This window comes from Schistocerca americana, chromosome 4, assembly GCF_021461395.2.
Source record: "Schistocerca americana isolate TAMUIC-IGC-003095 chromosome 4, iqSchAmer2.1, whole genome shotgun sequence".
Taxonomy (NCBI): Eukaryota; Metazoa; Arthropoda; class Insecta; order Orthoptera; family Acrididae; genus Schistocerca; species Schistocerca americana.
This window is the reverse complement of record NC_060122.1, coordinates 732,761,088-732,868,432: the sequence shown is the minus strand read 5'-3', so window position 1 is coordinate 732,868,432 and position 107,345 is coordinate 732,761,088. Positions and strand designations below refer to the sequence as shown.

The 107,345-nt window shown below is 42.2% G+C and overlaps 2 protein-coding genes across 3 annotated transcripts; one reads left to right on the top strand and one right to left on the bottom strand.

The window, feature by feature from the left end:
• The first annotated feature begins 4,437 nt into the window (after positions 1-4,437).
• On the top strand, positions 4,438-72,975 carry LOC124613079 (pentatricopeptide repeat-containing protein 2, mitochondrial-like). 2 transcript variants are annotated; one of them, XM_047141663.1, is made up of 8 exons: positions 4,438-4,594; positions 12,020-12,245; positions 27,295-27,397; positions 37,991-38,185; positions 46,595-46,783; positions 46,890-47,000; positions 64,294-64,401; positions 72,716-72,975. In XM_047141663.1, exons 1-8 carry the CDS (start codon positions 4,513-4,515, stop codon positions 72,869-72,871), a joined length of 1,170 nt encoding a protein of 389 aa, XP_046997619.1. In that variant the 5' UTR covers positions 4,438-4,512; the 3' UTR covers positions 72,872-72,975. The 2 variants fall into 2 exon arrangements, with proteins under 2 accessions (XP_046997619.1, XP_046997620.1); XM_047141664.1 differs by lacking the exon at positions 37,991-38,185.
• A 23,059-nt stretch (positions 72,976-96,034) lies between these two features.
• Positions 96,035-106,660, bottom strand: LOC124612470 (peptidyl-prolyl cis-trans isomerase 5-like). The gene is made up of 4 exons (XM_047140699.1): positions 106,437-106,660; positions 105,991-106,198; positions 105,555-105,739; positions 96,035-96,337 (listed from the first exon to the last, which is right to left on the bottom strand). Exons 1-4 carry the CDS (start codon positions 106,536-106,538, stop codon positions 96,203-96,205), a joined length of 630 nt encoding a protein of 209 aa, XP_046996655.1. The 5' UTR covers positions 106,539-106,660; the 3' UTR covers positions 96,035-96,202.
• Between the last annotated feature and the right edge of the window lie 685 nt (positions 106,661-107,345).

Here is a 107,345-nt window from a genome sequence, read left to right as displayed (position 1 = left end):
CATCTGTCAGCCCCTTGGCATCATAAATTAAATATATTGCCAAGAAAGATGGTAGTACAACAAGACTTCGTGGCAACTGGAGAGTTCTTAACTCTAGAACAACCCATGACAACTACCCTGTCCTGAATCTCCAGGATTCCCCATGCGCTCACATGCCAACAATCTTCAATGTCAATGACTGCTAGCATGTATTTCTACACATTCAGATGCATCCTGATGATATACAAAAGACTGACATCTTAACACCATTCGGACTTTATGAATACCTCTATATGAGGTGTGGCTAGAAAAAAACCGGACTAGTACTGGTGAAACAATAAAACGAATGCAATAAGGCTGAAAGTCGCGTGGCCTGTAACGTGACTCTCGCTCCACCTACTGCTCGAGTTTCATCTGCCTCCTGCACTCAGTCTGCCCGTGGCGTCTGTTTTAAGTAGTTGACGTTTTGTCTGTGCGTCGGAAAATGTTGAGTGTACAGAAAGAACAGCGTGTTAACATCAAATTTTGTTTCAAACTAGGAAAATCTGCAAGTGAAACGTTTGTAATGTTACAACAAGTGTACGGCGATGATTGTTTATCGCGAACACAAGTGTTTGAGTGGTTTAAACGATTTAAAGATGGCCGCGAAGACACCAGTGATGACACTCGCACTGGCAGACCATTGTCAGCAAAAACTGATGCAAACATTGAAAAAATCGGTAAACTTGTTCGACAAGATCGCCGTTTAACAATCAGAGCAGTGTCTGAGTTAACAGGAGTTGACAAGGAAAGTGTTAGGCAGATTCTTCATGAAAGTTTCAACATGAACAAAGTGTGGTCTCAAAATGGTTCCAAAGTGTCTCACAATTGAACAGAAGGAACGCCGAAGAATGATTTGTTCTGACATCCTGGAAAACATTGAAAGTGATCCCACCTTCTTAAAAAATGTTATTACTTGCGATGAATCGTGGTTTTTTACTTACGATCCCGAAACTAAACGCCAATCGATGCATTGGAAAACTCCTGGTTCTCCACGACAAAAAAAGCACTAATGTCAAAATCGAAATTCAAGGCAATGATGATTGTTTTTTTTTGACATCAAAGGGATTGTGCACATTGATTGGGTACCAGAGGGACAAACAGTGAATCAGCATTACTACATTAGCGTCCTGGCTACCCTACGTGAGCGAGTACGGAGAAAACGGAACGATTTGTGGAGAAAAAAGTCATGGATCCTTCACCAAGACAATGCCCCAGCTCACAGTGCGTTGTCAGTGAAGACGTTTTTGGCAAAACACAACATTCCCATCTTAGATCATCCACCCTACTCACCTGATTTGGCCCCCTGTGACTTTTTTCTTTTCCCTAAAGTCAAGTCAGCTTTGAAAGGAACTATTTGAGACTGTTGAAGCAGTAAAAGAAAAAGCGACGGAAGTAATGTATGGACTTACCGAAAATGATCTGCAGCATTGCTATGAACAGTGGAAAATTCGTATGGAGCGGTGTAGAGACCGAGGAGGAGAGTACATTGAAGGAGATAACATGAAATTGTAAATAATTGTAAATAAACGTTTTTTCCAGCATCAGTCCGGTTTTTTTCTAGCCGCACCTCGTATGCCTTATGGCTTAACAAAATGCTGCACAAGTGTAGCAGTGGTTCACTGATGGCCTCCTCTGCTGGGTAATGTTTATTTTCTCACCGTCTAGTCACAAACACATCAGTCTACTTGCTAGTTGCTTTGTTTCTCCTGTGTTTTTGATAGGCTCTCTTCGTCCTTTATAGATGCTGCTATCACTTCCAGTTGATTTCTTCTATATGTTTCCCAATCTTTGTCCAGACTTTCATCGAGTATTTGTTCTTCTAATTGGTCTTCATCAATACAATAATCCAAGCACTGTCTGTATTTTTATCTTCTTAAGTTGCTTACTAGTACCAGGCAGCGGTTTCTCCCAGAAAATTCACTTCATGGCTGCTTTCGATCGTATAGTGACAAATAATGTGCTGACTACAATTTTTAGGGTACGCTTTTGACAATAACTAATTTCTACAAATAAAATAATGTCATTGGCCTTCTGTTTCCTGGTAGCAAAATACCACTTTTTCTTGACGAAAATTACCTAAAAAGTAGAGATATGGTTAACAGAAAATATGCAAAATAGCGAATGGCAGAATAACTCAAACATTCGATCTAGTAGAAACTGACAATTGTTGGAAAGAATCAAAATCGTTCTGAAACTTTTATTAGAATAGGTGCTTGGCAGGACTGAATCTTTTTTCACAGTTGGAGCAAAGTTAGCCCCCAAGGGGCAAAGTAGCCCAGCTTTACGGTACTTATTTTTAATACACGGCAGCTGACGCACTCGCAAAGAGAGCCTTTCATCAATTGGATTGCTGAACCCTGACCGCGCTCTGAACAAGACCTTTTGCGCTAGACAACAGCGCGCTCAGCCCTCTCTCTGACTGAGCATTCAACGTCGTCAAGCCGTCTGCATCACGAGCTTCGTATGAGCAGTTGCCAGCGGGCTCGTGCGCATGCGCAGAGCCGAATTCGTGTATGAGCAGTGCCTTCCTCCCGCTTCTGGCTACTTGGAGCGTGGCTGTTTGGTGTATGAGCAGGAGCAGCAAGTAGCCAGAAGCTACCCGGAAAAATTTTCCTGGCGCGCCCAAGCTGCCAGATTCGCGCATGCGCAGAGCAAGCTGAGTTATAGTGGTGGGGTCCTTCCCCACGTGATCCGAAGCCGTGTATATGTTTCGTGTCTTCGTTTACAGCTCCCACGCACGGCCGCCTCTAATACAGGCGGCCGTGTCCCACGTCAAATGAAAACAAAATAGATTTCTGTGGCCGGTAGCCATCAAATGAATTAATATAGATTCTCATAACCATGAAAGACCAAAATAAGTTAGTAGTTTCAATTTTCTGATTTTGTATTATTTCCACGTTATTAGCAATCAACCATTAATGTCTTAATGAAGCTATTTCTGTCTGTTTTATAGAGAAATTTGCTTCAGTTAATTTTTTTTCCTATGAGGCAGTTACTTTATTTGAAACGAAGTGTTTCATTCCGCGCTATTGGCTACTTTCAACGTCGTTCAGTTTAAAGTGCAAATTTTCATTTTCTGGGACGAATGACGTTATACCATAATAAAGAACCAAACATGAGAATACAGTACGGGACCTCCAAGAAAATTGGTATCACGAGAACCACATGAAAAGCTGAATATCAGGTACTTCAGAGTCCATCTGGACATAGAAATGTGCAATTAGAGCGGAATGAAGCATTTTAGAATGGTTTATGAAATTCCGATGCTGCTGGAGTAGTCTCTGATGTCCTGTTCCTTTTATGACACTGTAAGTTCTCTTAATGCTATATACGTACGAACATACGTAAACATTGACTTGAAGCTAAGTAGGCAAATTTGGTCAGTAGTTTTGAACTAAATATTTTGTTTCAAATATAATGACAGCTGTAGCAGAATTTTATAGATCTGCCTTCTGTGAAAGTGTTTTTCGATCACAATCCACTTGTCTAGTACTTCTTCTGGGCCTGAAGTTATTTCTTAATTTGTGTGTACGTCTTAAATTTATAGAATGCCATTCTATGCTAAATTTTAGACTGGCAGCATACCATGTTTTATCGTTCTAACTCCCCACATGGCTTCATATTTATTCCTAGGGTAGAATATAAACTGTCAGTTGTACAGTTTTTTTGCCTCACAGACAACCATGTTAATTTTTTCACATTTTGAAATAGTCATGAAATTTATTATCCTTTATTCTGGTATAAGCTACACAACAAAATGTCTCTTTTTTGTTGCAAGTAACTTGTATTCCATACCAGTAGCTTTTTGCAGTGCTGTGTAGATGTAAACCTGTTGGAAATGCTGCATAACAATATTGGAGAGTACGAATTAAAAAAAAAAATAAAAAAAAAAAAAATAAAAAAAAAAAAATCTGTCAGTCACCCCTTAGCAAAATTTTATGGTACTTCGAGCTGTGGAGTCTAATTTTGAAATGATATTTTGCCAAGAACTGCTTTATTACTTGCATCCTTTATCTGTGTGGGATATGATAAAACAATTGCTCTAAGTACAACTCAGTTGTCCTCTCAACAACATGCCACACGGGCGGCACGGCTACACATGGTCACGTGATGCCCCACCAGAAATACGACGAAAAGCGTATGAGCAGAGCAAGCACCAAGCTGGCTACGTCATCCTAGCTGCGCATGCGCAGTACAGCCTGTTGTCTGGCGCTTTCTGGTAACTGCTCAAACGAACCTACGATTTTCATACAGCACAATATTTAATATTCTATACCTATCCGTAGCGCACTGAAACGGTACATGACGATACCAGTGGTTTGATGGCAGCTGAGAGCGTTTTGGCGCCAGTAGCTAGAAGTTATTTGAACTGTCGAACGACTTTGATCTTTGGCTGGTGTTATCTGTCTTACGGCTTTGTTTGGATCTATGGTGATGCGCGAAAGGTTGTGAGGTGTGTTTGGTATTGTGGATTGAGTGAATGAATTGAAAATGTCGATGTTTACGAGATCTGTTTTGGAATTGTTTTCGTTTCCTCGGTATGTGTTACTCAACAGACAGTTAAGAGATTCTCGTGAGTGTGAACTTCAGTTTCTTTAGTAGATTAGCAGAGAAAAACTGTATAATTAGCGACCGGTTAGACATAACCTCGAACTGTAATGTGGTTTTTCCTTTATTAATGATTAACAACTCGATTAAACAAAATGTTAACAATATTCTCCATGTTTGTTTTTGTAAGACACTCGAGAAAGCTGAGAGGACATTATTCAATTGACAGGTGTACATTTAAGTAAGTACCGGTCATAATAGCAGACATCCCACAAATATTGTGAAAGTAGCTGTGTTCACCTAGATAACCTATAAGTAAACTAGCTGCCACGCACCCGTCTTATACTCCCCTTTATTGGTGAGTGAATTCGAATTCTGGAGATACCAAGTTTCGTAGCAGCATGCATACGTGCACGATCAGATGAAGCGACATTTGAATATATTTCGGTGTGATCCCGTTAATCTTCAAGGACATTTAATATGACTTTATTTTAAAGAAACTGCAGCATTCACTCGGTCTCAACACATTTACGCGCGGATAACAAGGGACAGTGGCTTCTGTATCAAGAGTGACTTGCTACATATAGCATCCGCAATCAGCCGTATAAATGCAGGATGTTTCAAAAATGACCAGTATATTTGAAACAGCAATAAAAACTAAACGAGCAGCGATAGAAATAAACCGTTTGTTGCAATATGCTTGGGACAACGGTACATTTTCAGGCGGACAAACTTTCGAAATTACAGTAGTTACAATTTTCAACAACAGATGGCGCTGCAAGTGATGTGAAAGATATAGAAGACAACGCAGTCTGTGGGTGCGCCATTCTGTACGTCATCTTTCTGCTGTAAGCGTGTGCTGTTCACAACGTGCAAGCGTGCTGTGGACAACATGGTTTATTCCTTCGAACAGAGGATTTTTCTGGTGTTGGAATTCCACCGCCTAGAACACAGTGTTGTTGCAACAAGACGAAGTTTTCAACGGATGTTTAATGTAACCAAAGGACCGAAAAGCGATACAATAAAGGATCTGTTTGAAAAATTTCAACGGACTGGGAACGTGACGGATGAACGTGCTGGAAAGGTAGGGCGACCGCGTATGGCAACCACAGAGGGCAACGCGCAGCTAGTGCAGCAGGTGATCCAACAGCGGCCTCGGGTTTCCGTTCGCCGTGTTGCAGCTGCGGTCCAAATGACGCCAACGTCCACATATCGTCTAATGCGCCAGAGTTTACACCTCTATCCATACAAAATTCAAACGCGGCAACCCCTCAGCGCCGCTACCATTGCTGCACAAGAGACATTCGCTAACGATATAGTGCACAGGATTGATGATGGCGATATGCATGTGGGCAGCATTTGATTTACTGACGAAGCTTATTTTTACCTGGACGGCTTCGTCAATAAACAGAACTGGCGCATATGGGGAACCGAAAAGCCCCATGTTGCAGTCCCATCGTCCCTGCATCCTCAAAAAGTACTGGTCTGGGCCGCCATTTCTTCCAAAGGAATCATTGGCCCATTTTTCAGATCCGAAACGATTACTGCATCACGCTATCTGGACATTCTTCGTGAATTTGTGGCGGTACAAACTGCCTTAGACAACACTGCGAACACCTCGTGGTTTATGCAAGATGGTGCCCGGCCACATCGCACGGCCGACGTCTTTAATTTCCTGAATGAATATTTCGATGATCGTGTGATTGCTTTGGGCTATCCGAAACATACAGGAGGCGGCGTGGATTGGCCTCCCTATTCGCCAGACATGAACCCCTGTGACTTCTTTCTGTGGGGACACTTGAAAGACCAGGTGTACCGCCAGAATCCAGAAACAGTGGAACAGCTGAATCAGTACATCTCATCTGCATGTGAAGCCATTCCGCCAGACACGTTGTCAAAGGTTTCGGGTAATTTCATTCAGAGACTACGCCATATTATTGCTACGCATGGTGGATATGTGGAAAATATCGTACTATAGAGTTTCCCAGACCGCAGCGCCTTCTGTTGTTGACAATTGTAACTACTGTAATTTCGAAAGGTTGTCTGCCTGAAAATGTACTGTTGTCCCAAGCATATTGCAACAAACGGTGTATTTCTATCGCTGCTCGTTTAGTTTTTATTGCAGTGTCAAATATACCGGTCATTTTTGAAACGCCCTGTATTTAGGTCCGTATATGTTTTGAGACGTTGTGGCAGGCTCAACCTGACCAGCTCCTTGAGTTGGGTCAAGATTGGGGTAGCGCAGTGATTAGCATGCTGGACCTGTATTGGGGAGAAAGACAGTTCAAACTTGCGTGTGGCCATCCTGATTTAGGCTTTCCATTATTTTCTTAAGTTGCTTAAGGCAAATGCCAGGATGTTTCCTTCCAAAGGGCATGGCTGCTTTCCTTCACCAACCTTCCCTAATCGGAGATTGTGCTAAGTCTCTAATGACCTCATTGTCTATGGATCATTAAAATCTAAACTCCTCCACCTCGAGTTGGGCCAACATGGAGGTAAACCAAATGCTTCTGTCAAGTACTGGGTCACACGTAAGTTGGGTTTCTGTTTGTGCTATTAACAGCCAGGGTTTACAAGGCATACCTTACATACAGGAGTGGGAAAGGGATATTGGCTGGTTTGATAGCAGAATTTGTAAGGGTGAGACGTAACATGTACACTCAGCTCTCAGGCTATCTTTATCAAAACAAGTAAACCTCTTGTATCAAGAGTGCTAGAGGATTAAAACATACCACTAAATTTCTGAATTCTTTGGATGACTTGCAGCTTTAAAATCGTGTATTTGCAATGTGTGTTTCTGAACATCATTTGATGACCTATGTAGGAATGTTGAATATGGATGGATATAACCTAACATTCAGTTACTGTTTGTCAAATACAGAGAAAAGAGTAGTCGCCACTTACATTAGGCAGGGATACAAATGTAAATTCATTGATGGACACAGATTTTTCAGTTGAAGTTTGTCCTGCAGAAGTAGATTTTCGTGAAAAGTCAATAGTAATAACAATATAGAGGCTTCATTTTGTGATTTTCAATTATTTATGAAACAACTTAATACATTATTACACTTCTTGACTTTCAAGCTGAAGGTGATGACATTAAGTGTAGATTTTAATTTAAATTTTTAAGAACATACCTATTCCATATATAGATTAAAATAACTTTGTGATTGATGTTTCAGGAAGCCAAGTGGATAGGGTCCATGAGTGCCACGTGCTCAGAGAGTTGCCTGTGATGTTGGTGAACAGAGAGCCTTGTTAAGCATGGCTGGTTGCACATCGACTGCCCCCCCCCCCCTCCCCCCCAACAAACACCACCACCCCACCACCACCACCTCCTCCACCACCACCATTGCAATCGGAAATACGGAAGCATCCGATCCCGCCCATCTGCTTTGACCCATGACGTCACAAATATGGTGAAAATGACCATAAACCACGAATCCAATATGGCGCATATAAAGTCTTTACGTAAACATTATAAAGAAGAAAATTCATCGAAACACACACACACACACACACACACACACACACACACACACACATTCCACAAAAGGCCTAATGACACTGACGGGACAAACGCGGAAAATTGGGGGTCTTTGGGTGGGAACAAACTAAATGTAAACAAATTTAGACACCCACCCCCATATAAAACCATACAAAATGACGAAAAAAAACCGACAACACAAAACTCTCCAAATTCCGCTAAAAACAATATCATGTGGAATCGGACACTTCCCTTGACCTATATAGCTCAGCAGCAGCTCCCGATACCGCAAGTTAGAATCTATCACTTCCCTTGACCTTTATAGTTAAACAGCACCTCTCGATCCCATAAATTGCGATCGAACACTTCCCTTGACCTATATAGCTCAACAACAGCTCCTGATCCCATAAATTGGGATCTAACACTACCGTGACCTATATAGCTGTTTCAGATTTGGATAGATTCAGCCATCAGCGACCTATATGTATAGGAAATTGAGGTCCATCTTGGATCAGTTTTGAGTGCATCCTCTTTGCCATTGAAGTCAACGGTATCATGACCGCAGTGGGACTCACGATCTCACCATCATTTTGTGTAGAAGGTCTGTGCATGTATTACAGCTCTACATTGATGCGCATCTCTGGGTGTCAACTGCAGGGGACATACAGAAGTACAGAGCTGAGCCATGAACCATGGATATCAATTTTCTCCTGTAAAAACTCATTTGGTTCACTTTTGTAGACTCAGGATTGCATCAGGACCTTGACTTTTGAAGTCTTTGAAACTTTCAAATTCTTAGTCCTCTTATTGGACAATAAGTCAACATAGTTAAAACAATTATGTCAGATAGAAACTTAATGCCCTCATATTTCTCAGTAGACCTTCCTAAGTTGCAGATCACACAGTTCTTTTGTGACTCTTAAAGTGACTTTTATTTTTTAACCTGTCTCGATGTATTGCTTACGGGTCGGTAGCACCAATGGTTCTAAGCTTGTAAGACCTTGTCCACCACAGTGGTGTGTGGTTGGCAGCTGAAGCTTTCTGCACAAGCCCTGTAGACAGTCTACTGTTTGAAGGTGGTATCTCATCACAGAGGGTTAGACACCAGCAACTCCTGGTGAACTATGTGGTCACAATCTGTCAGATGCCAACCTGCTTGATTGGGTGATTGCTTACGAATCACCCAAAAATGGATAGACCAGTGGTATACGATTCGAAGCGCTATCCAGGGACCTCCAATTGGCCCCTCTTGTCTGTGTTAACAGAGTTCTCTCAGCATTCCTCCCTCCCCTCCCCCCTTCCCCTGTGGTGTGTATCCAGTCCTAAGATTCAGATGGCCCTAAGAAAATGCTGATGTCACCATTCTCCAATGCTTGTTCCCTTTGGTTCCCTATGGCTACCCATATTCGACATCCATTTACATGGGTGGATCCAAAGTCAGTGATAGAATCAATTTGCTTTTGATATGCAATGAGACACGAAAAGTGTCCACTGCCTAGTGCTTGGAGTGTATATGTGGCATAGTTGGTCACCATATCGAGGGTTCTGCAGTACGTTAAAACCCTCACTACAGAAAACTTGGTGGTTTAAAGTGACACCATGAGCTACTTAGAAGGTGTATCTCAGTGTTGCCACAAAACATTGTGGTCGCTGCCATCCAAGGTCTATTAGTTGACTATCATGGCTCCAGTACAATGGCAACATTCATCTGGACACCAAGAGACATGGGTATTCTGGAGAATGAAGTCACTGACAAATTAGCTGAAGAAGCAACCACAGGAGACAAACTCAGATTTGAATTACTGGGCACAAATTTAAGATTGCGACTGTGACATTAAATCTAGAAAACCTGGGATATGGAAAGGCAGGCTACCATAGCCTTCAGCAAACAGAACAATCAAGGGCACCACCAAGGCATGGCATTCTTCTCTTCAGGCCCGTTGGAAAGATGCCATTGGACTTTGCCAACTGTTATTGCCAACACCAGACTTGTCAACAAGTTCTTTTAACATCAAGATGACTCTCCTCAAAACAAGTGTGGAAGTCCTCTCACGATTCCCCAAATTCTCGGGGAGTGTGCCTGGGTTAATGGAAACATCCGATTCCACCCATCTGCTTTGACCAGTGACATCACCAATATGTCGGAAATGACCATTCACAACAACTCCCGTATAGCGACTATGACGTCATAATGTAAACAAGACAACAAACCCAAAAATAGATTGAAAAACCATCAAATACATATTCCTCCAGAAAGATAATGAAACTAACAGGACAAGTGAGGGAAATTGGGGTTTTGGGTGGGGACAAACGAAAAATAAACCAACACTACTAAACCAAACGACAAAAACAATAAAATAAAATGGCCTAAACCTTCCCAAAATCAGCTAAAAACAATATTCACTGGAATCAAACACTTCCCTTGACCTATATAGGTCAACAGAAACTACCGATACCAAATCATGAAACCCAAAACTACAACCACCTCCACAATCATCACTACCTCAGAAAACACAACAAACCAACAAAATTGGAATAGAACACTTCCCTTGACCTATATAGGTCAACAGCAACTACCGATACCACACTGTAAGTCTCAAAACTTTCACCACCACCACACTTAATCCTACCACAAAAAAACACCTAGAAAATCAAAATTAGAATCGAACACATCCCTTGACCTGTTATCCTTACAACATCTTCACATATAGCCATCCCTGATCCAAGACGCCGTAACTTTAGTAAGCCTCATTTCTTCACGACACATTGAACACTTCACGACTTCAGCCGACAGGCTGAATAGCTGAAGAAATTTTATTAGAGACAACACACTGTCCCCCATCATCATCGAAAACTGAAAACTGTTGACCTTGTCAGTCATATCCACATCTACCAAAGACATAACCAAAGCGATTTACCAAAATTCACACACAATGAGCAGAAAAAAAAACCAATTACGTCGACATAACGAAACCAAAATTGTTAACTCGCTGAAAAATATTCCGCTGAAAGACAGTCACCATTGATACCCCACACGTGCAATGCTACCACGCAGGTGAACCCCATACACCACATAACAGGCTAACCATAAACACACCACACACGCAAACTAAAGCAACACACAAACACACCTCCAGAGAGCACCACCGATCATATCAAAATGACCCCTACAAACACGCCACTCTCACAAACTAAACTCCGCGCTGTCATGACTTCACACACCACAACAGCCTTATGTCACGGGTCAAGGCTGACGGGTGGAATCGGACGCTTCAGTTAACCCATGTGCCCTTTTGGCTGATTTGAGATCAGGAATCAACCTGTCTTCCTCACTACCTCAGATACTTGCAAACAATGAGTTAGCAGCTACCAAAGGCCTATGTTTCCTGTGGGATAGCGGATTTTATAAAAAAATAAAAAATAAATAAATTTAAAGCCCCTCCATTTTCAGAGTCTGGGATGGTTGTGGGTGGAGTACCTCTCACTACAACATGTACGCGAATGCCCTCAGGCTACTTTATCGCTCTGCACATTTTTGTGTGTGTATTTTATTGATCTAATTGTTTAAGCTAATTTGTTGCCAAGTTCGTACAGTCTGCATTTCCTTGTGCCATTTAGTTTCTCACCCCATTTTAGGTATACTGACTGTGATGATTCTTGGTGTAACCCTCAGTAACCAGCTACAGTTTTTAGCTGCTTGAGTTGTATCTCACTTTTAACTATCCTGCTAAAACAGCTGTCACGCACATTTTCAACAACGATGACATGCTCACATACACTGCAGCTGACAGTTCTTTCTCATTTCATATCTTTTTCCGTCATTTTCCTGTGCATCAAGGAACTGATAACCAAGTGTTTTAGCCCCTTGAACCCGTAATCATCATCATCATCATCACAATCAGTGTTTCTAAGTTCTGAAAGTTATTTTAGTATTTGGGTTATAATACTTTTTCTGTTCCACAGGCATTCGAACACTATACTCGGCAGCTGCACTGGGACTAGACAACTACAGCAAAACAAGAGAGAGGGTACAAAACCAGTTTACAAATATGGCTGACAGATTTCGATCAAAGATGGAAGAAATTTCTCATCCAGAGTCAAAAAATTTAGTTTTCACTGAAGACCTGAAAAACATGGTTCACTTAGCTGGTGAAAATGATGTGGAATTGGTGCTGAAAATGCTCAGAAGGTATTGTCTCTTGTATTTATGTTAAATTTTCTTAAAATGAGCAACTCTGTGTTGTTGAATGCTATTTTGTCTGCAGGTGATTTATTTAGGATACAGTGGTTTAAAATAAATTGTAAAACAGTTTTCAGCCACTGAATTTATGAAATGTTTCAGTCATATGTTTGTTCCGTGCAATTACCAATTTTAAATAAAATGTTCATCATGAGATGTCTGTAGTACATTAATGAGATGAGTTACTGATTGTGTGTTACATGGCATTGACTGTTATTGTGTCAGTGAAGTCTTCCTTCCACATAGCACAAAATATGCGGTTTGCCTTTCTATGTATCATTTCCTTGAGCAGGATAATAACAAAATGTGTGAGCCTAAAATATGGAGTGAGGCAACACTTGCACATGGAACTGAACAACATGTTCTTTTAACTTCATGATTTATTTTTATTTGAAGTGATGAACTCTCTTCTGTGCCAAATTGTATCAAGATATCAAGAGTAATGACATGTTAAAGTTCGCAGAGTTATCCATTGATATATGTTGAAACAAAAAATACCCTCCACCACCCACCCCATCTTCTGAAGACAAACAGCAGAATTGTGAAACACTTCAAGAAAGTTAAAAATACAAGCTTGAGAGAAATTTTTGCACAAGAAATGTCAAGGATAAGAAAACTGCAAACGACAAGACTAATTCATAATTTAATATTTAGTTGTACGTCCAGGTGTAGCAGTAAGGACTATGATAGATCCAGAGTGACTGAACGTAGCAGAAAGGCAAAGTGTGAAAGGAGGGAGAGGATTTGCTGCAGAGCAGTGAAGAAATTGAAAGATGTAATAAGCTGAGCAGATGAATGTGTGCGAGGGGTGAGGCGGGAAGCAGAACAACAGTTATTTCCCACACTCATTTCTGCCACATGACTGCTTATGGTATGTGTTATTGACTGTCAAAAATGGCTAATTCAATGAGCTGAATCAGTAGCCAGTGAGATAATTTCTTCTGCGTCTTGTTAGCACACGGCACTCGCAATCGGGAGGACGACGGTTCAAACCTGCGTCCAACCATCCTGATATGGGTTTTCCATGATTTCCCTAAATTGCTTCAGGCAAATACCTGGATGGTTCCTTTGAAAGGGCACAGCCGACTTTGTTCCACATCCCTCCATAATCCGATGGAACCAATAACCCCGCTATTTGGTCCCCTCCCCTAAATCAACCAACCAATCTTCTGCATCTACAGTGTCCCCAGATTACAGTTGATGATTAGGGTAAGGCTATTAAAGAGATATAATAAAGTCATGTGATAAGGAAATGTTTAATATCTAGTGAACAGAAGGCGTCTACATTGTGTCAGTTTCACTGATATTTCTGTAAGAACAATTATGAACATTTGAATGGAGGAATGTTTTACTTCAATAACTTCGACAGGACTGTAGTAAGATATAGTATGTGGTATTTCTTCTCAGTGGAGAAAAGTCTCTGCTGCACCAAAGGAATGAGGGAAAAAATTGAATTTATACAATCTGTCAATTCAGTGACACAGTTTCATACAGTTGGGTTCAAAAATGGTTGTACGCAATTGGTTTCAAGTGAGAGAGGTGTGCTAGCAAGAAGAAGATTTTAATTAAACAACAAATATTGTATTTTAGCATGTAAAATGTTTCAGGGTCATCAAAGCTTTTCAATATCGGAACATGAACAATGTTACACAAGTAACCACAAGTACCAGTCTACCGAAAAGATTTACACATTTTCATCCAGGAGCGAATTTTTCAGTGAAGCAGAACTAATTTTTAAAGCTTGAAAAGCCACTGGACATTATCATAGGAAAATGAATGCTACTAATTGATCAAAGTGGGTACAAGAATTGTTTGCTCCACATTCTGACCAAGGGTAAAATCATAATTGTAGGTAATGTTTCCCCTTTACCAATCAAGAAATGAAGTTCCTTGGCATAGTGTCATCAATATGATTAATTGGTTGCAAAATAACGGTGTACAGTACAGCAAAAAAAAGGAAGATATTTGAATGATTAGACCAGATTCAAAAGTCCTGGAAAGACATACCACTTAGATGAATTGTAAACATTAATGTACACAGTTCTCTGGTGACCTCCATTTATTTATTTATCATATGGCGAGCATCACATCGCCCAAGGAAACATTTTTTTTCCTTACAACACATATACAGTCAGTTAGCACATAGAAAGGAACATTATGATTCTAAGTTGATTAAATTTACAATACTTACAAATTACAGGTTACAGGATTACCTCCAACTGCTGACTATACACAATTGATGCCTTGGTTGCTAACAGGAACTCCTCCGGATCACCAGGAAAGGATCAATTTGGGCATGTACATATGATGTGCTGAACAGTTTGTCATTCTGCACCGCGGTCACAGCTGGGCGATGTTGTTAATCGCCGTTTGTACATTGAGTCAGCACATCTTCCACTATTTGTCCTTATTCTATTGAAAGCAGGCCAGATATTGTGATGCTCTTCAAACCCCGGAGGTTTATTCGCGATGCATGGCATCTTCAGCTGTTCTGGGATAGCGTTCTGCCAATATTTCTGTCCATTAGTCTGTTGTTGTTCTGTTGTCCGCCAGAGATTTTACTCTTTGTAGAGGTGGGTGACGGGTGCGAAGTCTGTTTTTATCAAGGACAGGAATGTCCTCATGTATAGAGAGGTAAGGATCATCAGCTATTTGTGTAAACTCACACTTTAATATGGCTGAGAATAGGCAGCCAGGAAGTTGGGGTATTTTGGATTGTACCTGTGATGATACGCATAGTGTGGTTGAGTTGTGTATTTATGAGTCTGGTGTATGAGCTGTTCATCCAGACTGCAGTGCAATATTTTGCAACAGGGTTTACCAGTCCAAAAGCAGATGTCCTTAGTGTTGGAGCTAATGATCTCCATGTTGTGCCACGGAGTTTCTGGAAGACGCCCTGGTAGAAAGAAAGAAAAATAAATAAAAAATAAAACATAAAAAATGAGAATGGCATAAGGAACATGAGAGGTTGCATTGCAATAGATAAGCTCGAGGAGGCAACAGAATATAATTCCATCCATGACTGCAGTTGTCGTGTAGAAGTTTGTTAAACACACCATAGAAACAAGGAATTTGTTTTGGGTAAAAGATGGATCAGAGGTGTATGACAATTGTGAAGAAAGTTACATGTCTGCAAAATTTTGAAATTGTATGGAACTTACATGCATGTGTATCAACATATATGACTATAATTCTGATTCAAATCCATATGCAGCAGTGAAACTTATATCACTGAGAAGCTAACGAGTAGAGCTTTACATATATATGCAACATCACAGGTTTCTAAGAATTTGTTTGTTCCTTTATGAAATAGAGTAGACAAGAAGCAAAATTCACAGATTTGTCACTCCCTGTGAGGCAAAGAAGTACTTTGGGAATGTTTGGAGCCTTTGTTATCACAATGTTTTAAACGGAAGCTTTACTCCCTAAAATAAATATCACACCGACAGCAGTGACGCAGATTAAAACATTAGTCTATCATTTCTCAATATCGCACCAACAACAATAACGATGACAACAGGATTCATTATCTGACGTTGAAAAAATTTCTTGTCAGCAAATTACGTGCGCTGAAACGCATACAAAAGGGTTGTGGGGAGGGAAGGGAGAAAGAAATCATGATTCTTTGTACGTGGAAGAAATGAGTATATGTAGGAGGCAGCAGTCAGTAGTAAATGTGGATGTGGCAGGGGGATCATCAGCTACAAATTCCCCACCACATTCATTGAAAGTGTGAGTGACATTGAGGCTGAAGTAGTTTTCTTTATTGAAAATGATAATTTTGATTAATCATTAATTTCATTTCAATTTTCTACCATCTGCATTTTGATAGTGTACTGATGCCGACAAATTTTTGGGCGTGATACCCTTGGTGGACCATCTTGGTAGTTACCATATTTATAGTAAACAAAAATATTGGACATGTAGTTTCTACAGTTAGCAGAGTAGGTTTATACCTTCTGTTCACTTGTTAAAACAGTAACAAAATGAAAATGTCACGTGTGGGTCATTCCATGTCAAGTCATCCAGGCCATGATACCCATTATCTAGTTGTGGACTGAGATTTTGGAAAGTTTAATGCAATGTGTTACTTCAAAGCAAACTGTAAAAATTTGAAAATTGGCTGCAGTTTTTTTTTTTTTTTAAAAATGGTATTCTGACAGTTTTTTGCCCTGAATATCCTTTCAGATGTAGTTTCTCAAAAAATGTTAGAATTACCCAATTAAATTTCTGTAATTTAATTTTATTGTTAAATTAGAAAAAAATATTTTGGACAATTGCACCCCCACCCCCAAATCTATAAATAATAAAGTTTCATCACACAAAAAAATCAGTTTTGAGAAATGAATGGCTATATATATAAAAACACTTTCTTCTTTACATGGCATTTTGTTTATAATATTCAAGCATTTTGTCAAAAGCCAATATTGCCAACACTGCACAAAGTGCTGGTGCTGCATTCAAATTGATTTGGAACTACACATGTGACGAAACACTTTAATGCTTAGATAATATTTTTTTGTATGAGAACCACTTTTCTTCCAGCAGCCTTGTGGACTCTGATCAGAGAATAACTACGGCCTGTTGCTGTGATTACATCAACTTCACACAGAATATGAGAGAAAGAAATATCACAAGCATCATTATCAGGCCAATAGGAGGACAGGGATGGTCCATGAGGGTGCTTGCACCTTACTGTAACATCTGCTTTAACATCTGCTTCTTCACAATTTACCATCGCAACAATTCCCACATACCAAGAAGAGTCATATGCACATGCAACATAGCAGGTGGGCTGCACAGTGCATTCTGGTATTAGTGGCATAAGTGCATCTGATAAATCATGCACAATACTAAAATATGTATCGCAGCTCAGCCCTTTTGCTCTAATCTTGGTTGGTGGTTTTGGTACATGTTCCAGGAATAGTTTTGCACTTGTGAAGTGCTGAGAAAGATTGTCTGACTTATACCGTTTCATCTTTTGAAACAGAGAGAACTTAAATGCCTTGCAGGTTCTCACGACAGAATTCAAATACCTGTGGAGCTATAAGTATTTGATCTTTATAAACTCTTTGCAAACATGTTTTTGTGACAAGTCTTTTAACAGTGCCACCAATACCATCTCAGGGAGATTTGTCATGGCTGGTGCAAAAAAGGACCAGCTGCACCTTATGTTGGAAGTCATGTTCATGGTAGCAGATATTTCTGAAATTCTTACAATTTTTATATTGTGCAGCACAACTGTCAGTGAAATATTCAACATACGCAAGATGAATTTCTGGAAATTCACACTTAAAAAAACTCAGTACAGTCTTCTGAGTCTGGTACACCAAGGCAATATCATGTTCTAGATCATCAGAAACAATACAAATACTTTATGTATGCGACTGTTTGTTGTAATATATATAGACAGTGTGAAGAGTGCAGCTGCCATTGTTCCAATGGTACCCCTGTACTTCATCTTGAACAACAAAATTTAGAGTTTCACTGAAATCCATTAAAATTAACACTGATCCTCCATCAAGTGTTTCCTTCTTTATTTTTAGATCATCAGATTGTGATTGAGAAATAAGAGTGTGGAGTAAGTTTTTCAATTTTCTTAATTAGTGTGTCACAGAATTTCTGATAGAGAAGTGATTCGAACACTTAGTCATTCCGTCAGTTGATACCCATTAGCTGTACTGAACTATCTCATCAGGATCATAGTCTTCTATTTTATTTTCTAAGTGGGTTTGAAGCAATGAGGGGGTGGGGCATTTTTCACCCAGACGAAGCATACAGGCTCAGTTATTTATATCATATGTTGTTATTTTAGTTAGATTTTGGTATGTTTCTTTAATAGAAAAGGAATTTAGAAGCAACTTAAAGTTTTGGTGGTAAATGCACACACATACGGTGTATGTTCCTGATGATCCTGCAACTATACACTGTTTTAGTCGAAGAGAAGGATACTTTTTTTTATAGAGAGAATACAGTTCAGTTAAATTACTTGAAACAAGATGCTTTTGTTCATAGGTATTTATGCTGGTGCTCACTTTCTCTTTTTTCCCGGGCATTATTCTTGTGTTTTCATCATCCAAATAAAAATGCTTTACTTTTTGCACTGTATCATGTGGCAATGTCTTTCCTCTTTTTTTGCTCAGCCAACGATAAAATCCCCCTCTCCATTAAAAGAACTCTTGCTTGTCGTACCAAATATTCAGAAACCTGAAATTTGGAACTGACTTTCCGTCGAGACCAAGTTGGTGGCACAAGAGTAAGTAACTGAATTTTTTCACAATTATTTGCATGTTCAATTTTCTGTTTGATTTTGTCCATGGGTTCATTGTGGTGCTTTGCCTTTTCTTCCAGTTCTGTTGAATCACTGTCAGGGATAGTGCTTGCATCAGCAGCCAGCTCAACTTAATATGTATGTGAAATTTTAGTTTTCAAAGCCCCAGCTGCTGACTCCAATTTTTGTTTGGCTGCTGCATACCGACTATGCCGAGCAATTAAATGCAGCTTTGCAGGAGATCCTCCTAAGCTAGTTAAGCTAGTATTGAGCACAGATTTTTCAGGAGTCTGCACCTTGACATTACTGTCATTTATATAGTCTGGTGATGAGTCGTAACTTGCTTGCTTTTCATTAATAAGTTTGACAGGTTGGGGGGCACATTTTCTCCCCAGGAATAACGCCAAAGCCTCTCATTTTGAAGGTCTTTGTCTTTTCTAAACTAATTTCACGCAGTTCAGATGAAACAGATTGTTTATGGTACTTGAAGGGCTCAAAGCAAATTTTTTTATGTAAAGAGAATCTTATTTAAAGAGAATCTTTCTTTGTGTGTACACACACACACACACACACACACACACACACACACACACACACACACACACACATGAAACACTTAAATCACAGTAGGAATGACTGTTACTTTGCCGTAATAAAAGTTCTTCTTCTTCACTTGTCAGTTCATTCACACAAGTCAGGGCATTATCACATGTATCTTGCCGATACCATACAAGAAAACACTGCCTACTTGTACTTCCCATACTACTTCAGTCTTAAAACCAATTTTTATTGTAAATAATTCAAAAGATGATTGGTGTAACCTAGAAAGTAATTAAATAATGGAAAAATTATTCTATCCCAGTGTTTCATTACAAAAGTATTTCACATTATTATTGTGAGATTAGGGGACTTACTTTTGTTTTGGAATGAATAGTTGAAAACTGCAACAATTGAATTTTTAACCAATAATTGACTCTGGATCACAAGGGGAGGCCGCCAGTTGTGAAATTCAGATTCGATTCATACTGCGCATAATAAAAGCTCATCGCCAGAGGTGTAATGTGGCAAAGCACCAAGATGCACTTCTCAGCCGTTGTCGAGAAAATCGACACTTAAAAGAAACCGTTGTAGTGAAATACTCTCTACGATTAACAATTTTCTACAGCATCGTGGCGCAGCGGTAAGCGCTTGGGTTCGTAATCTGAAGGTCGCCGGATTGAATCTCGCGCCATGCAACTTTTTTTTAATTAGTTGTTTTTTGCAATTGAAATGTATACACACACACATATGTATGCATATAATAAGTTGTTGAAAGTCGTTTGTCGTGAAAAAATAATACTTGAAGTAAAACACAATATCACAAATAATATTCAAGTGGATACAATTTATTGAAAAGTTCGGTATACACTCGCACATAATTAACAATTACTGACCAGAAGTAGCTGGAGTATCGCATGAACTTGAGTGATAGTTATCATAGAAACATGGAAAGCAGGAAACAGCACGACATCGAGCACATCTGATAAACGATGCGTTTTTACAAGAACAATTGTTTTTTAAATTATCTGTTGGGAAACACACCTGATTGACATTCTGAAAAATTGTTCTATCGTTCGTCAGGTTTGATGCATAGCACGCGTATCGTATCATATCGGCAAAAATCGGAGAAGACAATTGGTGGTGGACGATGGATTGGATTTTTATACAATCATCTCTGGAGTTGATGTCATGGTTTCGCTCAATTAAAAAAGCACAATTTTGAAGGCGCTTGATCAAATTTTTTACCTGCCGGTAAAAATACACGTCACACGGTTGGACGAGAGGAGTGCACTTTGGAGGAATGACTTTTATAGTGCATGTTGGTAACTTCTTATCGTCCTGGAACATCTCATTGTATAACGTCGGGTCTGTTTGCCCACCCCAAGAGTCGATCAGAAGGAGAAATTCTTTCTTTTGTACGTATGGTTGCAAAGCATTAAGCAAGAAGTCCATGATAAAACTCGTTGTTAGTTTACTGGATTTGGAGGATGTAATAACAACATTGGTATACTTCTTGGTGTACTCGTTGACTGTCTTCTGTACTCTGGGTCCAAACGTACCTGTGGACTCTTGGAGGCATACGAAAACAAGAGGCAAGACTCTTCCAGACATCGTGATTGAATATTGTGCCGTATACGAATGCGTCACCCTGTTCATGTCATGTCGGGTTACCAGGACAGCCTTTGATCCTTTTTCGGCGAGAGTTCTGTTGAACGTGGACTGGTACTGGTAACCTGACAAACAAATATTGTTTATATAAGAAATATATGAAATCTGTGTTGTCTATCATATATCAGATTATCATATTCTATCATCATGTCATATGACATTTGTGAACAGCTCTTTACGTACCTGTTTGATCAGTATTAATTATGAAATCTTTGTCGACGTTAGTTATCAATGTTCGCGTCTGGATCCGAAATGTGTCTGCTACGTCCAAAATTTCGTCTTGGGTAGCCATCTCTTTCTGGGAAACAAATTTTGTGATTTTCCGTTGCCGAATACCATGCTTCTTTTTAAATTCGGTGACCCATGTTTTTGAAGCTTTGAAGTTGAAATCTGGGAACTGACTTGCAGCGCCCAAGCCCCACTGCTGCAGGTTTCTGGTAGTAACTTGCTGGAAGTTTTGTCGAGCTTCTACGAAGCGATCATGCACCCATGAATCGATGGTACAATATTCATTAAATTTGCTACCGCCAAGGTTGTTTTTTTTTTTGAGGCTCAGCCTGGATGTTTTTTGGCCAGATTGACAGCCCTAATTTTGTAATCCAGAGAAATATAGTCGTACCCTTTTTTTTTTTTCTTCTTCTCGTCCGGCTCATATTCGTCTGATGATTCGTTGGCAATGGGACTCGTTTCAACTTCTTCATAGGCATTATTATCATCGATTTCATTAATGTCTATCAGTTCCTCATCATGAACGAGGGTTTTTTCAGCGAGCATTTGCAGCGTACCCTGGAACATTTCTTCCACAATTACCATGGCTTCTTCGTTGATTGCTGATGACGGTTCTGCTGCGATGCGATTACTGTTACGGAGAACGCTTTCAAAATACACCAACGCACCTTTCGATTGTTTTTTCGCCACTTCACTGTGTATAGAATCTTCTTTGATCACATCGCTCTCCAATTGTACCGCCTCCATTTTTGTTTAACAGGATGTACCAAAGCTCTCACGTACGCACTGTTTTTCGATGATGTTATAAGTTGCGCTAGGGACCGCATCTACCTTCTTTCGAAGTTAGCAGGCAACTACGCTGTTACGTGGCAGCTCGTTTCGGCCCATTCAACATCTGTTCTTCAAGTGTAACAAGCAAGTAACGGAGTTTATATTTCATACCTGCCACAGCAAATTTGTGTTCGTGGGGTCTCTATTCTAATTCGAACGTTTGACTTACACTATACGTATTCATTTCGGAATATTGTTTCTACATCTTCCGTTAACTATACGTGGTAAACATTATGAAGTCAATTAATAACATTTGTGAAATACAACTTTGTGGAAAATATAATGATGTTCGAAGTCGCCAGCTTTTCCACGACAAACGACTTTCAGCAACTTATTATTTTCATAATTGTTGAGACTGATTGCCGGGAATGGAATTTTTTTTATATATATATATATATATATATATATATATATATATATATATATATATATATAAAAAACAAAGATGATGTGACTTACCAAATGAAAGTGCTGGCAGGTCGACAGACACACAAACAAACACACAAAATTCAAGCTTTCGCAACAAACTGTTGCCTCATCAGGAAAGAGGGAAGGAGAGGGAAAGACGAAAGGATGTGGGTTTTAAGGGAGAGGGTAAGGAGTCATTCCAATTCTGCGAGCGGAAAGACTTACCTTAGGGGGAAAAAAGGACGGGTATACGCTCGCACACACACACATATCCATCCACACATATACAGACACAAGCAGATATATTTAAAGACAAAGAGTTTGGGCAGAGATGTCAGTCGAGGCAGAAGTGCAGAGGCAAAGATGTTGTTGAATGACAGGTGAGGTATGAGTGGTGGCAACTTGAAATTAGCGGAGATTGAGGCCTGGTGGATAACGGGAAGAGAGGATATATTGAAGAGCAAGTTCCCATCTCCGGAGTTCGGATAGGTTGGTGTTAGTGGGAAGTATCCAGATAACCCGGACAGTATAACACTGTGCCAAGATGTGCTGGCCGTGCACCAAGGCATGTTTAGCCACAGGGTGATATCACGTGGGTGCTTTCAAAGGGGGCTCTGCCTTTGATCGTGTACACCTTCCGGGTTACAGGACTGGAGTAGGTGGTGGTGGGAGGGTGCATGGGACAGGTTTTACACCGGGGGCGATTACAAGGGTAGGAGCCAGAGGGTAGGGAAGGTGGTTTGGGGATTTCATAGGGATGAACTAAGAGGTTACGAAGGTTAGGTGGACGGCGGAAAGACACTCTTGGTGGAGTGGGGAGGATTTCATGAAGGATGGATCTCATTTCAGGGCAGGATTTGAGGAAGTCGTATCCCTGCTGGAGAGCCACATTCAGAATCTGATCCAGTCCCGGAAAGTATCCTGTCACAAGTGCGAAAGCTGTTGTCAGGTTGTTGGTGTAATGCTTCAGGGATTCCGGACTGGATCAGGTTCGTTTGCCACGAAGACCTAAGCTGTGATCTACCAACTGACCTGCCTACACTGTGACGCATTCTATGTGGGAATGACCAGCAACAAACTGTCCATTCGCATGAATGGACACAGGCAGACAGTGTTTGTTGGTAATGAGGATCACCCTGTGGCTAAACATGCCTTGGTGCACGGCCAGCACATCTTGGCACAGTGTTACACCGTCCGGGTTATCTGGATACTTCCCACTAACACCAACCTATCCGAACTCCGGAGATGGGAACTTTCTCTTCAGTATATCCTCTCTTCCCGTTATCCACCAGGCCTCAATCTCCGCTAATTTCAAGTTGCCGCCACTCTTACCTCACCTGTCATTCAACAACATCTTTGCCTCTGCACTTCTGCCTCAACTGACATCTCTGCCCAAACTCTTTGTCTTTAAATATGTCTGCTTGTGTCTGTATATGTGTGGATGGATATGTGTGTGTGTGTGTGTGTGTGTGTGTGTGTGTGTGTGTGTGTGCGCGCGCGAGTGTATACCCGTCCTTTTTTCCCCCTAAGGTAAGTCTTTCCGCTCCCAGGATTGGAATGACTCCTTACCCTCTCCCTTAAAACCCACATCCTTTTGTCTTTCCCTCTCCTTCCCTCTTTCCTGATGAGGCAACAGTTTGTTGCGAATACTTGAATTTTGTGTGTATGTTTGTGTTTGTTTGTGTGTCTGTCAACCTGCCAGCACTTTCATTTGGTAAGTCACATCATCTTTGTTTTTAGATATATTGCAACTTTGATATTTCTTTTACAATAACTTTGTTTTTCACACTTCCCATTATTTCTACAAACTGATTCTTTTTGTGTAACATATTGGAATATTTATAATAAAATTGTAAATTTTTCAATGGTATCTATGAGGCGGCAATAACTTAAAAAATTTATAATGTCCATGCATGGATTTGGTTTAAAAGAAATTATTTACGATTTTTTATGAAATGTAGATGGTGGGTATTCACTACAAGAAGCATGATTATAAAAATATAAAGCTTCCACTTTAACTAAAAAAGAAAACTTCAAGCTTCCATTGCAAAAATTGTAGGAGCTATTGCATTTTTAAATTATAAAGGAGCTCGTCTATGAAAGCCGGAATTCCTGAATCTATACAACTTCTTTTTATCATAAGTGAAAAAGTAATTGACCTGCAACATTTACATTTTGGAAATGTGAATATATCTAGGTAAACTTCCACTACCCAAAATTTCAAGGATTTGCGTGACGATGGGTGTCATTTCCTAAAATTTCTGGATGATTTGACATGGAATGACACACACACTAAAATATCTTATACAAAAGTGTGTTATAAATCAGTGTCTGTACTGTAAAATGTGTTCTGAATTGTAGTACTGCAGTGACACACAGATGATTTGCAATTGACTGTTCAAAACATGAGATCACATGGTAAAAAATGTTCTGATCTAAAGCAGGACAAAAAATCTGTAATGAGGTTTTTCTTAGGAACCAACAACTTCAATTTTGCCACGATGTTCTGCAGTTATCCATCCACAAAATGTCTTTCGGGTACACATAGAGCTTTGTTAGATGTATTGAAAGGCTATATCACATGTAATTTTACCATATATGTGTGTTGCTTGAGCCATTGGTTCATTGTCTTCATTGGTGTCATCATCATTCTCATCCTCATCAGTTCTTCAGTGTCAGTAATTTGATCATCGGTTAATTCTTCTACCATTGTGCAGTAATGTCAGCTATACTGATCCACTCACTCATGCCACTGGGTCTAACGTCCAGTTGTAAAGTGTAAAAATGCCTCAAAATCACAGGAGTGTCTACTATGTCTTGACTTTCATCGCTTGTTTCATGGTCTGTTTCATCTTGATTCTCTTCACTTGTTTCTTTTGATGTTTCATCTTTAAATTCCTTAATTTTTGGCCATAGTTTGTGCCAAGATTTTTCAAGCATAGATGCTGGCAAATCTTCTCACACTTTGGCTACTGTACAGATCACATCTTTTATATTTATTGATTTCATTGCTCGAAACAAGGTGCTAACTCCTTGTGTCCCCTGTAAAATTGATCAAATGCATTTTTGACGATATGACTTCTTTAGCCTCTCACTGATTCCATGGTCCATGGGTTGGATTATACATGTTACATTAACAGGACGGAATAAACCTTTTATTTCACCTTTTAAAGTTCATCTTCAGATGGATGAGTTATCGCATTGTCGAGTATCAATATGGCATGTTTAGGGAGTCTGTTTCCTTGTAGTTATTTTGTGATGGCAGGGACTAATTGGTCATAATACCATTCCTTAAAGACGCTGTATCATCCATGTTGACTTTTGGTTACAAAAAAATACAGGTTGCGTGCGATATTAATGTTTTTGAATGCCTTTTCCTGCCATCACAAACAAAGGCATCTCCTGACTGCCATTAGCAGTGCTACAGAGAGCAGTAGTAATTCTGTCTTTGGCAAGTTGTGTACGTGGTGCCGATGGATTCTGTGTAGCAAGAATTCTTGCAGGGAGCATTATGTAGTTCAAGCCAGGCTCATCAATGTTATACACCTACTCAGGGGTTCCAGATTTTGGAACAAACTCATTGGTAGCTGATTCGTCATCCGACAGTTTCTCGCTCAAGATAATTACATTTTGAATTCCACATCATTTTTGCCAGCAGTCTAGCTAGTTTTCGCACACTGTAAATTTTTAATTTTTGTGTAATTTTTCATACAAAATTGGTGCCTTTTCTTTTATGATTGGATCCAGACAATGGAGTTCATCTTCTGTTCGAACCACACCCACAAAGCGTTGTCTATCATTTTACTTATAGGCATCTTCAAAGTCTAGTGTATTTTCAGTTCAATCGCATCACCGATCATCATTGTATGACTTGTATGAGTGTTAAAAATAAAAAGTCCACAATGGAATGTAACAATATTTTGAAAAGAATAGTTGCTATTCACCATATAGCAAAGGTGCTGAGTCACAGATAGGCACAAGAAGAAGACTGCCACACAATAACTTTCAACCAATAAGGCCTTTCTCAAAAATAGACAAAATATACACACAGTTGTGTGTGTGTGTGTGTGTGTGTGTGTGTGTGTGTGTGTGTGTGTTTGACAAAGGCCTATATGGTGAGTAGCAACTATCCTTTTCATAATACATAATATTGTTTCATGAGTTTTAGTGTTTTTTTTTCTCCACTTGTTAAAAGCTGCTGTTATGCCAACACCTATCTCAAGTGCAATGCTTTGAAGAGATTCTCTTTCCCTAACCTTTCAAGCCCTTTCAGTTTCTACACTAAAGACATCATCACATGCTTGGATTTAGTTGATGCCATGATTTAGTTTTAAATACTTTAATGTTTGAGATCAACATTGTCTTCAGCTGCCAAAGGCTGCAGTCATTGTATGAGTTGCGTATACGCGCTCTCGTGTGTGTGTGTGTGTGTGTGTGTGTGTATTTTCGACAAAGGCTTCGATGGCCGAAAGCTTATATTGTGACAGTCTTTTTATTGTGCCTATCTGCGATTCAGCCTCTCCACTAAATGGTGAGTAGCATTTCTCCTTTTCATAATATTGTTACATTCCAACCTGGATTTTCCTTTATTTTATTTTTTATTTTTCTGTTATTTGATTGTTGCCTAACAACATTGTTACTAACTTATAAAACAAATGACTGTACAGTAAATTTATTGATCAAGGTCAAAGCAAATTATTTCATGCTAAAACTGATCGAACTACTGCACCTATGAGTGGTTAACTGCCTACTGATTCAGACCCGTATTGCAGGTGATGACTCACTGACAAGTCCTAACAGACACTGGGATTGGGGTAGTTGGACTAAGCAAGGAGTTAGACCTTCCAAGGGCATATTAATGAACCCTCTCTCTCTCTCTCTCTCTCTCTCTCTCTCTCTCTCTCTCTCTCTCTCTCTTTATCAGTGAGCAATATACTGAACAATGTGTTGTTAAGAACATTGGGTGGGAAACACAAGCAATGTGTCAGTTGTTTAGATATGATATCTGTAGTTTCTTTTCAATATGTGTAAAAATTGGGATTTTGGTTGCAGATTTAACAATCAGAGTAAGGACCTAAGATTTGGAACTTTTGTCTTTGGACCAGTTGTTATGAGAATGTTTTACTACCTGAATAAGCCAGATGAAGCATTGAATGTAAGTACATCTGTAACAAAACATATTTTATCATTTACACCTGATTTGAAAATACGTTTTAAGTATTTTTATTCAGTTTACTACCTTGAAAAAATGTGACTTCTTGTTTCTCCAGTTAACATTCTTTACCGTCCACTAATATATGTCACTAATGATGGGATCATACACTTTGGAACAAAAAAAAAAGAAAAGAGACAAACCACGAAGGAATTATCTGAATGGAATGAAAATCGGTAGAGCTGATGTTCATGTACATACAAACAAATGATTAAAATAAAAAAAAAGGATTATTTATTCCAGAGTAACAGCTACACAAATTGAGCAAGTAAATAATGTGTTGGTCCTCCTCTGTTCGTTATGCCAAACAGTTATTAGGCCTCGCATTGATTGACAGAGTTGTTGGGTATCATCCTGAGGGATATCCTGTCAAATTCTGTCCAGTTGGTGTATCATACCCTACCCATAATGCTCCAAACGTTCTTGATTGGGGGGAGATGTGGTGACATTACTGGCCAAGGTAGGCTTTGGCAAGCACGAAGATAAGCAGTAGAAACTCTCGCGATGTACAGGGCAGACATAATCTTGCTGAAATATAATCCCTGGGATGGCTTGCCATGAAGAGCAACTAAATGGTGAGTAGAATATTGTTGACATACTGCTGTGCTGTAAGGATGCTGCGAGTGACAACCAAAGGGGTCCTGCTATGAAAAGAAGCGGCGCCCCATTCCATTACTCCTGTTGTGTTGGGCTGTATGGCGAGTGACAGTGAGATTGGTATACCACTGCTGTCTGGGGTGTCACCAGACATGTCTTCATTCTGGAATCTTCTTGACTGGAGCAGAATTGTCTTCAGTGACAAGTCCCACTTTGAACTGAGCCACAATGATCAGTGCACAGTGGTGTCTCAATGATATTGTGTACTTCATTTTGTTGGCCTTCATGAAAAGCTACTGTGGGCTTACAATTCAGCATTATAATGCCTGCCCATATATGGCGAGTGTTTCTATTGTTTGTTTTCCTGCGTGCCAAACCCTTCCTTGGCCAGCAAGGTTGCCTGATCTCTCCCAAATTGAAAACATTTAGAGCATTATGGTGTAGCGCCCTCCAGTCAGCTCAGGATTTTGATGATCTAACAAACTAATTGGGCAGAATTTGACACAATACTCTTCAGGAGGAAATCAAACAATTCTCTTTCAATCAGTGCCAAGCTGAATAACTGCTTGGATAAGGGCAAAAGGTGGACCAACATGTCATTTAGTTGCTCAATTTGTGAAGCTCTTTCTCTGGAATAGAGAGTCCGATTTCCATCAAATTTGGGTAAGTCCTTCATGGTCCTCTTTTTTTTCATAGAATGTATAGACAGTATACAAGACCACTGTCAATGCAGATTTGTCTTTGAAATAATTCTCACATGCAAAACTTGCTTCACCTTCCTTTCCGAGTTCCCTTCCCAACGAGTCCAATAGCTGACAGCTACTCATGTCCTAAAAAACAGTCCTAACACAATTGGTTATCCTACTAGAAAGAACTCTGTACACCCACCTTTAATTTGCTCCCTAAATTGCACAAACTCTGCTTCGCTTATTTCCCAACTGGTCACTTAGTAAAGGCTCATAACACTGTTCACACAAGAAGATCCTTCACTCTTCTTCGCTGCCATCCTCAACAAACTATCCACAATCTTCTGTTATGGATGTGAGACACTAATCACTTTCGTTACCACCTTTCCTCTGTTTATGTCGTCGTAGATGTAATACCCCTTTACACCAAAAACCCTACAGATGTGGCTTTGCTGCAGTGGAATCTTTCCCAATGATGTCCTTCCTAATCTACATGATTGGCCAAATTCTTATTCATCATTATTTCTCCTTTGCAAGAAACAAATCCCTGAAACTGCCATGAATAAATGTGTGGCACCTCCTGAATCAACCCGCTCACAGGCCACTTAGAGAAGTCTTTAAACACCTTCAAACCTTTGTCTACAGTGTTTGGTCTCTCCTGTAGAGTGACACTGCCTATCCCCAATCCTCTTCATCTGGCTTTTCTCAGGTACCTTCTTGGATGTTGGTGTCCACCTCTTTAGTTACTACATAAATACCCTTGTCCATAACAGGCACACTGACCACCAACAGTTCGTCCACTTTGAGATGCTGTCACCTATTACATATGAAAAGTCCCTCCTCTGTAGTCATGGCATCTTCAGACAATGCATCTCCAAAGGGAAGCAGGACTTATCCAAATATGCAGTTAACCTTACCAGATGCTTTACAGGCAGATGGTGCTGCGCTCACTTAATTCAGAAACAGTTTACTGAACTATTTCTTCCCATGACACCAACAAACCAATGGTCCCGGTGGATGAGGTACTGATTCCATTTCACCCAGTGAAACATGTGCCTTGGAAAACTCTGGTCACATCCTTTGCCCAAGTTCTGTCTTCAGGATTCTTATGAATCAATGTAGCGACCCCAAAGACTAGATATTCATTTCTGATATTGCTCATTTTTTAAAATTATTGTTAAATGTTTCCACCTTTCACACAGCGACCACTGTCCTTTAGTGTGTGAAGAGTGTTCTACCCCCTTCTACACACTGTAAGGCATATGTGTAAGTATGTTGGCAATTTATTTAGATATTTCGCCATTATACTTATTTCTACATGTCACTCGTTCCCACCACCCACCCCTCATCTCAACCCATACAGTGTGTATTTTCACTACAGTATATTTGTCTGGAGATAGTAAAGCCTGCATATATATATATATATATATATATATATATATATATATATATATACACACACACACACACACACACACACACACACACACATCAAATTCAATTGAAATTTCTTGAAACATTTCAAAGTTACACTGGAATCTACGGAATCTACAGATCCCTATCTTACGATTGGTTCTGCATTGTGACCATTTCTGTTGCAGTACCAGCAATTATAACGTTAAAGATTTACTTAAATATTTATTGTGAGTTGAGAGGAGTGCACTCAAGATTTCTGGCTTATGCTTAGGTTTAATTTTACTTATCTGCTTTGTTACCCTGTAACCAAGTGGACCCACATTTTTTAGGAGTTGGAGTAAAATACCCATTCAGCCATCGAGATTTAAGTTTCCCATGATTTCCCTAAATCACTTAAGGCTGATTCCTTTGAAAAGCACATGGTCAATTCAATTTCCTTTGTGTTACATCTCTAATGGGCTCCTTCCTGTTCTAATGTCTTTATATAGGTTTATAACACTTATCACCCTCCCCCTCCAACTCCCAAAAAAAGGGCAGCTTTAAACTTTCTATATGCATGCACATCTTCTTATCTCCTGGTCAGCTGTTCCATTGTGCTCCCCTGCCTTCATAGTCACATTGACATGATATCACACTAATGAATAAAATTCAGAAAGTCGCACATACTTTCTTCACTCCTTCAAAGGGATAATAAAGCAAAACACTTAAGTCTAGAAATGGTAATCATTTTCCATAACCTGGTATGTAAATGATAAACAGTGATTACCAGCAGGAATCATTTTAAACTGATTGTCTTGTCAGGATTCATACTATTTTTTATTGCATGTAAATCTCATAATCATAATACAGGGTGATTCAAAAGTCCCTTGACATTTTTGGTGAACAAATGTTTATTCACAAAATGGAAATTATAGCTTTATTACACACCACTTGGAGAACGTACATCAATACATTTGAATGTGGTGACCCTGCAAATGTTCATTTAGCTTCCGTCTCTTTGTGTGGCACGAAACAGTCTACATCTACACCTAGATCGATACTCTGCAAATCACATTTAAGTGCCTGGCAGAGTGTTCATCAAACCACCTTCACAATTTTCTATTATTCCAATCTCGTATAGCGCGCGGAAAGAACGAACACCTGTATCTTTCCGTACGAGCTCTGATTTCCCTTATTTTATCTTGGTGATAGTTCCTCCTTATGTAGGTCGGTGTCAACAAAATATTTTCACATTCAGAGGAGAAATTTGCTGATTGGAATTTCCTGAGAAGATTCTGTCGCAACGGAAACGCCTTTCTTTTAATGGTGTCCAGCCCAGATCCTGTATCATTTCTGTGACACTCTCTCCCATATTTTGCGATAATACAAAACATGCTGCCTTTCTTGGAACTTTTTTGATGTACTCTGTCAGCCCTGTCTGGTAAGGATCCCACACCGCACAGCAGTATTCTAAAAGAGGACAGACAAGCATAGTGTAGGCAGTCTCCTTAGTAGGTATGTTACATTTTCTAAGTGTCCTACCAATAAAACTCAGTCTTTGGTTAGCCTTCCCCACAACATTTTCTGTGTGCTCCTTCCAATTTAAGTAGTTTGTTATTGTAATACCTAGGTATTTAGTTGAATTTACGGCTTTTAGATTAGACTGATTTATCATGTAACCGAAATTTAACGAGTTCCTTTTAGCACTCATGTGGATGACCTCACACTTGTCGTTATTTAGGGTCAACTGCCACTTTTTGCACCATTCAGATATCTTTTCTAAATCATTTTGCAGTTTGTTTTGGTCTTCTGATAACTTTATTAGTCGATAAATGACAGCGTCATCTGCAAACAACCAAATACGGCAGCTCAGATTGTCTCCAAAATTGTTTATACAAATAAGGAACAGCAAAGGGCCTATAACACTACTTTGGGGAACGCCAGAAATCACTTCTGTTTTATTCTATGACTTTCCGTCAGTTACTGTGAACTGTGAACTCTCTGACAGGAAATCACAAATCCAGTCACATAACTGAGACGATATTCCATAAGCATGCAATTTCACTATGAGCCGCTTCTGTGTTACAGTGTCAAAAGCCTTCCAGAAATCCAGAAATATGGAATCGATCTGAAATTCCTTGTCAATAGCACTCAGCACTTCATGTGAATAAAGAGATAGTTGTGTTTCACATGAACGACATTTTCTAAACCCATGTTGACTGTGTGTCAATAGCCCGTTTTCTTCGAGGTAATTCATAATGTTCGAACACAATATATGTTCTAAAATCCTGCTGCATATCAGCGTTAATGATATGTGCCTGTAATTTAGTGGATTACTCCTACTACCTTTCTTGAATAGTTGTGTGACCTGTGCAACTTTCCAGTCTTTGGGTACGGATTTTTCATCGAGCGAACGGTTGTATATGATTATTAAGTATGCAGCTAATACATCAGCATACTCCAAAAGGAACCTAATTGGTATACAGTCTGGCACAGAAGACTTGCTTTTATTAAGTGATTTAAGTTGCTTCACTCTTCCAAGGATATTTACTTCTACATTACTCATGTTGGCAGCTGTTCTCGATTCAAATTCTGGAATATTTACTTCTTCTTCTGTTGTGAAGGCATTTCGGAAGGCTCTGTTTAGTAACTCTGCTTTGGCAGCACTGTCTTCGAGAGTATCTCCATTGTTATTGTGCAGAGAAGGCATTGATTGTTTCTTGCCGCTAACATACTTCACATACGACCAGAATCTCTTTGGATTTTCTGCCAGGTTTCGAGACAAGGTTTTGTTGTGGAAACTGTTATAGGCATCTTGCATTGAGGTCCATGCTAAATTTTGAGCTTCTGTAAAAGATTGCCAATGTTGAGGATTTTGCATCTGTTTAAATTAGGCATGTTTGTTTCATTGTTTCTCAACATTGTTCTAACCCGTTTTGTGTACCAAGAAGGATCAGCACCATCGTTTGTTATTTTATTTGGTATAAATCTCTCAATTGCTGCCGATGCTATTTCTTTGAATTTAAGCCACATCTAGTCTACACTTATATTATAAATTTGGAATGAGTGGAGATTGTCTCTCAGGAAGTCTTCAAGTGAATTTTTATCTGCTTTTTTGAATAAGTATATTTTTCGCTTATTTTTCGAGGATTTGGGGATTACAGTATTTAATCTCGCTACGACAACCCTGTGTTCATTAATCCCTGAGTTGGTTTTGATGCTTGTTATTAACTCAGGATTATTTGTTGCTTTTAAGAGGTCAAGAGTGTTTTCACAACCGTTTACTATTCGTGTGGGCCCATGAACTAACTGCTCGAAATAATTTTCAGAGAATGCGTTTAGCACAATTTTGTATGATATTTTATGCGTACCTCCGGAATTAAATATGTATTTTTGCCAACATATCGAGAGTAAATTAGTCACCACCAACTATCAACGTATGAGTCGGGCATGTGTTTGAAATCAGACTCAAGTTTTCTTTGAACCTTTCAGCAATTGTATCATCTGAATTGGGAGGTCGGTAAAAGGATCCAATTATTATTTTATTCCGGTTGCCAACAATGACCTCTGCCCGTACTAACTCACAGGAAGTATCTACTTCAATTTCGCGACAAGTTAAACTATTTCTGATAACAATAAACACGCCACCACCAACCATGTTTAGCCTATCCTTTCGGAACACCATTAGGTTCTTCACAAAAATTTCAGCTCAGATTATATCCGGCTTTAGCCAGCTTTCAGTGCCTATAATGATTTGAACATCAGTGCTTTCTATTAGCGCTTGGAGCTTTGGTACTTTCCCAACACAGCTATGACAATTTACTACTGTTATACCAATGGTTCCTGTATCTACGTTTTTTCTGTGTTCAGCCTGCACTCTTTGTGACTGAAGCCCTTCTTGTGTTTTCCCAAGACCCTCTAACCTAAAAAACCGCCCAGTCCACGCCACACAGCCCCTGCAACGCGTGTAGCTACCTCCTGCATATAGTGGACCCCTGACCTATTCAGCGGAACCCAAAACCCACCCACCTTTTGGCGCAAGTCGAGGAATCTACAGCCTACACTGTCGCAGAACCGTCTTAGCCCCTGATTCAGACCCTCCACTCGGCTCTGTACCAGAGGTCCGCAATCGGTACTGTTGACTATGCTGATAATGGTCAGCTCTCCTTTCATCTTGCAAGCAAGACTGGCAGTGTTTACCACTTCTGTTAGCCACTCGAAACCAGAGAGAATCTCTTCTGATCCAAAGTGACTCACATCATTGGTACTGACGTGAGCCACCACCTACAGTTGGCTGCACCCTGTGCTCTTCATGGCATCCAGGAAGACCCTTTCCACATCTGGAATGACTCCAACTAGTATGCACATGGAGTGCACATTGAATTTCTTACCCCTCCTTGTCACCCAAGTCCCTAAGGGGCCCCATAACGTGACTAACATTGGAGCTCCCAACTACCAATAATCCCACTCTCTGTGATTGCCCGGATCTTGCAGGCTGAGTGGTTTCCTCTGAAACAAGACAGGTGATAGCATCCGGCTCAGTGACAGTTTCAGCCACAGAGAGCAACTGGAACCTGTTTGTCAGACAAACTGGCTCCCTGGTTTGTCTGACAAACAAGTTCCAGGTGCTCTCTGTGGCTGACACTGTCGCCTTATGTGCAGCTGCCTGGGAAGTCTTTCGCCGCCTGGGGCGACCTCCCACTCGACCACAGGTGAAGGGTCAGCCTCAGTGCGAGCAGCAACTGGGTTATCCACCGGTGAGGACCTATCGGAGGACTCTGACGCGCTGGACGTCTGTTGGGTCCCCACGGCCAGCCCACAATAGTGGTGCCCATCCACTGCAGCTTCAAGTTGTGTAACCGAAGTCATCACAGCCTGAAGCTGAGAGCGAAGTGTCACCTATTCGGCTCACATCCACACACAACGATCGCAGTCCCTGTCCACACTAAAGGCCGTGGAAAACTAAACTATGCAGATAAATGGACTATTGGCACGTGCTGCGCAGCTCTTCTGTAGACCCTTACGAAAATGCTTGAACTGTGTCTAGTAACACGCAGGTATTCAAAAACCTATCTACCAAAGCATTCAGGTAAAACTAAATAATTTGCCCCTGATTGGGAACTTTTAATGTCACAAAATTGGTTTACTTTCTGATGCAAACAAAAATTTATTACTTCCCTGTTGCTGCGTCTGTCTCAGTCAGCTACTACTGCCTGATTACATGTCTTGTGTTATTACTCTTGCTGCAATGGTTATTCACTGTATCAACTGGCCTAAGCTATTAATCTTTACCTGGTACACCTTTGTACCCCAAACAAGTCCAAAGGCATCAGGTCATGAGAGCTGAACTAGGTGATGTGTGGCCAATCCATCTACCAGAAAATGTTTCCTGCAAGTAATCCCAAATGACAGTTGCTAAGTGTGGAGGTGTGCCATTTTGTTGGAAAACAAGTCTTTTATCCTATCCTGTTAGAGTTGTGGTTCCAGATATGAGTTCTGTTCAAAAAATTCCGGAACTTTGTCCACAAAATTTTTCTACGCTTACCTTTTACTTATTATGCAAGGTCTCCTTCAAAATACTCTCCGCCACAATTGATATACCACTTCCAATGTCATTCCCACTTCTGAACGTAGTGTTGGTATGCCTTCTGTTGGATCATGTGAAGTACCATCTGTGAATTTTCTTTTTCTCATCTGTTGTTGCAAATCTTAGCCATTTCAACAGGTTTTTCAACTTTGGAAATAACAGAAAGTCCACAGGGGCCAGGTGTGGAGAGTATATAGGATGAGGCAGCAGAGTGATTTTGTTTTTTGTGCAATAGTCATGCGTCCACAGGGATGTATGTGCAGGTGCATTATCGTGATGCAAGAACCATGAATTGTCTTGCCACATTTCAGGCCATTTCCTTGTTGCATTTTCTCACAAGTGTCGTAACACGTCCCGATAGTAACTTCAATTAACAGTTTGTCCTTGTGGTACAAATTCGAGCTGAACTAATCCTTCAAAGTCAAAGAAAACACTATCAGCATGGCTTTGACATTTGACCTTACCTGACGACCTTTTTTTGGTCTTGGAGAACATTTCCTGACTCATTGTGAAGATTGAACGTTGCTCTCAACATCATAACCTTAGACCCATGTCTCACCACCCATCAGAAGGAATATCTCATTCTCATTTGCCTGATCCAAAAGCTCTTCACAGATTGTGAGGTGAGGCTTTTTTGGTCTTGACTCATGAGCCATGGGACGAACTTGGCAGCAACACTGTGCATTCTATGATGCTATGTCAGGATTTCATGACATGATCCAACTGAAATGTTACAGTCTTCTGCAATCTTTTGGACACTTGGTCTTCGATTGGCAAGCACCATTTAGTTGATGTTCCTGACATGAGTGTCGAAGGGTGTCCTGAACGGTGATCATCTTTCACTTCTGTCAGGCCATTTTTAAACTGTGTGAACCATTCGTAACACTGAGTATAGCTTAAGCACTCATCACTGTAGGCTTCCTGCATCATTTGGTGTGCCTGTGTGAGGTTTTCTTGAGTTTCACGCAAAATTTAAAGCAGATGTGTTGTCCCTCTTAACTCTGCCATCTCAAAATTCACAAGATATGCAACCCAACGTTCTACTCAGTGCAGCACTGAACAGTAAGTAACAGACATACAACAATGAAACTTCCAGCAGTTACATGTTAAACACAGGCATGTGCAGGGATGCCAACCGCATTTTGCTCCAACATACCAATGGCGCAAAATTATGAATGTTCCATAATTTTTTGAACAGACTTCTTACTGTTGAAGCATATCTAGGTAAATTGTGTCTGTTGTTGTACACCCAAATGCGACAGTTGTGCCTATTCACCTTGCCACATGTGTGTATTGTGGACTCATCACTGAACAGAAAGTTTTCCATGAGATTTTCTCCTTTGTGATTGTAGAAGGTCTCTCGCCATAAATGGCAACACGAGCAGCAGTGTCTTTATGGTCAAAGTGGTGCATAGTTTGGATGTTGTACGCCTGTTTATTCAACGTGAATCTCAGTGTCTGCCACACAGTTGTTTGCGGGACATTTAGCTCCTACTGAGCCATCATGTTGGGCTGGTTGGACTGCAGTTGGTAGCATTCTGTACAATGTCTATAGGCTCTAGTGATGTTACTTGCCACCTAGAATTTACTCCACCAGCAACACTTCCCATTCTTTTGAACTTTTTTACTAAATCCCTGATAGCTTGCCCAGATGGACCTGTCTTTCTAAACTTCCTAAGGAAATCCTGTCGGACCTCTTGGTAAGTCATCCCCCTCAGTCGAGCCGAAACAGTGGCTGTACTTTCTTTAAATATTTCAAGGGAATGTCAAGGGATTTTTGAATCACCCTCCACAACATGAAATAGTTCAACACTGGGATTCATTTGATAGTTTATCTTGTGTGTGATACTCAATACCTGTAATCAGCTTGGCAACAAAAAATTTCAAAACTTGCTAGAACTTAAATGCAATATTAATGGAAATTCTTGGCTATTTTAAATGTAAAATTATGCCCTGTTAAAAATGCTCCTGTGAATAATATTGTCCATGTCATAGTACAAGGGGCTGTAATCTCACAAAGTTCCGTGACATTTAGTTCATGGCATCTGCATTGTCTGATGTCTCTCTCATTCCTACAAATATAACTCATTAAGACATTAATTGCTTCATATGCACATACTTTACAATTTGTAAAATTCACAAGTTTTTAACTTCAGTTTTAGAAGAGAGGAGTAGCCAGTGACCATACTTCTTTGTATTTGACGTTACTTGTTTTTCTTAAAATAATGTTAGACTTTCCCATGGTCTTTTAATTTTTCTGTTTGTTTCTAGGCATTCAAAGACTCTGCTCTTGATGGGATTTTTGATCAGTTAATATCATATCAGTTACTTTTGGACCTCCTCTACAAGAATGAGAAATACCAAGATATGCTAACTGTATTTGAAATGATTAAAGACAAACAAATTCAGAATGCAAGATTTCCAAAAAATGTTGTTGTATTAACTATGGCAGCTTGCTACAAATTGGTGAGCTAATTTTATGTTTTGAAGGACATATTTTTACAGTGCATTTTTCAGTGTTTTGTAAGTATTCAATTTAGACTTGGTATCATGACTGACAAGAGTGTAACTATAAAACAATGACAACAATTCAAAAGTACTTTGTACTGAGTGGTTTGATGCAGCTCTCTGTGCTACTCTACCCTGTGCAAGCCTGTCCATCTCGGTGTGACTACTGCGACCTACATCAGTTCGAATCTGTTACTACAGTGTACAGTCTCATTAATGTGAACACCTGTTGAAAGCCTAAATAACCACCTTTTCATGTACGGACTGTGGCAGGGCGTGCAAGAAGATTGTAAGTGAGATACTGGAAGGTACCAACTGGGATGTGGAGCCGTGCCAACTCCAATGCCATGGCCAGCTGTGCTAGGATTCTTGGTTGTGGATCTATGGTGTGGACAGCCCACTCGAGGTGATCCCACGGGATTCTCAATTAAGTTTAAATCCAGAGAGTTTGGTGGCCACAGGAGTATGGTAAACTCATCCTGGTGCTCTTCAAATCATGCATGTACTCTGTGAACTGTGTGACACATTGCATTGTCCTGCTGGTAGATGCCATGGTGCCGAGGAAAAACAAACTGCATCTAGGGGTGGTCATGGTCCCCAGCGATAGATGCGTACTTGTGTTGATCCATTGTGTCTTCCAGAATGACAAGATCATCCAGGGTATGCCACAAAAACATTTCCCATGCCATAATGCATGCTCTGCCAGACTGGGTGTTTGCTTTCAGACGTTTCACGCATTACACACCAGTAGCAGTCTGATGGAGCATAAAATGTGATGTATATGAGGTGGTCACCTGTTGTCATTCAGTGGGCATCCAGTTGCGATATGGGCATGCAAATTCCAATGAACAGAGGTCAGCAAAACCAGTGATCATGCCCCTTTGGACTTCAGATAAATCATTCTGTTTACACCCTTCTCTGCCCCCTGACATGCTTTAAACACCCTCCACTACTAGTGCTGCTGCCTGCTCTCTGTGAGTGATTATTGTATGTTGTCATCATACATAGGCAGGGGTCACATTAATATGAACGATCAATGTATATTCAAACCTCAGCTTCCCTTTGCACACACATTTCCTTCCATCACTATTCCCTTATGTTTCAGGATTTGTCATAACCACCGATCCTGTCTCTGAGTCAAGTTGTGGCACAAATTTATTTTTTCCTCCCAATTCAATTCAGTATTGCTCCATTAGTTATTTGATCCACCCATGTAATTTTAAACATTGTTCAGTTGCATCACATTTTAAAATCTTCCATTCTCTTCTTCTCCAAACTGCTTATTGTCCTCATTTTGCTTCCATATAAGGCTACAGTCGATGCAAATACCTTCAGAAAAACATCCCAACACTCACATTTATATTCTGTGTTAATGAAGTTCTCTTTTTTTATATAAATTCACTTCTTGCTATTGCCAGTCTGCTTTTTGTCCTCTCGATTTTGTCTACCACCACTTGTTTTGCTGCCCAAATAGCAAATCTCGTCAATTACTTTGTGTCTTGTTTCCTGATCTAATTCTGTCTGTATCATCATAATTTGACTGCATTCCATTACCATTGTTTTACTTCTGTTGATGTTCATCTTAGCCTTTTTTTAAAACACTATCCATTCCTGTTGTATTGCTTTCAGTTGTCCAGGCAGGGACATCATTTAGAGAACACATTGTTTTGAAGCATACCTCAGGTGATACACATATATCGTCTGTCTGTTACATCGCACCTCCTTTCTACTCTTATCGCTCCTCACCCCCTTCTCCCATTACCAGGCTGCTCACTGTGTCATGCGGAGTGGTGGTGGTGGTGGTGGGGGGGGGATTGCAAACTGTGCTGGATGCCAACTACAATCCCTCAGTGCTTCTGCTGCAACTGTCATGTGTGGAAGTAAATCTCAGCTGACAGTGTGATCTCAGTTGGCTTAGTTCTGGGTTCCATGGTTTTTTGAGAAGTGGCAAGATCTGCCCTTGCACTTCCATTTGTTCATATTTCATTCAGACCCCTATAGCTACACAGTGTTCTACAACTGCAGATTTTGAGTGTTGATTGAGGTTGGTGTGTGTTCTGCACTCTTGGTACCTTTCTTTATCGGTCTGCACTGAAATGTCTGAATCATGCAAGGTCGCCAGGAAAAAAACAAAAAAAATCTAAGTATGAATATTAATTGTAAGCCTGTAACTTAGGTAGGGATGTGTAGTGCAAGCCACTTTCACCAGTCCATTGAGAAACCACTGCTTGATTTCACACTCACAGATTGCGAATTAGAGATAAAAAGCAATGGAATCACAACCCATCTGCAAGCAAACACCTCCAATTGTCATATGTAGACACACTCAAACACCCTCCAAGGCAGAGATCGAGTCCAGTGATCAAAAGAGTTTCAGCCTCAGATGAACAACAGCCTATACAGAAGACATCTTGTGAGTTAAGCTTCCACACTAAGAAGGACTTGTAAAGTGTGGCTGTAAGTATCTCTGGACTGGGTTATGGTTTTCCATCATACATTTGTGTACATGTACCTATCTGTATGTCACTTTTACTTTAACGTGTACTTAAAACTAAGGGTTCGATTAAAGCAACAGATTCTGGCACTTTCACGGTTCGTGGTCTTTAGTGCCATCCACTATGTTACTGTTTATCTTAACAAACTTATATGCTGGGGTGTCCATTTGCTCTGCCGGCTGACTGGAGACTCTAACAAGCCTCATCTACGTTTTTATAAACTAGTGTATGTGCTCTTCTGCATGTTCATTGCTAACATGGGAAGAAGTAGTGAAAAGGAGATCAGTAAGCCAACCCAGAGTCTCATTTCACTATCATGACCATATGTTCATACTTAGCCTAACACCGAAGTCTTTCTGTACTGTCTCCAACCACAGAGACCTGAAAAATCTCAGCTGTTTCACTCCTGCGCATGGGCTCCATATACCAAGAAATGGATGACCTTAAATCCCAGATCAGCTCTGATGTGAGTGTGAGCATATAATTGTGTTGCAACCCACACTGGGTTACAAGAGCACAGTCTGATCATTGTATTACTGCATTTGCATGAAATGTAGTAGACACACATTTTACAGAGCCCCACATCATCTGACACCATAGCTAATAGTGGATGCCTTTCCAGAAGAGGAAAATGCATTAAATATTACATTAAGTATGGCAGATACTCCAATGTCTTAAACTCCTCATAGTGTTCAATTTGCTGGACCTGCACCTTCTGCATGAACACACATTGAATTTGTCTTGTGCTGTATCTGTTCTCCTTGAATATGTCCTTAAAATGCTCAAGCTCCCTCAGTATAATTTCTTTGGAGTGACTTAAAGTAAAAGTGGCCAATGGGCTGATCAATAGCGACATTGGCTTCACTGTCAGGAAAGGTTGAGACCCAGTGCTCAGCCAGCTGAAGTCACACTGTGGGCTGAGAGCTACTTCTGCACCTGATAGAGTTGGCAAGAACGTAGAGAAACTGCAGTTCATGCCCAGTATTCAGCAACTGCATCTGCCTATCACTTTACCGCGCATGTTGCATGGCCAGCTAGTGAGGGAATGTGTGGGGAGTGATGAAGAGGATAAAGGAAGTGTGATGTAGCAAAGACACCCGTTCTTTTGGTATCTCCTGAAGATGATAGCAAGCTACACCTTTGAAATATTGTATTTAATTGACAACTGCACCTGGCTGGACACTAGAGAGCAATACAAACATTTGATACACCAGGAAAGCTTTAAGATCTCACAATATGAATTCCAGTTGCTTGCTGTTACAAGTCCTTTGCCATCTCAGATAGAGTTGTCATCAGCAAACAGTGTGGAGATGGTCAATGACAAGGAAGGCAGCTTTGGTTCTGGAAAGGGATCAGGTGATTTTGAATTGAGAAAATGAATTAAACTGTTGCTGGATGTGGAGGATTTCTTCTTTATCATGAGTACAAACCACAAAGATGTCATTAATAAGTCCGTATCAAGCCAGGTGGTCAGCTTCCGGGTCTTGAGAACTGCCTCTTGCATGGCATGGAAAGGTTGACATAGGACAGGACCATTGTGGTTCCTAGGACATGCTCCGTGATTTATTTGTAGTCCTGGCACTCGAAAGTAAAGTAATTATGCGTAAGGATGAAGTTGGTTAGGGTGACAATAGACAATGTTTTTTGTAGACTCTTGGGTTGTCTTTAGGAGAGGTGATGTTATTGGGCTGAGAGGCCATGTGCAATATCTGTGTGGAGAGAGGTCAGGCTGTCGGTAACAAGGAAGGTTCCAGATGGAAGAGGAATGAAATGAATTTGAGATGCTCAAGGAAGTGATCAAAAATGTCTGTGATACTTTTGATAGGGGGCTTGAAAGCTAGCTGATATGGGACAGCCAGGATGGTTATTAATATATTTTAGGATGTAGATAGGAATGGGAGGTGCATGCTTTAGGAAGAGTGGCAAGAAGTTCTATAGAACCAGTTGGCGGTAGAAGAAGTAGTAAATGACAGCTTTGGACGATTTTCAGAAAATCCCTATTTGACATATATAGAACTATTCTAAGAAGGGAAGTACCCCAGTTTGAATGAGTAAAACTGATTGAAAACGTGTGTTAAATATAATTTTGTACCCTTCTGAATAGCTATCAACGTCATTCATGTATATAACTATGTGTGTAGCCACCAGCGCCATCTGAAGGTCAGAGTAGTAGCCCCACTGTGCCGTAGCTGTGCAGACAGTACGAACATGAATGTTGCAGTGTGTCATGGTGAAACACATGTACAGATGTCAAACATGAATAAGCTGCAGGTGGTTAATCGTGTGAATGTTGTGAACCTGATGCTTGTAAAGCTATGTCGAGTTGCTTGGAAAGGTATGTCGAGCTTACGCACTGGATAATGAGTATGTAATTGTAGTGGAGGATCAGCAATGTTCATACATGTAAAATGACATCATAATGCAAAAATACTATGGGGTTTAACAGATACATACCGACACATTGGATCGGAATAGTGATTGAGTCTGACAGTGGCAAAGAAACTGCCCATGGGTATGATAGTTTCAGCAGTTCTGGAATGTTCATGATTAAATGAAGTCATGGATACGCACCTTCAAACCCAAAAATATCACGAAGCAGTGTGCTACAGTGTATTGATGAAAGAACATTGGACAATATTTATGAGAATTATTTTAATAAAGTTTGACTTTCTTACAGAAAACTTACGAACTGTTATAGTCACATCAGTTCAAAATCCAACTGCGAGATAATTTTAAATTATGCGATACAGAAAAAACGCGACCCAGGCCACTTCAAGAGAAACAAATTTCAAAACTGAAGGCTTTAAATGAATCTGTCAGAGTGCAGTTTGACAAAGCCAGAGACTGTGGATCAGTAGACCACTATTGGCACATTCAAGTGAAGATTGTGGGAGCTGCTTGGACCATTGCTCTGGACAATTTTAAAACTTCTTTGCATTTCATCAGTGGCCTCAAAGAAGTAGATAATAATCATCCAGGCATATCACTACAGTCATGGCAAACAAAGAAATTAAAAGTACCATATTATTAGAAAGAGAGGAGAAAATTTGAGGCATATGTAAACATGTTTGTTGAAGACAAAAAAGGTTGTTAAGCACATGTGTGCAATATTGCCCAGACACTCACACACAGATGCTAAAAATCAACAGCTGGTGTGGTAAAATCTGTTCATAGTGCCACACACAGTTGCAAAATAGATGTGGCTGTATTGATAGATGGTAGATTAACTAACAAGCTTTAGCTTTACATTTGTTTGCAGAAAACACAGGGGCCATTTGGCCCACAGGTTGCAAAGAAACTAGCAGAAATGTGTCCACAGAACTTCTGTACTGAAGTGAGTAAAAATGGAAAAATGACCAGGGAGCACATGAAAAGTTTTTTCAGATTGGTCCTTTGTGAACATGTTGGTGAGAATGGTCTATTACTTTGTGATTCAAAGTCAAGGCACAAAGACTACAGTCTGATAGAATAATGTTTTCCTAACAAGAATATTATGCTACAGATACTGCCACCAAAGCCAGCCAAATGCTACCAACCTCTGGAGGTATATTTATTTAGACAGTGTAAACTCTATTGCATGGATCTTGTTGATTTTGTATTTTTGCAAATTGACAAACCCAGGTCACATTACATGAATGATGTTTTATCATCTGCTTTCATTGTTATCTATTACTTCATCAGTGACTTGTGCTTTTAAAGACTTTAGATTTTTTTTCCTTCAAACATTGATTATACAGAACTGTGGAGTGTTACAGATAAATAACCCCTATGGGTGGTAGAACAGGCACAGCTTCATAATGAAAATGCAGTTGTACTCTGTTTTAGCGATTCAATCTGAGATAGTTCCCTTGTAAATAAAGGGAACATGTCACATTATGCAAACCACTTGTGTTGCTTCAGAAAGACTACCTTTTTAAATTAAGGAAATTTTCAAAGTATAAAGTGCTGAAAAGACATGGGCTTCACCTACTCATTTATAAATGGACATGAAACAGTAATGGAAAGGACAGATTTTGCATAGTGGTTCCAATTTCTGCTGAGAAGCAAGAGTGAAATATTCAAAAATGTTGTTTGGCTAGGTGACACTTCCAGTCATTCATTATTTAGAGGTGGCAGTGCCTGTTGGAAAAGTTGGAGAAACTATTTTACATGCAGGAACATTGCTCTCTCTCTCTCTCTCTCTCTCTCTCTCTCTCTGTCCCCCCCCCCCTCTCTCCCTCCCTCCCCCTCTCCCCCCTCCCTCTCCCCCCTCCCCCCCCCCCTCCACTCTCCTTTCCTCCTCCCTTTTTTTCCAAACTATCTGTTAATCTTTCGTTCAGAAAAAAATGGATTATTGTCATTAAGGGAGTTGATAATTTAGTTTCCCCGCAAGTGGTTTGGAACATCACTTATGACAAATCTCACAAGGCAGTCGGGCAATATTATGGATAATGCCCTGTATCATTCAGTTGTTCATGGTAAAACACCAATTATGACAAGAAGGAAAGATGAAATTATTCAGCTGTTCAAAAGATGAATTGTAGGTCTGAGAGATTAGTTGAAGAAGGCTGAAGCACTCAAAATTGTAGCACAAATGAAACCATAATTTCCAACACACATCATTGATGAAATTGCTAAAAGACAAGAACATGAAATCGTTCAGCTTCGTCTGTACCATTCTCAGTGCAATGCTACTGAAGGTCTGTGGGCACAAATATTAAAATAAGCGGTTGCTAGCAGCAACAAACAGTTCACCATCTCTGTAAAGTTGAGACTCATGTTTTGGAAGCTGTTAGTAAAATGACGGGAGAGGCCCGGAAGAAAGTAGTGAGCAACACTGTAGGTGTCATCACAGAGGCAACCAAGGCTTTTTGGAAGGTAGTGTAGAAAATTTAATTATGGGTCTGAGAGAGAGCAGTGATAGCTCAAGCATTACGGAAGAAAATAATTCAAAATTAGGTTCTGACAGTGATGATGTGAGTGGTGTTTTCACATTACTGTAACTACAACACACTTGGTAATTTAAGACGATAGCAAATCATCAACTGAATATCACATTGTGTGTATTTTTTCAGATTGTGTCTACAAATGTAGTGATAAATTATTCTGTCACCCATTGTGTAACAAGTTATTAATGAAAATATTTAACAATGAAAACAATAACTGCCAGTGTTTTACAACATTGCAACTGCCAATGTTTTACAATGTTACAAAAATATTTTGCATCTCTGTTGTGAAATATAACAACTTTTAAGGTTTTTTGGTATAGGAGATATTGAACTGTTCTTTTCAATTTTTTAAGTTTATATATTAGAACTAATAACTGTAAATAAGTTTATGCATGTAAGTACAACCTACATATTGTCATCTTTTTTGTTTTTTCACAAGAGTATGTGATTAGTAGCGAACTGGGTGCTGCATGCCTCATCCGGTAACATTGCTACATGCCCACATAAGCTGTCAATACCAATCATTTGTGTCACATACTATAATTTGTCTTGTAGCTATCCAGACAGCTTGTCATGAGAGGTGATAGTTGCTTTGATAGTGGCCACAGTGCACTAGTGGAAGTGAAAAATATTCTCATTTGCCTCAAATTACCTAAGTTACAGAGTTATGTGTATCAAACACTCTCTGCTCGTCCTATGTTTTGGAACTGTGAGACCACGTTATGTAAGACAAATGTGCACTGCCCAACAACCAACAGGCTGTCTGCATTGGTCTATGTGGTATTAGTCGTGACTCAATACTGCTTCTGTCATACTGTTTGTGACTGAGAATAACTTAATAGAATTGAAAAATTCATAGAGCTGCTAGGAATTTGTTATTTTTGTATATTGTGTATTATCATCTTGTAACATGATTCTAAAATAAATGTTATATCTGTATGCAGAATTCAGAGGACAGCTTAAAGTATGCAAGTGATTTATGGAAAAATTTACAAGAAGTGGGTCATCAGCCAACAAGAAGAGCTGCTACATTTATTGCGGCTCTTGCTCTCAATCAAAATGCACCCCATATTACAGCAGAGATCATATCGAACGTTGGTGCACAGAACTATATCACGATAAGGAACCTCAAGGTATTATTCTACAATTAAAAATGTGTGTTAGAAGTGATTATTATGTAAATACTTTCTGTCATCAAAAAAATATGCAGTTGTAATAATACATGATGAAATGTAACAGGCAGCTGCACTTGCAGATCTGAACAGACTTGAAGATGCTGTGGCTGTGTTGAGGCGAGCCGTACAAGTAGATAATCCCAACCAAGCAAAGGTTTCCTTCACTAAAGATGTCGTAAGTACTTACTGTTCGCTATCTGTGTCTTTGTTCCTTTTGATATACGTGAAAAATTTTGAAAGCACTATTGGACCTACACCAAATTGGACTCAAATGGCTCTGAGCACTATGGGACTTAACATTTGAGGTCATCAGTCCCGTGGAACTTAGAACTACTTAAACCTAACTAACCTAAGGACATCACACACATCCATGCCCGAGGCAGGATTCGAACCTGCGACCGTAGCGGTCGCGCGGTTCCAGACTGAATCGTCTAGAACCGCTCGGCCACTCCGGCCGGCAAATTGGATTCCATAGTGTGCTCACGATATCACGATATACGTAAATAATTAATTTCACTTTAGTGAACAAACAATGGAAAATCCAGGATGGAATGTAATAATATTATGAAAAGGAAAGTTACTACTCACCATATAGCAGAGATGGTGAGTCGCAGATAGGCACAACAAAAAGACTGTTACAAACAGAGATTTCGGCCGGTAAAGCCTTCGACAAAAATAGATGAGACACACACACACACACACACACACACACACACACACACACTGTGTGTCTCTCATCTATTTCCTTTTCATAATATTGTGACTATATACAAGGTGATTCAAAAAGAATACCACAACTTTAGGAATTTAAAACTCTGCAATGACAAAAGGCAGAGCTAAGCACTATCTGTCGGCGAATGAAGGGAGCTATAAAGTTTCATTTAGTTGTACATTTGTTCGCTTGAGGCGCTGTTGACTAGGCGTCAGCGTCAGTTGATGCTAAGATGGCGACCGCTCAACAGAAAGCTTTTTGTGTTATTGAGTACGGCAGAAGTGAATTGACGACAGTTGTTCAGCGTGCATTTGGAATGAAGTATGGTGTTAAACCTCCTGATAGGTGGTGTATTAAACGTTGGTATAAACAGTTTACAGAGAATGGGTGTTTGTGCAAAGGGAAAAGTTCTGGACGGCCGAGAACGAGTGATGAAAATGTAGCACGCATCCAGCAAGCATTTGTTCGCAGCCCAGGAAAATCGACTCGCAGAGCTAGCAGAGAGCTGCAAATTCCACAATCAACTGTATGGAGAGTCCTACGAAAAAGGTTAGTTATGAAACCTTATCGTCTGAAATTGGTTCAAGCACTGTCTGCAGCTGATAAGATTAAAAGAATCGATTTCTGTGATTTTATCCTTGCTCAAATGGAAACAGATGAATCTTTCGTTTCAAAGATTGTGTTTAGTGATGAAGCAACTTTCCACACTAACGGGAAAGTCAACCGTCACAATGTCTGTATATGGGGCACTGAGAATCCGCGGGAAACAACTCAGTATGAATGTGACTCGCCTAAGGTGAACGTTTTCTGTGCCATTTCAGCCAATAAAGTTTTTGGTCCCTTTTTCTTCGAAGGTGCTACTGTAACTGGACTACAGTATCTGGAGATGTTAGAGAATTGGCTGTTCCCTCAGCTCGAACAAGAAGCACAACAATTCATATTTCAGCAGGATGGAGCGCCACCACATTGGCACTTATCTGTCCGTAACTACCTGAACGTCAACTACCCGAGGCGATTGATCGGCCGCCAGGCAGCCCGTGACAGAGCACTCCATCACTGGCCTCCAAGAAGCCCTGATCTTACCCTCTGCGATTTTTTCTTATGGGGGTATGTTAAGGATATGGTGTTTCGGCCACCTCTCCCAGCCACCATTGATGATTTGAAACGAGAAATAACAGCAGCTATCCAAACTGTTACGCCTGATATGCTACAGAGAGTGTGGAACGAGTTGGAGTATCGGGTTGATATTGCTCGAGTGTCTGGAGGGGGCCATATTGAACATCTCTGAACTTGTTTTTGAGTGAAAAAAAAACCTTTTTAAATACTCTTTGTAATGATGTATAACAGAAGGTTATATTATGTTTCTTTCATTAAATACACATTTTTAAAGTTGTGGTATTCTTTTTGAATCACCCTGTATTATATTGATTGAGAGTATGGATGCAAGTAACTGCTACTTAAACATTTTTAAATCCTTGGGTTTTTTAGTTGTATCAGTTACATGGAAAAGCTCACCAGAACATACCTTCAGTGGCCGAAATTTTTAGTAATGCTGACAGACACACACAAAAGTACTAGAAATTATGCTAGCTTTTGCAGCTATTAGTTCCTTCCTCAGGGAGGAAAGCGTTCTCCAAGGGAAATGATTCAGACTTCAGGATGAGGGGGACCCACCTGCTATGAGAATGAGGGGAAATAGTTTCCTGAAGTAAATTGTCCTGGTGATGCAACTGACTTTACATGAAGTTGGACATTGTGGGGAAAATAAGTTGTGATAGTGCTACACAGAATATTGCTGTACAGTTTTAACATTCACATGAGTGACAATTCAGTTCAGCTATCGAAGATGTGCCACACTGATAGTTCTATATAAACACCACTTTCTACAGTAAGCACTGCAGAAAACATGTTTCACTGAAAGGGAGGTTGCAGTCTGCTCTCACTGAAAACAAGCCTATAAATCATTGAAATTCTTTCTATGTTTGAACAGTAAAGGACATAGGTCTAAAATACTGGATTTGCAAGAAATGTGTATCAGGTCTTGCTTGTGCTATCTTACTTAAATTATTCCCAAAACAATGGAAAATCCAGGTTGGAGTCCATTTCATAATATTGTTAAAACATTCCATAAATGATAGGTGATTATAAGAGGAGTTTGAATACAAAGAGAAAGGATTAGTCTTTTCCTGTGTCTTGTAATCCCTACATTCACATTTCATAAACTTTCAAGTACACCAGTTTCTACTTTGTGCATATGTGACCTAGAGATCCATATTTCTGATTACAAGCATAATCTACTGGTGGATAAGGTTGCTGCTTGATGCTAATCATGTATGGCACAATGCTGAACCTAAAACGTAGATTGTTCGGGGAAGGGGGGGGGGGGGAATTCAAAACTTACTGAAAGTGGTGGAATATTGGAGAATAAGAAATAAAGAATACCAAACAGTGGAAATTTCAAGTTGAAATAACAACAATTTGGAAAGAATAGATTATTAATCACCATATAGAGGAGGCATTGTGTTGTAGACAGGCACACTGAAGAAGATGCTGAAATGTTAAAACTTGTGGACAAACTCCTGTGGCAGTAGAAAATCCACATTCTCAGAAGTGTGTGTGTGTGCCCCTCCCCCTCCACACACACACACACACACACACTTCAATTTCATGTGTGAATCAAATTCCTTATTAGTTTTGTGGATCTATCATTTAATGAATTTGTTACAATTTACATTCATTAAGGACTCAGTTTAACTAGATTTTTCAATATATTTTATTTTCTTATCGTGCACACTGAGATACTTTAATTACAATCAGCATAGAATAACAAATTTATTTTTTTTTCTTTTGTTATTCCAAAGAATAATAATGTTATCATACCCACAGTATTGTGGCAAACACTTTTCAAATATATTAAAAATACAAACAGCAATTTGTCATGTTCCCACATCACTCCCTTCTCAGTAGCATAGTCAGTTTAGGACTTCAACTAATCATGCTGGTAATCGAATTTTACGACCAGATCTTGTTGTTTTTCGTGGTTTTTCACCTTCTGTAGAATTGGTTGTTGGTGCTGTGCTGACAGTTCAATCAGAGTGCCATCAGGGTGTTTATTATTCTCATTCATCAGGTAGACAGGCTTTAATTGATCAGTGGAAATATTTTTTGTGTGGTCTTTCACTTTAAGTCCAAAAATTTTTGGGTTCCTTTCGATCACTTCATACGGGCCTTCATATGGAGGCTCTAATGCCTTCTTCATTCATTTAGCCCTTACAAACACATGTTGAGTTGCTGACGTCCTTACATGTGAATGGTTTTCTTTTGCTTTGTGGGTATGTTGGACAGGTTTTAGACAATTCATATACTGCTACAGTTGTGACACAAATTGGGGTAAGTGTGAATCCCTTTTTGTGCCATTCTCTTGAGAAAAATCACTTGGTATCCTGATGGGCGAGCCATAAACCATTTTCACAATTGTAGCATTAGTGTTTTTTCTAATTGAGCATTGAAGACCAAGAAGGATCTTGCATATTACTTGAGTACATTTCCCCCCAGGGGCTCAGCATTCATTTGCTGAGTACGGGCTTGGCGACCCCGGGGTCCTGAGCTGGGGACTGGTCAGCGCCGCCAGTCTCCTGTCACCGTAAACCCCGGACATGCTTCAGTGACCACCGCATGGCGCAGCGGTGGAATGTTGTGTGCTGCGGGGAATGGTAATCTTGGCTTGACCGCCTGGATTGCGAGGAAGGTAAACCTCTATAAAAACCCCTCAATCTTACGGTGTGCTGTGCGCCTATAAGATGCATGGCTGTTGGGGTGGAACAGTTGCAAGCGGGCAACCTCTGGGGCACCTGTCGCACCCCAGTTGTATAAGGCTTACTCAGGCACGCGGGGCTCTGTCTGCGTGGACCTTTAGTTCCCTAGCTGCTCGTGGGACCACAATGGACCCTTCGACCTCTACATTTCCCCCTACCAGTGGATTGGGTGGCCCACTGGTAGGAAAACACACCCCATCGAAAAAGCGACTTCGTGCTGCGAGTCCTCCAGCGCCTGGTGTTACTAGAGATTTATCAGACTGTCATAACAGAGCACATGCTGATATCCAGAATGTGTTTTTGATTGTCAAACGGAAGGAAGGTAGCTTTGAGAGAGTTTCTCCCTTTTACATCCACAAGGGTTTTGAGGGAATTGCAGGAACACTGAAATCTGTGAAGCGTCTGCGCAATGGGACTCTGTTAGTTGAAACTTCTAGTTCCCGTAAAGTCACTTCTCTTAGGAAAGCAACCTGTCTCGGAGGGTACGCTATCGAGACCGAGCTCCACTCCACTTTGAACTATAGTAAGGGTGTTGTGACATGTAGGGACTTGGTGGATATCCCCAAGGACGAGTTGAAATCTGAGTGGGCTGACGAAGGTATTGTCGACGTGCAGCATATTATGAAACGAGTCGATGGGGACCTAGTCAAATCCGACTCGTTCATTCTCACGTTCAATTGCCCGAGACTCCCAGAGCATGTTAAAGCGGGTTTCTTACGTTTGCCAGTATGGCCATATTTCTCCAACCCAATGTGCTGTTTTAAATGTCAGCGCTTTGGGGATACTACGTTGGGGTGCAATGGGATAGCCACTTGTGGTAAATGTGGTCAGCCTGCCCATGAAGGAGCCGATTGTTCATCGCCTGTGAAGTGCGTGAATTGCTCTGGGAGTCACCCTGTCTGGAGCCGGGTCTGCCCCATCTGTCTCGAGGAACGGAAGATACAAGAGATCAAAACATCTAAGCGCATCCCCTATGGTGAGGCCAAGAAGCTCTTTAAGGCCATGCAGCCTCCTGTGTTTACAACATCTTTCGCCTCCACTCTGCAGAAACCGGTACAGTTGACCACTGTTGCTACACAAATGGAGGTTGCTAGTGTCAGCACTAATACCGGCATTTGCCAGCGCACTTGTGCTGCTGCAGTTGTTTTGCAACCTGCAGCTCTCCCCACAACGTCGGACAAGGCCGTGGTTGCTGACATTGGGGTACTTCCTGCCCCTCCCCATATAGCACCTTCTCCCCAGGCAAGTAAAGCTCCAACTGTTGACAAGGTTCTTCATTCTAAGCCCCCCAAGACGAAGACGCCGAAGGTGAAGGTTTTGCCGCCTGAGGAGACTAGTCAGGGTCAGTCCGATGACGATGCCATCGTACTATCTGACATCTCCCTTGGGTCGCCATCGGAGCTGATGGACATTGATGTCGACCGGGGGCGATCTTCTCGCCCCAGGAATAAATCTCCAGCCAGTACGGGCTCTCCTCCAAAGCACAGGGGCAGGGTGAAAATTCAGCCACCCTGATCACTGGCTCCCATATTACCGTGGAACCTGAATGGGTTCAGGACGCATGTGGCCGAATTACAACTCCTTGTACAAGAGCGCCCCTTGTGGGTATGTCTCCAAGAGACACATTTCCGGGCCATTGATGCTCCTTCTTTACGGGGATATACCGTGTATCGAAAAGATGATCTGATGGGGGAAAGGGCAAAGGGTGGTGATGCGGTTTTTGCCCATGACATGCACCACTCATCTGAGCTCCCTCTCGTTACGGACTTGCAAGCAGTTGCAGTTGACCTTCTTGTGGGGCGGAGGCTCACAATCTGTTCCGTTTACTTACCACCTCAGGATGCAATAGACTCTGAGGCTCTCACAGACCTTATTACCCAACTCCCCCACCCATTTCTCCTTCTGGGGGACTTCAATGCTCATAATGTCTTATTGGGGCTCTACGACTACTTGCCCCAGGGATCGCATTCTGGAAAGCCTCATGGCATCCGAAGAACTGTGCATCCTCAACTCTGGTGCTCCCATTCATTTCTGTACTGCTTCTGGGTCGTCGTCAGCTATTGACCTTTCCTTTTGCTCTCCAGCACTCGCGGATTCTGCTCTGTGGGAGGTTGCCGCTGAGCTCCATTCTAGTGACCACTTCCCCCTTTGGATTCGCCCCCTGGATGAGACTATGGCATTACCAGTGCCGCCCAGGTGGCACCTCTGTAGAGCTGACTGGACACTTTTCAGCGATTTAGCTCTTTTGGAACACCGTGCCAGCGTCCACGAATGGGTCGACCATGTTACAGCCGTGATCTCCCATGCTGCTGAATTGTCGATCCCACGGTCCTCAAGTCATCCCAAGAAGCGCCCTGTCCCTTGGTGGACCACTGAGTGCCGCTCAGCCATCCGGGCCCGCCGTGCACCTCTGCGCCGCTTCAAGTGCCGTCCCTCAGCTGACAATCTTGCGGCCTTTCGGGTGGCAAGGGCCAAGGCGCGGCGAGTGATTAAAGAGAGCAAACGGCGGTCATGGCAATCGTTCCTGAACTCCATCTCTCGCTCCACTAGTTCTACAAAAGTATGGGAAGCCATCAGGAGGATTTCCGGGAAGCGCAGCCAACTACCTGTCACGGCATTGCTGCATCAGGGTTGTCTACTCACGGCGCCGAGAGACATTGCCCAGACACTGGCCGTGTATTTTGCCGAATCTACTGCCACTATCAACTGTGATCCAGATTTCTGCCGCTACCGCACTGCCGTCGAGAGGGATCACTTGGACTTCCGGTCTCCAAATTCTGAACCCTACAACTGCCCCTTCACAATGTGGGAACTGGATTCGGCGCTGTCTGTGGCTCATGATACTGCGCCAGGTGATGATCAAATCCTGTACAGCATGCTGCAGCACTTGTTGCTGCCATCCAAGGAAGTTCTCCTGAATTGTTTTAATATGATATGGTCATCCGGCATGTTCCCTGACTCGTGGAGGGAGGCGATTTTGGTTCCCCTCCTCAAACCGGGAAAAGACCGAATACATCCCAGTAGTTATCGGAGTATTGCTTTGACGAGCTGTGTCGGGAAGACATTGGAACGCATGGTCAACCATCGCCTGGTTTGGCTGCTCGAGACCAGGCAGCTCCTTAGCCACTGTCAGTGTGGCTTTCGGAGATGTCGTTCAACTATAGACAACTTGACCCTGCTTGAGGCGGCCATCCAGCAGGCCTTCCTACATAACCAGCATTGTCTAGGTGTATTCTTTGACATTAATAAGGCGTATGACACTACTTGGCGCCACCTTATCCTCAGTCAACTCCATCAGTGGGGCTTTCGTGGCCATCTCCCCATCTTCATTCGGTCCTTTCTTTCCCGCCGCCTCTTTCGATATCGGGTTGGTAATGTGCTATCTGATTTGTACGTGCAGGAGAATGGTGTTCCTCAGGGAAGCGTGTTAAGTGTCACCCTCTTTGCCGTCGCCATTAACAGTATCACGTCCACTATCCGGAGTCCTGCCCAGTGCTCCTTGTTTGTGGACGATTTTGCTGTTTTCTGTTCTTCCTCCAGTCTTGTTACTGCTAGTCGGCAGCTGCAGCTTACGATAAAGCGATTAGAGGCATGGACTGCGAAGACGGGTTTTACCTTTTCTGCAGACAAATGTGTGTGTGTTCATTTTAATCGTTCTCAACGTGCTTTTACCTCCCCTGAATTGCGTCTGAGGGACACCATTCTTCCTTTTAGAGACACTGTCAGGTTCCTGGGCCACACTTTTGATTCCAAGTTGTCGTGGTTGCTGCACCTTAAAGACCTCAAGGTGCGGGCCGTGAAGGCGCTGAATATTTTGAAGTGTCTGAGTCATCGGTCCTGGGGAGCAGATCGGGCGCGTCTGCTGCAGTTTTATAGGGCTTTCGTCTGGTCGCATCTTGACTATGGATGCACTGTGTATGGGTCAGCGAGGCCTTCGTATCTGAAGATTCTTGACGCAGTACACCATGAGGGTATCAGGCTGGCTACTGGTGCCTTCCGTACCAGTCCCATCCCCAGCCTGTGTGCTGAGGCAGGGGAACCGCCGCTCGCCATCCGGCGGAAACTCCTCATGGTGCGACGGGTGTGTCAATTCCTTGCTTGTCCTACCTCCCCTGCATACCCTACTGTTACCCGACCGCCTATGGAACGTCTCTTTTCCAGTCGTCCAAGGGCAACGAGACCATTTGGGATTCGTGCCAAGCATTTGCTTGAGTCCCTTGGTGTGGAGCGTGTGGCACCCCCAACTCCAGGGTTTTACCCGCCTGCCTCCCTGGTTGCTCCAGAGGCCCAGCGTCCTTTTAGACTTGTCAGAGTACTGGAGGAGCTGCACTCCTGCGTTTGTTTTTACCTCCTTATTTTACGATATTTTAAACCAGCATGCCGGCCATGTACCAGTATTTACGGATGGCTCTAAACTGGGGGACTCTGTTGGTTGTGCTGTTGTTTTCCCTGATCGAGTCGTCAAGTTACGGCTTCCTGCAGCATTTACCATCTTTGATGCCGAATTGTTTGCGATCTTGCGGGCATTGGAGCAGATGAGATGTGTTCCCAGTCTTAAGTTTCTCATCTGTTCTGACTCCCTGAGTGCTCTTCAGACCATGCAACACTTGTACCCAGCGGATACGGTCGTCCAGAACATCCATGATGCCCTACTCCACCTGCAACGGCAGGGGAAGGAGGTTTCTTTCTGCTGGGTGCCGGGGCACGTGGGTATTAGGGGAAACGAACTGGCGGATGTGGCTGCCAAAGATGCATGTTCCCTCCCTCACGTTGTTGAATGTGCCGTCCCCCTCCATGCTGTTACCTCCCTTTTGTGTTTTCGTGTTATGCGTCAATGGGAAGAGGAGTGGCTGGCAGTCGGTGAAAATAAGCTGCGTCTGGTCAAGGCCACCACGCAGCCATGGCGTACGTCCTACCAGTCATGCAGGCGGGATGAGGTTCTCCTCATTCGCCTCCGCATCGCGCACAGTCCCTTAACGCACGGTTCTTTACTCCGGCGGGAGGACCCCCCAATCTGCAGTGCTTGTGGCGTCCAGATTACTGTCCGCCACATTTTACTTGACTGTCCTTTATTCTCTGACCAGAGGACGGTGGTTTCCTTGCCACCGGATTTGCCCTCTATTTTGCAAGACGACGCAACGACTGTGGTTAAGGTCTTACGGTTTTGTGTCCTGTCCAATTTGTTGCCTCAGATTTTAGGGAGAGGATTTTAATGTGCTGCTGGGTGACTGGCTCACCCAGGCTTTAGGTAAGAGATCGGCCAGTCATGATTACCTACTTGTTTCACTTCGATTTGTGTTCTCTTTTCCTTGTGTTTCCTTTCCTTTTTTAGTGCGTTTCTTCTCCTCTTGTTTTGCCTCTGTATGTGAGGATTTGTAACTGAGTCAGGTCTGTGTCTTTTAGCCGTTCTCCTTGTTCGCTGTCCGTCTTCGTCCCTTCACTGCATGTGTTCCTGTTTCTATGCATTTGGGCGCTGATGACCACGCTGTTTAGTGCCCGAAAACCTCAAACCACACCACACACACACACACACACACACACACACACACACACACACACACACACTTGAGTACATTTAACAGTTGCATCGGCAAGGATGGCTGCTTTAAACATCCAGTGAAATCTGTCAGGCGACTAAAAGGAGTCTCTCACGTTTCGGCCTTTATGTGATGGTCTCCTGTCGGGTTTGACCTCCAGCTTTATAAATTTATCCGGAGAGCGAGCCAATTGCGAAAGGGTGCCATACGTCGTGTCCATCATGCATTGAGGTCTGTAGCCCACTTTCTTGTCGCCGCATTGCAGTCCCACTTATTCTCCATCTCTTGGGTGAGGACACCTTCCTGGGTGCATTTTCCACCATGCACTATGCAGTGTCGCTTTCTGCGCCAACGATGACCATGGACTTCTTAGCACCTCATATCCAGCATGATAGCCAGTCCATTGTGGTAGGGCTGCCTTGTACCCAGTTGGTTGTGGCACCCTGACAACACAGTGATCACTCTGCTGATGCCTGCACCGTTAACTCCCCACGTATGCCGTGGAGTAGATGCCCTTCTCCCTGGGGCATCGGGACTCCCGGCAATGGCCATCCTGCCAGGTGGCTCATGCTGAGGCTGGGTGGCACCCGTGGGGAGGACCTCTGATCGGAATGGGTGGCATCAGGGCGGATGACACCATGAAGCGTAGTACGTCATCTCTTGTCGGTGGTCTGCCGCCAGCAGTCTCTAAGTGGGCAAAGTCCAACTTCAATGCTAAGAAATATGACCCCAAATCGTTACCCTCTCTGGCCACACCATGGGAGGAATGGCAGGCTAATAGCGAAGCTTATTCGCCCCGGTACCTTGTATGTAAGAGAGTTGATGGGGAATCTTTCATGTCCATGAAGCCTCAGTTTTTTGTGGAGAATTTGGAGGACAAGTTTGGGGAGGTGGAGGGCTTGTCCAAAATATGCTCTGGGCAGTCTTGATAAAAACAGCATCCTCTGCCCAGTCATGGGCATTACTTGCTTATGACAAGTTGGGAGATGTTTCTGTTACCATCATGCCCCCATAATAGCTTAAATATGGTCCAGGATATTATATTCCACAGGGACCTTCTTCAGCAGTCTAATGACCAGCTGCGCACAAATTTAGAGTGCTGAGGTGCTCATTTCATCCAGCGCAGCCATGGGGGTCCGAGGGATAATCAGGTTGCCACCAGTGCCTTCATCTTGGCCTTCGAGGATGTCACATTACCCGAGAAGCTCGAGGTGATGGTCTACTGCTGTGGTGCCATATATCCCTCTCCCACTGTGGTGCTGTAAGAGCTGGAAGTTCGGCCATATGTCTTCCCGCCATAATTCCAGCATCACATGTCGAGATTGTGGACGTCCATCACATCCCAATACTCCATGTGCCCCGCCTCCTATATGTGTCAAGTGTGGAGAGCATCATTCACCTTGCTCGCCAAACTGCAGGATTTTACAGAAAGAGAGGAAAATTGTGGACCGACTGACCTACACTGAGGCTAAGAGGAAATTTGAGCACCTACATCCTGTGGCTATGACCTCCTCTTACGCCGCCACTATGAGAACCGTTGTTGCCCCATCAGTTCCTCACATTCCTGTCACCTCTCAGAACCAGAACCTGCCCCGTTGATGGTGGGGGAATCACTTCCCTCCCTGTTGCTCTGGCACTACCTACTTCGGGAGCAACCCCCCCCCACCCCCCCCTCCCCCAACCATCGGGGATATCAGTCCCCACTTCTGAACCAGAGAAGTGTAAGTTTTCTTTGGCTCCTCTCGCTAGGAAGGGGTCCTTTGGGTCACTCCCTTCCCAGGTTTCTGCTAGTGGGAAAGATGACACCCACCACTGGCTGAAGAGCCCAAAAGCAGCTGGTTGTAGGGCTTCATGCTCATCCTCAGTCCCAGAGACTGAATCAGTGAAGTGCTCCAAGCCAGGGAAACCCAAGGAGTAGCGAGATAAATCCAAAATGAAAGTCCCCAAGACCAAGGGAATTGCGGTGACACCCACACCACCGCTACCTACAAGTTCTGCGTCTGCGGATGAGGTGGAGATTCTGGTGTCCGCTGAGGACCTAGATCTCGCCGGACCTTCTGACACAACGGATATAAACTGCTCAGGCAAAAAAGTTGGTGGCAGCAGGTGACCTTGAGGCATAAACTGCCTCATTGAATGTTCCATTCCTTCCCAGTCTCACGATGACGTCATCCTCCAGTGGAACTGCGGCAGTTTTTTCTGCAGCCTGGCTGAGCTACAGCATCTGTTAAGCTTTACATTTGCTTTCTGCATTGCCCTCCAGGAAACCTGGTTGCCGGCAATGCGGACCCCTGCACTCCATGGCTATAAGGGATACTACAGGAACCAAAGGGACCATAATCAAATGTCAGGTGGAATTTGCGTTTATGTCCTAAACTCTTTCTGTAGTGAAACTTTGCTCCTTCAAACCCCTCTTGAAGCTGTGTCTGTCAGAATAAGGACGACGCAGTAAATAATTGTCTGCAATGTATATCTTCCTCCAGATGGTGCAGTATCCCTGAATGAATTAACTGCACTGATTGAGCAACACCCTAAACCTTTCCTACTTTTGGGAGATTTTAACACCCATAACCCCTTGTGGGGTGGCACAGTGCTTACTGGCCGAGGCAGAGATGTTGAAACTCTACTGTCTCAGTTCAACCTCTACCTCTTAAATACTTGGGCCACCACACGTTTCAGTGTGGCTCAGGGTAGTTATTCAGCCATTGATTTATCAATTTGCAGCCCTGGACTTCTCCCGTCTATCCACTGGAGAGCACATGACTACCTGTGTGGTAGTGACCACTTCCCCATCTTCCTATCACTGCCCCGGCATCAGGCCCATAGACGCCTGCCCAGATGGGTTTTAAACAAGGTGGACTTGGAAACTTTCACCTCTGCTGTCACTGTTGAATCTCCCCCACATGGTAACATTGATGCGATGGTTGGGCAGGTGACTACAACAATCGTTTCTGTAGGCAAAAGGCAATCCCTTAGTGGTCGCCAGAAGTTGCTGAAGCAATTACGGAGTGTCGGTGAGCTCTACAGTGGCATAAGCAGCACCCTTCCCTGGAGCACCTGATAGCCTTTAAATGGCTCCGTGCCCGTGTTCACCGCCTTATAAAACGACGGAAACAGGAGTGTTGCGAGAGACATGTCTGGACCATTGGGTGCCATACATCACCTTCCCAAGTCTGGGCAAAGATCAAATATGTTTCCGGGTACCAGACCCCAACAGGTATTCCCGGTGTTAACATAAATGGCATGTTATCTACCGACGTAAACGAATTTCCTGAGCGCTTTGCTAAGCACTATAGTTGAGCCTCTGCATTGGAGAAATAGCCCCCATCCTTTCGCACTCTCAAATGGCAGCTGGAAGGGAAAGTCCTCTTGTTCACCACATGCCACAATGAATCCTATAACACCCCATTTACAGAGTGGGAGTGCCTCATTGCCCTGACACAGCTCCTGGGCCAGATCAGATCCACAGTCAGATGATTAAACATTTCTCATCTGACTGCAAGTGATGACTCCTCATTATTTTCAGCTGGATCTGGTGCAATGGCATCTTTCCATCTCAATGGCGGGAGAGCACCATCATTCCAGTGCTCAAACCCGGTAAAAACCCACTTTATGTGGATAGCTATCGATCCATCAGCCTTACCAACGTTCTTTGTAAGCTGCTGGAATGTATGGTGTGTTGGCGGTTGGCTTGGGTCCTGGAGATACGTGGTCTACTGGCTCCATGTCAGGGCACCACTGATAATCTTGTCTCTCTCGAGTCTGCCACCCGAACAGCCTTTTCCAGACACCAACACCTGGTTGCCGTCTTTTTTTTATTTACAAAAAGTGTACGACACCACCTGGCGACATCATATCCTTGCCACATTATACGAGTGGGCTCTCCGAAGCTCGCTCCTGATTTTTATCCAAAATTTTCTGTCGCTTCGTACTTTCCGTGTCCAAGTTGGTGCCTCCCATAGTTCCCCCCATATCCAGGAGAATGGGGTCCCGCAGGTATCTGTATTGAGCGTCTCTCTATTTTTAGTGGCCAATAATGGTCTAGTAGCAGCTGTAGGGCCGTCCATCTCACCTTCTCTGTATGCAGACTACTTCTGCATTTCATGCTGCTTGACCAGTACAGGTGTTGCTGAGCGGCGCCTACAGGGAGCCATCCACAAGGTGCTGTCATGGTCTCTAGCCCACGGTTTCCAGTTTTCGGCCGCGAAGATGTGTGTTATGCACTTCTGTCTGCGTCGTACCGTTCATCTAGAACCAGAACTTCACCTTAATGATGATCCGCTCACTGTAGTGGAGACATATCAATTCTTAGGAATGGTTTTCGACTCCCGATTGACTTTGCTTCCTCACCTTTGTCAGCTTAAGCGTAAGTGTTTGCAGCACCTCAATGCCCTCCGCTACCTGAGCAACACCAACTGGGGTGCAGATCGCTGTACACTGCTGCAGCTATACAGAACATTTGTTCAATCCCACCTTGACTATGGGAGCCTGGTTTATGGTTTGGCGGCGCCCTCAGTGTTGCGTTTACTCAACCCAGTGCACCACTGCGGCGTTCGCCCAGTGACAGGAGCTTTTTGGACCAGTCCGGTGACCAGCATCCTTGTGGAGGCCAGAGTCCCTCCATTGCAGGTTAGGTGTGCACAACTGCTGGCCAGTTACATTGCACACGTTCATAGTTCTCCTGTGCATCTGAATCACCGTCTCCTTTTCCCACCCACGGCGATTCATCTCCCGCATCGGAGGCACATGTCAAGGCTCCAATTGCAGTTTGTGCCTGATCCCTTCTTTCCGAACTGGAGTCCTTGCCTTTACCACCTATACTTGAGGTCCATTCACGTACACCGCCATAGTGTACGCCTAGGCTACAGCTTCTCCTGGACCTTTCACATGGCCCTAAGGACTCAGTTAACCCCGCGGCTCTCCACTGCCACTTCCTCTCGATTCTTGACATGTACCGAGACCATGCAGTGGTTTACACTGACGGCTCAATGGCTGATGCTCACTTCGGCTTCGCGTATGTCCATAGAGGACATACTGAACAGCATTCCTTGCCCAGTGGCTGTAGTGTTTTCACTGCTGAGGTGGTGGCTATATTTCGTGCTTTTGAGCACAACCGTTCACGCCCTGGGGAGTTGTTTCTTCTGTGTACTGACTCCTTGAGCAGCCTACAAGCTATCAGCCAGTGCAACCCTCATCATCCTTTGGTAGTAACCATCCAGGAGTCCACCTATGCCCTGGAACGGTCCAGTCGTTCAGTGGTGTTTGTGTGGACCCCAGGTTATGTCGCCTGACCTGCGTTCAGTACTATGCCGCAAGGTTTTGTGGCTTTGGGAGATGAAATGGCATAATCTCAGCATGCACAACAAACTGTGTGCCATTAAGGAGACTACAAATGTGTGGCAGGCCTCTCGCAGGGTCACTGTGGTTCTCTGCCGGCTCCGCATTGGTCATGCTTCGGTGACACACGGCTACCTCTTGTGACGTGATGACCCACCTCAGTGTCGGTGTGGCGCCTAGCTGACAGTGGCCCATATCTTGGTGAGCTGTCCTTCTTTTGCTGCCCTGCAACGGACTCTTCAGTTACTGGACTCGTTGCCATTAATTTTAGCTGACAACGCCTCATCAGCTAATTTAGTTTTACGTTTTGTACGTGACAATGGGTATTATCATTCTATATAAGTTTTAGCACATGTCCTTTGTCCCTTTGTGTTCTCCACTCTAATGCTTTTAGGGTGGATGTTTTAATGTGTTGCAGAGTGGGTGGCTTTTTCTTTTTATTCTCTTGGTCGCCCAGCCACGGTCATCAGCTCTGTTGTTTTTACCCCTTGTACCTGTTTCTTGCTACTCTCTGTGGTTTTCTTTTCCTGTTTTGTCCATGGTAATGTTGGTTGTCCTTCTGGTTTTCCATTTGTCCTGTTTTGCTGTATGTCTCCTTTCTTTTTTTTTCCCCCCTTGTGTAATTATTTTACTGGGAACAAGGGACCAATGATCACGCAGTCTGATCTTTAACAAACAGATGATGTTGGTGGCTTGATGTCGATACTGAAGTAGAACACTCAGCCAGTGTTGTGTCTATCGTTTTTAGTTTTTCCTTTTTTCCTTGTTTGGCCACTGACAAGGCTGGACACATTTTTCAGGTTTACAGCATGTGCAAAATTTAAAGTGATAATAGCAGTATTTTTCGCTTTTATTGAATATTGCTCTGCTTCTCCTTGTACTGCGTGGTCTTTGCCTACTTGATTTTCAAAGCATTTTATTTCATTTTCCAATTCTTCAATCCTTACAAGAAGATTTTAGACTGACATGTATGATGAGGTTGATGGAATGGATTGAACTGATGCAATTTGGACGTCCTCAACAGAGTGCATTTCGATCATATGATCTGCCATATCCACTGCTTCATCAGATATAACTAAAATTTAGAATGTTACCCGGAAGTTTGTCAAGCCAAAGTGTTTTCAAGGTCTTGTCCGACACATTAGTAATGGCGTAGCCCTGCATTTTTCTTAATAATTTGGGAGGCTTAGTATCACCCAGTTCCAAACAACTTTGGTCAAAAGTCATTCTTCTGCAAGAGAATATTTATTGTTCTCATCATTTGTAACTAGATCCTAGATATTTTCAACAAATTTTGGCTCCAGCTGAGCAAGCAAATAGTTAAATTTAGTTGCTCAGTCTCTATACCAGCGATCATAAATTGCGCTTGAGCATGACAAAACCAGATATCTGGCTTTTCCGTCCAAAACTGGCAGTTTAATCCTTATCTTATCAATTTCCAGCTGCATTCAGGATTATCATCTTCAGGTCCATTCAGCTCTTGACATTTCGCCTAACACAGTATGTGACGAATTCAATTTAAAAAAATACGTGAAAATTTTGCCACAATTACTTTGCCGATGTCATCATCTCGCCGTTCACGTAGGGGTCGTCAATTTGTAGCTCTTTACGTTCATTAAGGTCTCAGTTTAACTAGATTTTTCCATTTGATTTTCTTATCGCACACACCAAAAAACTTTAATTACAATCACCATGGTGTAACAAATTTCTCTTTTTATGTTTTATTCCAAAGAGTAATAATATTATTATGTCAACATTGGCATTGTCACAGCAAACACATTTCAAACACATTAAAAACAAAAATAATAATTTGTGATGTTCCCACAAATTATATCAGGAAAATGTGAAATTCCATGGGCATCTTCCATTAATTGGTGTGTGCAGCACACACACATGTAACACTGCTTAAGAATTAGCTAGCAAAGGCCAACTCACCCGCAAGCTAGTGAATTGTTTGTGATGTTACATGTGTGTATGTGAGACACCTTAATCAGCTGCTGGTAAATGTTTGCTTTTCCTCATTTCAATGAATAATTTCCTTATTGATAAATGATATTCTATTTCCAGGTTGAAAAAGTGAAGGCAGCAAGTGAGAGGGAAGAACGTAAAGAAATTGCTCATGAAGCTCAAGCTTTGCTTAAACGTCTTAGTGAGAACGGTCACACAGTAGACCAGGTAAGCAAATCATTGAAGGTTGTGTGGGAGAAAATTTCTTAGCATATATTTGCAAGAGCCCCAAAAAAAAGCAATCTCAAGGAGATTACTCAACTATTTGTAGAATTAATTTTGTAATACTTTGCTTAGAATAATTTTAAAAATCTGTATCTTTATTCTTAGTCATAATCGCAGAACTCCCCCAGTCACTAAGCTGAAAACTGACATGTTGTTCTCAAGAACCTGTTTAATGGTGGGTACAGCCATCATAGTTCAGTGTATTACAGTATGATGGTGGATACTACTCTTACATGGCTCTAATTGTATATTTGTGAGCTCAGTGAATGACAGCACGCCTGACCCCTATGAAGCAGAAATTGCCAGTATTTGGTGTTTTTTAATGAAGTGGTTTTAATGAGTCGTTTAAAGGTGCAAGCTACTATATTGCATGTGATACATCATCAAGTTATGAAAACAGTAGCATTTTGGGCGTCAAAGTGGAAGTACACAACAAAGCACAGTGACCTAAGAAACTTGTGCCAATGTGACAGCAATGTGTGCTGTACACTGTGATTCCTTGGGACTGGAAACAATGTAGCTAATCATCCTAAAACTAGTATTTGCACTGTGACATCTAAAATAGAAGTAACTGTTCTACAGCATCCAAACACTGGCTGCCAATTCAAGAAGTGACAACAAATGCTGGTTTCCTGTAATACTTGGTGAACTGAGGGTGCACTTTGCTCGCTGCATCCCCATGTAACAGTTATCAGTACCTCCTATAGAAGACAGTGGGTCAAAAAGAAAAAGTAATTGCGACTCCAGTGTTCTGGCTTACTGTGGCAGAGCAGCTCTTCAAGAATGTAACTCTCCTTATGTACACTTGGAAGGGACAACCAAGCAGAAGAACCACTAAGGCTTCAAGCCAGAAGCTGGGAACATTTTCCAGTGCAAAAAATGCCGAAAGAGAAACCAACTGCTCCCTCTAGAAGATGGGTAGTTTGTTATGATCAAGGGCATCATAGGGAAACCTGTTTTGAATGTAACACTTGTAAAGTTGTCCTTCATGTGGACAAATGTTTCACAAGATACCATGTGCAGCTCTAGTATGTATGAATATTTATGGCAAATGAGAAATGATTCATGGTTTACAATAGGCAATAGAATTGCGTGTGGATGATTATGGTGTTATAACTCCTTAGAACCAACTACATTTTTTCATGTTTCATAAATAATCATGTATATGTGAAAACAAAATATGTATATGGTAAAAGCATTGTATTCCTATGACAAATCTGGTATCAAAAAATTCTGCGTGAATGGATTAAGTGACTTGCTGTATCAAACACTACATCAGGTGATGAGACATAGCTTATATCTGGTTATAATTTTAGACCTTTTTTACTAAGATTGTTTTTCTTTCTGGATCTATGTACGTATTAAAAGTTTTTCACTGAATTTCTTCCTGTAGTCTCACTTATTCTTTCATATGTATTCTGAAAGTAATTAGTAAACTTTGTGAGATATGATGTGGCAATGTGCTAATAAAAGATGAATGATTTGGTAGGCAGTATGTTTTTAAATGATGAAATATCTTTTGTTGTATCACCCAGAACACAAGAAGTGAGGCTATGTAAACCACTGTGAAGTTCGTGACATCAGCTTTGTTGAACATGTTAGAGTTTCTTCCCAATTCCAACTGCATATGAGTCTAGGAAGAAAGACTGCTTAAGTGCCTCTGTGTAAACAGTAGTTAGTCTGAACTTGTCTTCACTGTCCGTATGGGACTTATATGTAGTGGGCTGAAGTATGTTTGTAGACTCTTTTCTCAATACTCCAGGGTGTGTACAAACTCCTTATACACCTTAGAAACATCTGAGTTGTGAAAAAATTTCCAATTAGTGCTTGGAAATCCTTATATGAGCGTACTACTACTCATGTTGTCATGATGTAAAAGCAACACAGATTCAGACACATGTATTATCACTACTCTCAGCATGTGGTTCAGCTCAAGCACAGTGGTGATTGACTCAGATCATCCTAATAACCACATGTATTCTTTGACTGACAGAAGAGACACACAGTTCTTTGAGAGATTTCCTTCCTTCCCCCTCCCTCTCTTGTGAAACTACAAATAGTGGTTAGCAGCAGTGTTGCGAGATTGTGGGTAATTATCCAGAATTCAGGTATTTTAAGAGCTTGGGGCTATACATAAGTTACAGATTACATCACTAATTGGCGTTACATAGTTTTAAACTTGTGGGTATTTCAAAGGTGTTTTTGCCAGAGTTGAACGATTTAAAAAAAGAAGAAGAAGAGAGTTACGTTCGCAACACTATTTAGCAGTGTTGTTTTGTTATTCTGTTATATCCCTTGTCATCTTTATGTTGATATAATTACACTTCATTTGTTTTTTGTTGGCAAAGAAAGAAGTAAGTTCATTCGTTTTTTTTTTTTTTTTTTTTTTTTTTTTTTTTTATATATATATATATAAACACAGTAAATCTCTTTAAGTTGCTAATGTTTAATGCTCCTTGTAAAAGTCGTTATTCTAAGCTTAGTATATGATGTGTCTGATCACTACTCCCACAATATTAATATTAATTAACTTTTTTATTTTGGCTCAAATTTTAAAAAAAAATCCTGTATTTTATTTTTTTTTATTACCGGGCCTCGAGTATTTTTACATAAATAAATTGTAATGCCATATATTTCTGATAATAACCTGTGAAAGAATAGAGGAGTTATGCCTATCTACATCCATTATCATGGTGCAACAACTCTTTAAAAATGGGTATATTCATATGGAATGACCCATTTTGACATTAAACATGGTCCAGTCACATTAATGTGACCACCACCTCTGTCCAATGTCAATGACCACTCACGGATGGCAGGTGGCAGCACTAGCAGTGGATTGTATATAAAGCTTGTTGAAGGACACAAAAACCAGTGCAGTCCATGTCGTAATGGGGAAACAGCAATTTATTTTAGGTCCTAAAGGGCATGATCATAGGCTTTTGGGCCAAAGGTGGAAGCATTTCCAAACTGGCTAAGTTTATAAACTGTTTGCTTGCCACCTTGGTTAAATCATACTGTTTGTGACAAAATGGCACTATCTAAAACCAGCACTGAGGCAACTGTAGTTCACCAAGGACCAAAGATGCCTTGGTGAACTATGACTGCAGAGATTTTTGTGGGTGAATAGACATCCAGTTGTTGAGTAACTGACCACCCAGATGAACAAAGGGGCTACCTGCAGTGTCTGCTGAATGACTGTTCAGTGAACGTTGCTGCGTCTGGGCTTCCACAGCAGGCACCTGGTCCACGCACTCATGCTGACTGCTGTTCATTGGCGACAAAGGTTAGAATTTGCACACCAGTATTGCAACTGGACATTCGCTGAGTGGCAACAGGTGGCCTTTTCAGATGCATCACATTTTATGCTCTTATCAGACAGATGGCTGTTGACACACATGGTGTGAAACATCTGAAAGATAACTTCCAGGCCAGAGGAGGGAGTGTTATTGTCTGCGCACTGTTTTTGTGGCATTCCCTAGGTGATCTCGTCATTGTGAAATGCACAGTGGATCAGCACAAGTATGCATCTGTCCTTCAGGACCATGTCCACCCCTGTATGTGGTTTATTTTTCCTCAGCACCATGGCATCTACCAACAGGACCATGCAATGTGTCACACAGCTCACAGTGTGCGTTGTAATGGATCTGGGAGATGTTATTTTTTTACCGTATTTGTCGATACTGAATTGAAAATGTTTTCTTATATTTTTGTCAGAGTTTATTATAATTTGTCTTATTATATGTTAATTTACTTCTGTTTTTGAGAGTGAAAGCATATTGATTACTATTAGAAAATGTATCGAAGAATAGCAAAGAAACTGATTGTGTAAAATATCTTTGACGTTGGAGTAGTCTTTGACTATAGTCAGTCCGAGTCGGAAGCTAACTCTTGGCGTGTGTTGACGGAAGAACAATGTGAAGGTCGCAGTCATAAATAATTTTGAATTATGTTAACTATTATTTTTGTATTATCTGAAAAGAAGAAACTACATCGGAAGAAACTGTATTTGAAACACCAAAATGAGAGAAACACGCTGAACCACGTCATTTTCTGCAGCCGACAACGATGCATTGTGGAATCATACTTAGACAGCTGAAGCCAAGACTTATATTTGCTTGCAAACGTCTAATGGAAAAGGTACTGTCACGAAATATGGCAAATTTAAGTTTATAAAAAATAGTGACCATATTTTCAACTTGTGTAATAGCCGGGAAGCCATATTTCAGCGTGCGTGGTTTGAAGAGCACAAAGATACGTTCACTATACGCCCCTGGCCACCAAACTCTCTGAACTTACCCTTAACTGCGAAACCTAATGTAGCTGGCCACAGCTCTGCAGTTAGCATGGCTCCACAACCTTTTTGGTATGTTGTTGCTGCACGCCTCACAACATTCATCACTGCTAAAGGTGGTTATTCAGGCTTTTGACAGGTGGTCACATTAATGTGACTGGGCTGTGTGTTATCTGCTAATGTTTATAGATTTTTTCCCCAGAAAAACTACCTTCTCGAAACATCTTTGTAACATCAATTTTCCATGGCCACACTACTGCAAATGACATGTTTGAAAATCTGCCAAGTTCAGTTTTGCCCATATTTTAAAATGTCTATGGATGGTCCAAACACCAACTTAGAAGTAACATAAACCAATAGAACAACACATTCTTAATGATTATAATAATCAGTCAGCTGATAAATATTGGGACTTGTGCAATACACGTCATTCATAATGCTTTCAGACAAGGGTTTGAATCATTAGTTTGGAACATTGATAATTATTCCTTTCTTTTTTTCTTTAGTGTTTACTGATTAGTAAAATATTTTCCAACTATAAGAGAGGGTTTTAGTACTGTTAACAGGGCAAGCTTTGAAATTTGTTTCTCACCGATTATTTGAAAATGTGTCTGTATGCAAGAGAGTACTAGAAATTTTGCCTGCATTGAAAACATGGTTTAAACAGATAGAGAAGGGGAAATTTAGGGAGCCACTACCCAAATAATATCAAAATATTGAGAACAGTGCCAAAGATGATTGAAATAGAGAGGATATAAAATAAAGACTGGAAATGGTGAAAAAAGTGTTTCTGAAGAAGAGAAATTTGTTAACATTGAATACAGACTTAAGTGTTAGGAAATCTTTTCTGAAGGCATTTGTCTGGAGCGTAGACATGTATGGAAGTTAAACATGGACAGTAAACAGCTTAGACAAGAAAAGAATAGAAGTTTTTGAAATGTGGTGCTACAGAAGAATGCTGAAGATTAGATGGGTAGATCAGACAACTAAGAGGAGATACTGAATAGAATTGGAGAGACAAGAAATTTGTGGCACAACTTGACTAAAAGAAGGGGTCATTTGATAGGAAACATTCTGAGACATCAAGGGATCACCAATTTAGTATTGGAGGGAAGTTTGGGGAGTTAAAATCGTAGAGGGAGTCAAAGAGATGAAGACAGTAAGCATATTCCGAAGGATGTCGGTTGCAGTAGTTATTTGGAGATAAAGAGGCTTGCACAGGATAGAGTAGTGTGGAGGGCTGTATTAAACCAGTCTCCAGACTGAGGATGACAACAATGACGACTACAACAACAAAATCAAAAATCATTTTCATGTAAAACTTAACACTTTGCAATACTTAAACATTATGAGCCTTTCCGTAACACACATCAGACTGATAAACCCATGCTCTTGTACATAACGGACATTATTAAAAAAATCGATTCTTGCATTAATACAGGGAAACCAAAACTGTTGAATAATTTAACTGTTGTTGATGTAGTAAAAGTTGAATTCAATAACCCTAAGAACCATCTTCCTAGGTTGTTTTTTTTTTTTTTTTTTTTTTTTTTTTTTTTTACATATTCAAGAACTACATTCTTTTATAAAGGTGTCAGAGGGGGGACATACTGATTTTACATGGGAACGTAAAATATGTGTTAATTAAAGTTGTATCAGCTATAATTTCGAAATCACCAGCAGTTTTCAGCATTGTAAGAAATTTATCATGTTTAAGAATATTTAGTGGTAGAGAAACGAAATTGTATGAGGGAGAGTAAATGTCCTCTGTGTAGCTTATTAGATTTGGAGGTTGTGATGACATTCATGCAGATTGTGTCAATGATACTGTTATGAAAACACTGAAGAATTTTTAACTTTGGAGAAAGAAACTATGAGTTTGGATGATTTCATTTAAAAATGAAACATATACAAGTTTGATCATGTATCCAGAAGCTTTTTCTATTAAGTGACGGCCAAACAACTGCAGAAAGAGTTTTTAGAGTAATATGCAGTCGGAAATCTTAAAAGAGGAATTGCATGTAGCTTTGAGACTCATTTGTGGTCATGTAAATATCTTAAGTGCAGATGTAATAATAGTTGTTTACTAATAAAGATTTGTGTTACTCTCATTCCATGTTAAGACATCATTATAATCAGTATCTGGAAGAGGTATAAAACACAGAAAATGCTAAAAAAAAAGAAAGGAAGACAGATTAATGATCATAAAATATTAATTTTCACAGCCAAAAATGTCACAGTTAACAAAATGTTCTGGGCTATTATATCCTGATCAGAGTTGAAATCCGTTCAACCACAGCATAATAGCAATCAGAGAAACAACAGGCTGTAATGGTGTTAAATAAATCGAATAATTTGAGAAGTCTGCAAAAGAAAAAAGATATGAAATGCAGAAATTAGAAGAAATAAATTTCAAAATGACAAATTAGCTTTAATACATTCTTTCATGTAGCATATACTTCTGCCCTCAAACTGAGTGAGGTGGCACCGTGGTTAGCACACTGGACTCCCATTCAGGATGGCACCGTTCAAACCCATGTCCAGCCAGCCAGATTTAGGTTTTCTGTGATTTTCCTAAATCACTCCAGGCAAATGCCAGGATGTTTCCTTTGAAAGGACACGGCAGATTTCCTTCCACATCCTTACAACAATCCGAGCTTGTGCTCTGTCGCCAGTGACCTCAATGTTGACAGCACAATAAACCGTAAGCCTCCTTCTTTCTGCCCTCAAAATTGTTTTAAAGAAGTTTTCCAATATTTTTTCTTTTTATTTAGATGTTATTTTTGCATGTCATTTATTCCAAATTTTAAAGCTGTAGACCAGAAAGATGACTTTCCTTGTGTTATTTTTGATCTTTGATTTATATTTTGTGTACAAACAAGGTTTAATTGATACATTCAAGAGTAGAAAATGAACATAGACTCGTATCTTATGCGATAAAAGTAGTGCTGCCTTTTTAATAATTTTTGCTAAGTGAGTATGAAATGAACAACTTTCACCAGTTTATAGAAAGTGAAATAAAAATATGATCCTTATAAAAAAAAAAAAAAAAAACTACTTCAAGTGATTACTGTTATTCTGAAATAACATTTAGAAATTAAGTTAGCATATTTTTTCATGTGTGCAGTGTTCTCTCCCTTTTAATTAGTTTGTCATTGTCATTGCACTGTTTCATGTTGTGGTTTGACAGTGATATTTCATTTTACCATAAGCAGACACTTTCTCCATAAGCATCACACTACAAACCGATGTGAATGTTGTGGGTTGGCAGGAGAGCCAACACCGGGTTACTAGAGGAAGCCGAAAGGCACGTGTTTTAGCTCACGCAGGCTGGCGTGAGGTCTGGAACAGGACAAGGAAATTAGAATTTAGAAAAACAGACGTAGCTGGTGGAATACTTAACTTTAATCCATTAATGATGAGCGTCGCTCTTGACTGTACATTATTCACAATATCAATAGTAGCTGAACATGGCGCCTTGCTAGGTTGTAGCAAATTATGTAGCTGAAGGCTATGCTAACTATCGTCTTGGCAAATGAGAGCGTATTTTGTCAGTGAACCATCGCTAGCAAAGGGGGGTGAGTGCTAGGAAGTCTCTCTAGACCTGCCGTGTGGCGGCGCTCGGTCTGCAATCACTGATAGTGGCAACATGCGGGTCCGACATATACTAACGGACCGCGGCCGATTTAAAGGCTACCGCCTAGCAAGTGTGGTGTCTGGCGGTGACACCACAGTGAATAACCATATAGGCCTCCAACTCTTTGTGCATATGATGTGCACATTCTTGGTCAAACATACAATATTTAATTCTTATGTGTAAAAAAGATCCTACAAATGTGTAGATTAATTTCAGTATGTCATGAGATTGTGTAAGTGTCATAACTGTTGCTTTTGTAGTATTACAACTGCAGAAATAAGCTTATTAAGTTCCTTGAAAATATTGATCTGATAATCTCATTTCAGATTCTGGATGACATGGTGTGTGCGGAAATTGCAGTGACTGACTTGCATGGCCCACGAAATCGTGAACGAAGGTACATAGCAGCAACATTTGAACGTACAGAGAGAAGAGACCCTCCAAGAAGCTACCAAAGACCTGGTCTCAGAGATCTTTTGTGAAGTAAAATTTATTGTTAGTGTAATGGTGGATCCATCCCACCTCGGTGCCTGTCAGTACATAGCGATGCACAGAGAACTCGAGTAAAAGTTCTTTTTCAATACCATGCTGTAGTAGTTTGTTACTGTACCTGATTTCCATTCTCATTACAATCCTCACAACCTGCAGATTCCTGGTTACTTACTTATTATTAGTGTATTTACGCTAATAAGTAAAATTGTTGTACTGTGTGTGTTAAATTATCAGTAGACAGTATGAAAATGAAAAGCTATGAAGCAAAACAAAATATGTATAAGTGCGACTGTTAAACTGTGTGAACAAGAACAGTGCAGGGAAGGAAATTGCAAAATACCTTTTTAAATGGGAACTGAGAAGGTTGTAGCACTTTCAAACTGCAAGAACATACGTGGTGTCCCTTTCACAGATTTATTTTACAGCCTGCCCATTGACAATGACGAAGATGAAATACCTGTTTGTAGTTAATATTTTGTATAGCTTGAGTGCCACTTACATCACTCAAAACTTTCAGTGAATGTGACTCATTCATAAACAACATTTTTCAATCAACAGAACAGAACAGGAAGGGAGTGCAGGAGATTTCCATTTCTAAAAGAAGATCGAGTCTTAAATAGGTCTGAATGGCTCAAATATGATACCTTTTATAATGTCCAAACAACATCCTGGCACATCGTGAGCTTTTGAAGATTGTACAGTGAGGTGCAGAGGTGCTCAGCAAGGTGCAATTTGTTACATGGACACCCATATTTAGACTTCTTATCTGTGCTTCAGGCAGATGTTGAGATTCTGCTTTGAACAACTGGAATGTGAACTAGCTATCAACTTGAAAATTGGCTTGAACACCGAAGTGCTGAACCCCACTCTTGGGGAATTATGTTCCCTTGTTTCCTCCACCCCTCAGGTGGACTTACCCAGCTGGTTGTAGGGTAACATGCGTCTTGGCCTTTCTGACATACATAACCAATTCTAAAAGGTGGAGTCTGTATGTTTAAAACCATGTGTGTGTGAATCCTGGAACCCTAATATTTATAGTCCGATAGTTACTGATATAGCAAAGTAATCTGTCAACAGCACATTAAATCACAAGTGCCCTATTACCTACGTGGAAATGTACAGATGGAAGATATGTTGCTTTTTTCGTATAGTTCACTGAACAATGTTATAGCAAAGTATCTGCAAAAATGAACAGTTGTGTTGAATTTATTTTTTATGGCAGAACATTATGCATTAACAGACATTATATACCATATATAATACAGAATGATTGTCTTCTACACCCATATTATTTAGCAATGGTATTGATACTTACAAAATATAGAAACTCTGTTTACTGTAAAATATAGATGGGTAAGCAGATAACTGATTGGTACACTGGTGTCCAGATGACTAGAAATACAAGTAAATGGAATACAGGTCACATGCTTCAATGAAAGTCTCCAATATTATTGAGCCATATCATGATTTGAGTACTAAAATCAACTTCTTTTCTCATATTTCTGGAATTTGAAAATATAAATTTCAGATACCAAGAATTAAGTGTACAAGATCCTCATTTATTCATTTGCTCACTTCAGTTCATTCTAGAGTACTGGAAGCCTTATCATACTGCTGCCAGGTAAGAATGATACAGTCCTAAACAAGTTGCAGTGGTCTTGTTTATCAATCAGCTTAAGTGAAATTCATTACAAACATTAACTTGTCCTTATGGAAAAACTAAACGAAGTCATACAAACTTTGAGGCATGCCCATGAATTTAATTTCAGGGGGCAATTTATGATGATTCTGGGACTGTGTATCCTCCATTTGTAAAAGCAAGTTGCCTAGTACACCATAGAGCAGAGGAGGTGGGGGGGGGGGGGGGGGGGGGGGGAGATTCGTCATCACTGTCCGGCACCATATAGTCCAGCTGTTCTCTCTCATGGCAACTGTCTGCATTGATGTACACAACAGGGTGGCATTATTTTTGATTCCAGTTTCCGTTTGAAAAATAATATACACACAGTGTTGTTTGTTGTTAACATAATATTTGTTATGTTCTTTCTATTATAAAGAACAACTGGTGCTATCACAAAACACCACTATCTGCTCCTGTAAGCAAACAGTAATCCGAACAAAATTGTTTCATGGTATCCACATCTCTTCTTGCTGTTTGACTAATCAACATATCTTCCCCTTCGGGTGGGGACGAAGCATCAGTTAACATTCACTTTTTCATAGACACTTATGTGCCTGCACTGTGAGGCAGTTCCTAAGGACTATCTTCTATAGAATAAATGTGAGTAATAAATAAATTAGCTAGTTGTGGAACACAGATCAGATTGCAACTGTGAACCATCAAAACCAGTGTGGACAATTTTAAATTTATTATTTTGTCACTGGAAAACTTTATATTATTTTGTCACTTCATACAGAACATGCCTCCATGCACACTGCTTGTTACTCACTGCTCCTGACAACAGCATGTTCGAGAAAGTAAAAGATAATGCTGCCATTTTATAATAGGGAACAAAAAACACAACCTTGTGATTATTAATTTTGCCTACTCACCAAGCAGCAACATGAGACCACACATGTATGTTGTTGTTGTGGTCTTCAGTCCTGAGACTGGTTTGGTGCAGCTCTCGATGCTACTCTATCCTGTGCAAGCTTCTTCATCTCCCAGTACCTACTGCAACCTACATCCTTCTGAATCTGCTTGGTGTATTCCTCTTTTGGTCTCCCTCTATGATTTTTACCCTCCACGCTGCCCTCCAATACTAAATTGGTGATCCCTTGATGCCTCAGATCATGTCCTACCAACCGATCCCTTCTTCTAGTCAAGTTGTGCCACAAACTTCTCTTCTCCCCAATCCTATTCAACACCACCTCATTAGTTATGCGATGTACCCATCTAATCTTCAGCATTCTTCTGTAGCACCACATTTCGAAAGCTTCTATTCTCTTCTTGTCTAAACTACACACATGTAAAGGAACTGAAATTTGCAAGCTTTCAGTGCTAGTGGCTCCTTCTGGCAGAAGGGTTGAAGGGGAAGGAAGAGGGATGGATGAAAAGGACTGGTGAGGTTTAGGAAATAGGGGAGAGTTTGGAAAAAATCACCCACAACTCCGGGTTGGAAGAGGTCTCTAAATCTCTTCCAGTGCTCTCCCCTAGTCGGCTAAAATGTGGAAGATGGTGTAATACCCAAGACTGACAAAACATCAGGCAAGAGTTAGGTTGAGTTCAGTAGCATGAATGGGCATAGGCAGAGGGTGTTTACCAGCAACACACACTATCCTGTTGCAGAGCAGGTTCTACAGCTTGACAGTCATGGCCTCAGTGCCCATTTCACCACACATGCTGTCTCGATTCTTTTCCCTTCTTATCAGTTTCTCAGAACTCTGGGTGGGAATTGGTCTTACATGTTGGTGGTTCTCACCACCCACCTGGTCTTAATTTACATTAATTTGTTTGGTCTCAGCATTTCTTCTCAGTAATTATTCCTTCCATTGTCATGTAACTTGTCATGCCATACGACAACTTACTTCCTGTACTGTAATGAACCTAAATCTGGATGACTGGACATGGATTTGAACCGCCGTTGTCCAGAAAGAGTCCAATGTGCTAACCACTGCACTACCTCACTCAGTGCTTCCTTCGGTATGTTGACAACACTTCCTTAATATGGTCTACAGCTGAAAGTGCAACACAGCAGTTCACAGCATACATGAATGGTGTCCATCTTAACCTTGAGGAGGCAACTACCATTTTTTGATGTGTTAAGCAAAAAGAAGTATGGCCAGTTTCATCATTATATGCCTAGGAAACCAAAACCACAGTGACTGCTTGCTATCTGAATGCTAATAGTTTACATTATCCTTTGCATGAAGAGCAGCCTTAACACATTGAGGCACAGAACAATACAATTTCTTATAATGAACATCAGCAGTATGAACTTCAGCACCTGAGACACTGTGAATGTGGCAGTATCTACAAAACCCATACAATGGTGCACTACTGCTGATGGTTGGTTGGTTTTAAAGAGGGGGAGAAGGGACCAAACTGCTAGGTCATAGGTCCCTTGTTCCGAATAAAACAATGCCACAAGGGAGAGAATAAAACAAGCGAGACTGACAACACAAAACGGAGAGAAAGGAAAAATGACAAGAATGACAGAAGGGCAACCAACACTTAAATGGACAAAAGGGGACAAGAAAACCACAGAAACGCAAGGAACAGGTAGAATAGATTAAAACTACAAAACAGGTTACCATGGCTGGCTGACCATGAGAATAAAAAGGAGGAGGACACAGAGGGACAAAAGACATGCGCTAAAACTTAGATCAAATGATAAAACCCACCGTCTCAAATAAAACTAAATCAGCCGTTGAGGTGTTGTCAGGTAAAATTAATGGCAACGAATCCGGTAACCGAAGATTTCGTCACAGGGCATTCAAAGTGGGACAGTGCACCAGGATATAGGGCACTGTCAACTGGGCACTATACCGACACTGAGGCAGGTCTTGGCAGTGCAGGGGGTAGCCCTGGGTCGCGCAAGCCGTAGTCTCCTTAATTGCACACAGTCTGTTGTGTGTACTGAGACTATGCCATTTCGTCTCCCAAAGCCGAAAAACCTGCTGGTGTAAAAATGAATGCAGGTCAGTTATTGAAATGCCGATCTCTATAAGCAGTTTCCGTGTAGCCTGTTCGGCCAGCCTACAGCAAGTTTGTTGCCTGGGATTCCGAGTCCTGGGGTCCACAGAAACACCACTGAACGACCGGACCGTTCCAGGGCATAGATGTTCTCCTGGATGGTCACTACCACAGGATGACGAGAGTAGCACTGGTCGATAGCTTGTAGGCTGCTCAAGGAATCAGTGTACAGAAGAAACAACTCCCCAGGGCATGAATGGATGTGTTCAAGAGCGTGAGATATAGTCACCAGCTCTGCAGTGAAAACACTGCAGTCATCAGGCAAGGAATGCTGTTCAATATGTCCTCCATGGACATACACAAAGCCGACGCGACCATCAGCCATTGAGCTGTCAGTGGAAACTACTTCATGGCCTCGGTACATGTCAAGAATTGAGAGGAAGTGACAGTGGAGAGCCGTCAGGTGAACTGAGCTCTTTGGGCCATGTGAAAGGTCCAGGCGAAGCCGCAGCCTAGGTGTACACCGGATCAAACGTAAACTGCAATTGCAAGCCCTGACCTGGTCTGCTGATGCGGGAGAGGAACCGCTGTGGGTACGAAAAGGAGATGGTAATTCAGATGCGCAGGAGAACTACGAACATGTGCAACGTAACTGGCAAGCAGCTGTGTACGCCTGATCTGCAATGGAGGGAGTTCAGCCTCCACAAGGACGCTGGTCGCAGGACTCGTCCCAAAAGCTCCTGTTGCTTGTCAAATGCCACAATGGTGCACTGGTTTGAGTAAATGCAATGCTGAGGGTACTGCCGAAACATAACCAGACTCCCATAGTCAAGGAGGGATTGAACAAGGGCTCTGTAGAGCTACAGCAGTGTAGAGCGATCTGCATCCCAGTTGGTGTTGCTCAGGCAGCAGAGGGCATTGAGTTGCTGCCAACACTCACTTAAGCTGACGAAGGAGAGGAAGTCAAATCAATCGGGCATCAAAAACCGGTCCTAAAAATCGATATGTCTCCACTACACTGAGGGGATCATTAGTAAGGTACAGTTCCGGTTCCGGATGAACGGTACGATGCCGACAGAAGTGCATAACATACGACTTTGCAGCCGAAAACTGGAAGCCGTGGGCTAGAGACCATGACTGTGCCTTGTAGATGGCTGCCTGTAACCACTGCTCAGCAACACCAGTACTGGTGGAGTTGTACGAAATACAGAAGTCATCTGCATACTGAGAGGGTGAGACAGAAGGCCCTATAGCTGCTGCTAGACCATTAATGGCCACTAAAATTAGAGATACACTCAATACAGAGCATTGCAGGACCTCATTCCCCTGGATATGGGGGAGAACTATCGGAGGCACCAACTTGGACACGAAAAGTACGTAGCAACAGGAAATTCTGGATAAAAATCAGGAGCGGACCTCGGAGACTCTACTCATATAATGTGGCAAGGATATGATGTCGCCAGGTGGTATCACTCGCTTTTTGTAAATCAAAAAAGACGGAAACAAGGTATTGGCGTCTGGAAAAGGCTGTTCGGATGGCAGACTCAAGGGACACAAGATTATCAGTGGTAGAGCGACCCAGGCGGAAACTGCCTTGGTACAGAGCCAGTAGACAATGTGACTCCAGGACCCAACCCAACCGCCGACACACCATACGTTCCAGCAGCTTGCAAAGAACGTTCGTGAGGCTGATGGCCCAATAGCTATCCACATGAAGCGGGTTTTTGATGGGTTTTAGCATTGGTATGATGATGCTCTCCTGCCAGTGCAATGGAAAGACACTATCGCATCAGATCCGGTTGAACATCACGAGGTGGTGTCGCTTGTTGTCAGATGAGAGATGTTTCATCATCTGACTGTGAATCCGATCTGGCCCAGGAGCTGTGTCGGGGCAATGTGCAAGGGCACTGAGGAGGTCCCACTCTGTAAATGGGGCGTTATAGGGTTCACTGTGGCGTGTACTGAATGAGAGGACTTCCCCTTCCATCCGCCATTTGAGAGTGCAAAAGGCTGGTGGGAATTCTCCGATACAGAGGCGAGAGCATAGTGCTCATCAAAGTGCTCGGCAATCACGTTTGCGTCGGTAGATAACACGCCATTTATGTTAAAGCCGGGGACACCTGTTGCGGTCAGGTACCCAAAAACTCATTTGATCTTTGCCCAGACTTGGGAAGGTGTCGTATGGCATCCAAAGGTCGAGATGTATCTCTCCCAACACTCCTGTTTTCGCCTTTTGATATGCTGGCAAATGTGGGCATGGAGCCGTTTAAAGGCTATGAGATGCTCCAGGAAGGGTGCCGCTTTAGAGCTTGCCGACACTCCTTAACTGCCGCAGTGAGTACTGGGGACCACCAAAAGAATGTCTTTCGCTGGGGCCACCCTAAAGAACGAGAGATCGTGTTTTCCACCGCAGAAACGATCGTTGTAGTTACCTGCTCAACCACCACATTGATGTTAGCAAGTGGGGGAGATTCAATGGTGGCAGCAGAGGTGAAGGCATCCCAGTCTGCCTTGTTTAAAGCCCATCTGGGCAGGTGTCCGTGGGCCTGATGCTGGGGCAGTGACAGGAAGATGGGGAAGTGGTCACTACCACTCAGGTCATCGTGCGCTCTGCAGGGTTAGATGGGAGAAGGCCACGACTGCAGACTGAGAGATCAGTGGCCGAATATATGCCATGTGCCACACTGAATTGTTTTTTTTTTTTTTAAATAGAGGTGGAGCCCCTCCACACCCACACCGGCATGATGGCCAACACAAAAGGTCTACTGCCAAACTAAAGTGAGGTGTCGCAGGATGTGGGTACTGCGATGTTTGCGTACGTCTGGTTAGGATTAACCATTAATAAGCGCTCATCTGGAGATAGATTGGTCGAAATCTGACGAAGGGTAGCGGTTTGAAGGGCAGAGGAGAAAAAAGTGCCAAAGCAAGAGCCAAGGGAAAAAAAACCTCTGCGAAAGTTAGGTCGGGCGGCAAGAGCAGTAGCGGTTGTCTTGCTGCCTGCGATAGGTTGTGCAAGGATAGGCTTTGTTAGTAGTGGGTATCATGCATGTCGATACCTTGACGTTGTGCGTTTGTGCTGCTCGGCGGCTGGCGCTGGGTGCTGGTACAGAGTCCTCGTTCAGCGTCCTGCAACCTGCAACAGTTAGGTTTGTTATCGGTCTTGTGTCCGATAGGTCATATACCGGAGGCACAGTGTGAGGGAGTGTTGGCAGATTGTTCGTGCGTCTGTGGGCGAGCTCGTCGGTGTCCCTGCTGTGGCCTGTTGGTCGGCTCTAATAGCAGCTGGTAGTTGCCAGTCAGTGTTGCTGATATGCAGGGGCTTACTGGCGTTTGTCGCTGTTTGCGTATGTTAGTTTACCATAGGTGGTTATGCCCTAGTTAGCAGTGTCTTTGGCCACTTGTGTTTCCACCTGTGGTTGTGATCGTAGTTTCCCAGAGTGAGGATGAAAGGATTGTTCGAGTGTCTCGAGTTCCTGTATAGTCGTGTGGCGTGTTTCTTGAATACTTCCTTGAGGGTATCAAGGCGGTATTCGTGGTGAAGATCCACGGTGCGTGTGTAGCGTGGAGCATTGCTGATGATTCGTAGCACCTTGTTCTGTATGATCTGCAGGCGGCGCAGTCGTGTGGGAGCTGCATATCCCCAGACGGGAGCTGCGTACGTCATCAGAGGTCTAATCAGTGTCATGTATAAGGACCTCGACACCCTCCTATTCAGTGTGCTTTCCCTGTTGAGCATTGGGTAGAGCTGTTTGAGCCTTGCGTGCGCTTGGTTGGCAACGTATTCGATGTGGTCCCCCCATGTAAGTTTCCGGTCCAGCCAGGCACCAAGGTATCTGACTTTCTCTCGGAAACGTATTGGGCGTGTATGTAGTGTTATCGGTCTACAGTGTTGGTGTTTGCGCAGTAGTTTCGGTCTGCGTGTGAACAGAACTGCTTCGCACTTGTCGATGTTTACTTTAATACGCCATCGCTCCAGCCAAGGCTCAGCTGTTCTGAGTGCTGTCTGTATTCGTGAGTTGATGTTCGACGGTTTCCAGTCTTGCGCGAGGATGGCTGTGTCATTCGCGTAGACGGCTAACGTCGTGTTTCGTGTAGCTGGGAAGTCATTAATGTACAGGTTAAACAAGATGGGCCCTAGGATGCTTCCTTGGGGTACTCCAGCTTGGATACCGTGTTGTGTTGATTGTTTATCCTGCACGTTAGTGTTGAAACATCTGTTCGTGAGATATGAGTGTATGAGACGTACGAGTCCGTCCGGGAAACCAGCTTCGCTTAGTTTGCGTATGAGTCCATTGTGCCAGAGACGATCGAAAGCCTTTTCGATGTCTAGGAACACGGCCCCTGTGGCTTTGTTCATGTTGTAGCCGTGTGTTATATGTTCGACTACGCAGAGGAGCTGTTGTGTTGTTGAGTGGTGATTCCTAAAGCCGAATTGCTCCGGTCTTAGGGTGTCGTTGGCGATGCAATGCCTAGTGATACGTTTTAGTATTACCTTCTCAACAATCTTGCTGAGCGAGCACAGCAGACTGATGGGTCGGTAATTTTGTGGGAGGGAGTGGTCTTTCCCTGGCTTCCTGAACATCAGGACCTTGGCCGCCTTCCAAAAGTCAGGGAAGTGTTGGTGTGTCAGGATGGCATTCATTAAGTGTGTCCTACGGCTTTATCCGTGAACTCCTGGAGGACACAGTTTTGAATGCCATCAGGCCCAGGGGCTTTTCTAGCGTTGGTGTGCTTGATAGCCCATGTGATTTCATTTGTGCTAGTACGTCTTATTTCGTTGCGCGAGGGCTGGGCTACAAGTCGTGTAACCTCCTGGTCCATTGCAAGTGTGAATGCTGGGTCTGAAGGAACCAGATTCGGCATGAAAGACGCTGTAAGTGTTGTGGCCATAAGCTCTGCCTTCTCCGTCGCGGAGTAGGCTGGGCCGTCTGGTCCTTGTAACGTGGGAATGTAATGTTTCTCCCTGGTGAAGTGTCTGGCCAGCTGCCGCACGCCAGGACGTGTGGTATCCAGCCCAGCGAGTTTCTGTCCCCATTGTTCGTTTCTGAATGTTTGAATTTTATTCCGTATTATGCCCTGGAATCTGTTGATGTGCAGTTTATAGAACGGGCGCCTGGTACACTGCCAGTATCTTCTGAGGCGGTTCCTCATTGAGATAAGGCCCAGGATTTCCTGGGGCAGGGCCGTCGAGTGTTGTCTTGGTGTTGTAAATGGAATGGCGTCAGTCATTGCGTCTTGGACGGCAGTTGTGAGAGCCTCCACAGCCTCATCAATTTGCTGTGTGTTGTTAATTTCGTGGGTGTCGGGAATGCGACTATCAAACGTTTCCTTGAACAGTGTCCAATTCGCACGCTTGTAGTTAAGCGTCCTGCGTGGTTCGATGTCCTGCAGTGTCTCTTCCATGTGCAGTATTACAGGCAGGTGGTCTGAGTCCAGATCGTTTTCAACCGTTAGGTTGAGTGTGCATGTGATGCCCTTTATGAGGGCTATGTCTAGCACGTCTGGCCTATGTCGGGCCTGTGTAGGCACGAACGTGGAAACGTCTGGTCCAAGTATAATGTAGTTTCGGCCTAGTGCGTGTTCGTACAGTTTCTTGCCATAGGAGGTTCGTATTCGTGAGTTCCAATCAGGGTGTTTTGCGTTGAGGTCTCCAGCGGCTATTACCCGCGGTGCTATGTTGAGTACTGTGCTGATATCGCGTGTTACTATGTTTTTAGGAGGATTGTATAGCGATACCAGTGTGGTGTTGGCTCCGTTGAACTTGACCCTGACGGCCGTAGCCTCTAGTCTTTCAAGTGCTGGGAGCTCGATGTTCGTGTGGTCTATGTCTCTGTGTATGATGATTGCCGTGCCGCCTCCCCTCCTGCCATCCGCTCGGTCGGTACGATAGACGCAATAACCTGGGAAGTTTAGTTGTTTGCGAGGCGTAAGCAGTGTTTCGTTCACAAGAGCGATTCGGATACCCTTTCGCTCCATGAACGCGGCCATCTCGGCTTTTTTGCTTGCGATCCCGTTGGCATTCCAAAACAGGATCTGTGTGATTGTGTTTAAGTCTGCGTTTCGGGGCTGGTGTGGTGTATTATCCATGTAGTAGTGTAAAAAGCGGTGTGATAGCGGTTTGGAAGCTAGTCCGGTTGAGCTACCCGACATGAACTGCATGAAGAGTTGTGAGACACACCCCATAATCTTCGTGACTATTTCGGTGGTCGTGCGTCCGGGGAATAATGTTTCCATTATTCTCTGGAATGTTGTCGTAATGTTGGTCATGTCGGCCTGCGAGTTATTGGTCGTGTTAGCGGCCGCTTGTTCCAGTGTTGGCGTTTGGTGAGGGCGGCCTGCGAGTCGGTTGTTCGTGTGGCAGTTGTGGGCGTCTGTGTATTCTCTGTGGTGAGTGGGTGTGTAATGTGGGTTGTTGAGTTGGTGTCCGGGATGTATTCGTGGGTGTTGGTGTTCTGTTGCCTGTGTACTTGTTGTGGTGTGGTCGTGTTCCTCGTGCTGCGGCTGTTTCTCCTTCTCCTCCTCCTCTGGCGCTGTGGTTGTCCCTGTGTAGGTGCGTTTTCTGTAGCCTGTGGTGGGCTGCAGTTCGCGATCTCAGGGGGTACAGTGGTGTTGTTGCTTGTTTCGTGTGGTGTGCCCGGTGCGGGTGTGGTGTCAGGTGTTGTGCTTGTCTGTTGTGTGTCTGTTGCTGGGGGTGTTTGCTGCGCGTGTTCTGAGCTCTGGGGCTCCTCTGACTGTCCCGCGCTGCTGGGGCTGCCAGCGACCACTCCAGCGAAGGATATTCCACTTCTTACTGGGCGCGGAGGCGGTTTTGTAACTGTGATGGCGGTAGGTTTCGCACGTTTCGCGATTTTGCGCCTCAGAGCTGCTTTGTAAGCAATGCACCCTCTGTAGTTTGCCAGATGGGCAGCACCACAGTTGGCGCACTTGCGAGGTGCTTTATGGGGGAGTTTGCAGCGTTGGGTTGTGTGACCGCCAGCGCAAATGCGGCAGCGGGGTGCGAGACCGCATCTGATACCCGCGTGCGCATAGCGCTGGCAGTTGTGGCATTGTTGGGGGGTGCGCGGCGTATTGTAAATTTCCACATTTACGACCATGTGAAGAAATAGCTTTAACTTCAGCAGGTCGCGGGATTTGGCCGTGTCGGCCAACTCCGCCATGTAGTTATGAGACAGTCTCGCTGTGCCGAACTCTGACATTCGGTTTACCCGAATGCACTCCCACCCGAGAGCAGAGTTCATTGTGTACTGTGTCGCTCGGGGTTCGTGAGTCTATCCCCTTTATCACGTACTGCTGTGTTTTTTCCAGGACTGTCCTGTACGTGAAGTGTTCTACCTTCCTTTCTTTGAGAAAGTCCAGTAGATTTGTGTAGTCTGCCTTGTTCGCCACGTACAGTGCGGCGTGTTCCCCGGTGAGCTTAGAGTAGTATGTTGTGGGGCTGTGCTGATTGTTAAATTCCTTGTTTAGGAGACTTAGGTCTCTGTAGTTGTGAATGATGACTGGTGGGAAGCCAGTCGCGGTGTTGTTTGTGTTCTGCGTAGCTGCTTGTATATTTGTGGTTGCTGCAGTCGCAGGGTTGCTTGTGTTGGTCCCTGTGTTGTTATTGTTGTTTGTTCGCGATGTAGATGGTGTTGGCAGCAGTGCTCGGCCGTTACCTCGTGAGTTTGTGGGCTCACTTGTTTGCGTATTTGGCTGCTGTTTGCGCCTTGGGCCGACCTGCTGCCACGGCCCGTCTTCATCTGTGTTTGTTGTGTCCTCTGTCGGCTCTGGATCCAGTTCCGTCGGTGCCTGGGCCGCCAGAGGTGAAATAGGGGGCATGTCCTTCTGTTGTTCAGCAGGTGCCTGTGTGTGTGGTGTGGGTGTTTCTGTCTGTGTGTTTTCACTGCCCATCAGCTCTGCGATCAGCTCCAGCTGTTCCGCGACCTGTTTGTCCTTCAAGGAAACCTGCTCTTGGAAGGTGGACAGTGGGACGGAAATGATGGCGGGAGTAGCCGGCATTACCGCCTCTTGTGCTGCAGCTTTGCTGCGGGTGAGTGGTGGGGAAGCACAGGAAAGATCGGACATCTTTGCTGTTTCGGGAGTATTTATTTATTTGGATAGGGAAGGATGGATGCACGACAATTTTGCTCTTTTTCAAGAAGCGACAATATTTGCTTTTTAGTGAAAGCGCTGTGTATCGTGTTCCTACAGAAGAGGGGTGTCCCTACGACCTATCTGCGCGGAGTGCAATGCGCGGCGCAAGAGAGCGCGGGTTGAAGAGAGCGGCCTACAGTGCGCGGGGTTATCTGACGTGAACGGGCCCCTGACACTGAGATTACCCTACCAAAGAACGGGAGAGTCCCGCTGGGGAGATTTGCAACCGAAGTTGCAGGAAGTTGAGCCAAAGCTCTTGCCACTTAGCGCCCGAAAGCGTTAAGCGGCTTGCGCGGGTTCGTGGCGCTCAGTAGAGCATCACTGGCAGCTACGCCAGTTGCAGCTTGTTAGAGACCACTCCGAGGAGCTATCAGCGGGCAGCTACGCCAGGTGCAGAGAGCAGCGTTCCACTCGGGTCGGCTGCTCGACTGCGAGTACACTGAATTGTGTGGGGGCACCTGTATTTAACAGGCAGAGGTCGAGTTGTGACAGTTAATTTTCGATATCTCTGCCTCGGTCAGTAAGCACGGTGCCACCCCACAAGGGGTTATGAGCATTAAAATCTCCTAAAAGCAGGAAAGGTTTAGGGAGTTGATCAATCAGTGCAGCCAATGCACTCAGCGGTACTGCACTATCTGGAGGAAGATATACGTTGCAGACAATTATTTCCTGTGTCCTGACAGCCACAGCTTCAAGATGGGTTTGAAGGGGCAAAGTTCACTGCATACTGAGTTCAGGACATAGACACAAACTCCACCTGATACACTATTATAGTCACTGTGTTTCTTGTAATATCCCCTATAGCCATGGAGGGCAGGCGTCCGCATTGCCAGGAACCAGGTTTTGCTGGAGGGCAATGCAGACAGCAGGTGTAAAGCTTAGAGTTGCTGTAGCTCAGCCAGGCGGTGGAAAAAACTGCCGCAATTCCACTGGAGGATGATGTTATCGAGATATTGGGAAGGCATGAAGCACGCAATGAGGTAAGTTATGCCTCAGGGTCACCTGATGCCACCAATTGAGTACTTGTAGCCTTTTCTATGGTGGATGAGGCATCAGTGAGATCCAGGTCCGCAGGGGACGTTAAGATCTCCACCACATCCTCAGATGCTGAATTGGTAGAGGTGGTGGTGTTAGAGACGCCAGAGGGTCCTCTTTCTTAGCAGACTACTTCTTAGTTTGCTTGCTCTCTCGCTTCTCTTTAGGGACTTGCTGGCAAGATTTCTCTGAAGAAGCTTCAGGCACGGAGGAAGCTCTTTGTCCAGCAGCTTTTTGCTCCTTGAGCTACTGGCGAGTGTTCGCCATGGCATTAGAGAAGACCTTGGGAGAGAGGGCCCCAAGGGACCCCTTCCGCCTGAGAGAAGCCAGAGGAGGCTGTTGCTTCTCCGGCAGGGGGGAAGGGCCGATGTCCCCTGCGTTTGTGGGGGCCTTGCTCCCGAACTAGGTGCTTTGGGTGCAATGGAGGAAGATTTTTCCCCTACCACCAAGGGAGCGGATGTATTCTGATGGCTCGGAGGGCCCACTGTTCTTGGAACAGAGTGAGGAACTGTTGGCACTTGGGACGGCATTGGTGACGTAGCTGAAGCATATGTCGAGGTCAACAGAATGGGATGTAATCTTTCAAATTTAAGTTCAGCCTCTGTATAAGTCAACTGGTCCAGGGTCTTGTACTCATGATTTTCTGCTCCTTTTGGGGTACTGGGCATTCTGGCGTGCAGGGAGAGTGGTGCTCTCCATAGTTGATGCAAGTTGGAGGAGGTGCACATGGAATATCTGGGTGCAGTGGACATCTGCAGTCTCGACATGTGGCGCTGGAGATGCAGCGGGAGGACATGTGCCCGAACTTCCAGCACTAAAAGCACCACATAGGGAGAGGGATGTATGGTTAACGTCACAGTGGTAAGCCATCACCTTGACCTTTTCAGGCAATGAATCACCCTCAAAGGCCAAGATGAAGGCAACTGTAGCAACCCTGTTGTCTTTGGATCCCCTGTAAACGTGACGAATGAAATGAACACCCTGCCATTCTAAATTTGTGTGGAGCTCATAGTCAGACTACAAGAGGAGATTGCAATGGAAAATGATCCCCTGGACCATGTTGAGGCTTTTATGGGGAGTGACGGAAACAGGAATATCACCCAGCTTGTCACAGGCAAGTAACACTCAGGATTAGGCTGGGAATGCTATCTGAATCAAGACTGTGCCGTTTCGCATCTTGGACAGCAGTCACTTCTCCAAATTTATCCTCAAGGTGTTCAATGAAAAATTGAGGCTTTGTAGGTAGAAAGGAGTCCCCATCAGTTCTGCTATAGACTAAAAACCAGGGCAAATATGCCCCTCTCCGTTCTGTAGCCCTACGTTCGTCCCATGATGTAGTGAGGGAGGGAAACGATTTAGGGTCATACCTGTCAGCATTGTATTCGATTTTGCCCTTCTTAGAGACTCCTGGCGCCATACGGTCACCAGCAAGAGGTGGCTAAGGGGCTCTCCCCACAGGCGCCACCCAGCCACAGCAAAGGTCACCTGGCATGATGGCCGTTTCCGGGAGTCCTGATGCCCCAGGAAGACAGGCATCTACTCCTTGGCATACATGGGGAGTTTACAGCTCAGGCATCAGCAGTGCGATCCCTGTGTTGTCAGGGGGGCTACCACCAAATGGGAGTCCCCATCAGTTCTGCTATAGACTAAAAACCGAGGCAAATATGCCCGTCTCCGTTCTGTAGCCCTACGTTCGTCCCATGATGTAGTGAGGGAGGGAAACGATTTAGGGTCATACCTGTCAGCATTGTATTCGATCTTGCCCTTCTTAGAGACTCCTGGCGCCATACGGTCACCAGCAAGATGTGACTAAGGGGCTCTCCCCACAGGCGCCACCCAGCCACAGCAAAGGTTACCTGGCATGATGGCCGTTTCCGGGAGTCCTGATGCCCCAGGAAGACAGGCATCTACTCCTTGGCATACATGGGTAGTTTACAGCTCAGGCATCAGCAGTGCGATCCCTGTGTTGTCGGGGGGGGGGGGGGGGGGGGGGGGGCTACCACCAAATGGGTACATGACGGCCCCACCACAACGGACTGGCTGCTGTAATGGATACTGGGCACAGAGAAATCCAATGTTGTCCTGGGGGCGAAAGAGGACAGGAGACAACGGAAGAAGATGACATACCCCGGAAAGTGTCCTCACCCAAATGGTTGAATTGCAGGTGGGGATGCAAAGTCATAACAAGATATTCAGGAGATCGAATCTAAGGGCACTGTGGATAACTCGTGCACCACGTAAGGCATCCTTACCCATATGTCCCGCACTCCTGTAGAATTTTGAAAGTGGCAGGTCAAACCATAGAATGGGACCTGAACTCATACGGCCAAAAAGTGAGACTCCTTTTAGTCACCTCTTATGAGAGGCAGGAATACCTTGGGCATATTCCAACCCTCGGACCCGCAGGGGGGCACTATCGCTGAGAATTGTGTCCAGCTTACACAGCTCGTAAAGCAAAGGGAGCAATGGACTGGAGCTGCTTAACTCTACTTCCCATGCCTATGTCTTTCCAGCCTTCTGCTGGGAGGTTTCAGACACTGGACCATGTATGTGAGAGGCAGCAGTCACATTAAGTGACCACTGGCATTTTTTGACGTCGATGTGCATTAACCCCTCACATATGGCACCACTAGCAGTGGAGGGTATATAAATCTTGTCAAGGGATGCAGGAAACAGTGCAGTCCTTGTCGTGATGTGGAAACAGAGTAATTTGTTTGATATCCAAAGGGGCAACGCTGGAAGCATGGCTAGCTCTGTCGACTGTTCTCATGCCATCGTGGTTAAAGTATACCATGCATAGCAAAATGTTGCTATCCCAAACCAGCACCGAGGCACCTGTGTTGCACCATGGGCCATAGATGACAATGGTGTGGGTGAACAGATGTGCAACTGTTGACCAACTGAAGTCCAGATGAACCAAGTTACTGCCAACACTGTCTCCTCAGTACCATTCAAGCAAATGCTACGTATGGGGCTCCACCACAGTGGCCTGGTTCATATATCTATTCTGACAGCTATTCACCAGCAACAAAGGCTGGAATTTTCACACCAAGACGTCTGGAGAGGGGTGATAGGTAGGCTTTTCAGATGAAGCACATTTTACGCTCCATCAGGTTGAAGGCAAACACCCTGCAACAATTGAGGGGCCCAGTGGAAAAGGGGCACATGCCACCAGAGTATGTTGTGTTGGGAAATGGGAATTAAGGAAATATGATTTTGTATAGTAATGTGAACTGCTGTGATACCAACAGTAGATGTTTTGCAAACACTTAAATATTAGGTCACTTTATTACAATTTAAAGTACAGAAAATGAAATCCTTGAGACGTAGTCACATTACACGGCATGTCATTAATAGTCAAACTCCTCATCAATGTTTTCCTGTTCCATTGTATCGTCACTACCATCACTTATCAATGACTGATAAAAGCTTGAATATATTGGAGGCACTAATTGCAGTAAGCTTTGAAGGTCCTTGAACTTTGCTGCCTTAACCCTAGGACTCACTCTGGGCTCATAGGTGACCCCAATCATCTTTACTATGGATAAAATAATAGTTCTATTTCTTGTAAAAATCCAGAATTTTATGACTTGTACCACACAGTATTGTAGTTCTCTCTCAAAAATTTTTAGAGCGCTTGACGCAACATTTAAATCAATAATTAACAAAAACTACTGTTGGGGTCAATTATGACCCCAGATAGATTATATGTAACATTCGTAGAATGTATAGATTATCAACTATCAATCTCTTTCTTAGGTATTTTGAGTTGGTAACACTGAATTCAGGTGTTACTCAGAACTAACCTCAAACTGGAAGTTTGTTTGTACGTTTGTTGTACGTTTGTTGTTGCAGTGTAATTTCAGCATGGATGGAATACGTTTTGCTCCTGGCTATAGTGTAGAACAAGCTATGGAAGACTTATTTCGTAGCAGAAGTGATTCAGAAGGTAGTGACGCCGAAGATGATGGAACAGAGACACAGGTAGACCAAAGTGATGAAATTTGTTTACATGAATTAGAAGAAAATGATATTCTTGCTGAAAATGATGACAGTGGAGAAGATGAAAGTGCAGTACTGGTAAGCAGGGGTCGGGATATTGCATGGAGTACAAAAGAACCATCAATTCGTAGATTTCAAATCTGCAACATACAACGATTTTCAGCAGGTATTCCTAGTACAGTTAGTGTTAGCTCAGCTGTTGACTGTTTCAGGCAGTTTATTGCTAATGAATTGCTGGATGTAATAGTTCACTTCACAAATCAACGAGGAAATGAATTGAAAGTGTCTGGAAAATTAGTTGACTGGCGTGATACAGACAGATGCGAGCTTCTTTCATTTTTAGCCTTGCTGATTCTGTATGGTGTACAGAAGAGCCGGGGGAAACCTATTGACGAATTTTGGGACTCTGAATATGGCACTCCTCTATTCCGTGCTACTATGTCGAGGAGGCGATATCAGGACGTTCTGCGTTCACTTCGTTTTGACGACCGCATCACAAGACTTGAAAGGAAAGAGAGGCCTGGAAATAAGGCTGAAGCTGTACAGGAAATATTTGATTTGTTTGCCGTGCAATGTCAAACATCATTTATACATTCCAGCAACATTACTTTTGATGAACATCTTTGCGTATACAGAGGTCGGTGCAGTTTCAGGGTCTACATTCCTTCAAAGCCAGGAAAGTATGGCATCAAGATATGGTGCGCAGTAGACTGTGAACATGGTTATCTGACAAATCTTCAAATGTACACTGGAAGGAGTGGTGACGTGAGAGAAGTGAATCAAGGCAAGAGAGTGGTCTTAGATTTAGTGCGTCATCTGGCTGGCAGTGGTAGGAATATTACCACTGACAATTTTTTCACGAGCTATGACCTTGGCCAAGAATTGTTGAAAATGAAGTTGACACTTGTAGGTACTCTACGTTCTACAAGAAAAGAAGTCCCAAAAGAGTTTTTGCCTTCGAAAACTAGGGAAGAATGCACTACCAGATTTGCATACAGTGGTAAAACCCTATTAGTTTCGTATGTTCCAAAAAGAAATAAGGTTGTGCTACTCCTGTCAACACAACATCAATCATCTGAAGTGCCCAAAGAAAACAACTTGAAACGAAAACCAGAAGTAGTGTTGTATTACAACTCAACAAAATCAGGTGTTGATACGCTAGATCAAATGAGCTCTTACTATTCTGTGAAAAAGGGTACAAAACGTTGGCCATTAGCAGTATTTTATGATCTTGTTGATCTAGCTGCACTGAATGCCTATAGACTCTTCTGTGTTGCTGTTGAAAAAAACAGAGAGATGTCTTTTTCTAATGAAGTTGGCCAAAGAAATGGCAAAGCCCCAAGTGGAACGTCATTTGAGTTTACCACAAGCAAGGAACAAGGATATTATTAGCAGTATCAGACGGTGTGGATTTGATGATCTGTTAGACAATGGACATCCAGACGTAATACCCAACAATCAGAAGAGAAAGCGAGGCAGATGCTCCATTTGCCCCCAATCAAAGGACACAAAATACAGTTCAACATGCAAAAAGTGTAACAGATGGCTCTGAGCACTATGGGACGTAACATCTGAGGTCATCAGTCCCCTAAAGTGTAACAAATTTGTTTGCAAGGAACATTCTGAAATAGTTACTACTTGCAAAATATGTGCAGATGACTATGGTATGGATTCCGGTTAGAATTATGTTTCCTGTTGAGTTGTTCATCACATTGTCTGTAAATTTGAAGCCATTTTGAAACATTTATGAGTGAAACAAATTATGACTTAGAGTAATATTGTAACTTCTGATATGTAATTACTCTGCCATACGTAATTTAATTCTACTATGTACATACCTGTTAAAAAAGCTGTGAAATGTGTCTAAATAATAAATAAAATGTAAACAAACAGTATTAAATGACAGTACGTTGTTCTCTGAATGATTAGTACACACAGTCAATTATATATTGATTGGGGTCATGTATGACCCCAGATGGAGTACTGGGGAAATTTTAGCAGAGTGAGTCCTAGGGTTAATTTGATGTCCATTTGGATACTTACGAACTAACTGGCAGTCTGCAAGCTTCGTAAATTGCCCACGACACTTCTGTAAACTAACTCGCACAGGTTTCTCAGTTTGACTATGTGAATATTTGATATATACAGAATGTTCACCACTTACTGATCTTAACACCATTGCGTTTCTCATGTCTGCAAGCTTTTTGTCAACAGTAACATTGTGTTCGACGATACTGTTCATTATAGACGACAAAGACACGAAGTCGTCTTTCTTCATTTCAACCACAATGAATGGGTTCTTTTGCTTGCTCTTTCTTATAAGTTCAGCCCATTTTGCTGGAGTGTACACAGCCTGTGACTTTCTTTTCAGTTACTCAATAACTCCAAAATCCCTGTCACATGGCAGGAATGTGTGACCATAGGGGAGAAATTTGTGCTCAACATCAAAACATTTTTTTATTAGGAGGTACAACCACAAACCTAGGATAATACAGTTTTTAATTTGTCCAACACACGAATCAGAATAAATGATGAGCCTTTGATGGCATTCTTCATCATATCTAAAGCCTTTAAAATGCAGCTAGCTACTTCATTGGCCCCTCTAGATGCAACATTCTAGGACCAGACACACATCACTACAACGGTGAATACAGAAATCATATCTCCAAACTCATCTCTTGTAAAAGAACTGTTTCCGTCAAAATATATGGTGTTGGCAATGCTCGTTGTAAGTCCATGCATAAAACAAGTGCATCACTACCATCCTGTTTTGGCTCATTTGAGTCACTGTTCAGAGCACTACATCCAGCTTCAGCTTTCTCAAGGTGTACTTTGATGTCTGTGGATTCGGTGTTATGTGCTTTAGCAGAATCACAAATACGACATATCACTCAACGGCAATTTAAAACCAATATTATATTCAGTGTTGAAAATGGGTCATACACATGTTGTTTCACTGGGACTTCATCTGAATTTTTAAGATATTAACAGTACAAACAATACATTCCAGCAATAAAGTGAACAGAGGTTATGTAGGACTTATTCGGATTCTATGTTTTACCATAATATGACGTGTACCTTGGAAACATTTTGATGTGGTTTCTACCCCTATTTTTTCTCTCGTCTGTTGAATGCTTACCTCTTCTATCCTGTCTAGGTTTATGTACAGAAACATGTTTTTTTATATTCATGATTGTGTGTCACATTCTTCATTGCTATGGACAGACCTCAAATGTTTAACAGAAATGGTATGAACAGCTAAAAATGAACTCCTACACACTTCGACCTCAGTAACACGCGTGTCTGAAATAAAATACCTGAAAGAAACCTTCCTCTTCTTTGGCTACACCTTTTTTGCACTTATTAGGCCGAACTACTCCAAATAAAGAAGCATTTTGCTTATTATAATCTCCCAATCAACAAAACTCAATAAATATTGCCTCTGCCTGTTCTTCATTCAATGTGTATTTGCAGAAACTATTTTGGAGCATGGATCTCTGGCACTAAGAAACATTTTCTCAGGAACAGTTTTTTCCCTGGGATTTATATTCTTTTCCATTGTTTCTTAACCTCTTCCTTTCATTATCTATCCACTCTTTTTTTACATGTATTGTTGCATTTTCTTCATGAGTAACTTTAATAGCAACATCTTTTGCCGCCATCTTGGAAATATATGAACCACGTTTGAGAAAATCTTTCTGATTGGCTTTCCGAAACCAAGTCAACCAATGAGACAAATCGACTCATGAGACAGAGGTACTATTGGTGTGGGCCGCTTTCCACTGGGAATGTGTCAGTCCTAAACAACAGCAAATATGATATGCTCTCTAAAGGAACAGGCACATGCCACTGTGCTAAAAGTTCCCACCTACAATACTAGATGGCATAGGCCGTCTTCCTGTACCAAAATCACTGTGCATGTGGCATGTGCTCCTTTTCCACTGGGTCGCTCATCTATCAGAAGGGAGCATCACAGGCTGGGGAATGTTTGGCGGTCCCTGGGTGAACGTCATTTTGGAAGTCTATCCTTGGTAACCACATGCTGCCCTATTTGCAGTTTGTTTCTCCTCAACACTGGTGGAGTCAACAAGTAGTACAATGGAAGGTGTCACACAGCTCGCAGGGTATGTGCATAGTTCAAGGAGTACCAGGATGAGTTTGCTGTACTCTTAGGACCATCTCAATAAGGCTGTTTGCACCACGGATTCTCAACCAAGAAAGCTTGCATACCTGGACAAGACACTGGATTTGGCATGGCTTCACATCCTTTCCAGAACTCCAGTGACTCTTTCCCTGCATGTCCTGCAGTGGTCCGCACTGCAAAAGGTGGTTATGTAGGCTTTTTAACGTGAATGGACAGTGTATAAATGGAACACCATGCCAGCCCTAGCAGTCGGTGAAGATTTTATTCAAGCTTGCCATTGCAAAAGACTGAGGACCAATAAAATGATCAATATTCTTAACCCATTGTTCAATGAAAAAGTTTGCCTGTTTAGTGCTTTGTGCACAGCATGAACAACGATACTTGAATCGGTCCACTGGTCTGAGACATGCTAGTTGTGTTTTACTGTAGTCAGAAAGCAATATTTCAGTAACAGTAGGGAGATATCCATTTCTCATGTGGTAGGAGTAATGGGAAGTCTCACATTTGCACACAGGAGCAAATCCTGATTGAAGACAGTTTTATATCCCATTACTGATGTCATTACACACTGAGCAGAATCGCACGTTAGAGAAAGAAATTGGCGAAGGTCTTTCGAAGGAACCATCCCCACAATTCCCTTAGATGACTTAAATAGATCACAAAACCTAAATCTGGATGACCATCCTCCTGAACAAAGTATCTTACTAATGTGCCACCTCAGTTTGTGGAAGGCTAAGAGTTTGTACATTGATTAGGTATGGGAGTTACATGCATGTATCAAAGCAGCAGTTTCGCCTGTATAAATTACACTGAAAGTTAAAAATACTAGACCACTCTCCCAAATTCTAACTGAAGATACATACAATTCTCTCTCAAAAAGCTAATTTGTAAAAACCATGTTTACGATGACACACTCTTAGCATTATGTACTGTCAGGCGTGACAATCTGTGCCATTAAGACAAACTTTGATTTTGTGTGATCAAATCATTACGATATAATACATATCAATAAAAATAAAGCTTTGAAGTATTAAAGAGTATAAATGTCAGTTTTTTATTTTTAAACACTTAAATCTCTACATCAAGTTCTGTTGTTACCATTAAACTTAATATAACATGGCTGGTATTTAATTATGCTGTTTTCACTGTTAACAGTAAGTCTGAAGGATATTAACATTGTTGCAATTTCTGACAAAAACTGGATGCTCTGTTTATAAAAAAATCTTTATTCTCCACTTGTAGAAACAGACACACAAAAGTTCAAAGTTATACAAAGATCATTTATCAAACATTTCTGGAATGACCTGCCCACTGAGTTCACTGTAACTTCTGCTTCTGTGATGTTCTTTCACCTCGAGTTCCACTTACACATCTTCATTCGGTCGCGTCTTCCTTAGCCACTGAAAAGGGTTCAGAGACAGTTTCTGCACCAGAGTCTGCTATAACAACATCTTGGTTTGGCCTGTCTCTTGCATCCGTAGGTGTGGATTCAATCTTCCTTACAACATCCTGCAATCAAATTTAATACAGTGTGATGCATCAGGAGCAAACAACAGCAACAGTCTGTCCACAAGGGAATGAAGATAACATTTTACACTATTGCTAAGCAAGGAGAGGGGGAATAAGGAATGCCAACTTCTGGTATTCAATATCTTCTAAATTACAGAAAAAAATTAAAAACTGGTAGTGTAATAACCTAACAAGTAACAATATTCTCTGGGACTGGCCACCCTGTGCAAGGGTTGGCAAATACTGGAGTCCTATGAGGTGAGAAATCAGTCTTCCAAAATAAGGACATTGGTGATTAAGAGCCCCCAGTGTCAAACTGAGTATCTATTATGAAAATGAACAGTGGAATGTATTATACATGTTTACCAGGGGCCATCCACATTCTAACCTCGAAGTGTCTTAGTAACACCTGTCACGAGCAGTCATGGAAAGCTGAGATGACTGAACAGCTGATTCACACAGCTAATTACTTGACGTTTCCATTAAAAATATTAACATTTTAATGTTAACAATGACCTTCCATTGTTAGGTTCTAGAGAGCAATCAAACTGCCTTTTCTGAGGAGAACATTGTGTTTTCAGGAGCAAATACACAAGAACATGTAAGGAACAATTTAACATTGAATTTTCATTAATTGCTTTTGGCATATCATATGTATTGTACATTACTGCAGAAATCTAGATGCAAGTAAACAAAAAATGAGAGAAAATGAAACTGCCAGCACACAAGCTGACAGACCTCTAGCTACACTACAGAGCAATCTGTCAACTCAACCAAGATTCCACCTTTACAGTCATTGTCTTCATAAACAGACAACCAAACTGTCACTTACAACCTAACCTAGATCTCTGGCTATGCTACTTATCAGTCAGTCACCACATAGATTCTGCGTTTGAGACAAAAATCAGTAGTCATATTTCGTAATTATAGAAGCGTCCGATTCCACCTGTCTGCTTTGACCTGTGACATGAATACAGCAGAAATGGCCATTCTCAGCATCTCCAATATGGTGCCTATGACGTTACTTCATACATATGGCAATAAACATGAAAATACATATACAAAGACAATAACATCTCCCTCCAATAATAGAATCAACTAACAGGACAACCATAAGAAATTGGGGGTTTTAGGGTGGGGACAAGCTAAATATAACAGTAAAAAAAATGATGCCAAAGCACACAAAATGATTGGCGAAGAAAAAGCAATTTACCAAATTCTGCTATACCAACCAAATCTGACACTTCCCTTGACCTATATAGGTCAACCATAGCTGATTATACCAAACACCAACACCTACAGCTACAAAAATAGGAATCTGACATTTCCCTTGACCTACGTAGGTCAACCACAACTATAAATACCAAAAAACCAACACCTACAACTACTAAAAATAAAACCAGACTCAACACCTCAAAAATCAAACATCCCAACAGAAACTGAAACACAATTAATACATACCACCAACAAACTCAGCACTGCAAACTAGGTTGGCCGCCCCAAACAAAAACAAAGACAAAAAAACACACACACACACACACACACACACACACACACACACACACACACGAGGGCACCATCAAAGACAACAGGATGACATCTACAAACACAACTAACTTGTAAACTCTGCACCATAATGACAACACACACAACACCACCCTTACGTCACGGGTCAAGGCACACTGGTGGGATCGGACGCTTCTGCTGACAATATTTCAACAAGACAGTGTCAAAGCACTGTATAGATCAATAAAACAAACTTTTATAAACAGCAAAAGCATAAAACTATGAATGAGCCATCCAGACAATGCAAGCAATCAAAGCAGAATGTGAAGGAAAGGCTGTCCACATAAAATGATTGATTCATAAATTAACAGCCTGAAAAAGTAGGTAGATAACTGCCCACTGGCTACCACATAATATCCTCCCACTGGCTGCTTCAAACTTTACACAGAAACCTGTTGCCAAGATGTACCTTATACTGTTGATAAGTGCAACCCACAAGCGATTTTGTATGACGTTAGCCAAAAGCATGGTCACTGTTTTAGAGAAATCATGGTGTATGTACGTGTTTTAGTTATACTTTGAAGACCAGAACAGAAACATAGAATGAAGTACATAAATACAGAGAGAAATGTAGGCAGCCCTCTCAGCCCACACCTGGTACTGAGGGATGTAAAGCATGTATGGGAGTTAAGTTTTAACAGCATTCTTTGATTTAACGATCCTACTGAAATGTGTACACTTGGTACATGTTTATATTGAAAAGTTGGTACCAAAACCATTTCTGAAACTTCCTGGCAAATTAGAACCTTGTGCCAGACCATGACTCAAACCCAGGACCTTGCCTTTCACAGGCAATGCTCTTGTCGAGTTTGCTATCTATGCAAGACCCAACTTTATTTCTGCCAGTGTTTTACTCCTGCCTTCCAGACTTCACAGAAGCTCTCCAGCATACATGTGGTATTAGCACTCCTGGAAAAAGAGGACAGTTCAGAGAAATGGCTTGATTACAACCTTCACTGCTGGAAGAAAAGATAGTGGGGAAATACATGGCTTGGCCACAGCCTTGGGAAATGTTTACAAAATGAATGTTCACATTGCATCAGAGTGTCCACTGTTCTGAAACATCCTATGGATCCAAGGAAATCCTCTCTGGCTTCCGGCGGCTATCTGATTTGGTGAAGACTGCCAGTCTCGCTAGCGGGATGAATGCAGAGCTCACCATCTGCAGCATCGTCGACAGAATTGACTGCGGACCTTTGGTACAGAGCCGAGTGGAGGGTCTGAATCAGAGGCTGAGACGGTTCTGCGACGGTGTGTGCTGCAGATTCCTCGACTTGCGCCATAGGGTGGTGGGGTTTCGGGTTCCACTGGATAGGTCAGGAGTCCACTACATGCAACAAGCGGCTACACGGGTAGCAGGGGTTGTGTGGCGTGGGCTGGGCGGTTTTTTTAGGTTAGATGGCCTTGGGCAAGTACAGAAAGGGCAACAGCCTCAACGGGTGCAGGTCAAAGTCAGGACATGCGGGGACCAAGCAGCAATCGGTATTGTAATTGTGAACTGTCGAAGCTGCGTTGGTAAAGTACCAGAACTTCAAGCACTGATAGAAAGCACCGAAGCCGAAATCGTTATAGGTACAGAAAGCTGGTTGAAGCCAGAGATAAATTCTGCCGAAATTTTTACAAAGGTACAGATGGTGTTTAGAAAGGATAGATTGCATGCAACCGGTGGTGGGGTGTTGTCGCTGGTAGTAGTAGTTTATCCTGTAGTGAAATAGAAGTGGATAGTTCCTGTGAATTATTACGGGTGGAGGTTACACTCAACAACCGAGCTAGGTTAATAATTGGCTCCTTTTACCAACCTCCCGACTCGGCAGCATTAGTGGCAGAACAACTGAGAGAAAATTTGGAATACATTTCACATAAATTTTCTCAGCATGTTATAGTCTTAGGTGGAGATTTCAATTTACCAGATATAGACTGGGACACACAGATGTTTAGGACGGGTGGCAGGAACAGAGCATCGAGTGACATTATACTGAGTGCACTATCGGAAAATTACCTCGAGCAATTAAACAGAGAACCAACTCATGGAGATAACATCTTGGACCTACTGATAACAAACAGACCCGAAATTTTCGACTCTGTATGTACAGAACAGGGAATCAGTGATCATAAGGCCGTTGCAGCATCCCTGAATATGGAAGTTAGGAATATAAAAAAGGGAGGAAGGTTTATCTGTTTAGCAAGAGTAATAGAAGGCAGATTTCAGACTACCTAACAGATCAAAACGAAAATTTCTGTTCCAACACTGACAATGTTGAGTGTTTATGGAAAAAGTTCAAGGCAATCGTAAAATGCGTTTTAGACAGGTACGTGTTGAGTAAAACTGTGAGGGACAGGAAAAACCTACCGTGGTACAACAACAAAGTTAGGAAAATACTGCGAAAGCAAAGAGAGCTTCACTCCAAGTTTAAACGTAGCCAAAACCTCTCAGACAAACAGAGGCTAAACGATGTCAAAGTTAGCGTAAGGAGGGCTATGCGTGAAGCGTTCAGTGAATTCGAAAGTAAAATTCTATGTACCGACTTGACAGAAAATCCTAGGAAGTTCTGGTCTTACGTTAAATCAGTAAGTGGATCAAAACAGCATATCCAGACACTCCGGGATGATGATGGCATTGAAACAGAGGATGACACGCGTAAAGCTGAAATACTGAACACCTTTTTCCAAAGCTGTTTCACAGAGGAAGACCGCACTGCAGTTCCTTCCCTAAATCCTCGCACAAACGAAAAAATGGCTGACATCGAAATAAATGTCCAAGGAACAGTAAAGCAACTGGAATCACTCAACAGAGGAAAGTCCACTGGACCTGACGGGATACCAATTCAATTCTACACAGAGTACGCGAAAGAACTTGCCCCCCCTTCTAACAGCCGTGTACCGCAAGTCTCTAGAGGAATGGAAGGTTCCAAATGATTGGAAAAGAGCACAGGTAGTCCCAGTCTTCAATAAGGGTCGTCGAGCGGATGCGCAAAACTATAGACCTATATCTCTGACGTCGATCTGTTGTAGAATTTTAGAACATGTTTTTTGCTCGAGCATCATGTCGTTTTTGGAAACCCAGAATCTACTATGTAGGAATCAACATGGATTCCGGAAACAGCGATCGTGTGAGACCCAACTCGCTTTATTTGTTTATGAGACCCAGAAAATATTAGATACAGGCTCCCAGGTAGATGCTATTTTTCTTGACTTCCAGAAAGCGTTCGATACAGTTCCGCACTGTCGCCTGATCAACAAAGTAAGAGCCTACGGAATATCAGACCAGCTGTGTGGCTGGATTGAAGAGTTTTTAGCAAACAGAACACAGCATGTTGTAATCAATGGAGAGACGTCTACAGACAAAGTAACCTCTGGCGTGCCACAGGGGAGTGTTATGGGACCATTGCTTTTCACAATATATATAAATGACCTAGTAGATAGTGTCGGAAGTCCCATGCGGCTTTTCGCAGATGATGCTGTAGTATACAGAGAAGTTGCAGCATTAGAAAATTGTAGCAAAATGCAGGAAGATCTGCAGCGGATAGGCACTTGGTGCAGGGAGTGGCAACTGATCCTTAACATAGACAAATGTAATGTATTGCGAATACATAGAAAGAAGGCTCCTTTATTGTATGATTATATGATAGCGGAACAAACACTGGTAGCAGTTACTTCTGTAAAATATCTGGGAGTATGCGTGCGGAACGATTTGAAGTGGAATGATCATATAAAATTAATTGTTGGTAAGGCGGGTACCAGGTTGAGATTCATTGGGAGAGTCCTTAGAAAGTGTAGTCCATCAACAAAGGAGGTGGCTTACAAAACACTTGTTTGACCTATACTTGAGTATTGCTCATCAGTGTGGGATCCGTACCAGATCGGGTTGACGGAGGAGAGAGAGAGAGAAGATCCAAAGAAGAGCGGCGCGTTTCGTCACAGGGTTATTTGGTAACCGTGATAGCGTTACGAAGATGTTTAACAAACTCAAGTGGCAGACTCTGCAAGAGAGGCGCTCTGCATCACGGTGTAGCTTGCTCGCCAGGTATCGAGAGGGTGCGTTTCTGGATGAGGTATCGAATATATTGCTTCCCCCTACTTATACCTCCCGAGGCGATCACGAATGTAAAATTAGAGAGATTAGAGCGCGCACGGAGGCTTTCAGACAGTCGTTCTTCCCGCGAACCATACGCGACTGGAACAGGAAAGGGAGGTAATGACAGTGGCATGTAAAGTGCCCTCCGCCACACACCGTTGGGTGACTTGCGGAGTATAAATGTAGATGTAGATGTAGAATTATGTGCTGGACCAAGACTCAAAGCTTGACTTGGTATGCTCTTACGTAATGAGCTATGAAGTTTTGAAAGTGGGAGAGCAGTACTGCCAGAAGTGAAGCTGAGAAAGTAGGTCAAAAGTCCTGTCAGAATAGCTCAGTTAGCAAGACCAATACCCACAGAAGGCAAAGGCCCATGTTCAAATCCTGGTCTGGCACACAAAATCTGCCAGGAATTGTCAATAATAGTGCACACTCCACAGCAGTATGAAATATTCTTTCCAAAACTAATGGTACTGAACACTAAAACGGGAAGACAAAGGCACATTCAGCCGAATATTAAGAAATTTGGAATGGCTGTAGAATGAAGATAAATAAATAAATAAATGCCGTGTGACTAGGGCCTCCTGTCGGGTAGACCGTTCCCTGGGTGCAAGTATTTCGATTTGATGCCACTTCGGCGACTTGCGCGTCGATGGGGATGAAATAATGATGATTAGGACAACACTACACCCAGTCCCTGAGTGGAGAAAATCTCCGACCCAACCGGGAATCAAACCCGGGCCCTTGGGATTGACATTCTGTTGCTCTGACCACTCAGCTACCAGGGGTGGACATTGAGATTAACGGTGTACTGTCATACAAAGGCTGGCAATACAACACAGTAATTATGCATAGCCAATGAGAGTAGTTTTACACAGCCACTGAGAGGCAGAAAAAGAACCAGAGATGTGTGTGCCACTCCAAAGTCTAAGAGTTTGTATACTGCTCAACACTTTTTTTTTACTATAAATACCCTACTGAAAATATTTATGCTGATGCCACCAATTTGCTTTGATCCATGACATCACCAAAATGGTGAACAAACCAACCATCAATATGTGTACAATATGCACCATAATAAGAGTTGCAATTAGTGTCAGGGCATATTGGTTTCATCAATTCTCAACCAAACTCTCACCTTCCAACTTAACATAGATCTCGTGCAGAGCTACAGGTCAGTGTCACCATAACCTACTGGTTCTCTAACTACACAACCATAACATCATGTACCACAATTATCATGGGTCAGAGATGACTGCTGATATCAGTTATATATTGGCTATGTTCAATCCACTTTTGCAAATCAAGGTAACGTTGGGAAATGAAAATTATGTTAAATTGCTACTGCCAAACTCATTGTGTTACAGTTCTGAATTAGCTCCTGTATGTTCCAGAGCAGGTGTGACTCATAACCGAAGGCTCTGAAGTGGAAGTACCCAAAAATATACAGAGTGTTTATGAATGAATATCGGGGTTTTAACGCTTTATAATATTCATTATATTAAACTTACAGTTATAAATGTTATGTCAAATGAAAGAGCAACTCAACTTTACCAAAAACCTTATTAAATGTTCATTGTGAGCACCATTTGTCGCACTGCACACATCAAGTCTACAGCCGAGTTCTTCCCAAACGTTGATAAGTGTGTCTTCAGTGATTGTAGCAACAGCTGCTTCAATCCGGTTTCTTAATTCAGGGAGGACTGCTGGTAGCAGAGGCACGCACACATGATCCTTGATGAAGCCCCAAAGGAAAAAAATCTCATAGTGTCGGTCGGGTGAACGTAGAGGCCATGCAAAGCAAGCCCTGTCATTGGGCCTCTTGCGACCTATCCAGCGCTTGGGTACAGTGAAGTTCAACCAATCGCATACTTCGCTATACCAGTGAGGTGGCAGTGGTGCCAAACAACTGTTTGAGTTGCTCTTTTGTTTGACATTTCATTTATAACCAAGTTTAATGTAATAAATATTATAAAGCGTTAAAACCCCGATATTCATTTATAAACACCCTGCATATTAAAATACATATATCTGTGTTGGATTACAGGATTTAAATTATCAAGACACATTTCAAATATTTTTCCAACATGAATTTATGTAATGATAGTCAAGGTTTTTGGAACAGCTGATATCTGATGTCAAGTAGCTTAAGGTTGCACTTTGAAATGTCACACAGCTTTACACAGCAGAGGTTTGAGGGGTGTGGCTTCTGCAGGGTATGGCTAACACAGGCCTGATGAAGGTTCAGACCCTTCAACCAAGCTGTCCTATTTCACAAACAGAACTTGGGAGATGCCATATTGGATTTTGTCCTATTCATCTGAAGCCCATAATTGGTGCATTTTATATTATAACTTGCATCCTATGAAGATGTACTACTTTGAAGCACCAGCATTTTAAGGATGTCTCAAAAAAGTGTCATTATTAGTACAACTTCTTGTAAGAAAAGGATGGGAAACGTCATACTGGTGGTTAAAGACTGTCCATATTGTGTTTTAGAATTGTAACTTGTGTTTTATGAAAGTATGCTGTTTCAAGGCAATGGCACACTGAAGATTATCAAAACACATCATTCTTGGTACAAATTTTCATAATGAAATGTCAGTTAATTACGACACATCAGTGATAACTGCCTTCAAGTGATCGTATAATATAAGACAAAAAGTGCAGAAGTATACAGCAGTTTAGTGCATAAAGATGCAGACTAATGAATGAAAGGAAAAATGGTTTGCATCCCGTTTTCTCAAAAAAAACAAAAAAAAAAATTTTATTCACCTTTGTGTTTTCTGAAATATTCTGGAACTGTCTTGATTTGTTCTGTAATATCAGATGTTATGTACATGGTCATAGACAGCAAGAGACTGAAGACCATTGGTCTATTATGGGATTATAAAATTGGTTACTGGGTTTTATATGTATTTCTTGTACTACATTGTATGTTTCTTGGAATATGGCAGGATTTCTTGGGCATTGTTTCATAATCCAATGCTATAGTTTGCTTATCAGTTGGCAAAGACTATAAATGTGACAGAAAGAAAGCTTCCTGTAGTAACAGATTAACCTGTGGCGAAGCCCACGGTCTGTTAGGTTGAAATGAGTCAGTTTGGTTGAGAGTTGGTGAAGCGAACAAATGTCACTTGAGCAAAACTGGCTGTGGTAAAGGACTAATCTATCATTCAGACCAATGATAATTTTGGGGGGGGGGGGGGGGGGAGTGAGTAGGCTATTTCCAAAATATTTTAGTTTCTAGGTTGTAGTTATGCAGAAGCCTATCAGTACAGTTCAAATTTTACAGAACATTCTGTTTCACACAACAACATTCTGCACAATATATTCCATTATGCACCACGTAATCTCATACACTCCACATCATTATGTTTATCGAACATTTTCTTTTTCTTTCTGCCATTTTGTCAGCAGTTAGTGTTATCACCTGCAGCACACAATACAAAAGCCACCAACACCAGCAGTGTACTTTTAGGCTATACATATAGACAGCCTGTATATGCAACACTTGTCTTCAGATGTTTACCAAACACTCATACAAAAATGCATTCTAAATAAATTAGAGCTTACCATTCCCTTCAACACTTTTCCAAATACAACATGCCTCCCATCAAGCCATGGTGTTTGTTTTGTGGTGATGAAGAACTGAGAGCCATTTGTGTCCTTTCCTGCATTGGCCATTGAGAGCCAACCTGCTCCATAGTGCTTTAGCTTGAAATTTTCATCAGCAAACTTATCTCCATAGATGCTTCGACCTGGTTGTAAGAAAATACAATTACTTTAAACAATTTTGAGAAAACAGTGGCCACCAAGCGTCACTGCACAGCACTTTGCTAAGTTTGTTTGGGCAATTTAATAGCTCTATAAAACTGTCCAAACAAACTAACCGAAATGCTGTTTCAGAAAGTCCAGTAGAGTCTGTACTGCTCAGTATATACTTTATAGTATGATAATTCTATCTTTACAATTTCTCTGTATGTGTAGAGTAAGACAAGAAGCTACCCACCTCCAGTTCCATCACCCCTGGTAAAATCACCTCCTTGTATCATGAAGTCTTTAATCACTCTATGAAACTTACTTCCCTTGTAACCTTCACCTGCAGGCTTTTGTGCAAGCTCAACAAAATTCTTAACTGTCTTTGGAACAGTTTTACCGAACAGACCAATCTCTATTCTGCCCACATTCTCCTCTCCGATCTTTATGTCAAACCATACCTGAAACAAAGATATCAATATTACACGTCAAAACTAGCAAGTACTGTTAAAAATATGCGAATTCTGTGGTATTTACACCGAACTTCTATGTACTTAAAATTATCACAGTAGTTTTCACTCCAGCGGTTCTTCGTAAACGTTAATGGATTGATGGGACATGCAGCTAGAATATGTTGCTGACGTTTGCACTTAGTATTATTTCTGAAATAATGTTACTTCTAAAATATTTTTCCAATACCTTATCTGTTACTTTAGGGCCTTTCTTTTGATCACCCTCCGCAGCAACAACGTAGCATACTAAACACAGAAAAACTGGCACCAGAACTTGCCAACGAGCCATTGTAGAACGTTACATGCATCAAAGGCACTTAATCAACACCACCACCACGCTGTCACTGAACTCCCGACCTCTCCAGTCTCTAGTTTTCTCTCGCCACTGTAGGTGTGAAAAATCTGAAGGTATGCGTTGTCCAATCAGAATTCGACAGCTCACTGCCTTCGAAATCCAAAGATTCCGATAATACTGGATCTCTCGTCCTGCTATCGCCTGCAATGAAGTAAAATAGTACGAAAAAATTTACCTAAGTTCTAATAACGTCGCTGTACTGCACTTTTTGTACACTGTATTCTGCGCATAATTTATTATCATTAAGATCGATTAACACTGAACGATACGGACAGTAACTGTACGGAACTTCATAAAAATCCACGATGCGTTACGAAAGCGCACAGGCCGTCAATGAAACGTAACAGGTCGCTTACGCCAAGCTTTCTCGAAAGGCGTTAACTTTTACCAACAGCGGGAGAGAGGGAATGGCATCGGTTTATTTCATTAATTTGCCTTGTTTCCCCACAATGTTCCATGATAATTTGAACATTTTTTTGATGAGTGTTCTCCCACAAGAGAGGACAGATACCAGAAAGTGAAAAAATGGTTTAGGTTTTACAATGTCTGGACAAAGAAAAAATTGATGAAGCAATTTTCATTAATGACATTTTTAAACGGTGACAGAGCCGCTCCATTTAAGGACAAAATACAGTATTTGACATTTAGTACTTAGAAACAAGCAAAATGATATGATTAATATGTGAAGCTTCCTTATCTGCAGCTATATTCAAGCAACTAGAGAAATTAATAATACACTGT

Bases quoted from the DNA above. Each gene is read 5' to 3' on its own strand.
- LOC124613079 (XM_047141663.1), top strand. From the start codon at position 4,513: ATGTCGATGTTTACGAGATCTGTTTTGGAATTGTTTTCGTTTCCTCGG. The intron at 46,784-46,889 runs GTATTATTCTAC...GAAATGTAACAG, and splicing joins TCACGATAAGGAACCTCAAG to GCAGCTGCACTTGCAGATCT. The intron at 47,001-64,293 runs GTAAGTACTTAC...TTCTATTTCCAG, and splicing joins TTTCCTTCACTAAAGATGTC to GTTGAAAAAGTGAAGGCAGC.
- LOC124612470 (XM_047140699.1), bottom strand. From the start codon at position 106,538: ATGGCTCGTTGGCAAGTTCTGGTGCCAGTTTTTCTGTGTTTAGTATGC. The intron at 106,199-106,436 runs GTATTGGAAAAA...TCTTTGTTTCAG, and splicing joins GCCCTAAAGTAACAGATAAG to GTATGGTTTGACATAAAGAT. The intron at 105,740-105,990 runs GTGGGTAGCTTC...TCTTACAACCAG, and splicing joins CAGGGGTGATGGAACTGGAG to GTCGAAGCATCTATGGAGAT.